This window comes from Gadus morhua, chromosome 17 (assembly GCF_902167405.1).
Source record: "Gadus morhua chromosome 17, gadMor3.0, whole genome shotgun sequence".
Taxonomy (NCBI): Eukaryota; Metazoa; Chordata; class Actinopteri; order Gadiformes; family Gadidae; genus Gadus; species Gadus morhua.
This window is the reverse complement of record NC_044064.1, coordinates 20650714-20775160: the sequence shown is the minus strand read 5'-3', so window position 1 is coordinate 20775160 and position 124447 is coordinate 20650714. Positions and strand designations below refer to the sequence as shown.

General features: G+C 44.5%; 6 protein-coding genes and 4 long non-coding RNA genes across 14 annotated transcripts; 5 read left to right on the top strand and 5 right to left on the bottom strand.

Moving 5' to 3' along the window:
- Nucleotides 1–3761: 3761 nt before the first annotated feature.
- LOC115529179 (uncharacterized) lies at nucleotides 3762–9088 on the bottom strand. Its single transcript, XM_030337728.1, has 2 exons — nucleotides 4050–9088; nucleotides 3762–3905 (listed from the first exon to the last, which is right to left on the bottom strand). Exons 1-2 carry the CDS (start codon nucleotides 4947–4949, stop codon nucleotides 3894–3896), a joined length of 912 nt encoding a protein of 303 aa, XP_030193588.1. The 5' UTR covers nucleotides 4950–9088; the 3' UTR covers nucleotides 3762–3893.
- An 11-nt stretch (nucleotides 9089–9099) lies between these two features.
- On the top strand, nucleotides 9100–10302 carry LOC115529291 (fibroblast growth factor receptor 1-like). The gene is made up of 3 exons (XM_030337900.1): nucleotides 9100–9405; nucleotides 9734–9804; nucleotides 10225–10302. Exons 1-3 carry the CDS (start codon nucleotides 9102–9104, stop codon nucleotides 10300–10302), a joined length of 453 nt encoding a protein of 150 aa, XP_030193760.1. The 5' UTR covers nucleotides 9100–9101.
- Nucleotides 10119–15839, bottom strand: LOC115529177 (uncharacterized). Of its 4 annotated transcripts, XM_030337723.1 has the most exons (3): nucleotides 13355–15839; nucleotides 12664–12846; nucleotides 11314–12040 (listed from the first exon to the last, which is right to left on the bottom strand). In XM_030337723.1, the coding sequence occupies exon 1, from the start codon at nucleotides 15534–15536 to the stop codon at nucleotides 13767–13769; it is 1770 nt and encodes a 589-aa protein (XP_030193583.1). In that variant the 5' UTR covers nucleotides 15537–15839; the 3' UTR covers nucleotides 11314–12040; nucleotides 12664–12846; nucleotides 13355–13766. The 4 variants fall into 4 exon arrangements, with proteins under 4 accessions (XP_030193586.1, XP_030193583.1, XP_030193582.1 ...); XM_030337726.1 differs by lacking the exons at nucleotides 11314–12040; nucleotides 12664–12846 and adding an exon at nucleotides 10119–10287; XM_030337722.1 differs by having other exon boundaries at nucleotides 11314–12846.
- Nucleotides 15840–20226: 4387 nt separating this feature from the next.
- LOC115529174 (NLR family CARD domain-containing protein 3) lies at nucleotides 20227–43201 on the top strand. 2 transcript variants are annotated; one of them, XR_003973475.1, is made up of 11 exons: nucleotides 20227–20391; nucleotides 21229–21333; nucleotides 21441–21542; nucleotides 21803–21922; nucleotides 23091–23160; nucleotides 23345–23570; nucleotides 26696–28541; nucleotides 31099–31272; nucleotides 34970–35096; nucleotides 37361–37534; nucleotides 37835–37969. XR_003973475.1 is itself a non-coding variant. In XM_030337716.1 (10 exons), the coding sequence occupies exons 1-10, from the start codon at nucleotides 21251–21253 to the stop codon at nucleotides 42934–42936; spliced, it is 3402 nt and encodes a 1133-aa protein (XP_030193576.1). In that variant the 5' UTR covers nucleotides 20978–21250; the 3' UTR covers nucleotides 42937–43201. The 2 variants fall into 2 exon arrangements, 1 of the variants encoding a protein (XP_030193576.1); XM_030337716.1 differs by lacking the exons at nucleotides 20227–20391; nucleotides 34970–35096; nucleotides 37361–37534; nucleotides 37835–37969 and adding exons at nucleotides 40545–40718; nucleotides 40895–40941; nucleotides 42377–43201 and having other exon boundaries at nucleotides 20978–21333.
- Nucleotides 43202–61082: 17881 nt separating this feature from the next.
- LOC115529197 (uncharacterized) lies at nucleotides 61083–78661 on the bottom strand. The gene is made up of 3 exons (XR_003973488.1): nucleotides 78651–78661; nucleotides 72720–72724; nucleotides 61083–61415 (listed from the first exon to the last, which is right to left on the bottom strand). It is a non-coding gene; the product is annotated as an uncharacterized LOC115529197 (long non-coding RNA).
- A 5883-nt stretch (nucleotides 78662–84544) lies between these two features.
- Nucleotides 84545–86255, top strand: LOC115529180 (putative nuclease HARBI1). Its single transcript, XM_030337729.1, has 3 exons — nucleotides 84545–85530; nucleotides 85620–85986; nucleotides 86121–86255. Exons 1-2 carry the CDS (start codon nucleotides 84861–84863, stop codon nucleotides 85979–85981), a joined length of 1032 nt encoding a protein of 343 aa, XP_030193589.1. The 5' UTR covers nucleotides 84545–84860; the 3' UTR covers nucleotides 85982–85986; nucleotides 86121–86255.
- On the bottom strand, nucleotides 85881–87038 carry LOC115529183 (myb-related transcription factor, partner of profilin-like). The gene is made up of 2 exons (XM_030337732.1): nucleotides 86410–87038; nucleotides 85881–86260 (listed from the first exon to the last, which is right to left on the bottom strand). The coding sequence occupies exons 1-2, from the start codon at nucleotides 86810–86812 to the stop codon at nucleotides 86004–86006; spliced, it is 660 nt and encodes a 219-aa protein (XP_030193592.1). The 5' UTR covers nucleotides 86813–87038; the 3' UTR covers nucleotides 85881–86003.
- A 3252-nt stretch (nucleotides 87039–90290) lies between these two features.
- LOC115529195 (uncharacterized) lies at nucleotides 90291–91246 on the top strand. Its single transcript, XR_003973486.1, has 2 exons — nucleotides 90291–90510; nucleotides 91090–91246. It is a non-coding gene; the product is annotated as an uncharacterized LOC115529195 (long non-coding RNA).
- A 26242-nt stretch (nucleotides 91247–117488) lies between these two features.
- LOC115529198 (uncharacterized) lies at nucleotides 117489–124108 on the bottom strand. Its single transcript, XR_003973489.1, has 4 exons — nucleotides 123897–124108; nucleotides 122656–122766; nucleotides 118860–119114; nucleotides 117489–117561 (listed from the first exon to the last, which is right to left on the bottom strand). It is a non-coding gene; the product is annotated as an uncharacterized LOC115529198 (long non-coding RNA).
- LOC115529203 (uncharacterized) lies at nucleotides 119862–121431 on the top strand. The gene is made up of 2 exons (XR_003973493.1): nucleotides 119862–120090; nucleotides 121027–121431. It is a non-coding gene; the product is annotated as an uncharacterized LOC115529203 (long non-coding RNA).
- Nucleotides 124109–124447: the final 339 nt, after the last annotated feature.

Here is a 124447-nt window from a genome sequence, read left to right as displayed (position 1 = left end):
CGGGTTGAATCTCAATGATGCATTTTTTTTGTTGATTAAAATCATCTAAGGGCGTATTCAAACCTGCCTTGTTTGGTTTCAAACCAAACCAAAAAAATCGCTGGTGCAGACCTTTTGGGCTGGTTTGAATACAATCAGCGAGCTCTGGTGCAGACCATCAGCCGGTCGGAGACCCAGCCGGAGAGGTGGTCTCGGTTCGCTTCCAAACAAACCCTGGTGCGGTTCGCTTGAGATGTGAAAGCGACCGCGCTCTGTCCGACACAGTTCTAAAAATAATCTGCCTTTTTGGACGCAACAGGCTCCCATTGCTGCTTGTTATTTATATTGTTTGATTAGCGTGGTAAATTCAAAGATCAACGGCACGTTATCAGACCGGCATCACGTCATCAGACCGGCATCACGTCATCAGACCAGTTAACAATGAGCCCTGGCTCAACATGTAGTGAAGAGGAGACGAAATGTCTTTTGGATATTTGGGCAGACGCCACCATATAAAGTATGCTGGAGAACACTTAGATACAAATTCCAATGCATTTAATACATTCAGTACAAGGATTGGGGAAGAAGGCGTTCGAGCGGTCCACGGATAGCATAACATCATAAAATCGACGTTGTGCCAAACGCCTCTGATGTTCTAAAAGTACTGCAAATGTTCGTAACTGTTTGAAACCTATCAGTATTAGCACAACGAGGGCAGCACGCTGAATCTCCATAATCTCCCTAGTTTGTTGACTTTGTTTTCTTTGTTTACTTTATTTTATGCATTTACCGGCATTATCCCAATCCCGACCGTCTTCTCCAATGATTGAACGATCTATGCACGCACGACTCCTGCGAAAAATTGTGAAAAGGAACCGCACCAAACCAAAAAATAAACAATGTGTTTTGGTCCGGACCAAAGACATCGAACTTTTCCTGAATACAGAAGAAAGATATGTTTAAGATATCTCTTAAACTCTCACTTCAGGTAGCCCAAGCACAATCTAAAATCTTGCCCTCAACCCCCCCCCATCCTCCCCCTCCCCCACACAAGCATGTGCTTTAGATCACTATATTTAGGTAGGTTGCTTCCTTAGCTGTTATATGAATACAATTTTCAGCTGTTTGTTGTTATTATTTTGAACTAACCAATAGTAGTTGCCATGCATTTTTTATACGTCAATGCACTTTGAGCCCTGAATAACAGTAAAATCTATTGAATGATTGATTTGCATGCATAATATACTACGGAATATATGATGCATCGTTCCAGGAACATTTAAGATGATCGTGATGAGTTCTTCAAACAAAATAAACTACAGTGACAGAGGCCGCACTTATCCCGCCTCTTACAAATTTAGACCCTACGTCATATACCGCCCCTTTAAAGCTCAATCCCCTTAACCCCCCGTTGATTCTACTGATGTCTTAGTGACATTGATGTCGGCATATTCATGTAATACATCAAGTGTAAATCAACCTCAGGGTTGAATCTCCTGACATACAAATGTGGCAAAAATGCGGAGGACATGTGTCCTTAAAATGATTATACTTGCTTCATAACGTAAAGAGAAAGATATTATGCTTGCATCACTTCGTAATTGGTGAACCAAAATGTTATGCATGTTTTTTGGACGATGTTGGACGTGTTTGGTTGGCTGTGGGTCCTGTGATGTTTAGAGGCGATGTCGTTCTGTTTTAGAGCTCATATCTTCTGTATTCCTCTGTCCTGTCCTAGACTCACCATCACCCTGGAGGGAGGGGAGAAAGCACTTACTGGATCAACTCGGTGAGGGTTTTATCCAAGTTATTAAATCAATCGCGTTGTTAACATTTATTTCAAAAACACCCACTGCTTTTGTGATTTATGTTTGGACATCCCCTCTTCATTATAACTTCACATTACATATTGTAAGGCTAACAGAGCATAGACGGTGTTAAACTACCACCAAATAAAATAAATAAAGGATGTCCCTATTCTGGCAGCACGGTGGTACTGCAGGTGTTATTAGTCTCCTTCTCCAGCAGGGGGAGCAGTAGTGTACAGAGGCGCTCGTCTTTGCTATGCACTCCATTAAGCTGGGTTTACAATACTAAGGCACTTCCACCAAGATAGACCGATTTCTATTTTGGTCTACTAAGGTCAGGTTTCTATTGTCGTCTATTAAGGTTATGCTTCTATGTGGTCTGTTAGGGTCAGGTCTCAGGGTTGCGTGTCCGTAACGAAGACCGTAAGATAAGCAGTTCTCTGTTTGTTCTGGATTTTCTTTTACATTCAACAGATGAATTGACACTTCAGGGCTGGATGCTTCACGACAAGAGTCTCTACCGTGTTTCTACTACTAAGAAGGGCTGGAGGGCCAGTAGAGAAGACTGTCAGAAGAGAAAGGCAGACCTGGTGGTCATCAACAGCAGAGAAGAACTGGTGTGTGTGTGTGTGTGTGTGGTGTGTGTGTGTGTGTGTGTGTGTGTGTGTGTGTGTGTGTGTGTGTGTGTGTGTGTGTGTGTGTGTGTGTGTGTGTGTGTGTGTGTGTGTGTTGTCATAACAACAGATGCTATTACCTTTGGAAACAGGCGTTTGTCAGCAGATTGATGGGTTCTTCCTGGATTGGACTGAGTGATCGAGAGAATGAGGGGACCCTCAAATGGGTGGATGGTACCCCCATGACCTCAAGGTAAGGCTGAAGACTCTATTCAGCAGCATCTCTTCTCTGAGAGTGACAGACTGACCTCCACTGTCTCCTCCTCGTGGTTCTCAGTTGGAGACACGGTAAACCACGCGATGACGGCGGAGCAAGAGACTGTGTCGTAGCAGGGGAGGACGGCTGGTCCGAAGAACCGTGTAACAGACTGCACCACTGGATCTGTGAGAAGGTCCTAGACCTGGATCATCTGGAGGCTGAGCGGAACAAAGAGGGTCCGTAGACTTTGTTTGTGTTCATGAGTGGAGACGGTTCCTCCTTTCTGTTCTCTGTGCCGTAGATACAGTAAATATACTCTTTAAGAGTTAAAATGTTGTTGGATGTGTTTAGGTCTACTAAGGTATAGTCGGGGCCAATTCTGAAAAGGGCTTCCGTTAAGACTTTTACGGACATGTTTTGTTACAAGCTGTCACCCTATTTTTTTAGTTAGAAGACACCCATAGGTAAGATATTAGGGTGTTGTCAAGCTGAACAATTATTTTTGTACCTTTTATAAGCATTTCAGGCCAATTTTTTGGTTTCCTTCTCAATACGACATGCCAACAATAAATGTTGAATATCTCCACAACCACAAGGACCATATGCATGAAATGTGGTATCAAATGAAAGCTAACACTCATGGGATGTCTGCTGACCTCTCAGAATGAACATTTATCGTACAGTTTGAGAGAAAATGGAACTAGAACATGAAAAAAACAATCTCTGCCTAAAGAGAACCAGGTTTCAAAGTGAATATCAGCTTGGAAACATAACATAGTATCCCAAAACCTCTATAAATCAGTACCCATATCCATGGGAATGAGTCATGCCAAGTTTAAAGCTTGTAGGGAGAGAGTGTGTGCAATGCTGCACAAGTTATAATAATTAAATGTCCATGCGGAAATGTAGAACTCAAGATGTTGGTCTATGGTGCTATTTGACTTCATTAATCTACCAGGTTGTAACACAAATTATATTTGATTGACACATCACTATAGTTACTGCTCTCTCCCTTCTTTAGGGTTAGGGGTTAGTAACTAGTTAGTCGTAATAACTAGGTATTAGTCACATGGCAAAGGTATTTTAACACACACAAGCTCATATTTATGTTTTAATATTGTTTATTTAAGTATTTTCAATTCTCAAACCCCAGCGTGTGTGTTTTTCCCCATCCAAGCAGTGACAGTCAGGTAGGCAGCCAACAGAAGGCATCCAGGGACCATGTCCATGTGCTCAGTCTGAGTCCTGGTCAGGGACACAAAAGAAGAGTTTACTGTTTTGATAATGAATACCTTCCCAATACAAAAATGGCTTACCCCAAGGGCATAATATAAATCTAATCTACAAAACAAGAAAAACAATTATGCCAAATAATAATGATTTGAGTACCTGAGTATTCTTGCACCAAGCTGCACAGGCACACCCACATGCCCCACTGCAAAATATTCCACTTCTTCGACATCGACACTGCCTGGTACTGCACTGACTTCCACTTTCCCTGCATCCGCATATCGTCAGCTCCAAGCACTGTACAGGTTCTTTGGTTAAAAGCTGGGGGACAAGCATTCCATCCTTCATGTGCCAACCACAACTGGTTGGTGAGGGCAACTGTGGATGGGTCACTAGTGACTGTTTCCAAACCTTCGTTTGATAGTGGGCCCTCATGAGGTGCAGAGACAAGGCATCCTGAGTTGGTGGTAAAGTATCCACATTGGCTTTCACTTTCCGAAACAGGGCACAGCGAGCTTCATGGATTAAAGTGCTGGTCGTTTTTGGATCATAAAGTTTGCAGACAAACTGTTCTGCTGAGGATAGAATAGCTGGACTTGGTACTTCATCCTCACCAAAGTTGTGGAGAAGATGAGGGCACTGCTGGAACACTTTCCACGCCGTTCTTTTCCCTATTCCAGTGAACTGACTGACATTTGACATTTTAATATCATGCACTTTAATGTAGCGTGGTTTCTTAGCAGTTCCTGCTTTCATCCAAATTTCTGGGATCAGCAGGTGTGCAAACACAAGAAGCAACAACAGTACATCTGTGTCTCTGCACTGAATGATGAGCCTCTCATACCCTTGGATTTTGGCATCGACAGCATGTAGCAATATGCGGGTATCTGCTTCTTCATGTGCAGCCCGTAGGTGGGAAACATCAATACCAGCTGCCGTTGCCACTTTTTCAGCATCATCAAATCCCCCACTTATTACGATTTCAAGACCATACTGAATGACATGCCTTTCAAGTTCAATTGAAATGAATTGTGTCAGGTTGGCCTTGTTTTCGTCCATTTCGATGAAACTATTCCAGTTAGCTGGTATCTTTACATCATTACTTACAATGGTGCGAATTTTTCGCAGAGTGGTGCTGCGTTTTGCTCTTGTTCCACCCTTTATAGAGTTCTGTACTGATCAAAGACTAGATCCACTCTACTAATGTTCCCATGTAGATTGCCAGTCACTTTCCGCATGAAAATTTCAGCATAATCCCCAAAGGTTGATGCATTTTGTGGTTTTCCTATTGCTGTTACTAAAGCCATCCCATCAATGATAGTGCATGTTCTCACAAGAGATGGACTTAGCCCTGTCTCTTTTGCACCAGCTTGTAGTATGGTGGCTAAGACAGCTTTGCTAGTAGGTCTGAGCACTGACTCTGTTGTGGCAAGTGAGAGGGGGATTGCACACAGTTCCTCTTGGAGAAGCTCATCAATGTTAACCTCTCTGCCACTGTCCATGGATATAATGATGCGACGGAAAATATCCCTGTCAGGCTTCACACACTTGGATTTGAGTTTTCCAAGTTTGCTGTCTGTTCTGTAAAGATTTGAGAATGTTTTGAGTTTTCTCCTAGTGAGGCTGTTATGGAAGTTTGTGTTCATTGTGCTCATTCTTTTTTTCACCAGCTCAGTTACCATTTGTTTCCCAGTCTCTGCAGCATGTGTTAGGTCATTCAGTATATCTTCTGAAGCAACATCACCGGTTGTCAAAGACACCAACTCATACATATTCTCCAGTTGGAAGACATGATATCTCTGGAATTGGTCTACAAGCTGAATGACAACATTATCCCTTCTGATTCTTGATGGAAGGCAGTCTTTGTGGTTGTCTTCATCATCTTCTCCATCATGTGTCAGTCCAAACAGGGATCTAGTGTCCTGTGCTAAAGATGCACGTTCATTGTAGGTGATGGACCAACGGTTTCTAGCTGTCTCATTTCGAGTGATGCCTACCAATCCTCCAGCAACCTTTCCGGTTTTGTTGATGTGCTCAAGGCAAAGATCAAATGGCACCTCGTTGAAGCTGTGTTTGGCCTCCTTTGCTACAAAATCACCATCTAGGAAGCCCTGGTAGACCCGTGGTGCTGTCTGTGCAAGATGTTCCATGTCTGCTATGAATACAGCACCCCATCTTGTGTAGTGGGTGTGATCATATGCAGCAAACCAGGGCATCATGCTCTTGAAGGCAGACATGTAAAGCTTCCAGTCACCACATCTCAGTGCCCGTGTGAATGCCAGGAGAATAGACACAAGGTCCATGTATTGTCGCCAGAAGGTAAATGTTGGTTTGTCTTCATTAGCCTTGTCAAACTCAGCAAGGAGATCCTGAACCTCTCCAACTTTCAGAACAAGATCTTCATAGCATGCTGCAGCTGCCTCAATTTCTCCACATCGTATGTGTTCGGAGAGTGCATCTGCCAACTCGAGGCAACTGTTGTCTATTGTGCTATCATTGCCATCCACCCATTGCAGAAAGGTTGGCTATTATATTCTCCAAAGTGCTTCAAAGGTAAGTTTGTGTGCACGGGCTACACGGTTCCATCCCTTTCCCTTCATGATGTTTTCAGCTGTGTTCTTTCCGAACACACCACTTTCCTCAGGAATGTCCCTCAATCCAGAATCAGCAAGATGCTGTCCAATGACCTTTTGAAAAGTTCATCTGCACATGAAAGCCACCCAAGAGAATAATAATATCCTCACACTCTTTTTGGTGGTACCACTGAAGCATCTTTGCTTTGCAGTAGAGATGCTCATCAAAGGTTATTATTGTGTACCTTTGGCCCAGTTTCGTAGTCATTTTGTGGCAGTTCTGTAACACTGTCCAAATTGTGTCATAGTCATGTGCTGGAGAATTTATGATAGGCATCATTCCAGCTACTGTTTTTGGGTGATCTGATTTTGACATAAGGTGGTTGAAGCCACTCCAAGATGGAACAACCTGATCATCTGTGTTCTGTAGTTTGAATATAATCCAGGCAAGATCTTGGTTCTTTGATTGTTTAGTCAGTTGTGCGTCTGAATAATACATCTCGGGTGTAACTGATGCATGAAATTTTGGAGGGGGCTTCTGAGATTCCATGTTAGCATCCTTGAGTTGAAACACTCCTGGTGGAACTGAGAATGACTTTGATCTCCCAGATTTCAGCATTATTTTTGGGATTTCTTCTTCAGGTTTACTTCGTCTGAAAGCAGCAGTCTGGGAAGCATGAAAGGTTCCTTTACCATCAAGGGTCTCCTAATTTATGTCTATGTTGTAATTTGCATATGTTATGTATCCAGGGAGATTAGCATTGAAAAAGTTCAGTGGAATGTATACTTCACCATTCTCAAAGTATCGCTTCATAGCTTCATTTGCCATGGTAGTATCTGCTCTCAACACTGACTCATAGCTTATGCTGTGCCCAGCAGCATGAAGTAACTGCACTAAGTCCTTTGAGCGTGTAGCTTGGTGTACAGCAACTCCAATTCCAATGTGTTTTGGTGTTGGTCTTCGTCCACCAGAAGCCAGGAAAATAATGTTTTGAGCAATACTGAGTAGCTTTGTGTGACGGGATTGTTCATTCTCATTTTCTGAGTCATCATCATTAACGCAAAGGAGCCGTAAGAGGATGTACAGACTGTCAGGCACAGTTTTTTCTGCATGATGCTGATCTATCCCTCCAATAACATCATGTCTTGGGGACTCCCTGATGTCTGCCTTGACCTTTACCGACACCCGATACAGCCAACTCAGTATCTCAGTGTCCTTGTCTGTTCCACAGCTAGCCATTGTCATCCCTTTAGCATCATCTTGTTTGTCATCCATTAATTTCTTCATGTTAAGAAGAGCAGTTCCAGCTGTCATTTCAGGAAATATCATGATGGAATCAGTTGGTTTTAATGATTTAACAAACATTGCTTTTCCCTGAAGCAACTTTTCAAGCTTTGTCTTGAAACGCTGAATGCAAATAAATGTTTCACTACACTAGTCTGATTGGTTTCTGAGTAGATCACTACAAGGTCATCTGACATAAACTGAGGGCTTTTCTATCTAACAAACTGGTTAACACTTTTAGCTAGCAAACTGTAAAATAGGCTGCTGTGCAGAAAATAAATTATCAACATAATATTTCCATTACACATCTGCACAAAACTTAATTTACCTATTAGTAAGTAAGCTAGTAATTATGAAAGTACATTAGCCTAGCTATCTGCCTGGGAAGTATAGCTAGTTGGAAAACGTTTAGCTTACCTTTTTCTGGCAACATTTGATGGTAGAGTCTTGAGGTAATTGTTTTTGTAGACAAATAGACCAAGTTAATCTGTTATGTGATTGTGTTATTCACTCCTTTTAATTTTTTTTTACGTTTTGTTCTGACTGTTGAAACCTGCTGTAATCATCTTCACTGGATCTGCTGACTCGTGCCAAATCACAGCTGTGCTGACACACTGTGCTTGTGGTGTGATACTCTATTATTTTTTAAAGATCATGCTTGCACATAAATGGATTATATTGCACATGTGCCCCAAATTACAGGAGGTAACATGGAAGAAAGAGGAAGCACTTTAGGGGAAAAATCTGCTTTTACCACTTTTAAGAATATAGTGTTAAAATGGGCAAAAAAACTTTTTCTAAGCTGACAACGTGGCTAGAACACATGTTTAGGGGTTAAATATTAATACTGGATAGGTTGTATGCTTGTAACAAAAAGTGTCCGACAAAGTTTTAATATCAGTTTTGGCCCCCTGACTAGTAAGGTTTCTATTGTGGTCTACTGAGGTCATGTTTCTATTGTGGTCTACTAAGGTCAGGTTTCTATTGTGGTCTACTGAGGTCAGGTTTATATTGTGGTCTACTGAGGTCAGGTTTCTATTGTGGTCTCCTCGGGTCAGGTCACAAGGGTCAACCCTTTCTGGGTTCACTTGCACTAGTTTTAATTGGAGCTGCTGAACAGTTTTGCGTTCTTCTCTACAAGCTCCGCCCCCGACTCGTTAATCTCTGCGCTGGAGTGACTTCAACTATTCAATCATGTATGAAATGGCAGACGTGAATACTGGGTGTGAATCCCCTGGATTGCCCTCTAGTGGACGGGTGTTAGGAGAGAGTGAAGGGAGTGTCTGACGCTGTATCTCTAGATCCGTGTTGTAGACGTTCACTCCTCTCCTCCTGTTTTCTTCAGGTTCAGTGATGCCCACGGAGGAGGAGGAGGAGGCCCCCAGCATCACAGAGTTCCACTCCTCTACCCACGTGTTGCCCGTGGGCAAAACGGCCCGCTACACTTGCCACGCCGGCGGCACGCCGGAGCCCACAGTAGAGTGGCTCCACAACGGCAGGCCCCTGGAGAGGGACGGCACAGATGACCTATCAGAGGTCTGGGTGGAGAGGGGGTTCCTCTTCGTCAGAGGTGTGAGGTATGGCGTGAACACGGCCTGCTGCATGGCGAGTAACAGCGCTGGCACGGCCAATCACACCGCTGAGCTGCTTGTCTTTGGTAAGTTCTGGATCCAAGGAGAGATGTTTGTTGTTGATGTATTCATAATATTGTTGTTGATGTTTTCATAATATTGTTGTTGATGCATTCATAATATTGTTGTTGATGTATTCATAGCATTGTTGTTGATATATTCATAATATTGTTGTTGATGTTCTCATAACGTTATTGTTGAGGTGTGTGTATCTATGTATGTGTACATATGTATGTATGTGTTCATATCTATGTACATGTTCATAGAACGCAGGAGAACAGTACTAGTGATGATGATGATGCTGATGACGATGAAGAACGGTTCAGCAGCTCATCATGTCTGGTTCTCCCTCAGATGCCTGTGAACTCACACTGGACCCCAACACGGCCTACAGATACCTCTCTCTGTCTGAGGACAACAGGAAAGTGAGGCTGGTTGAAGTGGACCAGTCGTATCCGGATCACCCAGAGAGATTTGACTACTGGGACCAGGTGTTGGGTAGAGAGGCTCTGACTGGCCGCTGTTACTGGGAGGTAGAGTGGGACGGATGGTTTGATATAGGAGTGACATATAGAGGTATCACAAGGAGAGGAGGGGGTAATGACAGCAGGCTTGGATGGAACAACAAGTCCTGGAGTCTTTATTGTAATGTTGATGGACGTTACTCTGCCTGGTACAACGGTATAGGAACAGCCATACATTTCCCCCCCGCTGGCTCCACCAGAGTAGGAGTGTATCTGGACCGGCCTGCTTGCTCTCTGTCCTTCTACAGAGTGTCCCCAGGTGGAGGAGGGTCCTCAGACACACTGACACACATCCACACCTTCTGGTCCTCCTTTACCCAGGAGGACCTCCTCCCGGGGGTTAGGATAGGGGGGCGGCGGACCCAAGTGGGGGCCTCAGTGTCTCTGTGTCGGTTGTAGAAAAAAAGAACGGCACGGGAGGGGAGGAGCGCACGCACAAACACACACACACACAAACACACACACACACACACACACACACACATACAGATACACACACACACACACACACATATACACACGCGCACATACACACACACACACACACACACACACACACACATATAGCAGACACAAACACACACACACACATATAGCAGACACAAACACACACACATACACAGACACACAGCACACAAACACACACACACACACACACACACACACTAGTTAGAGGATAAGAGGCTTTTGATGAAGGAGCTTTGGAGGCCTGAGAGGACTGATGACTGTGTCTCTGTGGTAGTTATAGTCTCTCGTTCCCTCTCTTTTTCTCTCTCTCTCTCTTTTTCTCTCTCTCCATCCCTCTCGCTCTTTTCATCTCTCTCTTTATTTATCTTTCCCGCTGTCTGTCTCTTTGCTTCTCTGTCTCTGTCCCTCCCTCCCTCTCTCTCTCTCTCTCTCTCTCTCTCTCTCTCTCTCTCTCTCTCTCTCTCTCTCTCTCTCTCTCTCTCTGTAAGATCTCCCATAGTTAGATAAGCACATTTATTATTTGAAATGTATATAACATACCTATTGATTTAAAATCTTTGTATAATTTCAGACGTCACCAGTTTTGGTCTTAAGGGCTCTGATATCATCATTTTGTCATAAACATGATTTACAACCTGATTTAAAGCAGATGTTAAATTGTATTCATAATAACCAATAGGTCTATGGGATAATGTTGCATGTTGTAAATTACTTTAGACTGAATCTTGATTTTTTGTGTTCTGTTGGGAACCAAGCGGCCTCAGAACATGTTAAGTTATTAAAGATATGTGCTCACCTGTTGATTTGTAAAGTCTGCCGCTTCTATTTTTTTAGTCCTCTTGTTTATTGTTTACATGTAAGGGACTATCTTTCTGTCTTATTTGTTAATGAAGCATTATTGTAATAAACGACTCAGTGGATCCAACTGAATGTCCTTGTGTGTTCAGCAGATGATTTCTCATTTTATTAGTGAATAATGCTTCCATAAGTGCCTTAAGAATAATAATATATTAATCAGAAAATATAAATGGAACAAATGTTATTCCGATATTACAGTTTTTCTCAGTCGCTTTGGTACATTTCTCAGATCAGAATTGAAGTTCTCAAAACGACCTGTTCAATCTTCACATCAGTGCGTCACTTGTTCACATCAAAAAAGCATTTTCGCATTTATTTGAACACGTTGCAAATGCTTTGGTACATCCGTGCAAATTATTATGTAAAATTCTCTGCTCTTTTCTACATTATCAATTGCTTATGTCATGTTGATCAAAATGTATTGTAATGGGTCTCTATTGAATAGTCTCACCCCCACAACATTTAGGCATTAGGTCATTGCATAGGTCTTTACATGCAAAATGGTTGAACAAGTTGTCATAATATGTCAACCATATTTCTATATATTTCCATTAGACCTTTTTCTACATCTGTCTTGAATTATAAATTGCTACCGGACTCTTGACTTTCTCTAATGAATGAAGCGTTAGATAAACCAATGATCAACCAGTTTACTGAAGTAGCTCAAAGGTGCAACTCATGAACCATCAAGTATATATATAGCTGGAGCAAAACACAATGTTACAATGTTTGACCATGGAAGGACAAGGAATTGGACAGGGTCAACAGCCAGAGAGAAGAGGAAGAGGATTGCGGCTGCGTGGCGGAGGAGCTGGGAAGCACAACAGAGGAAGAGTCAGAATGCAAGTTCCTGATGAGATAAGAGCCACACTTGTAGACTTGTAGATGTTCTCAATCATGGGCTTACAATGGCCGAGGCTGGTCGAAGGGTGCAGCCAAATGTTGGGAGAACAACTGTGTTCTCAATCATTCAGACTTTTTATCAACAGAACAGGTATGTAATCTAACAACAGGCACTGTATACTTTCTGTAATGCTTCATTAAATATTACAGTATTCCACTTGCATTTTACAATATACAGTAAGTATACTTTTACTGTACTGTATTTTTTTCCACATAGAATTGCAAGACAACCTCACAGGGGTGGCAGAGGGCCCCTTTTCGCACCTGAACAGGAGCAGCCTATTTGCACCATGGTTGTAGAAAACAATGCCATAAGACTAAGTGAAATAAAGAGTGCCATTATAGAGGACAACAACATCTTTGAAAACATCCAAACAGTCAGCATCTCAACCATTGACAGGGAAGAGAAGAGAAACCAAATGAATATGAAGCAGCTGTTCAATGTTCCATTGGAAAGAAATGGTGAAAGAGTGACTGTCAAGCTATCTAGTGTTTGTGCAGCTTCCCTGCTTGAAAGGGATTGGTACAGACCATAGGAGGTTTAACTGGGTTCCACTCATGCAATGACCACACCGTTTTCCTTCTTTAACTCCTCTTTACTTTTCTTTTTGTATTTTCACAGGTACAGGTAAGTTGTAGCAGGTAGGTATTGTGGGTACAGTTGTAAGTGGGTTGCAAGTGGTAAACTGCTAGGTATACTGCAAGGTAAAAAACCTTTAAAGAAACCAAAAATAACTACAGTAAATGCAGTGCAGAATGAAATAGTAAATGCAAACATGTTTTTCATATATGCATTTAAATACTTATAAATATAAAAATATAAATATAAATATTATTAATAGTTTTTAATGTCTAAGCATATTTCCATGAATTCTGTTTTAAATATATGAAACCATTTTTAACTGCTTTAAATATCAATTCATTTTTAAATGCACAAATTCATCTTAACTGGTTTTTCTTTATATATATATAATCACTCATTTGAAATGTAAATATAAATAGATCAATAAAGTCAAATAGAAATAACTTTAGCAGTATTCAGATCATTTCTATCAATCTACAGATCAAAATAAACCCCATTTGTTTTCAAACAATTTGCAGTCAAACAACCATGTGGCATCAAACACCAAACAATTGTCCATGCTTAAACGCACGTTTTAACATGCGCTACAAGCGGTTGCGCAACTTTACCATCCTTACACTAACAAAATCTTTCTCTTACCGGCCGTTTCTCCAGGCTTTTTATGGCTGTACCAGTGCTGCTTTTTCCACGTTTTCTAGCGCAGCTTTGCTGCTGCTGGACAGAACGTTGTCTGATTTGTTTGCAACTGGCGTTTCTTGAAAGAGTCTCTTCCCCTTTCTGTCCTTTCCGGTAAGGTGACGCAATGACGCGGTAACGTGACGCAATGACGCGGTAACGTGACGCAATGACGCGGTAACGCTCTGAGGAGGGATTCCCCCAGCTGTCCGTCGGCGCTGCATATTAACCCCTTCATATCCAGCGGGGATTTTCCAAGTTGACTTCCCTTCGTATCAAGCGGGGATTTTCCAAGTTGACTTCACACCTCCCACTCGACCTTCCAGTGGAGACACCTGGGAGGTCGCATGTTACAGGTGCAACTTGGGTCAGATGTTTAGTTCTGTTCTTCGGTGGGAAGCAAGACCACTAGTCGCCTTACGTCTCTGTGAAGAACTGCTGCTGGGATCTTTTCTTTGAATTTCTTAGATGTTCGGTGAATTACTTTTGCTCTGGTAGGCCTTGTGACAGGAACGGGGTAGCTTGGGAAGGTTCTGACATTGACGTCCCTCACAACTCCTTTGCTGTCCGAGTTGACGCTAACCACTCTTGCAATCCTGAACTGACCCCTAAGGGCGTTTTGGTCCGCCATCCAGACGATGTCCCCGACTGCGACATTTCTCTTGGCGGTATGCCATTTGTTTCTTACGAATAAGTTAGGACCAGCAAGTTGACTCCAGTTCCTCCAGAACTTATTAACTTGCGCTTGCATTTCTCTAAGCCTTTTGTAGGGATAGTCACTGAAGTCGAATGTTCTGACATCTCCACCCTGTGATGCTCGTCCGAGCAGGAGACAGTTAGGAGTGATGAACTGGACGCTGTCTTCTCGGCTCTGTGTCCTGGCGTCAATTGGTCTTTCATTTGCAAGATTGGCAGCCGTGTAGAGAGTTGTTTGGAATTCACTCCAACTTAGGCCGGACTCTCCTCCAAGACTCTGCAGTGCTCTCTTGACAATGCGCACAGCAGCTTCTGCGGCACCATTCCGGTGTGGAGAATCGGCTGGATGAATCTTCCACGACCATTCTGTGCCATCCTTGGCAGTTCTCTCCTCCAGGGTAGCTTTGTCAAGATTGGCAAGGAATCGGTACTGTTCTTCTAGGACTGGCTTAGCCCCAATGAAGTTGGTCCCAGGATCTGACCAGATTTTCTTTGGATGACCTCTTAGTGCTGTGAACCTCTGGTAGGCAAACAGAAAACTCTCTGTGGACTGAGAGTTCACCAGATCGGTGTGAATAGCTCTGGAGGCCATGCAACAAAACACAATTCCCCAAACCTTCAGTGACACTCTTTTCTTTACATCATCCCTGACTTGGTAGGGTCCGAAGAGGTCGACTGTTGTGTAGTGGAATGGGGCAGCTGGTTCTGTCCTCTCTGGAGGTAGATCACCCATTATTTGCTGGCATCTTTTTGCTTTAGTTTTCCTGCAGAACATGCAGTTTTCGACCGCTTTTTGAGCAATTCTCCGACCTTTCACGACCCATGCTCTTCTTCTCATCTTGAGCAAGGTCCCGGCCACTCCATCGTGGTTCTCCTCGTGGGCTTCTCGTGCTAACAGTGTCGACACCCAGGCTTCGTAAGGCAAGATGGGGACAGCAACTTTATCTTCATTGAAGATCTGCACACGACCCCCACAGACCAACAATCCAGTCCCTTGGTCTCTGTACACCACCAGCCTGTCTGTGGTTGTGCTTGGGAAGAATGCACTTTGCTGTGCCGCAAGGAAGATGTATTTTAGGGCATCTTCCCTCTCTGTCACTGAGATGACTTTTGAAAACGACACTGCCTCCCACTTTGGATTGTTTGCAGTTTGCTTGTTCCCTTTCATGAACATCCTTGCTGCCCTCCGGATCCAGGCGACTGTTTTGACAAGTCGGCTTAGGTTACTGAACCGCTTGACATCCACCAGTTCTTGGACAGTTGATCCTGCTGGTGGCCTCTTTGGTTGTGTTTGGGTCTGAGTTGGTTCCTGGTCTTGCTTTAGTTCAGAAGGCTTCTGCGTGTCAGTATCCTTTGGATCCGGCAGCAGTTGGGCCTTGGCTTGTGCTCGGGTCAGTGCAGCAACAAAGGCTTTCTTCTGTAATCTGTTGACACCGTCTCTGGCAGCCATCACCAACTCTTTGGCAGATTTAACTGGCCACTCATCCACTGGTAGCTTCAAGAATGTTGGTCCGTTCTGCTATTCTGAACTTTCATCCAGGTCTTGAGGACTGGCCCCTCTGGTTATGATATCAGCAATATTGAGAGGACCAGGAATCCACCACCAATCTCGGATTGCTGTTGTGTTCTGGATCTCGCCGATCCTGTTTGCAAAGAAGGTTTGGTAACCATAGCTCTCTATAGACACATGCTTGGGAGAGCATGTGTCTATTGTGTGCACATACAGATATGAGGACGACAAATGACCGGAAAATGCAATGTATCCAACAACGGGTAATCTAAACTAACTGTAAACTCCAGCTATTTACTCCAATGCAGATGTAGTGGAGAATGACAAAACATAGTAACTCTAGCCTACTCTCAAGTAAAATAAAAATAAAACTAATTGCAAACCATAACTAATCTAACCTAACCTACGCAAATGATAATGTTGCGGCTCTCAGCATGTGCCAGAGCGTTCACAGTTGCTATGGAAACCACCTAGCGTCGCAGCCCGTTGCAGCGCGTTGCAGCGGTGTGAACTGCCCAGTTTTATAACGTCTCGTTGCAAGGCGTTGCAAGGCGTTGCAAGGCGTTGCGAGTTGCAAGCCGTTGCAAGGTGAATCTTTGGTCTGAACTGGGCTTTAAGTGTCTTATGTATGAAATAGTGTGTAGTGTGCAGGAGCAAGTGTGTTGTCTCCAGTAATGATTTGATCAATCAGCAGTGGAGAGATGGTCTCTGGGTAGGTCTGCGCTCTCTCTCTCTCTCTCTCTCTCTCTCTCTCTCTCTCTCTCTCTCTCTCTCTCTCTCTCTCTCTCTCTCTCTCTCTCTCTCTCTCTCTCTCTCTCTCTCTCTCCCTCCCCCCCCCTCTCTCTCTCTCTCTCTCTCTCTCTCTCTCTCTCTCTCTCTCTCTCTCTCTCTCTCTCTCTCTCTCTCTCTCTCTCTCTCTCTCTCTCTCCGTCTCCGTCTCCATCCCTGTGTTTACGTGTGTGTGTGTGTGTGTGTGTGTGTGTGTGTGTGTGTGTGTGTGTGTGTGTGTGTGTGTGTGTGTGTGTGTGTGTGAATCATGAAGAGTTCTAGGAAAGCAGAACCACTGCGCTAGCTTGTGGGGGAGAACAGGAAGTCTCGTTCAGGAAGCAAAAGTTAAGGGTTTAAACCCAAACCACAGTCACTTGGAGGCACTTCTCTCTTTATGGAGACAAAGAACAACACTTTGTAAACCAGTCTGATAAAAAACATTATAAAGGGAGTCCAAAGAATATAAAAAAGAAAGTGATTACTTGAAAAAAACGAATGTTTTCTCAGAATGGCCTCTGACATCACTTCCTGGTTCTGAAGTATGTTTGGGTGGTGTCCCCTAGTGACTGTATGTTTGGGTGGTGTCTCCTAGTGACTGTATGTTTGGGTGGTGTTCCTAGTGACTGTATGTTTGGGTGGTGTCTCCTAGTGACTGTATGTTTGGGTGGTGTCTCCTAGTGACTGTATGTTTGGGTGGTGTCCCCTAGTGACTGTATGTTTGGGTGGTGTCTCCTAGTGACTGTATGTTTGGGTGGTGTCTCCTAGTGACTGTATGTTTGGGTGGTGTCCCCTAGTGACTGTATGTTTGGGTGGTGTCTCCTAGTGTCTGTATGTTTGGGTGGTGTCCCCTAGTGACTGTATGTTTGGGTGGTGTCTCCTAGTGACTGTATGTTTGGGTGGTGTCCCCTGGTGACTGAATGTTTGGGTGGTGTCCCCTAGTCACTGTTTGTTTGGGTGGTGTCTCCTAGTTTATATTTTTGGGTGGTGTCTGAATTATTATGTTTTCTGTTGTACTTAGTTGTATAATAATTGTGGTAAATAGTTGTAAATAGTTCCATGAAACATGAAAGTTACAATTAGTGTTAGGGTTTAAGAAATAAACATGTTATGTGTAATATGTTTAAATATAACAGAACTTTTTTTATAAATTGTTCATTTATAAATACGTATCTATCCACTAATCTTTCTAAAATAGAGAACAGCCTCCATTCTCTCCCTGCTCTCCTGGGCTCTCCTTTCCTCTGCCTCCCTCTGCAACCTCATGTCCTCTTTAAGGACGTCCAGTAGCTCATCGTCTGTCCCTCTTTCTCTGTCTGGACCTGGGCCCTCGCTGTCTGTCCTCCTCCTCCTCATCCTGCTCCTCCTCCTGCTCCTCCTCCTCCTCCTCCTTCTCCTCTTCCGCCTCCTCCTCCTCCTCCTCCTCCTCCTCCTCCACCTCCTCTTCCTCCTGCTCCTCCTCCGCCTCCTCCTCCTCCTCCTCCTCCTCTTCCTCTTCCTCCTCCTCCTCCTCCCCCTCATCCTCCTCCTCCTCTTCCTCCTGCTCTTCCTCCGCCTCCTCCTCTTCATCTTCCTCCCTCTTCCTCCTTTTCCTCCTCCTCCTCTTCCTCTTCCTCTTCCTTTTCCTCTTCATCTTCCTCCTCCTCTTCCTCCTCTTCCTCCTCCTCCTGATCCACCACTGCTGTACTTGGCCCTGGTGTGTCCTCAGGGATGGAGGCAATTAGGACAGGGGGGTTGTGGAATGCCTCCGTCCCAATACCTCATCCATGAGGACCAACCAGGGCCAAGTGGCAGCACTGGGTTTCCCAACCACCCCCTGGCCTGACCCTGGACACGTACAGGTTATAAAGTTATAACAGCTTATTGTTAGTGTGATGGTTTAGAGCAGGATAACAGCTGACTGATATAAAGTTAGAACAACTTATTGTTAGTGTGGTGGTTTAGAGCAGGATAACAGCTGACTGATATAAAGTTATAACAGCTTATTGTTAGTGTGGTGGTTTAGAGCAGGATAACAGCTGACTGATATAAAGTTATAACAGCTTATTGTTAGTGTGGTGGTTTAAAGCAGGATAACAGCTGACTGATATAAAGTTATAACAGCTTATTGTTAGTGTGGTGGTTTAGTGCAGGATAACAGCTGACTGATATAAAGTTATAACAGCTTATTGTTAGTGTGGTGGTTTAGAGCAGGATAACAGCTGACTGATATAAAGTTATAGCAGCTTATTGTTAGTGTGATGGTTTAGAGCAGGATCACAGCTGACTGATATAAAGTTAGAACAGCTTATTGTTAATGTGATGAGCTCCATGTAACAACATGCAATAAGCATATCGAATAACATCACTAATTCTATTAAATTCAAATCACTTTATTCGTCCCTGAGGAGCAATTTAAAGGGGAGGCACATAACAGTAGCTAAAAAAGAGACACAATCAACCAACACAAGCAGCCCACAAACACTACACAATCAAGCAACACACGCATCGTAACAACAATATTCAACACATGAGTGAAAAGTGCTTCATGAAGTGCTTCCATTCTAAAGTGCAGCATGTTGATGAGTCAGTGACCAGCATTAAGGAGCTGGACAGCCCTGGGGGTAAAGGCTGCCTTCCTCCTCTGTGTCCGACAGCCTGGAGTCTGTGTCCTGACGGGCGCTGTCACGTTAAAATTGTACCGGGGGCGAAAATTGTACCGGCCTACGTCATCAGTTGTTGACAACTTGACAACTGATTTGATTGGGTTGTCCGTTGCCGGGCAGGTTTCAAAAAACATTCGGCTCATGTTTCCAAAGACGAAATAACATAACACAGATAACGGATCGCTAGATAATACTTGTTTTTACTTTATATTTGTATTGTATTGAACTGTTTAATCGAATTTGGCTAGTAAACTGAGTGTTTAAAGCAGGTTTCAAAAACCATTCGCGCTCATGTTGCCGAACACCAAATAACATAATACAGATAACGGATCGCTAGATAACACTTGTTTTTACTTTATATTTGTATTGTATTGAATTGTTTAATCGAATTTAGCAAGTAAACTGAGTGTTTAAAGCAAGTTTCAAAAACCTGTCTTGTCACGCTCAATGAAGGAGTGCAATGAACGAGCATGAAAGGTTGCGAATGTTCAAGAACCTTCCTACGTCATTCGACGCGATTGCCCATTGCCAGGCAACAGACGATCGCGTCGTCTGTTGCCAGGCAGGTTTGGGATTTGTCAACAACAGATGACGTATGCCGGTACATTTTCGCCCCCGGTACAATTTTTAACGTGACAGCGCCACTCGAACTCAGGGAACCGGACATGTTGGTCTGTGGTGACATGCAGTAATATACTGATAGTCTACACAGGCTATTGTTACATGATTTGATTATAGTATTATCATATGGTATTATTATATTATAGTATCACTACATTCTTACATTCTTATATTATAATATTATCACATGGCATTATTATATTTTAGTATTATTACATGGTATTATTATATTATAGTATTATTACATGGTATTATTATATTATAGTATTATAGTATTATATTATCACTTGGTATTATTATATTTTAGAATTATTACAAGGTAGCATTATATTATTACATTATGATATAATAGTATCATCGAATGGTATCATTATATTATAGTATTATTACATGGTATTATTATATTATATATAGGCCTATTTATTACACATATTCTTTAAGGCAGACTTTCCAGGTGGCTCCGTGATCCTAGTGTGTGTGTGTGTGTGTGTGTGTGTGTGTGTGTGTGTGTGTGTGTGTGTGTGTGTGTGTGTGTGTGTGTGTGTGTGTGTGTGTGTGTGTGCGATATCTTCGTTTTCCCCTAAAACACGTGACACGCGCTGAGAGGGGCGGCTCCTGGAACTTCCCCCTCTGAAGGGTCGGTCGCATCGAGCAGCCCTTCTTCCTCCACTTCTATAAACACTTTAACTTTAGTTTCTTCTTGCATTTATACTTTTACAACTTTTTTTATCGTATGGACGCATTTTAATCCTGGAGTAGATAAGGTAAGAAAAGATAAGAGACAGCTTACTACCGTTTATATTGTCCTTAGGTAACTGGTATATAATAATGTTTACTACCGTTTATATCTGTTTAATAGAGAATACAAACTGCTTTACTGTCCTGTTGTAAATTGAACATTGAGGGTGATATTTTGGATATTTTTGACGGGTGGATGAATTTGCTTTGACGTAGCAGTCATCATACCTGACAGGTTAAAAACGTACTTTGACGTGAAAAAAACGTTTATTGGGATAAAAAAAACGTACTTGCAGCATGACCACGTGCTCTCTCATCAAAGCCAGATATAAAGGATGGCTGCTTCCTGAATTGATGGTCCAACAAATGTGTACAGTGGCCTAAACACAGGGGGTGGGTCAACACACCCACTGGTTCATCTTTCCCCACTTTCCCCTATATGGGCCTATATATATTATATATACAGTATATATATATATATATATATATATATATATATATATATATATATGGCAGACTTTACAGTTGGCTCAGTTGGCTCAGTTTGATCCTTGTCTGTTTGTGTGTGTGTGTGTGTGTGTGTGTGTGTGTGTGTGTGTGTGTGTGTGTGTGTGTGTGTGTGTGTGTGTGTGTGTGTGTGTGTGTGTGTGTGTGTGTGTGTGTGTGTGTGAGTGAGTCAAGTCGGTTCAGTTCTGTAACTTCCTCGTGTTAAAGTTGATTTCCTCATCTCAACGGCCTGTTGCAGCAAGCAGCCCTTCTTTCTGCTCCTTTAAAACCGTTCACCTTAACAACTTGTTTAACACTTTAACCTCCTTTTCTTCCCTTACATTTATACTTTTATAACTTTTTACCGTATGGGACAGAACTTTTTTTATCCAGTCTACTATGGATGAGGAGAGAGAGGAGGGGGGTCGTACCTCTAAAACCACTCTGTCTGGGGAACATGGCCGCCGGAGCAAAGCTAAGAGGTAAGAAGAGGATCTCTCTGTCTGTGACTGTTGTCCATCTCAGAGCTCAGCAGTGATACATCATGACTCCATCATTAGTCTGAGTAACAGCTGTGTGTGTGTTGAAGGCCAGAGCAGCAGGAGAGAGCAGGATCCCCTGGACCCAGCCGTGTCTCCATGAAGAGCATACGTAACCTGTTCAGAAAAAAGGAGCAAATTCATGAACAAGGGTAAGAATTTATCAGATATAATATAAATACAGTGTCTATCCTACATCCGTAAACCCTTGTTTCTCTTGAAGAGTCCAGCAGCAGAGGGCAGACTCCCCTGGACCCAGCTGTGTCTCCATGAAGAGTGACCACTCTATGGAAAAACCTGTTAACTTTAAAGAACGAAATCAGTCTATTGAGAAGAGGGGAGGATTCATCAGGGATTACAAAAATGACAGCATTTTTTAAACATCTATAAATCCTGGTTCTTGTTTTTTTAGAAGACTCCAGCAGCAGAGAGCAGACTCCCCTGGACCCAGCTGTGTCTCCACAAAGAGTGACTGTTCTATGGAACAACGTCATAACTTTAAAGAGGGAAATCACCAACCTTCTAAGGAAAGGTGAGGATTCAACCACTACATCAGGGCTGTTCAACTGTTGGCCCGCGGATCATCTTTATTCGGCCCCTGGACCATTAATCAGTGGGCCAACGTCTGCCTCTGGTGGCGCAAAGCGTTTCAACAGCTAAAAAGAGGTTGTTCACGTTGGGAAGGCGAAAGTTAGACATGAACCTCGACATTTAAATGAGGAGTGTGAAAGTGATCAGTTCAGTAACGCAGGACCAAAGCCTGTGTGTTGATCTGCAACATGGCTATGGTAGTAACAGAAGAACACACTCTGAAGGCCATTTTACACTGCCAAGATGTTCCGGTCACGGCTTGGCACGCCAAGCAATTTCACAATCTTGCCTGTGTGAAACCGAGGGGATTTAATAATATTGGTTCACTGGAGAAGGAGGGGCTACACACAGAGTCTTGGCCACTTTAGACTAATTTGGTTACTCCTGAATGTTTCTATTTTTTTTTTAACCCCGCATGCAAGAATGAGTTTGAGTCAATCTACAAACGCGATTTACTGTTCACATGTGCAAAAATACCAACATATTCTTTATTTTATAGGGTCCGGTGGGGTAAATTGGGGTGCTAGCTCAAGCAGGAAATTGACCTCGGGCAGTGTAAACACGCGGACCATGCCGGGAAAAAGGCATGCATTAGACGGGCATATTTGGCAGTGTAAAACCGTCTTGAGACGCACGACATCAGGCATCGGCCCAGCTCCAGTGGAACACACCGATGTGTCAGACGGTCAGCAGCAAAAAGAAAAAGCGTCAAAATCAGTTGGGTTTTCAGTTCATTGCGCCTGCCAAACAGATTACACTGAGTGGAGCGGTCGACCACTCCAAGAAGGCGGCCAAAAGGCTTGGCAGCGCCAGTAGTAGCGGTCGATGAAGCGTCTATCCTTTGCAATGTCTATGGGTACCACAGCCTCCCTCAACGTCGCAAGGCCTCTTGCTCCCGATAAGAAACACTTCACAGAGTGCCTGCTGTAGAGAGCGATGATGAGCTGGAGGAGAACAGTCCGTCCTAACAGTACCAATGTCAAATCACATGTGTGTGTGTGTGTGTGTGCGTGTGTGTGTGTGTGTGTGTGTGTGTGTGTGTGTGTGTGTGTGTGTGTGTGTGTGTGTGTGTGTGTGTGTGTGTGTGTGTGTGTGAGTGTTCTCTACAGACAACACCAGGAGTGGTTAATGGTTACCAGTGCTCAGTCTCTACAGCAGCATCAAACAGTGCTGATCAAGGTGTGTAAATGTCAACCAAGATGTTTGACTTCAGCTTTCCATGAACATCAGAAAGCATCTCTTGTGGAGCTAATAGTCTCCAGGCTTCCTTCTTCAGACCAGCAGACGTGAATCCAGGACAAATGCTTCTGATGCCCTCAGTGAGTTCAGAGTAAAGTTCTCATTGATGTTTGTTCTGTTCCAGAGGGCTGAGGAGAACGCACACGCTTTTCTAGACAAGGAGCTGAAGAAGCTCTGGAGGGATCTCTTCTCAGATTACCCACACTGCTCAGAGAGTCAGAGGGAGGGGGAGGAGGTGGATGGTGAGAAGGAGGAGCAGAGGAGGCGCGCCATAGAGGGAGTGGTGCACATCACAATGCACTGCCTGATGGAGATGAACAAGAAGGGACTGGCCGACAAACTGTTGAGCGGTAAGAGACTCTTATCTTGAAAACAGAGAAGAAATACACATTTTGAAGAGCAGTAGGAGATTTTCATTTATTCTGTTCAAACTAAATTACAAAATGTGATACTAGCACCGTGGGTGCTAGGGCTCTCAGCACCGTGGGAGCTAGGGCTCATAGCACCGTGGGTGCTAGGGCTCTCGGCACCGTGGGTGCTAGGGCTCTAGGCACAGTGGGTGCTAGGGATCTGAGCTGCACTGCTCCCAGGCTTTGGAGACTCCCTGACAAACCCCCTACTCGTTTCACCATTGTGCTGCTGTTCTTACCCCCTCCTACCTGGGTCTCCTCACTGTTCTTACCCCCTCCTACCTGGGTCTCCTCACTGTTCTTACCCCCTCCTACCTGGGTCTCCTCACTGTTCTTACCCCCTCCTACCTGGGGCTCCTCACTGTCCTTACCCTCTCCTACCTGGGTCTCCTCACTGTTCTTACCCCCTCTTACCTGGGTCCCCTCACTGTTCTTACCCCCTCCTACCTGGGTCTCCTCACTGCTGTTCTTACCCCCTCCTACCTGGGTCTCCTTACTGTTCTTACCCCCTCCTACCTGGGTCTCCTCACAGTTCTTACCCCCTCCTACCTGGGTCTCCTCACTGTTCTTACCCCCTCCTACCTGGGTCTCCTCACTGTTCTTACCCCCTCCTACCTGGGTCTCCTCACTGCTGTTCTTTACCCCTCCTACCTGGGTCTCCTCACTGTTCTTACCCCCTCCTACCTGGGTCTCCTCACTGCTGTTCTTTACCCCTTCTACCTGGGTCTCCTCACTGTTCTTACCCCTCCTACCTGGGTCTCCTCACTGTTCTTACCCCTCCTACCTGGGTCTCCTCACTGTTCTTACCCCCTCCTACATGGGTCCCCTCACTGTTCTTACCCCCTCCTACATGGGTCCCCTCACTGTTCTTACCCCCTCCTACCTGGGTCTCCTCACTGCTGTTCTTACCCCCTCCTACCTGGGTCTCCTCACTGTTCTTACCCCCTCCTACCTGGGTCCCCTCACTGTTCTTACCCCCTCCTACCTGGGTCTCCTCACTGTTCTTACCCCCTCCTACATGGGTCCCCTCAGTGTTCTTACCTCCTCCTACCTGGGTCTCCTCACTGTTCTTACCCCCTCCTACCTGGGTCCCCTCACTGTTCTCACCCCCTCCTACCTGGGTCTCCTCACTGTTCTTACCCCCTCCTACCTGGGTCTCCTCACTACTGTTCTTACACCCTCCTACCTGGGTCCCCTCACTGTTCTTACCCCCTCCTACCTGGGTCTCCTCACTGTTCTTACCCCCTCCTACCTGGGTCTCCTCACTGTTCTTACCCCCTCCTACCTGGGTCCCATCACTGTTCTTACCTCCCCCTACCTGGGTCTCCAACCTGATGTCTTGTTTTGATCATGCTTTTGGCGACGCAGCTATTGCTGTTTTTGACTCTAGATTGTTTTCTGAAATATAAGGCGAATGTGGGTGTCATGAATGGTGCCTTGAAATAAAATGTGTTGTTATTATTGTTATTAATAATATTAAACAAACTGCAGATCAACAGGAGAATAGCTTAGTGGATGAGATGCAACACTATCTTGTTATATCAGCATGTCACTTTAAACTGATTCACTATCATTATTACTATCATTAGCCCAATCATGCAGCCAGTGTTGGGGTAGTTACTCAAAAAAAAGTAATTTGTTACCTATGACTAGTTACTTCTGTAAATTGTAATGGGATTACTTTACTAGTTACTGCATTTGAAAAGTAACTTCACTACTTATTACTTTACTTTCCCGTTACTTAATTGACTGTAGATACATGGGCAAACATCATAGCCCTATCATCACTTAGTGTTTATTGTATAAATCTATACAAAATGGCATATGAAACCATATGAAAGGCAAGGCAAGGCAACTTTATTTATGCAGACTCAAAGTGCTTCACATATAAACATTGTCATACAATAAAAATAATTAAAAATTGATTAATAGAAAAGATGAAAGAACGATATCCCTGTCTGCACAAAGAAATGCCTCACTGTAAAATCCACAAACAACAGGATAAAGTAGGCTATGGTGAGGTCAATCAGTAGCAACACACCTTTTTTAAAACGCAGGCTTTGGGAAACATGAAAACAAAAATTAAGTGGTCAATGAAAAATATAAAAAGGTCACTTTATCCCATACAATTAAAACAGAAATGCACTTAAGCGGCGCTGACACATGCTGTTACTGTATGTGGTCCAACGGCTGAATGAACCTGATCTATTTCGCAAGCTATGACATCGTAAGTGTGTCTTCCTCTCACCCTCTTGCAGGCAAGAGCAGCCTTCTCAAGTTTTAATAATGCTGTCTATCCAGTGCACCGTCATTCCTAAGTAGCCTAACTTTTGTTGTTGGCGGACCAAATATCTGCGGTGGTGGACACATGATCCAGGGAGTACTCGAAAATTATTTTGAGCTTCGATTCCATGTCGGTACAACACTTGTTCTGGTAATGGGAAAATGTCTTCCTGTCGGATGTTGGCTTGCGAGTCGCGGGTATTTTTATCTAGTATTTTTCTAATTCTGGGCGATTCAATAGTCGACAGTGGAAGCATGTCTTCTACAATGAACCCGGTAACCAGCCGGTCTTTCTGTGTCACCTGCTTCTGCGCTCCAACACATGAACACTCCTTCGAACAAGCAGCTACGTCACTCAAACCGATCACTATGGCAACGTGCCGAGGCAAGCAGGCGCTGCAGACACACGGGCAGCACGCATGCACGCACCACAACAGATCAGAACTTTACATTCAGGCAAATACGGGTAGGGTAACGCAGGAAAGCGTGTTACTATAGTCTAGTAAAGTAGTGTAGTTACCGATATATTTTCTGTAATGCGTTACTTTACTTCGTTACCCAAAACAGTAATATTGTTACTGTAACACATTACTTTGTAATATCGTTATTGTAACGCGTTACTTTGTAAAATGTTACCCCCAACACTGCATATAGCTCTGGAAAAACGTTATAGTCCTGAACATTTTATGAAGCCACTAAATATCATTAAATTGATAATTAAACAGGAAACATTGACCCGGTTTCACTGACGTCATCATCCACTTTTTTTTTTTATCATTTAGGATATGCTGCTGTCGAGTGCCAACATAAAATCAAGTCACGTTTGAAGAAGAAGTTCTGGTGTGTGTTTGAGGGAATCGCCAAAGCAGGACATTCAACACCTCTGAATGAGTTTTACACAGAGATCTTCATCACAAAGAGAGGCAGTGGAGAGGTCAACCAGGAACATGAGGTCAGGCTGATTGAAGCAGCTTCCAGGAAACCAGCCGAGGAGGAAACACCAATCAGATGTGAGGACATCTTTAAACCATTACCTGGAGAAGATAAACCAATCAGGACAATAATGACAACGGGAGTAGCCGGCATTGGTAAAACCATCTTAACAAAAAAGTTCACTCTGGACTGGGCTGAAGGAAAAACCAACCACGACATAAACTTCACATTTCTCCTCACCTTCAGAGAGCTGAATTTACTGAAAGGGAAAGAGTTTAGCTTGGTGGAACTTCTTCATCACTTCTTTATTGAGACCAAAGAAGCAGGAATTTGCAGATACGACAGGTTCCAAATTGTCTTAATTTTGGATGGTCTGGATGAGTGTCAACTTCCTCTGGACTTCCAGAACAACCCCATCTGTAATGATGTCACAAAGTCCACCTCGGTGGACGTGCTGCTGACAAACCTCATCAGGGGCGACCTGCTACCCTCTTCTACCATCTGGATAACTACACGCCCTGCGGCAGCCAATCAGATCCCTGCTGAGTGTATTGACATGTTGACAGAGGTCAGAGGGTTCACCGACCCACAGAAGGAGGACTACTTCAGGAAGAGATTCAAAGATGAGATGCTGGCCAGCACAATCATCTCCCATGTCAAGAAATCACGAAGCCTCCACATCATGTGTCACATCCCAGTCTTCTGTTGGATCACTGCTAGAGTTCTGGAGGACTACTTCAAAACATCCCAGATAGAAGAAGAGACGCCCAAGACCGTGACTCAGATGTACAGCCACTTCCTGAGGGTTCTGTCCATAGAGGGGGACAGGAAGTATCGTTCGATAGCTGAAACAGATTCACGATGGAGTTCACAGAGCAGGCACATCATTGATTCTCTGGGAAAACTGGCTTTTAACCAGCTGGAGAGTGGCAACCTAATCTTCTACGAGGACGACCTGGCAGACTGTAAATATTATTTCCACGAAGCCTCAGTGTACTCAGGAGTGTTCACCGAGATCTTTAAAGAGGAGTGTGGGCTGTACTCAGGTGAGAAGTTGTACTGCTTTGTCCATTTGAGCATCCAGGAGTTTCTGGCTGCCCTTTATGTATTTCGGTCCTTCGTCCACAAGGGTGTCAATCTGCTCTCAGAAAAGCAACCAACCTTCGGTGAAGATAAACTCCTCCTCTTCTACCAGAGTGCTGTGGACCAGGCCTTGCAGAGTGAGAACGGACACCTAGACTTGTTCCTCCGCTTCCTCCTGGGCCTCTCTCTGGAGGCCAATCAGAATGTCCTACGAGGTCTGCTGGGACAGACAGGGAGTAGAAAAAGGTTCACTCAGTTTAAACAAGGTATGCTGAGACAGAAAAGACGTAGCTCACAGACCAACAAGGATACCGTGTCTTACATCAAGAAGAAGATAGATGGTGGAGATCTCTCTCCAGAGAGAAGCATCAATCTGTTCCACTGTCTGAATGAGCTGAACGACCGTTCTCTAGTGGAGGAGATCCAGCAGTTCCTGACATCCGGAAGTCTCTCCAGAAAATCTCTGTCTCCTGCTCAGTGGTCAGCTCTGGTCTTCATCTTACTGTCATCAGAAGAGGAGCTGGACGTGTTTGACCTGAAGAAATACTCTGCTTCAGAGGAGGGTCTTCTGAGGCTGCTGCCAGTGGTCAAAGCCTCCAAAACATCTCTAAGTTAACTAAAAACATATATCACATTACACGCAACACAATAAACAATATATATAGAGTATATATATATATATATATATATATATATAATACACAATAGTAGAATGTAAAAGTTATGATAACATAGGAAACATCTTTCGATGTTAACTTATAACATGTATCTCAATATACAAAACATTATATTGTGTAACCAGGTTAAAAAGTCAAACTCAAAAACTAAAAATAAGGAAAGCCAAGAATGAATAATAACTGCTTATTAATAATTAAATACAACTGCATTTGAATATGTTGTTATAAGTATAAACAAGTAATTAAAGATAAGGTTACAAGCATAAATATACGTTCATTATTAATAAAAGGTAACCCACTATTTTAAAACGTTATAACCTTGTTCAGTAGTCTGGTTACATGGACGCTTCGGGTTTAACCAATAGGATGGGTTGATACAGAGACTTCAGGGTCATGTGGGCGAGGGGTGAGAGGTCACGGGTGAGCGGGCAAAAGGAGAGAGTGGGAAGAGACAAAGAAGAAGAATACTTTATTCTCTGTAGAGATCACCCAGCTAAATGATATTTCAACATTTACTTATTAAGTGGAACCAGTAGCGGCGCCAAAGAATTATGATTGCGGGAGCTACGGGGGGCTAGATGTTTTATAGCAGGGCCTGATACACATTGAATCAACAAATAATACTACACACTACAATATGATACGAATCAACCAATCAAATCACAAAACAAGCAGCAACGGTCATCATCACTTATGCAAATGAAAAATAGGAATTCATAGTTCAGTTTTGTGACTTATAAGTCAGTCCGATCACTTTATATATATATATATATTTATACAACGGGGGACCTAAATCCAGCGATCTGATTGGTTCCCAACTGTTGTATAATGAGCATATACATAACTGCTATGACGCCCGATCATTTTGTGAAAGTTTGCATATCACTCCGCGCCTGGAAGTAGAAACAGTTACAAAGTAAAACATGTGTTGGATGATGGAGAGGGTGTAAATGTTGTTACTCCGGGAGTGAGCAAGGCGATGGAGAGACTAACGAAAGCTTAGGCACACGGCGAGTGAACTGCTCCATGGGATAAATTGCCGGCGAACCGCTCTATCGGAGCCTTCTCTCGGAGGGACGCTAAAGTGTGTTGCATAGCGACCGTCGATGCATAGCGGCAGCCAGGAGGGACTACTTTTTTGTATTCTTTAACAAAACGGCTACTTTGACTTTCTTGGTTTCTTTTTAAATGTAGTGTGTCTGACTTTCGTTTCGCCATAACATTAACCGTTGTATAAAAGCAATAGATCACTTCAGTCAGTGGCATGTGCTCATTATACCACCGCGAAGGAGGTTGGACAACGCCCCTTAACAGTGGTATAATGAGCACATACCACAGCCTGGCGTGATCTATTGCTTAAATATATATATATATATATATATATGTATGTATATTGTAGCGGGCCTGGGGGTGTGGGGTTTCCACGCCACCAAGTTGAACAGATAGAACGACCCAACACACAGAGAGCAGTTCAAAGGGATGAGGCGATCACACAGATCCTGCCTGCTCGCTAGCACTAGCCCTAACTCTGGCTTGTGGTAGCCTGCTCCTCTCTTTAACAGCAAGCACTCTAGCTTAATGGCCTTCAGGCCTGCCTCGTTATCTGGAGGAATTCCTTATATGGCCTGGGGGTGGAGCCAGCTGGTTGCCAGGCCTACCACTCCCCTCACTCCTCCCTGGCGTCTGCCACAATATATATATTCTTATAACTTGGGCTCCCATCTGGTCGTTCCCACGCTGCTCGCCACATCATTATAACTGGGGGTTTTGGGAGGGGGGGCTTGGAGGGGGCTCAGCCTTTTTAAGGGGGAGATTTAGCCCCCGCTAACCCCCCCACCCCTTGTGCCGCTGCTGGTTGTAACCCTAATATACAAAACATCTCTGTAGATGTACTATAGGCAAGGCAAGGCAAGGCAAGGCAACTTTATTTATCTAGCACTTTTCATACACAAGGCAGACTCAAAGTGCTTCACATATAAACATTGTCATACAATTAAATTAAATAATAGGTAAGTAAAAGAAAGTTACTTAAAATAGAAAAAGTTAAAGAAAAAGCTTTTTTAGAAAGTGCAATTTCTTTAAGATTTAGCTGAAAGCTATTGCAAACATAAGTCTTCAGTCTTGTTTTAAAGGTGCTCAGAGTTGGGGCAAGTCTTAAATCCTCTGGGAGTTTATTCCAGCTATTTGTTGCGTAGTAACTAAATCCTGCTCTCCCATGTTTTGTGTTTACTCTGGGGATAATTAACAGATTGGTCTCAGAGCTTCTTAGTGGTATAACAGTAAAATTAATATACAAAACGAGAGTAAAACACTACAAAATTCTTGTATTAAATATTATACATTTTACAGCCAATATTGAATAAACACATAAGGATCTAATATATTCACTAGTATCTCTGATTAAAGTTTTCAACATAAGTCCTGAATTATGTTAAAAGATCTATGTTACTTTAATCACAGTTCTTAACGTGTTCTGTTTATTCTGTATGCAGGCTGAATAGCTGTGGTCTGTCAGAGAGAAGCTGTGAAGCTCTGGCCTCAGTTCTCAGCTCCGACTCCTGTAGTCTGAGAGAGCTGGATCTGAGTACCAATGATCTGCAGGATTCAGGAGTAAAGCTGCTCTCTGCTGGACTGGGGAGTCCACACTGCACACTGGAAACTCTCAGGTCAGTTTTACTCAATGTTCAAACACAAGTTTCATATCAGAGGACATTGAAAAGAAAGTTAACAGGTCTAAATACATAAGTAAATGATGTAGTCTCAGTGCTCAAGACACATTTTATACTGGCTACTATCTTTTTAATTTGGTGGTACCCTAACAAATGTGCATCCCTTTATTAGGCGTGAAAATGTCCTTGGTCACCTACCATCCTTCTGTGCCCATTCATGTGAACAGATTCACTCACTTTAAAGGTGTCATTTCCCGAGAAACCATTTAATCTTGTTCCTTTTGAAATACGATAGGTCACTCAGAGTTGGATATGCATGCTGAACATGAAAATGTTCTTCTACCTCAATTGCCTGCGTTACCAAATGAAAGAAACTAGACGCATAAACGAGCAAATTAGAAAAGCCACACCAACATTCAGTTGGTGAATTAGTATTCATGGCCTCGCCATCCTTGGCTTGCGACGGGAGGACAGTATTGATTTGAGAGACGCCGAGATCGTTTAATGGCCTGTGGCATGTGCCACCGCGACCACTGACATACCATGGCATATGCCGTTCTGGAACGGTAACTGCCGTTCTGAAACGGTAACTGCCGTCGCGACCACTGACATACCATGGCATATGCCGTTCTGGAACTGTAAATGCCGTTCTGAAACGGTAACTACCGTTCTGAAACGGTAACTGCCTTCGCGACCACTGACATACCATGGCATATGCCGTTCTGGAACGGTAACTGCCGTTCTGAAACGGTAACTGCCGTTCTGAAACGGTAACTACCGTTCTGAAACGGCAATGCCATGGCATATGCCGTTCTGGAACGGTAACTGCCGTTCTGAAACGGTAACTACCGTTCTGAAACGGTAATGCCATGGCATATGCCTTTCTGGAACGGTAACTACCGTTCTGAACCGGTAACTGCCGTTCAGGTGGAACGGTAACTGCAGTTCCCAACAATGGTATGTGACACCAGCATAACTCCTCCGTATAATTTCAAGACAGGTATTGCCATAAATGTAAAGGTATATATATTTGGTATTTATTGACACAATATCACAACATAACGCCGTAAATAAAGGGATTTACACGTTTCTCTCGTCCGTGCTGTTGTAAGGATATTTCCGATCTGTTTGTTGTTGCTTTTGTAATGACAGTTGCTTTTGAAAACAGCCGGACTTGCTCCGGTGACGGTAGTTATAGCCTAGCCTTCTAGGTGGCCATAGAGCTATAGTCTATTGCTTTGTTCCAATATCCATACTATCCGCAGTCATTATACTTTATTTTAGTATGACTTATTTTTTATATAGTTTGAGTACGTAGTGCGTTGCCAGTTTCTACTGGCACCTACCGTTTTTCCGCTGGCATGCCACTCATGTAAAATGGTATTACCAGTTTCTACTGGCACCTACCGTTTTTCCGCTGGCATGCCACTCATGGAAAATGGTAATTACCAGTTTCTACTGGCACCTACCGTTTTTCCGCTGTTATGCCACTCATGTAAAATGGTATTACCAGTTTCTACTGGCACCTACCGTTTTTCCGCTGGCATGCCACTCATGGAAAATGGTAATTACCAGTTTCTACTGGCACCTACCGTTTTTCCGCTGGCATGCCACTCATGGAAAATGGTATTACCAGTTTCTACTGGCACCTACCGTTTTTTCCGCTGGCATGCCACTCATGGAAAATGGTAATTACCAGTTTCTACTGGCACCTACCGTTTTTCCGCTGGCATGCCACTCATGGAAAATGGTAATTACCAGTTTCTACTGGCACCTACCGTTTGCCAGTAGATATTCCTTTCCTGTGGTATTTGCCCGTTCATACACACATACCACTCATGATTCACAGCTACACAATCATTCTTATAAAAACGGTAGGTGCCAGTAGAAACTGGTCATACCATTTTCCATGAGTGGCATGCCAGCGGAAAAACGGTAGGTGCCAGTAGAAACTGGTAATACCATTTTCCATGAGTGGCATGCCAGCGGAAAAAACGGTAGGTGCCAGTAGAAACTGGTAATTACCATTTTCCATGAGTGGCATGCCAGCGGAAAAAACGGTAGGTGCCAGTAGAAACTGGTAATACCATTTTACATGAGTGGCATGCCAGCGGAAAAACGGTAAGTGCCAGTAGAAACTGGTAATTACCATTTTCCATGAGTGGCATGCCAGCGGAAAAACGGTAGGTGCCAGTAGAAACTGGTAATACCATTTTACATGAGTGGCATGCCAGCGGGAAAACGGTGGTTCCAGTAGGAAATGGAACTTCCGATTAACATAATTGGCTTGCCAGCGGAAAAACTTTTGGCCTGTATGCCATGATACCACTGGATCATGTCGATATAGAAAGGTTTATGACACTGGATCAGGGTTAAATGATAGGAACCTATAGGCCTACTTAAAATATTTGGTTAAACACCAATAAGAACAAATGCAAAACTTAATATTTGGCCTATTGAATAGTTATGAGCTGAAGCAGTCATACAGTAGGCTTTATTATAGGCTACGCTACTAGAACATCTTGATAAAACACGAGTGGAAAAATGGATCACTGTCTAGCCATAGCCTACAGTGCCACCCCTATAGGGACCTGGCTCTGGTGCACTAACCGGAAGCTACGATCGCAACCGCAATAAACATCTCGCTTTGAACGGTGAACTCTTTACACATAGTAGTTATAAAGCTATTAAAACTACAAAATGACTCCATTAATGCAGGATACGTGGAAAATGCATGGACCTATTAAAGAAAATGCGCCGACGTTGGCTCAGCCTGGCTCCGCCTCTTCAGCTACGTAGCTAAGATCGCTGCCGTGGAGCACGAAAGGTATACATCAATCCACACTCATCGGTTTGACCGTTTTGAGTATACCATTCGGGTCCTTTCACTACACTTCCTTTCGCCCTGATCTTAATTGCAACGCACTACGTACTCAAACTATATAAAAAATAAGTCATACTAAAATAAAGTATAATGACTGCGGATAGTATGGATATTGGAACAAAGCAATAGACTATAGCTCTATGGCCACCTAGAAGGCTAGGCTATAACTACCGTCACCGGAGCAAGTCCGGCTGTTTTCAAAAGCAACTGTCATTACAAAAGCAACAACAAACAGATCGGAAATATCCTTACAACAGCACGGACGAGAGAAACGTGTAAATCCCTTTATTTACGGCGTTATGTTGTGATATTGTGTCAATAAATACCAAATATATATACCTTTACATTTATGGCAATACCTGCCTTGAAATTATACGGAGGAGTTATGCTGGTGTCACATACCATTGTTGGGAACTGCAGTTACCGTTCCACCTGAACGGCAGTTACCGTTTCAGAACGGTAGTTACCGTTCCAGAAAGGCATATGCCATGGCATTACCGTTTCAGAACGGTAGTTACCGTTTCAGAACGGCAGTTACCGTTTCAGAACGGCAGTTACCGTTTCAGAACGGCAGTTACCGTTTCAGAACGGCAGTTACCGTTCCAGAACGGCAGTTACCGTTCCAGAACGGCATATGCCATGGTATGTCAGTGGTCGCGACGGCAGTTACCGTTTCAGAACGGCAGTTACCGTTTCAGAACGGCAGTTACCGTTCCAGAACGGCATATGCCATGGTATGTCAGTGGTCGCGGTGGCACATGCCACAGGCCAATAAACGATCTCGGCCCTACTGATTGATTTTGCGTCCAGGTGACACAGAGCCCATCTCGGCAGGTATGAGGTAACAGCAAGGTGCTTACACTGCGGAACAAGTTTGTGCCTGTGCTATTTGTGTCGATAACAAATCAACGTTTCATCTCTTGGCCAAGAAAGAAGAGTTGAGTATGAAATGGTTGGATTCTGTCCCTCTCCCCCCTCCGTCCCTCTCCCCCCCTCCCCATTCTGTCCCTCTCCCCCCTCCGTCCCTCTCCCCCCTCCGTCCCTCCCCCTTCCTCCCTCTGTCTCCCTCCCCCCTCTGTCCCTCTCCCCCCCCTCTGTCCCTCTCCCCCCTCTGTCCCTCTCCACCCCCTCTGTCCCTCTCCCCCCTCTGTTCCTCTCCCCTCTCCCCCCTCTGTCTCTCTCCCCCCACTCCCCCCTCTGTCCTTCTCCCCTCTCCTCCCCCTCTGTCCCTCTCCCCCCCCCCTCTGTCCCTCTCCCCCCCTGTCCCTCTCCACCCCCTCTGTCCCTCTCCCCCCTCTGTTCCTCTCCCCTCTCCCCCCCTCTGTCCCTCTCCCCCCTCTCCCCTCTCTGTCCCTCTCCCCCCTCTGTCTCTCTCCCCCCACTCCCCCCTCTGTCCTTCTCCCCTCTCCTCCCCCTCTGTCCCTCTCCCCTCTCCCCCCCCCCCCCCCCTCTGTCCCTCTCCCCCCTCTCCCCCCCCTCTGTCCCTCTCCCCCCTCTCCCCCCTCTGTCTTACCCTGAATATTCATTTAAAATGAAAATGCAAACACAAGATTCTTGTGGAACTTCAATGGGGAATAAAGACTCACTGGACAGATAACAACTTTGAACACTACACAAACAGTCACTGATGGTTTTAATTTAGCCGATTCATTTTTCGGAGGGAGGGAGGGGGGAGAGGGATGGAGGGGGGAGAGGGGGGGGGGAGAGGGACAAAAGGGGGAGAGGGACAGAAGGGGGAGAGGGACAGAAGGGGGAGAGGGACAGAAAGGGGAGAGGGACAAAAGGGGGAGAGGGACAGATGGGGGAGAGGGACAGAAGGGGGAGAGGGACAGAAGGGGGGGAGGGGCGGAGGGAGGGAGAGGGACGGAGGGGGAGAGGGACGGAGGTAGGGAGAGGGGCGGAGGGAGGGAGAGGGACGGAGGGAGTACACGCAAAGAAAATATACATCATAGTAGAATATAAAAGTCATGATAACATAGGAAACATCTTTCAAGGTAACCGTATAACATGTATCTCAATATACACAACGTTATATTGTGTAAACAAGATGAAAAATCAAACTCAAATGCTCCATTTATTATGAAATAATAAATAAATGAAGCCAAGAATGAATAGTAATTGCTTATCAATAATTAAATACAGCTATTTTTAAATAATTGTTATAAGTTACGGTTAAGGTTACATGCATAAATATACGTTCACTATTAATAAAAGGTAACCCACTTTTTTAAAACCATTGCACCTTCGTTCAGTACGTTTGGTAATATGGTCGCTGTTTGGGTTCAACCAATAGGATGGGTTGATGCAGAGACTTCAGGGTCAGCTGGCGGAAGGGTGAGAGGTCACGAGTGAGCGGGAAAAAGGAGAGAGGGGGAAGTGACAAAGAAGGAGAGTACTTTATTCTCTATAGAGATCGCCCAGATAAATGATATTTAAACATTTAATAATTAGTTGGAACCAGTAGCGGCGCCAAAGAATTATGATTGCGGGAGCTACGGGGGGCTACATTGTCGATAGCAGGGGCTGATATGTTATCATGCAACAAATAATACTACACACTACTATGTGATACAAATCAACCAATCAAATCACACAACAAGCAGCGACGTTCATCATCACTTACGCAAATTAAAAATATGATTTTATAGTTTAGTTTTGTAACATATATGTCAGTTTGATGGGTCTTGCAGTGTTTGGGCCACGAGAGTTGCAAACACTCTGAACTCGGGCTCCCGTATGGTCGTTCCCGTGCTGCTTACCACCTTATTATTATTTAAAAAGAAATTGTTTTTTTGGAGGGGGGGCATGGAGGGGGCTCAGCCTTTTTCAGGGGGAGCTTAAGCCCCCACTAGCCCCCCCCCCCCCCCACACCCTTTTTGCCGCTGCTGGTTGTAGCCCTAATATGCAGACAATTTCTGTAGATATACTACAACATGTATTACAATACAATGCATAATACTACAATCCAAAGTAAAATTAATACACCAAACTGTCTAAAACACTATAAAATTCTTACGTATAAAATATTATACAATTTACAGCCAATATTGAATAAACATAAGGATCTAATGTATTGATTAGTGTGTATTAATGAAATATTTCTGATTAAAGATTTCAACATAAGTTCTGCATTATGTTAAAAGTAAAAGATCTACGTTACATTAATCAGAGTTCTTAACGTGTTCTGTTAATTGTATTCAGACTTAATGGCTGTCATCTGTCAGCGAGAAGCTGTGAAGCTCTGGCCTCAGTTCTCAGCTCCAACTCCTGTAGTCTGAGAGAGCTGGACCTGAGTACCAATGATCTGCAGGATTTCGGAGTGAAGCTGCTCTCTGCTGGACTGGGGAGTCCACACTGTACACTGGAAACGCTCAGGTCAGTTTTACTCAATGGTCAAACAGTTCCACAAGTTCCACATCAGAGGAAGTTAAGTTTTAAGTCTACATAAGTAAAATATGTCCTCTCAGTCTCAAGACATTTTCTACTGGTGCCATTTACTTTTTCAATTTCGTTGCACCCTAACAAATGTGGTCGCACCCCTTTTATGAGACGTGAGAATGTCCTTGGTCACGTACCATCCATCTGTCTCCATTCATATGAACCGTTTCACTCTCTTTAAATCTGTTGCTAAGGTTTTGATTGCATTTGATTGCTTTTTCTGGGTTTTTTCGCCAGCGCCTCGACATCTTTCCTCACCATCCAACTCTTCATCCTCCTCCTCCTCAATCAAATACCTACTAATAATATCCAGCTGCTGATTGGATAATATACTCCAATAAAGATTTATCTTCTTCTTTGGGTCATCCAGAATAGTGCATTTCTTCACATGCTCTTGAATAACGCTAGTGCTGCGGTGACATTTCATTGAAATTGAGCACAAAGTACAAACCAGTGTTTTAGTTTTCTGATCAAAGCAGAGTGCCTTCATCGGAACTTAAGTGGGTCGTGTTTCCTGATAGAGCGATCACACCGGCGCAGCAATACAGCCGCGCTTTAACTCAGCACTGAACTAAACCTTGGCAGTGTGCGTGCATCACAGCGCCATTGCCACTCATCTTATCAAACACAAGACCTCCATCTCACTCTATTTGTGTTGTCATGAGAGTAAAAGGTGTACGTTTGAATAAGTTTGTTAATTGAGGTATAAGGTGTATGTTTTATTACATTCCTATCCTACTCGGAACCATGTAGTCAGAGAGTAAGGTGGACTTTAGAGTTGTTTAATAAAGTAAAATAATGGATCCTTCTTATTTTTACGGACATTTTCAGGAGTTATTTAAAAACTTTAGTTATCTGACCTCATAGTAAGTCATATTTTAAAGATCTACTGTATTGACATTTAGTTAAACTAATAAAACATGTTTTATGACAAATTTCAAATAAAAAAATAATCACAGTTCCTAACATGTAGTGTATTTTGTTTGTACGCAGGCTTAATGGCTGTCATCTGTCAGAGAGATGCTGTGAAGCCCTGGCCTCAAATCTCTGCTCCAAGTCCTCTAGTCTGAAAAAGCTGGACCTGAGTACCAATGATCTGCAGGATTCAGGAGTGAAGCTGATCTCTGCTGGACTGGGGAGTCCACACTGTACACTGGAAACTCTCAGGTCAGTTTCACTCAATGGTCAATCAGTTCCACCACAATTTCCACATCAGAGGACCAGTATTGATCTGCTGTGCCCCAGTATTGATCTGCTGTGCCCCAGTATTGATCTGCTGTGCCCCAGTAAAATCTCACGTCTGAGTTTCAACAAGGTCCATATTTGGCAGTGGATTAATTTAGATTGATATTAACGGTAAAACAATGGATTATTTTCTAATCCACAACGTCAAAGCAACACTGTTTAACCAAAAGTACAAGCTGAGGCGCGCACCTTGCGGTCAGGGTCCTTACACTGCGGCGTGCACATTACTGTCCATGCACGGCAGTGTGCATGTCTTAGCTGGTGCACCGCGGCGCACACGCAGCAATCCGTTGATCCTGGGTAATTTAATAGTCTCATAGATAATTGCTGCTTGTGAAAACGATTGTTGCCATGTATTCTTTTATTTTACATTTCCCACCCATGGATGTTCTGCAATTAAAATAAACATTTCCCTGATGTACACACAGCGTTGTTTAGGTTTTTTAGTCAGAGAAGCTACGTATGCAGTGTATACCGTTACCAACCCCCGTTTTGAGTCACTGGATCCACCCCCCCTCTGCGCTCCGGGACCTCCCACTTTACAAATTAACGTAAATACTGATGGGGGGTCTGTTTCTCTTTTTACCACCAGCGCCGTGACATCTCTTTCCTCACTAACCAACTCTTCATCCTCCTCCTCCTCCGGCTCCTCAATCAAATACCTACTTATAATAACCGGCTGCAGATTGGATAATATACCCCAATTAGGATTATTCTTCTTCTCTGGGTCATCCTGAATAGTGCATTTCTTTACATGCTCTTGAATAGTGCTGCAGTGACATTTAAATGAAACTTTGCACAAAGTACAAACCAGTGTTTTAAGTTTTCTGATTAAAGCAGAGTGCCTTCATGGGAATTTAAGTGGGTCGTGTTTCCAAATAGTGCGATCAAGCTGTTTCTGCAATACAGCCGCTATTTAACCCAGCACTGAAGTAAACCTTGGCAGTTTGCGTGCATCGCAGCGCCATTACCACTCATCTTATCAAACACAAGACCTCAATCTCACTCTATTTGTGTTGCCATGACAGTAAAAGTTGTATCTTGGATTCAGTTTGTTAATGATGGTATAAGGTGTTTGTTTTATTATATTCCTATTCTATTCATAATCATGTAGTCAGACAGTAAGGTGGACTTTAGAGTAAAGTTAAAAAAAAAATTCTTCTTAGAACTGAGTATTTTTATGGACATTTTCTGGAGTTTAGTGAATCTTTAGTTGTCTGAATTCTTAATTAGTCATATTTTAAAGTTCTACTGTATTGACATTTAGGTAAACTTATAAAACATTTCTAGTGACAAATTTCAAATGCAAAATGAATCACAGTTCCTAACGTATTATATTGATTGTGTGTCCAGCCTCAATGGCTGTCATCTGTCAGAGAGGTGCTGTGAAGCTCTGGCCTCAGTTCTCAGCTCCAAGTCCTCTAGTCTGAAAAAGCTGGAACTGAGTACCAATGATCTGCAGGATTCAGGAGTGAAGCTGCTCTCTGCTGGACTGGGGAGTCCACACTGTACACTGGAAACTCTCAGGTCAGTTTTACTAAATGGTCAAACAGTAACGCCACAAGTTCCAAATCAGAGCAGATTTATCTCCAGAAAAGTAATAATTCTCACTGTGTGTGTGTGTGTGTGTGTGTGTGTGTGTGTGTGTGTGTGTGTGTGTGTGTGTGTGTGTGTGTGTGTGTGTGTGTGTGTGTGTGTGTAGCTTGTCTGGCTGCCTGGTCACACAGGAAGGCTGTGCTTCTCTGGCCTCAGCTCTGAGCTCCAACCCCTCCCATCTGAGAGAGCTGGAACTGAGCTACAATCACCCTGGAGACTCTGGAGCTGCGCTGCTCTCTGCTGGACTGGAGGATCCACGCTGGAGACTGGACACTCTCAGGTATGGAGAGGACAGCTTACCACTCAGGGACAAAGTCTCCTACAAGGATTCAAGCCGCTGCTAGATGAAGTGGTTTGAAGAGGCAGCTGTCACTCATGTTGTGTAGAACGTTATGAGATGGCAGATGATGAAGGTGAATTTTTCAACCTGCTGCTCTCACTTTGTTTCCCCCCCAGTGTGGAGCACGGTGGAGTGTGGAGGCTGAAACTAGCTCTAAAGAAGTGTAAGTGTCTGTTCGATTCACACACACTATTGAGATGGAAAGTCCATCCACACAGCAGGAAGTGAGGTCACATCCTACTGGGAATGAAGATGATGGCTGACATCATGTATCTTACGTATATTAATACTGTCGACCATCACAGTTAGGGGGGGGGAGGGGGCTGAGGGGGAGGACTAGGGGGGAGGGGGAGGGGGGATGACCGGGCTGAGGGGGGGCTGAGGGGGAGGGGGAGGGGGGTTGAAGGGGCTGAGGGGTGAGGGGGAGGCGGCTGACCGGGCTGAGGGGGGGGTGAGGGGGAGGAGGAGGGGGGTGACGGGGGCTGAGGGGGAGGACTAGGGGTGAGGGGGAGGGGGAGGGAGGTGACCAGGCTGAGGGGGGAGGAGTGTGGGGCTGAGGGGCAGGACTAGGGGTGAGACAGGGCTGAGGGGGGAGGAGTGTGGGGGTGGGGTGGTGAAGGGGCTGAGGGGGAGGACTAGGGGTAAGGGGGGGGGGGGGGGGGGGGGGGGGGGGGGGGAGGGGGGGTGACCGGGTTAGGGGCCGGTGAGGGGGAGGTGAAGGGGTGAGAGAGGGGGCTGAGGGGGAGGACTAGGGGGGAGTGGGAGGGGGGATGACCGGGCTGAGGGGGGGCTGAGGGGGAGGGGGGTGACCGGGCTGAGGGGGGGGTGAGGGGGGGTGACGGGGCTGAGGGGGAGGACTAGGGGGGAGGGGGAGAGGGGGTGAGGGGGCTGAGGGTGAGGACTAGGTTGGATGGGGAGGGGGGATGAAGGGGCTGAGGGGGAGGGGGAGGGGGGGGGGGCTGAGGGGGAGGACAAGGGGTGAGGAGGAGGGGGGGGGGGGGGGGGGGGGACCGGCTGAGGGGGGGCTGAGGGTGAGGACTTGGGGTGAGGGGGGAGGGGGAGGGGGGCTGACGGGGCTGAGGGGGAGGACTAGGGGTGAGGGGGAGGGGGACTGACCGGGCTGAGTGGGGGGTTGAGGGGGATGGGGAGGGGGAGGGGGGTGAAGGGGCTGAGGGAGGAGGGGGAGGGGTGTGACCGGGCAGTGAGGGGAAGGGGAAGGGGGGGTGACGGGGCTGAGGGGGAGGGGCTGATGGGGAGGCGGGGGGGAATGAGAGGGAGGGGGATGAGGGGGGGGGGGGGGGGGGGGTGAAGAAGAAGAGAGAGCGATCACAAAAAGAAAGAGAATAAAAAGAAGAAGAGCAGCCTGGATCCAAGGAGAGATGTTTGTTGTTGATGTATTCATAATATTGTTGTTGATGTATTCATAACGTTATTGCTGAGGTGTGTGTATCTATGTATGTGTACATATGTATATGTATGTATGTGTTCATATCTATGTATATGTACACAGAGCGCAGGAGAACAGTACTAGTGATGATGATGATGATGATGAGGATGAAGAGCGGTTCAGCAGCTCATCATGTCTGGTTCTCCCTCAGATGCCTGTGACCTCACACTGGACCCCAACACGGTCCAAAGAGACCTCTCTCTGTCTGAGGACAACAGGAAGGTGACGGTGGTTGGAGTGGACCAGTCGTATCCGGATCACCCAGACAGATTTGACTCCCAGTACCAGGTGTTGGGTAGAGAGGCTCTGACTGGCCGCTGTTACTGGAAGGTAGAGTGGGAAGGACGGGTTAATATAGGAGTGACATACAGAGGAATCACAAGGAGAGGAGACGGTCGTGACAGCAGGCTTGGAGAGAACAACAAGTCCTGGGTTCTTTATTGTGATGATGGTCGTTACTATGCCCGGTACAACGGTAGAGAGACAGTCCTCCGTCTCCGCGCCGCTGGCTCCACCAGAGTAGGAGTGTATCTGGACCGGCCTGCTGGCTCTCTGTCCTTCTACAGAGTGTCCCCAGGTGGAGGAGGGTCCTCAGACACACTGACACACCTCCACACCTTCTGGTCCCCCTTCACCCAGGAGGACCTCCTCCCGGGGGTGAGGGTAGGGTGGGTCAGGGGGGGGTCCTCAGCATCTCTGTGTCGGTTGTAGACACACACGAAGGGTAGGGTCCTCAGGGCTCGGCGGGGCCTCAGTGTCTCTGTGGGGAGGGGGGGTGAGGCAGGGTGGGGGAGGGTGTGGACACAAACACACCCAGTGGGCTGAGGGTTCTGGTAGGGGGGTTCAGTATCTCTGTGTCAGTTATAGTCTCTCTGTCTCTCTCTCTCTCTCTCTCTCCCTCTCTCTCTCTCTGTCTCAGTCTCTCTCTCTCTCTCTCTCTCTCTCTCTCTCTCTCTCTCTGTCTCTCTCTCTCTCTCTCTCTCTCCCTCTCTCTCTCTCTGTCTCTCTCTCTCTCTCTCTCTCTCTCTCTCTCTCTCTCTCTCTCCCTCTCTCCCTCTCTCTCTCTGTCTCAGTCTCTCTCTCTCTCCCTCTCAGTCTCTCTCTCTCTCTCTCTCTCTCTGTCTCTCTCTCTCTCTCCCTCTCTCCCTCTCTCTCTCTCTCTCTCTCTCTCTCTGTCTCTCTCTCTCTCTCTCTCTCTCTCTCTCTCTCTCTCTCTCTCTCTCTCTCCCTCTCTCCCTCTCTCTCTCTCTGTCTCAGTCTCTCTCTCTCTCTCTCCCTCTCTCCCTCTCTCTCTCTCAGTCTCTCTCTCTCTCTCTCTCTCTCTCTCTCTCTCTCTCTCTCTCTCTCTCTCTCTCTCTCTCTCTCTCCCACTTGGTTCACCTGGAGACCACTGGCCTTCAGAACGCCACGCCCACTTACCAATTGGTCTCACTCACTGCTCTCCTGCTCTCCTCCTACTCAACGGGCAAAGCCCTTGAATCATTCATCATTTCTCTTGTTTGGTGGGGGTGTTTTACCCCCTAACCGACCCCCCCGGGCACTGCCCCGATCTTGTTGCCCCCCCTCAGGGTAGCTGGGTTAGAGAGCCCCCCACCGTCGTGAGGTCTGGTGCCCCAAACATCCCCCCGTTTCTAAGGCTAAGCCTTCCTCTGGGCCCTTTAGTGTTGTTCAGACCAACAGAACCACTTTACTGCTGGTGACAGTGAGAGCTGTCAGAGGAAGGTGGAGCTCCACTGCCCAGCAGAGGGCGCTGTCTGGACACTCCATTTCCTTTATTTTACAATTTAAATCTGTTTTGGTTTAATCATGAGTAACCTAATGAGTGTTTTATTTTTTAATTAGCCTACATCTGGTTTACTTGTGGATGATGAGTATACTTTTTTATTTTTGCTATTGCCTTTTATGCTTCATTTTGTTGATTTAGATAATTGTTAATTGTTTACCAGTAGATAAACTGAATTCTAATTTTAAAGGTTGATCTTTAAACTACGTTAAATATGATCAATTGGGAGGAATGTAGGATGTTGGTGTATATTACTGCCTCTCTGTGTTCACATCTCTTAGTGTAGGAACAGGCCAGTGCCTCTCCTACTGTACGAGGTGTTATTTCCAACATTCTGTCATTTGTGATGTCCCAACAAGGACGAACCAACCCTGTCGTCTGGGACATAGCCAGGGCCATATACCTTATCAAGGGAGACTGTTATTTTGTTATTCACTCTTTCTTTCCTATAATACTGGCCCCAACCCTTTGGTTTGGTGAGAAGAGGGATGGACACTCAAGGATGGACTCTCACACTGAGACTATCCCACCTAAGTCTGTACCTGTGCTGTATTACATCCTCCAATAAACCTTCTATTCAACCCTCTGATCCAACCTGGCAAGTTGCTTTGATTTCCACTTCAAGAATTACTACTACTACTACTACGGAGAAATACACAACGCAGAGTCTTTACGAACAGTTTAGAAATAAGCTGAAATCTAACACATCTGTTTCACCTCATTTATATTCTTATTTTAATTTTTTGTTGGCCTACAGAAAGCTTCTTTGCAGTCAGTTCAGCTGAACATTTTACTGTATGACAGTAACAAATAAGTTACCCTTTCTAAAAATGTTTTAGTGTTTTTCATTCATCAGTGCAATAAATAAAGAGTTTTGCCAAAATACTCCAACAATGTTGCAGTATCAACTATAGGTGTACAGTATGACTCTGTGGGATTGTGAGTTAAGCCCATTGGAGCTCATTGGATAGACAAATATGCATTGTTTCCTATTCTGCTACGATTGTGTCAATGCAATATTTATATTCTATATTGCCAGTATTGTATTACAATCAGTGGTGTAGTCTACGTGATACGCAGGTATACGCCGTATACCCACTAGGAACGCACCAGGATTTGCGCGTACCCACTTAAAAATGTGCACGGATACGTATCAATCGTCTTGTGACAGATCTTTCACTTCTGTGTTTATTTTTCGCAAATACCGGTTGGGTATAACTGCCATAAAATACTTTAAGCAGGGGAAGTTATCTCCTACATTCACCATTCATAAAATTCCCCCTGCGCGCTCTGCTCTGTTACGAAGCGCGAAGCTGCCCCTGCATCTCTGCATGTTAGTTGGCGGGCCGAGCCCCTCCTTCTCGCGTGTGTGTGCGTGTGTGTGCGTGCGCGCGTGTGTGTGTGTGTGTGTGTGTGTGTGTGTGTGTGTGTGTGTGTGTGTGTGTGTGTGTGTGTGTGTGTGTGTGTGTGTGTGTGTGTGTGTGTGTGTGTGTGTGTGTGTGTGTGTGTGTGTGTCCAGTCCTCCCATATTAATGTGTAAACCACATAATAAGTAGTCAACGGAAGACAGTGTTTTAATCCCACTGTATATCTCCTTGTTACTTTTAGATGAGAACCCCTGGCCAGCCTTTCAGACTGGGTGTCAGGCTAGGGAATTTAAAAACAGGCATCCTTGGTTAGAGTGGAGGGGAAAAGAGTTAGGTAAATGTCAGCCAACATACAGTTGGTATACACAATTGAAATTCATAATTATATCACTATGCAAATGAGAGTATAGCTAATTCATGGTCATTTTTAAGGTGCAGTAATTTCACACTTTTACACAATTCAATTAGGCCTACTGTATGGTATGTTAGATAACAACAGTAAGAGCTCAAATTAGAGCAATTGAAAGAGTGAAACATTAGTCTCCTGTCATCTCCTTCTCATGCAGTGGTTAGCCATGGTTGTAAACAGTTCATTAAATTATTTTGAGTAGATTTTGTCCTTGTTTAGCATGTGCTATTGCTACTATAGATATACAAAGGACAACTTTTAATTTTTGTGTTCTATTTTTTCATACTGTTATTAAAACTGATAAACCTACTCAGCTTTCCATGATTGTTGATAATCATTATACTCTTAAATCAGCGGGTTGTAGACCGCTGCGTTGTGGTGCGACACCCCATTATCGCCACACACGTACACGTACCGGTGGGACGGGTTTGTACGAGGCTGGGAGGGAATCATCACAGTATACCCACTACAATAAAATAGACTACACCACTGGTTACTCCTCTGTCGTGCATTGCCTTTGCGGTTGCTTTGTAATGATCATTTAATGTATGAATCTGTGAAATGGTGCAGCCATGAAATTCACAGTAGACACGATTAGTGTTAATTGTTCTTCATTACGGTTTTTCTCAGGCGCTTTGGTACATTTCTCAGATCAGAATTGAAATTTGCAAAACAGTAAGTGCATTTCTCAAAACAATTCGTACAAATAGCAAAACACCATGGATTTAATGCCAAAGCACTTCTCTTGCTCAAAATCCTTAGTTTGTTTCTCATCCTTAGTTTGTTTCTCAAAAGTAAATGTCTGTGTCAATGAACATGTCAGTGCCATCACAATGACAAGTCCTTGTGTCATTGTGTACGGATAAGACTTAGTCATGTTGTCAATATAACAGTGTACTCTGGAGGGATGTTCTGATGTAAACTATGGCTAAAGTTTTGAAGACAATTATTGTCAATTGTTAAGTTACACCTTAGTGTATGTGGGAGATTGATTGCAAGAGACTGGACAAGATTCACATTTACGCTTTGACTGTACTGTAATTTGTTGACAGACCATGTCATTGCTAGAAATGTGAACATAGGAAAATCTCCTTAGCGTAAACTGTGCATGCATTGCTGTAGGAATTACAGTGCAGTCTTCCTACACCTCCTGACGTTCCTGTCTGTTGGGCCACAAATTCTCAGGCAGCCTCACTCCTCTTCCTCTTCTTCTTTTCTCTGGCTGTTGACCCTGTCCAATTCCTTGTCCTTCCATTGTCAGACAATGTAACATTGTGTTGTGCTCAAGCTATATACTTGCCAGTTCATGGTTCAGGAAGATTCAGGACAGATTTAGAAAAAAAAGTCTAATGGAAATGTATAGAAATAAGGTTGACATATTATGACAACTTGTTCAACCATTTTGCATGTAAAGACTTATGCAATGAACTAATGCCTAAATGTTGTGGGGGTGAGTCTATTCAATAGAGACCCATTACAATGCATTTTGATCAACATGACATAAGCAATTGATAATGTAGGAAAGAGCAGACCAAAGCATTTGCAACTTGTTCGAAGAAATGAGAAAATGCTTTTTTTGATGTGCACAAGTGACACAATGATGTGGAGATTGAACGGGTAGTTTTGGGAATTTCAATTCTGATCTGAGAAATGTACCGAAGCGAGTGAGAAAAACTGTAAGCATACATACTGTGAGTGCATTACTGTTGTGTGTGGTTCCCTGTTCCACCCACACCACATCCTGTGTGAGGATGTGATACCTACCTGGGCCGTGTGAGCGCCTGCACGCGAGGAACACCTCGTCTTCACCAGACAGCTGAGGACGCCATCTTAGGACGCCACCAACAGAGAGCCTCAGAAGAAGAACTTCAACTACCTAACCACCTCTAAATAAAGAGAGAGACGACACACACACACACACACACACACACACATATACACACAGACACGCACACACACACACACACACACACACACACACACACACACACACACACATATATACACACAGACACGCACACACACACACACACACACACCGAACTGTTGGAAGGGGAAGTACTTGAGGAAGTAAGAGGGAGAGCGAGAGAGAGAGAGAGAGAGAGAGAGAGAGAGAGAGAGAGAGAGAGAGAGAGAGAGAGAGAGAGAGAGAGAGAGAGAGAGAGTTTAAAATTAAAATATCGGAACAAGTGAATGGTTAATCGTCCTGGGGATTAATTGTTCGAGTTTGAGATTGTACACAAAACCAGTTTCATATCAAAAGGAAAGACAGCGAAGCTAAGCACTGCTTCGGGACCACTATAGTTCTAGTTCCGGTTCTATATATAGTTCGGACCGAGACGCTCTGTCTGCTCTGTCCTGTGTGTGTGTGTGTGTGTGTGTGTGTGTGTGTGTGTGTGTGTGTGTGTGTGTGTGTGTGTGTGTGTGTGTGTGTGTGTGTGTGTGTGTGTGTGAGTGAGTGAGTGAGTGAGTGAGTGAGTAGAAAGTCTCTCTCTCTCTCTCAGACGCTCTTTTTTACAGCTCTGGTTACACCGATAAACACACACACACACACACACACACACACACACACACACACACACACACACACACACACACACATTAACATACACACACATTAACATACACATGTCCGTTCTTTGGCCTGCGGGAGACAGTTTTCCATATTTTTACTGAGTGCCCGAGACTCACTGTTTTTTTCTCTCTTTTAACTTTGGTTTTTAGTCTGTTGAATGTGTTTTTTTCTGAAAAAGTTTTTATCTTTGGGGCTGGATACAAAAAAAGTAATATTTTTAAGTGGCAGCTAGTAAATTATCTCTTAGGAGATGCGAAAATGGCCGTGTACATCAGCCGGAGAAATAAGGTGGAGGGCAGAGCAGGGCATGAGGCCCCTCCTGTGTTCCTCTGTAACGCCAGAGCCAGAGACTGGCTGGAGTATACGTTTTATAAGGCGTTTGGGGATGTAGATGCTTTTAAACAGCGCCCGTGTTACAATAATATTATTTGCTTTGTTGAAAATGATGAGTTGCACTTTGCACAGGATTTTGTTGGATAAACCAACAATTTTTAAAGACTGAACAAATAGCACTTTTCCTGATGTATTGTACTCTCGGTTGATTGTAAAAAAAAGTGTTTTTGAAAAATCTAAATCAAATCTCCCTCTTTCTCCGTGTTTACGAATTGCAAACTGTAATTCATCGGGCTGTGGCTGTGGTCACATGATGGAGGAGGAGACCGGAGGGGAGGAGGTCCTGGCCGACCCCCCCCCCCCCTCCCTCCTGGGGGCGCCCCTCTCCGTCCAGGAGTGCTTCGCCCTGCAGGGTACGGGGCTTTGAGTGTCTCTGCGTCCGCCCCCTACATGAGAGGGGTCAATGCTATTGCTTATTAGCCACCGGTTAAAGGGCTGATTATGGTTCCACATCGACGCAGCGAAGACCCCGCAGACGCTTCCAGGCAGTCGTGAACCTGCTTCGGTTCTGCGGCGGCATTTAGCGAGCGGACCAATCACAGCCCTCGCTGCTGCGTCGCCTCGACGGAGGGTTAACGTATCTGGGAGGCGCGCGTCAGGCCCTTGCTGTGAACGCAAGGAGGGTCCGCGAGGACGTCAGGGGTCCGTAGACCCTCTTGGGCTGCGTCGACGTGGGACCACGATCAGCCCCTAACAGATCCTTGGTTGGTCGAACCCCCCTCCCCCCCCCCAGACCACGGGGCTGGGGGGGCGGCGGTGGTGGACCCCCCCCCCGGTGGCCCTGCTGAAGCGGGCGGGGGCCGTCCCCCTGGGTGCCCCAACACCAGCGAGCTCTGCATGTGGTCCGAGTCCCACCGCCACCTAGACGGCATCCCCCGGGACCCCCACCACCTGGAGAGGGTCCCGGGGGGCAGCTCAGGTCTGTGCACACACACACACACTGCAACATGTTTGCACACATATTACAACATGTTTGCATGCACGCACAAGAATGCACACACACACACACACAGACACGAATGCATGCACACGAATGCACACACACAAACACACACAAACACACACACACACACACACACACACACACACATTACAACATGTTAGCGCACACACTCAAAAATGCTTGAACAGACACAAATACACACACAAACACACACACACTCACTCATTCACTCTAAAGCCTAGTCTTGACACACACTAAAGCCTACTCTGGACACACACACAAACACACACTCTAAAGCCTACTTGACACACACTGCTGAGTTCTTCAAGGAAAGTGATCGAATCCAAAGGAATAGCTTTAAAGAGACTTTATTTAGTATAAAGTATTTTCGGTATGGTAAACTGATACTCTGAAGCAAGGAGAGATTGAAGATGTATCTAAGCACGTGCAAGCGTCTCCTAGCTGATCAAAAACATTAACCCATGTATGTCTAATAGCTGCCAAGAAGATTCTGAAGACTTGCTCGATATGTAGGATGTTATGGTCTGAACAGCGTGGTCCGGAAGGAGTGGGAGGAGCCAGTGTGACTAACCCTCGGCTTCCTCACCTGGTCTGTGGTGCTGCCTTCTGTGGCTAAAGTATTTATTGCAGCCTTCAGTAAGGTCTTGCTCCCCTTGTGGCTATGTATGGTATTTACGGCTTATATGTATGGTCCTACTCCCTAGTGGTTAAGTGAGGGAAATACAGCTTGTGTTCTTAAAATACGTAACAATACACACACACACACACACACACACACACACACACACACACTAAAGCCTACTCTTGACACACACACACACACACACTCTAAAGCCTACTCTTGACTCTTGACTAAAGCGTACCCCCCTAAAGGGATCCTGCACATGCGTGACCCGGGGATGGAGGCAGCCTGGGCGCTACTCGACCACTGTTACATGCAGCAGAGATGAAGTCTCCAGTAAGAAGCAGCCCTCCCCTGCGGTGAGTGTCCCCCGTCAGGGGCAGAAGGCCGCCCGCTGGGGGCCGGGTGATCGGGGCGGCCTCGGACCTCGGAGGCAGTATTCGTATGGCCTGTTTCTTCAACGGCCGTGAAACGACTAAAGGTAAGGGAGCACACACACACACACACACACACACACACACACACACAAGCTGTGTGTGTGTGTGTGGAAGCTGATTTCATACCTCTCCCCCCCCTTATGGGATGTTAAAGTGGCCTTTAAACGGAGCCAGAAACTAAAAGGCACACTCTTTAAATGTCTTGCACACACACAGTCATAAACACATGCTCAAACGTACATGCATGCACGCACACACGAAGAAGCACACACATTTGTTGGATTATTTACACTGCAGTTTCTCTGACTGGACTTTGAAAGGATAACATCGTTATGACATAATCAATGCTGAATGTGTACAATGTTAATGTGTCTATGAGCTCAGCTAATACTCATAATGCAGACCACCACAACAAAAAGCCTCGTGGTGGTTTGTATATTGTGCAATGGTTCAATGGAAGTACAACGCAGTGCTAGCACTTCTCAACAGGAACACTGTGTGGGTGTGTGTGTGTGTGTGTGTGTGTGTGTGTGTGTGTGTGTGTGTGCCCAACCCCCCACACAGGCTGTCCCTCTCAGAAATGGTGGACCTGAAGAAGTTACGCTTCTTCATGGTCCCTCCGGACGGAGGCTCTGTCGTGACCTCGCCCGTCAGCTCCTCCACGTCCAGAGACAGGTGTGTGTGTGTGTGTGTGTGTGTGTGTGTGTGTGTGTGTGTGTGTGTTTGGAGGCGTCAGGCGGAACCTGCCTGGGAAGTATCACTTCAGAGGCCATAAAAGTATTGGGGAAAGGCTCCTAATGGGAGGGAGGTGGGGGAGGGAGGGAGGGGAGAATAAAGAATGTGCTGCTTTAATTGTAACTTCAACACTCTGTACAACAGTAAACGTAAAGGTTCACACGCAGCATCAGCGCTAGAATGACGAGCTTCCTACTGAGCCTCGTGGAGACACAGAGCCAGGCTAGCATGGTTAGGGATGAGCATTACACTAACCGGGAGGGAGGGAGGGAAGGAGGGAGGGAACACGCAGCATCAGCGCTAGACCTCGAGCTTCTAGCTCAAGGTCTAGCTTCGCCACTGCTGCACACCTGGTCTGGGTCTGATTGGACTTTGGAATTAGTGTGGAACGGTGGGTCTAGGGCGGGCTATGTTCTCACCTTTCTCCTTTGTAAAGCGCATTGTATTGCCTTTGGGCCGATATGAAGTTAACTGTGCTCATTCGTTTTGCCGCGGCACTCCAAACAATAAATTTCGTTCCCACATTCGTCCAATCCACTCCAATAGTGGTCCTGCATTGAGTTTGAATCCAACTCTAACGAATAAATGGTCCAGTTTTAAGTTTCATAGAATATTAATACATTCCCAGGGCATGTTAGATAAGTGCACGCCCGGCCACACGTAACACAACGTCAACTGATGGAATGGGCTATTTCATACATCCTCACAACCAGAAATTGGAATTAATCAAATAAATTACATGATACTGAAATGGCTACTTTTTGGTCGAACATGTTGAGCTGAAGTTGGCGCCACTGATTGATAGACTGTCGGAATGGTGGTAGTAAGAGGTTTCGGAATGGCAGCATGTCGGAATGGCGGCATGTCGGAATGGCAGCATGTAACCGATAATGGCATAACAGCGTTAAACGCCATGGCAGCTCGTCTACAGCACAGTTCAATACATAAATGTGTTATTCCATTCTCTATGAGGTCCCCATTGCAGGTCTCCCAACCTGAACCATACCTTGATCTGCAGGTGTTATGAAGAGCGCTGACTAAATGGCCTACCGTTGGAGGCGGACCTCTTCCCCTTGCGGGCCAGGGTGAGCTGGACCTGCTGCTGGACCCGGACGCTCCGGTCGACGGAGTGGAACCTGGCCGGGCTCAGGAGGCTGTGCTCGGCCGGCAGGGCCAGCCTGCTGTCGTCCAGGACCTGAGGGGGGAGAACGGACTTGAAGCAACCCTCGTCCCCCATCCCGGATCCCCCCGGTGTCGGTCCACGACGGCTGGTCGTCTCCCCCTGTTGTGAGGGCATCACTTCTCCGGTATCGGTTACGTATTGTCGTCCGCCTGTGTGTGTTTTATGGGACAGACCCGGTGCGCGGTGCCAGTGAAGTGCGCCAGGACGGTGTAAAGTTGCTATGCTTTGTTTCAGGGCGTCACCCGGCGTCATTTTACCCGAGGCTCTGTTAAAGCGAGACGCCCCGTTCCGCGGGTTCAGGTGAGAAGCTGAACGACAGTTGAGTCATTTGCGTGGCGAGGGAATGACGGCGGTGGATGACACTGAGTGGTGTTGTTTTTTTACTTGAAATTGTAGATTAAAGCACACATGAACACGTGCACACACACACACACGAACACGTGCACACACACACACACACACGCGTATTTCTGTGTGTGTGTGTGTGTGTGTGTGAGAGCCATGATGTATTAGATCCAGAATTGATAAGCCCCCTTCATGGCGGTCAACAGACGGCTTCCTTCCTCCTTCACAGGTCTGTCCTGTTATCCCCCCTCCACCGCCATGGAGGACTCCGAGTCCATCTACTCCCCCTGCTGGTCGATGGTCATACTGCAGCTCAATTAAGATCCCTGACAATATATTGCTTGAATTTTCCCGATGGTAACCTTTCTTTCTGTTTTCTTCTTTAAGGCGAACAATTTGTCTGTCTTTTGTTTAATTGTGTTTGGAACTTCGTCATCAAGGAATAATCCTTATATTCGTTTTTACGAGCTGTAGTGGACGACACGTGACCCTAGGGGGCAGTAAGGAAGCATACAAGTCATTCTTTGAACTTTCATGTGTCATTAAAACTACATTTAGATTAACATCAGACTAGCTCTTAGAAATCATACGTTTTACACATACACACAACCCTACATCTGTGTGAACTACATCCTGAGGAACTGACAAAAACGGGGGGCACGTATCGACGTCTGATGTCGCATAAGTGTTGGTGATGAAATGGCCTGTGATGGATGAGCGGTTTATCACAGCCGGTGTTAAAATAAGGGCCCCTCTTTTCATGAGACAGAGCTGAACATCATAGTCATGCAGCTATTAGTTCATAATAATAAAAAATATTCCATATAATGGTTAAGGATTTATTTGATTCGTCAAATAAGGTTTAAACGACCGGATATGCACATTTTTAGGTTTGCCACCAAACCAACTGACATTTTTTTTGCACAAGAGTGTTTTCATTTCGTTGATTGAAGTAACATCTGTAGTCTCTCTCCCTCTCTCTCCCACACATACAAAATAAACGGGGTCACATGTCGATTATCAAATCGTTTCTTCTTATTTTTCCTTCTCATAAATCTGATTCCAGTATTACAAACAGATTCCAACAAGTTTTGGGTAACATTTTGTTCCATGTGCCACTGTTGATAAATCCGCCATAATAATGCCATAAGTTCACGATGCTCACGTAGCTGCCACGGCTATCGCCATCCGGCTTAAACCCCGCCCTACTATAAGGGTACTGTTGGCGGTGGAAACACGAGCCGTAACTGAGCTGGGCTATACGGCGCCCTCACCACTGGGCTGAGGCGTGCTGGGTCCGGAGCGTACCCGCCGGTGGACCAGCGATGGAGCCGTAGTCGGGTTAATACAGGAGTGAATGGGCTGCTGGAGCACCCGCTCTGAACGTCAAACATCACCGGGGATGGCATTACATTGTAGAGAATGGAACCCCCTCTCCGTCTGCAGACAACGCCAAAGGGTCCTTTTCCCGTTGACGACCGGCACCAAAGTGCCCTTGCCAACAGTGGGTATTTGACGGAGTGAGACTGTGTTGCTTAAACAAAGCTCACAGTGGCTACATTTAAAGATTCCCCCCATGTGTGTGAGTACTGTGACTTTGTCTGGTCAGCTCTTCTCTCCTCTCCATCCTCTCCTCTCCTCGCTCTTCTCCTCCCCTCTCCTCTCCTCGCTCTTCTCCTCCCCTCCCTTCTTCTCCTCCTCCTCTCTCTTATCTCTGCTCTCCTCTCTAGCCCATCTAGGATTGTGTTCATTATTGTCGTACATGAAACACTACGTGTGTCCACATGTCAAAGGTCACCCCATTTAGATGTGTGAATCTAAAATAGATGTAGTACAGCTGAACCCCCACTGGGGGAGTTCCGCTGTAGTGAATCACTATGGTGACGGTGACGCTCCCGCTCGTGCGGAGTCCTCCTCCCCATAAGCCACGCCCACTAACTGCCTGGACGGCGTGAGGAGAGGGAGGGACCCCGACGCTGTTGGCACGAGAGCCGTGGACCGCGATTAAACGTTGATATGGGTTTCACCTTCTCCCTGGTGGTCTGAATAAGTCGCCAAGTGTGTCGTTAGTCGCCTTTCAGAAATAAAGGCGCAAGGAGAGTCATGATCAGGGGGGGAGCCAGGCTTTGGCCGAATCTCGATTCTTCCCCTTGCCCCTTTTGCTTTGTCTTTGTCTTTGTCTTAACCAAGACAAAGACAAAGCAAAAGGGGCAAGGGGAAGAATCGAGATTCGGCCCAAGTGAGCTCTCAAATCATCTTAAAAATAAGGGGTACATAGCACTCAATCTTATCCCTTAATCTTGATCAAATTGGGTATTGAGACACCACTAGCTCTCACATGAACGCGCAACTTCAAGGGTAAGGGGGAAGATAAGGGGTAATAAGTATTGAGATTGGGCCTAAGTGTACATCCGGGGCTTAGCCCTGGGGGGGGGGGGGGGCTCTGGGGCTCCTCCCCCAGAAACTTTAAAATTTCTAAGATTGCATTATATTTCATATTCTAGGTCACTCCATTTTAAGGTGACCTGCTGGACATTGGCAAATCCTAAATCCCTTCTAGTTCTTAGCCTACATTTTCAGTTGCAGGGCCCGCTCAAGACAATTATGTTTAATGGAAAGAAACAATAACCACTTAACTATTGAACTCTAGAGATTTTTATGTAAACTACAATTGAGACTTTTTTTGAGAGCAACTTTCAGTAGATTCAAAGTAGGATTGCGGAGAAGAATTGTTTGTTTGTTGGCCTTTTTGCATTTTATGCTGGTGTGCTTGGCCAAAAATAGGCCCATGATTTTGTATCGAAGTACTATCCATGCTGTTGAATGTCCTTTCCACTAGATGGTAGAAAAACTCAAGAATGGTGACAATTGTTAGCTAATGTACTTTAACAACTTCAAAGTAATTTTTCACCAAAAAAAAAAGATACAGGGCTTTTGAGGTGAGATTCTGGGCTTCAGTCCCGAAAACCAAACACTGTCTAACCCCTACCTGTTCCATTACCACATATATCAGGGGTTGACATTAAGGTTTCAAAAGCACTTGCCCATCGGGCAAGTACAGGTCAGGTTCAACTTGCCCGAATGTGATGTTCACTTGCCCAAATTATAATCAGAATCTTGAACAGGCCTCTTTTTGCCAGGCACGCGGCCTGGTTTTGGGGGGGCTCAGAAAAATCATCCTAGCTCAGACTGAAGCTGAATGTTAGCTTCCACACATGTTGTGTTTAAAAAATAACAAACTTCCCTTTGTTTACTTATTTATCGAGCGGTCACATCGTGTCATGAAGTGATTTCAGTCCACCGTTGCAACCTATTAAAGCTATCGCCAAGTTATATGTAGACCTGCATGATTTCATGCAAATGTAGCTGCTGAAGGACTGAAGGAGCTTCGGTGCCTTTTGAGGACCAGGCCGCTGGTGGTCCCCTTCAAGGACACTGCTGACGGGAGTGGGGTGATGAACCGGCCTGTTGAGGAACAGCAAGGGACTCGGGACGGGGGGGGTTCCTCTCAACCTGGTCCGCCCGCTGTGCCAGGAAGACAGAGTGTATTCCGTCAGCCTGGGGACCGCGAGAATTGACGCCAACTCCCTCACCCACTACAGAGGCTTCCCTGCCCAGGCCCTCCCTTCTGCTGCAGCAGCTGGGATCGAGCCGCCACCCCTGAGAAACTGGACCGGGGACAGGGAGCAAGCAGAGCGGATAGAGACTTTTCAGATTTTGTGAGTCCATCGAGGGGACCGTTCCGGTGCTGGGGGGTGCACTGTGGATGGTCTTCCTCGAGGACTGCTAGTTGAAGACGTTCTCGAACCCGCCGGGGGGCGCTGCAGGGACCGCAGCCACCGGGCAAGGTTGCCAAGTGGTTGGAGGTGGAAAAGGTGACAGAGGACCTTGCCACACGGGACTCCTTCCGCCACCCCAGTGCATTTGGTCGGGCAAGGGAAATTGCCAAGGCCAAAGGACATGACATTAAGGACCTGCTGACCCAAGTCCTGCCCCATTACACCCTCAGGGACATCAGAAAGAAGAAAGTGCTTTCGTGGGAGGACGACAGGTTTGTGGAGGTGCTGAGGCCCGGGCAAAAGCCCTGTGCCGAGATTTGGGCAGCAGGATTGACGGAGGCGGTCTGTAGGGAGATCGAGGCCAGGTCTCTCTCATTCCCGAAGAACATCGAGGTGTTGAGGGAAAATGGCTTCCCATGGATGCGGCAGCTCCTACAGCGGCTCTCCCCGCGTATGGCGGATAAAGAGAGGATCATTGTCCTCACGTTCCTGTCATGCGTGGGGATGTTGATGAGGGGGGAGTATGTCGTTTACGAACACCTCAAATCCCTCTTGGCTGAACTGCCGATCCCCCAGTCGAAGATGGTGAAGATGAGGATTCAGGTTGGGTTCCAGGTTACTCAGATCCGGAATGCTACCATTTTTCGGCTGGACCCAGACATCAGCACGAAGCACCAGGGCCTGGTCCACCGGCCACAGATTGCACCAAAGAGGAAGAGGGAGGAGGAGGATGAGGAGAAGGAAGAAGAGGTGCTGGAAGACGTCCAGGAGGTGGATCAGGAAGAGGAGCAGCCAGTCCAACCACGGACACTTTCGAGGGTCATACCAGCCAGCAGCCGTCGCGCGTGGAGCTCCGAATGGCTGACTGGAACGAGCCAGACTGCAAGAAGGCCTTCCACGATTACATCCGTCGCTGCACCGAGGCTTCTGTGCCGTTCCGTTCGTATTGGGCATTCAAAAGGGCAAAGCTGAAGCAAATGAGGAGGGTGGACGCTGAGGCTTGACCTACTACGGACCCACTTGAGGAGAGGGAGCTGCCTGGGGTGCTGCCATGGGGTGTCATTTACACACACCCCATGACACTTGTTCGGTTCATTTTACTTGAAGTTCGGTTCATTTTACTTGAAGTTCGGTTCATTTCACTTGAAGTTCGGTTCATTTTACTTGAAGTTCGGTGGCTGAGAGCCAGACTGACACTGACACACACGCACACAAACATATTTATACACTTACATCTGCATACACTGCACCCACGGAATTTATACACACATGACACTTGTTCAACCTTCACCTATGCCTTGACGTGGCGTGAGGGCTTGCGTGCCCCTGGGAGCACCCCCGCAAATATGCAGTGGGGCTTCCATGGGCCAGACCAAAAAGTCCAGGGGTTAACCCTAACCCATAGATAGAAATTAAATTTATATAGTGCTTAATATGGTACTCTAAGACGCTTTAATAGTCGACCCTTAAATTCCGAAGATGGAGTGTTGAACTTAAGCACGACGAGTAGGATGTTTTTATTGTTTATTATCGTCACTATATATTTATAAAGGACTAATGTTCTACATTTGTCTGTTTTTGAAAACCGTGATAAAACGTATAGACCTAGACAATAGAAAATATAGGCTATCATTTTATAAAATTACTTTGACACATTGGGACGTTGGGAGTAACGCATTACAAAAGTGGCTATCTATCTATCTACGTATCTATCGTGTTGGGAGTAACGCGTTACAAAAGTGGCTATCTATCTATCTACCTATCTATCGTGTTGGGAGTAACGCGTTACAAAAGTGGCTATGGCCATAACCACTATGTAGGTCTAGCTATGTCATTCATTTTCCTATGAATTCTCTGAATGAAATTGAGAAGACTGTCTATCTATCTATTATTCCTCATGTCGGCCCCCGTCGTTTCCTCCACAGGCCTGTCCCGAGCAGGCACCTTGCTCCCTTCTTCATCCACTCGACGGGCTTCCATCAAGTCTTCAGGGCTTGGTGGTTGCGCACTGGGTTTCAAATCAGGAGTGGCCTTGTTGGTGTCCATATTACGATGGTCGGCCGTGATCTTCGTTCTCTGGGTTAGGGTTAGGTACGGACACAAGGCTTTCTTTGTTTTACGGGCATTTATAGATCCAAGTGTGACCGGCTGAATCTGCGTTGTGTTTGCCTGCAGTCAAAGGGTTCATTTTTTTTTTTTCAGTCATGATCTTTTGGAATTGGCTGCAAAGATAGGGCACACAACACGGACTTGGGTGCCTCCTTGGGGGCTCTTCTTGGCCGCTTCCTTCTTGTACATCAGTAATAACAGGTTTTGCAGTCATAGATATTCAGAGCTCTGAGAGAAGATGGGAAACATAATCCAACAGGAAAAGGCTTGCTTAACAAAGCATGGAACATGAGATTTACCTGTCGAAAGAACAAAACTGCCTCGTCATATAGCTAGAATAACTACTGTATTAAGGAACAGCCTAACAGCTTGTTTGTCTTACTGTTGTTCCTGTTTTGTTCTTCCTTTCCAGTCAATAAATATTATTATTCACTTTAGAAAAACGTGTTTGCTTTGGATCCTTCCTACTACCGGGACCTGTGCTTCGGCACCTGCTGTACGGGCTGAGGTCACGCCAGCCCTAGTCAGTGTATGCTGTGTGCATTTATAGTTTGGTTAAATACATTTGTATGTGACATGGGGGCTCGTCCGGGATATGAACCCGGGACCTCTCTCACACTCCAACTTCAAACTGTGGTACTGCGCCTGCAGAAACTGAAACAGCGCTTGCGTCAACCTCCAGCTGAAAGGGACGCGAAAAGTTCTCCCAGAAAGAGCAAGAGGGCAGTCATTGCCCTGAAAAGACTAACCGTTTTTAGTCATTCACAGCGTGGTCTTACCTTCACAATGACAAATTAACAACACAAATGAAAAGATTGTCCATGGAATAGTCCCTTCCATTTCAGTGGAAAACTTTCCAATTCTTCTGTAAAATATTAGCAGTGATACATCCTTTTAGAAGTTCACGTGAATGTAAAAGCTCCAAGGTGGATAAGCAATCTTCATATATTGTATTTATTTTTTTAGCTCAAAGCCAAAAAACAGCCAAGAAAGCGTAGGTCCAATCCCGTAATATCCTCTGCAGCACTGGGACTTTAGCTACAAAACGATTTATATGGTTTGAGATTTTCTGGATGCGTCGAAACCCGTCAATATAGGGCAGGATCTGCTGAGTGGTCAGGTCCCATTGGGATTTAATAAAGTGGTCTTTTTTATCTTTAGCAAACACTGGAACATCATATTCTTGCACCATTGGTGGATCTTTGCGTTGCTCTATGAGCTTCAGGTGTATCGTGTGGGACCTAATCGCGATCTTGAAAGACCCAGATGCTCCGATGCCCTTGGTGTGGACCAGGGTTCCCTTTTCCAGCATCTTCTGATGGCGACCTTGATGCACCATCAGAAGCTTATAATAATCAAAAGAACAATTAAAGTGGCACAGATACACTGATTGTAGTAAGGCAGACACATTGACTTCAGAAAGATATTGGCCGTGCTTTCTTCCGCTGTTTGTCTTTCTCAAATCTCTTACTCACACTTTAGGCGATGAACAGCACATTTCCTCATCTCTGCCTGACACAACTTCTCTGGGTAACAGGGCTTGAGAACAATTGTAACCTATGTCTAGCGGCAGTGGCGATCCTAGGTCCAATTCCGCCCCGGGCAGCGATTGTTGACGGGGCGCCCCCCATGTGATTTGCCGCCCCCCACAAATATGCCGCCCCGGGCGTCTGCCCGGGTCGCCCGTGCCTAAAACCGCCACTGTCTAGCGGGAACACAGTACGCAGTCTGACTGGAAAGTCCTCCCGAGGAATGAATTAAAAGTAAAAACAAAACGAGGCTGAATCCTGTTGTCTACTCTGAGGAATGGAACGAATAACACTGATTCAAAAGAGCGGCTTTCTTGGCTTTCTTTGGGGTAGCACGGGGACTGCTGCTGTGCGTCTTCACCGACCTCCAGAAACTTTGGAGCAACTTTCTTAGCACTTGTTAACTCTCTGGCCTGAAAAAATAAAACAACTCTGAACTTCATTATTTTAACAAGCAGGTGCCATACCCTTTTTTTTTTAAACAGAAATATTCAAATAAAAAAAAGGAACAAAGATTGTTTTGGAGGTTGAAGTTTACGCTACTAGGGGAATCCTGGTTAGTTTCTTGGTGCCCTTGGTTAAAGACTAACTTTAATAAAATTCTGTCCGGTGTGATTACGGTTCTGCTTACCAAAAGTGGCCCACTGGGCACTCGCATTCCACGCCCTGCTCCAAGCCAGCGAGCAGGGCCTCTTACCCATTTAAAGTTTGAGAATAGGTTGAGATCGTTTCGGCCCCAAGGCCTCTAGTCATTCGCTTTACCAGATAAAACTGCGAGTAATGAGCGCCTTCGGAGGGAACCAGCTACTAGATGGTTCGATTAGTCTTTCGCCCCTATGCCCAGGTCGGACGACCGATTTGCACATCAGGACCGCTACGGGCCTCCACCAGAGTTTCCTCTGGCTTCGCCCTGCCCAGGCATAGTTCACCATCTTTCGGGTACTATCGCACACGCTCAAGCTCCACCTCCCTGTAAGAACTGTGCCAAATCCTTTTGGCACTGGTGGACAGTAACTTGGAGGTCTTGTTCATGCTGGCTTTGCTTTCCCGTTTCTTGCAAGGAGTGCAGGAGCCCATTGAGCTGTTCTCGGCGATGCACTAGTAGGCGCTGCCCCGGTCGTATTGCGATGGTCGGCCGTGATCTTTGTTCTCTGGGTGACCAGAACACACAAACAAGAACCCAAACCCGTTAACCCCACTTAACCTAATAACACAACAAGTTATACAAAGACAATAAAACCCCTTTTCCCCAAACATTATGAATGTTTGGGAAAAAAATCCTACTTTCTTCTGAGGCACACTTGGTGAGTGGGGCTTCTGTTTGTAATGTAAACTAGATTTATTTTAACACATTTATATATATATAAATGTTTCACCCTACTCTCGGCCCAAAAATGGCTCTACCACTACATTAAAAAAATATTGATATTGTCACAAACTGGCTCAGCATATGTGACAAGGAGGGGAGACAAGTCAGGTTGAAAGTGATAAATGAAAAGGTTTTATTATAACTTAAACAATCATATTTACCAATAGCATGAGGTGTGGAGAGTAGTGGCATCAGTGGTGAATGTAGTGCATGGATGAGTGAGATGTGTGTGCTGCTGTTGAGTGTAAAAGGAAGCCATCAAAAAGAACCAAGAACCAACAACCTGTAGCAGCGTGGAGCCTAGGAGAGAGAGAGACAATGAGACCAGGCTGGCTTATATCACCTTGGGTAGAGGCCTAGCCAGGTGTGAGCAACTTGCCCTAACGACCCTCCCTTTCAGCCAACTCCTGCAGGAAGTAATTAGCTGCCGAAAGGGAGGGGTTGTAACAATATATAGAAAGAGTACACAAAAATTCAAGTAAAGGACGGTGTACATCAGTAATAACAGGTTTTGCAGTCATATAGATATTCAGAGCTCTGAGAGAAGATGGGAAACATGATGCATAAGGGCACTTTTCCATCAACTTAATAAAAAGAGTTTGAGGTTACAAATTATAATTACATTTGACAAAGTACTCATTCTTAACAGACAATTCAATTAAACATTGAGTTAAGTCACCCTAGACCCCTGAATCAAATTTGTTACCATCGTCCCCCGTAACCAGGACACCAGGGTTCCCTTTTCCAGCATTTCTTTTCCTCCGCTTACTGATATGCTTAAGTTCAGCGGGTTGTCTCGTCTGATCTGAGGTCGTATTCGAGATTGGTTGTGGTGTGGCCTTCCTTCCCAGAGAGTTAACAAGTGTCTGCTGAAATATGTTTGAAATGATTTACACTTTGTTAGTGATTCAGCCTAAGTAATACAGCTACAGTAGTTAGATCAAGGTCAACTACAAATAACACTTATGATTTGTTCAAACCGAAGAAAACTGCATGACAGTACAGACTCTCCACCTTGAAAGATTTACTCAGCATAGGATATTGATTGTACAGGTAGTTTCCAGGCGACGTCACCTTTTAGCATCGGCTCAGCTCGCTTGGAACCTAGAGCATGGAGAATAAAGCTATTGATCACATGGATATCGATCAGTAAAGCTGAAAAAAAAAAAAATCCTACTTTCTTCTGAGGCACACTTGGTGAGTGGGGCTTCAGTTTGTAATGTAAACTAGATTTATTTAAACACATTCACTTCAACAACAAGCAAACAGTTGCCTTCAAACTAACCCAAAAATGTTGATGTTTCCCAAAGCAATGTGAAAGGTCTAAACTGTGGCCATTGAACTTCAGTCTTTGTAAAGACTGAAGTTAAAGAGAAATCTTATTTTTTTTATTAAAAATATAAACATTTTGGACCAGTTATTTCCAGCGTTTCTTTTCCTCCTCTTACCCATTTAAAGTTTGAGAATAGGTCGGCCTTGGGGCCGAAGTTTTCCTGGTAGTACTGTTCTGGCTCATACGGTCGCTCCTCAAACGCATTCCTTCTTGGGGCCCTTTGACCCTCCACTGCTCCGCCTCGGCTCTCACTGGACATGGGCTCCCGTGTTGGGGGCTTTTTCACCATAGGAGGAGCAGGTTGCTCGTCGACTCCCGCGCGTCTCTCCTTCTGAGATTCCTTCTGGCCAGGCTTCTTCTGCTTTGCTTTCTTAACGTCTTCCTTCTTTTTCTTTGATTTCTCAAGAGAAAAAGCCTGATTGTGGAGCTATTGACCCGACATCATGTGTGGGTGTAGTTTTCTATAGAAGTTTACATGTCCCTTAACTTAAAGAAAAGAAAAGAAAAAGGAAATGCTTTTGAACAAAGACCGCGGGGCTTTTCCCTCTTCGCTCGCCGCTCGCGTTGAGCTGTTCTCGGCGATGCACTGGTGGTCGCACCCGCGGTCGTATTGCGATGGTCGGCCGTGATCTTCGTTCTCTGGGTGACCAGATTACATTTGAAACACGTGCAAGGGTTTAAAATGAGCTTCAGGTGTATCGTGTTGGACTCGTCTATTGGTAAGGTGCATGCCCCGTGGTCGCGTTGAGCTGTTCTCCCCCTCCAGAATCTTGGACTGGTTGAAATCTGTGACCTTAATGAGACAGGGCTTTGCCTGAGAAGCCAATAGATTATTCTCGGGTTTCAGATCTCTGTGGATGATGCCATTCCTGTGGAGGTACTCCACTGCCATCAGCATCTGGTAGAAGTAGAGTTTAGCCACAGCCTCATCCAGGCCTTGTCCCGCCTTCACCCTGTTAAACAGCTCTCCCCCCTCCATCAGCTCCAGGACAATGCAATACGTGTCCTGTCTGGTAGAAGTCCTCTGTTTTGATCAGACATGGCTGGAGGAGAACCAACCGAGTGTCCAGGTTGGATTTAAAAGTCAGTGCTGATTTAGAATTCTTTTAGAATTTGTTCTGCATTAATCACTGATTATGTCCTGAGCGCATGGTATATGATATCCGTGAAAATGCAAATGCACATCAGGCGCGCAAACATAAAACGTGAAAATGAAATATAAATTAGAAAATTATGCAAACGATTATGAGAACATTGAAAAAAAAAAGAAGGGTCCCTTTTGTATTACAAAGGCATTCTTACAACATATGCTCACACACTGTTTAAAAAAAATAATTATCAATATACATGGCTTTGGGGGTGGGGGGGGGTAGGGGGACCGGGTCAGGCCACGGTGTCCCTCTTCAGGATCCTCCAGCGGTCCTTCAGCATGACGCCCATGCGGCCGTTGTAGTCGTGGTCCAGCAGCATGCGCTTCCAGTTGCCCTCGCCGTGCTTCCTTCCGCGCTATTTGAGCTTCCCGATGAGCAGTTCATCAGTGTCCATGTGGTCCATGGAGCTCAGCAGGGACCCGGTCGGCCCAAAAAAACAATCTGTGTTTTCTTGGGAGTATTTTGTAGTTGAAAGGTGGACAAAGTAGTGTTTTAGTCTCTAATCATCTGTCTTCCTGTGGTGGTTTAGCAGCGGATCCAGACGCTACATAGATTTGGAATTCAGGATGTCCAGACAGATCACCCCCTGGCTGTTGATGTTGCAGTGGTAGATCCTCGTGCGAAACGTCACCTTTATACTGTGCCTTTTATCAATGTGGAGCAGAGTATTTTCCCCTGAAGGCTCACTTTAATAATGTACAGACATTGTGTATTGAAGTGTTTACAGTTGTCCAATATTGTGACCAAATTACATCATGCATTATGAATGTACACAATCCCAAATGAAGTCAACTGTTCTATTTCGGCTGTTCAGGCTGTTTAATGTCTACTCAAAACAGGCTTCCCTTCTCAGTTGAGTACTTTTATATGCTATTATATAATTATATGGGTTTTATGTACTATGGGGTGCATCGTTTTAGAGAATGTGTTTCCTGATGAGTTCGGAAATTTGACTTATACTTATATTGTTTACACAACCGATTGCAGACAGATGCATACCAGAGCCACGCCTGGGGGTGAACTTTTTTGTGTCTTTGACACAAAAAAGTTAATATATATAATGCATGTATATACGTATATACATACACATATGTATATACTTATAAACATGTTTCGTTGTTTTTTTTTGAGCTACAGCACCTTTTCCCACGGGGCGACAGTGTCAATATCTCGCACGGCCGTGCCAAAAGAGAAAAATTAAAAAATAAAAACAATATATTGGTCAGGATATTCATCTTTTGATTTCCCTAAAATTGGCATTGGACATGATGATAATCTATTGCCGTACAGGGAAGGTTCGGGACTCAAAGAGAAATGGTTCTTCTTTTCAGTTTGTATTCAAGTTTTTTTTTCCTTTTTTTTTGTTTGTTTACACAACCTCGTCTATTTTTTAGCTCATGCCCCGTGGTCGTGAGTTTGAGTCCGAGACAGTGCGTCAAGTCGGACAACACAAATAAAAAGATTATCCATGGAATAGTCCCTTCCATTTCGGTGGAAAACTTTCCAATTCTTCTGTAAAATATTAGCAGTGATACATCCTTTTAGAAGTTCACGTGAATGTAAAAGCTCCAAGGTGGATAGGCAATCTTCATATATTGTACTTCTTTTTTTAGCTCAAAGCCAAAAAACAGCCAAGAAAGCGTAGGTCCAATCCCGTAATATCCTCTGCAGCACTGGGACTTTAGCTACAAAACGATTTATATGGTTTGAGATTTTCTGGATGTGTCGAAACCCGTCAATATAGGGCAGGATCTGCTGAGTGGTCAGGTCCCATTGCGTAGGGGGGGGGGGGGGGGGGGGGGGGGGGGGGGGGACCGGGTCAGGCCACGGTGTCCCTCTTCAGGATCCTCCAGCGGTCTTTCAGCATGACGCCCATGCGGCCGTTGTAGTCGTGGTCCAGCAGCATGCGCTTCCAGATGCCCTCGCCGTGCTTCCTTCCGCGCTATTTGAGCTTCCCGATGAGCATTTGCTATACAATCTTTCCAGTTGGGTGTTGTGTTTTCTTTGGCTTCGGTCAGCCGGCCTGCAAGTGCTTTTAGGCTGCAAGAGCTCATTCAACAAGCCGACAGCATAACACTGAATGCATCACTGCTAAACTCCAATTCAACGCATAGCAATTTAGAAAACATCCGACTATATTAAATTTAACAAGAAATAGGAAACCACGTAAACCACATCCTGAGCGTTGATGTTCCACACGACCCAAACAAACTATGGCGTAGATAGACTACTGTTTTTCCTTATTAAAGACTGCCGAGGGAAAGTTCTTCTTCTTAGAGAAAAAGCGTGATTGTGGAGCTTTTGACCCGACATCATGTGTGGGTGTAGTTTTCTATAGAAGTTTACATGTCCCTTAACTTAAAGAAAAGAAAAGAAAAAGGAAATGCTTTTGAACAAAGACCGCTGGGCTTTTCCCTCTTCGCTCGCGTTGAGCTGTTCTCGGCGATGCACTGGTGGTCGCACCCGCGGTCGTATTGCGATGGTCGGACGTGATCTTCGTTCTCTGGGTGACCAGATTACATTTGAAACACGTGCAAGGGTTTAAAATGAGCTTCAGGTGTATCGTGTTGGACTTGTCTATTGGTAAGGTGCATGCCCCGTGGTCGCGTTGAGCTGTTCTCCCCCTCCAGAATCTTGGACTGGTTGAAATCTGTGACCTTAATGAGACAGGTCTTTGCCTGAGAAGCCAATAGATTATTCTCGGGTTTCAGATCTCTGTGGATGATGCCATTCCTGTGGAGGTACTCCACTGCCATCAGCATCTGGTAGAAGTAGAGTTTAGCCACAGCCTCATCCAGGCCTTGTCCCGCCTTCACCCTGTTAAACAGCTCTCCCCCCTCCATCAGCTCCAGGACAATGTAATACGTGTCCTCTGTCTGGTAGAAGTCCTCTGTCCTCTGAAAGGTCAAATAAGTTAATAGAATTATTAACTTATTTGAGTCAATAGAATTGCTCAAAATATAATAAGTTAATAGAATTGCTCAAAATCGAACCGTTCATAAAGCCCTTTCAATAACCCAAAACAAATAAGGTTACAACGGGAATCCCGTGGAGAAATGAATAGCCATAAGTGTAATACTAATATTTATCCAATGATTGACAGATCCCCGTAGCCTTCCGAAGCCTTCTTGGCTTTAGGGGCAGCAGCCTTCGCCGCTGGCTTCACAGAAATCAGCCTTCGCCGCTGACTGCAATGGCTTCACAGAAATCTTCATAGTACTTTAAATGTTCTTGACACTTGCAAACCATAACACATTGAGTTATATTTTTTGAGTTGTCAAATAGATTCTTATAAATTTTGTTTTGTACAGTTGGTCAACATAATGAAAGACTTAAGGAATGAACTTCGCATCCTTGCTGTGGTACTGTTTGTCTTTCTCAAATCTCTTACTCACACTTTAGGCGATGAACAGCACATTTCCTCATCTCTGCCTGACACAACTTCTCTGGGTAACAGGGCTTGAGAACAATTGTAACCTATGTCTAGCGGGAACACAGTACGCAGTCTGACTGGAAAGTCCTCCCGAGGAATGAATTAAAAGTAAAAACAAAACAAGGCTGAATCCTGTTGTCTACTCTGAGGAATGGAACGAATAACACTGATTCAAAAGAGTGGCTTTCTTGGCGGTAGCACGGGGACTGCTGCTGTGCGTCTTCACCGACCTCCAGAAACTTTGGAGTAACTTTCTTAGCACTTGTTAACTCTCTGGCCTGAAAAAATAAAACAACTCTGACCTTCATTATTTTAACAAGCAGGTGCCATACCCTTTTTTTTTTAAACAGAAATATCCAAATAAAAAAAGGAACAAAGATTGTTTTGGAGGTTGAAGTTTACATGAGTAGAAGTGGCCAGAGAGTTAACAAGTGTCTGCTGAAATATGTTTCAAATGATTTACAATTTTTTAGTGATTCAGCCTAAGTTTTACGGCTACAGTAGTTATATCAAGGTCAAATAACACTTATGATTTGTTCAAACCGAAGAAAACTGCATGACAGTACAGACTCTCCACCTTGAAAGATTTACTCAGTATAGGATAGGATAGGATATATTTATTTGTCATTGGACAGAAGTACAACGAAATTCAGTGCACTCACGTACTGGTCTCATTTAAAAAGGTAACATAATAAATAATAAATAAATAAAGAAAATACGTTCAACATTTCGTTTACTCACTACATTCATGTCGTCACACACTATACCGTTAACTTAGTGCCATTGTATGCCTAAAAAATAGTAAAAGAAAATAGTATGCCTTAAAATAGTGGTACAAATATGTAAAGCGCTGAGCATTGCATTACATGTGGACGTCATGGATTAATACTGTCGGAACTAGTGGATTTATTTTCAAGTCAGTTAAGTATGGTGACTGCTTTGGGATAGAAACTGTTTATGAATCTTGTGGTGCGTGTTCTGATGGACCTGTAACGTTTCCCTGAGAGCAGCAGTTCAAACAGATAGTTGGCAGGGTGGTATGAGTCTTTCATAATGTTGTGTGTCTTCTGCAAGCATCGGGAGTTGAAGATGGTGTCCATGGTAGGTAGCTGTTGGTTGATGATGTTTTGGGCGGTTTTAATAATCCTCTGCAGTGACTTCCTGTCTGCAGCAGAACTGCTACCGTACCAGGGCAGGATTCCATAGGTGAGCACACTCTCGATGGAGCAGCGATAGAAGGACCTTAGGTGCTGTTGTGAGAGATTGACTTTCCTGAGTGTGCGGAGAAAGTATAGCCACTGCTGTGCTTTCTTAACTATTGCTGTTGTGTTTATTGCCCATGATAAATTCTCTGAGATGTGTATGCCCAAGAATTTGAAGCTGGACACCCTCTCCACCGTCTCCCCGTTGATGTGTAGTGGTGTGTGTGTGTGTCCTGCTTCTTCCTGTAATCAATGATCAGTTCTTTTGTTTTTTTGATGTTGAGGCTCAGGTTGTTCTCTGAGCACCACTCTGTCAGCCTTTGAACCTCCTCTCTGTAATTGGCCTCATCACCTTTGGTGATCAGACCCACCACAGTTGTGTCATCTGCAAATTTCACTATGGTGTTGGTAGTGTGAGATGGGGCACAGTCATGTGTGTACAAGGAGTAGAGTAAAGGGCTCAGTACACAACCCTGTGGGGCCCCTGTGCTGAGTGAGAGTGGGCGAAAGGTGCGGGCCCATTCTGCAATATAGGATATTGATTGTACAGGTCACCTTTTAGCATTGGCTCAGCTGGCTTGGAACCTAGAGCGAGGCAGTACTAAAAAAAGCAGCCACTTCAGGTACCAGATACCATGTTTTCACGGTGGAAACGCAAAAAATGCGAGCCGAGTCGAGTCGTGTTGAGCTGGTACCATGCAGTGGAAAAGCGGCATAACCGTTCAGTAGTTCAGTTCAGTTCTATATATTTATTATTCGTGTTAGGTTGGGGAGCATAAGACTCAAAGAAGCTTTGGGCATAGATTTTTCGTTCGTGCTCCTCGGTTAGTTTTAAGATAGGATAGAATTCTCGTTGTTCGTTTGGTGTTAAGATGGGAAAGATTTTCTCGTTAGTGCTCCTCATTTGGTGCCTCATAAGGCTAAAGATTAAGGTTAGGGCGAGGGATAGCCACTCGGGTTAAGGTTAGGGAATAAGGCTAAAGGTTAAGGAAAGGATTTAGATAAGTGGTAGGGATAGCCACTCGGGTTAAGGTTAGGGAATAAGGCTAAGGGTTAAGGTTAGGATTTAGATTTAGATAAGTGGTAGGGAAAAAGTCTAAAGAAAATAGTTCCATACACTGCATAACCCCAGGAAATTTTAAAACAATTACAAAATAACCTGCACCTCATACATAGCATAGCATCAGGTAATTTAATATTGTTTAGTTTTAAATAAAGCAAGAAAAACTTGCCCCAGATTTATCCTTCGCCTTCGTTGGTCATTTTGGTATGATAACTATGAAGTCGAAGGGAGGGAATAGTATCTAACGTGTGTGAGAGAAATATAGTAGAGCTACTTCGAGATGCAGGCTCTCTGCGGGTCTGGCTATGTGTTCTGCCCTCCAATCTCTCTGTCGACTTTTACAGGGTCAAGTGGGCGTGGCCAACGTGACGTAATGGTTCCTCCCTCCTCGCCTGTTTAATGGTGTTTGATCCCGCTTCCTAGTGGCTACGTGAGGGTTATGCAATTTGTGTGTTAGATCCTGCTTCCTAGTGGCTATGTGGGGGCAGTTTATGTGCTTAAAATCCGTAACAATATCATTCTAAATAAATACAAAATGGTTTTAGGGGTGGGTTTAGGGAATAAAGCTAAAGGTTAGGTTTAGGATTAAAAACAAACTTTTTAAATTTTAAATGTTGAAGGGTTTAGGTTTAGAGAGAGTGAGAAGAGTGGTGGGGGGAAAGGGTGGGGAGTCAGAGGTAAGGAGGTGTGGGATGTCTGTCCCTACATTCTCCCCTGCCTTTCTGGGCATATCTGATATCCTATTCACATCTCAAACCCAGTGGGCAGAGGGGTGATAGGACGTTGAAGGGTTTAAAGTTAGAGAGGGTGAGAAGAGTGGGGTAAGGGAGAGTGGGGAGTCGTATGGACTAAAATGTCCTGTAGGTTTTTATTACGGCGGTAGGACATTAGTATTTTAAAAGAAGCGAGTGGGGCGGTTTGAGGTATGGCAGAATTAAAATGTTGCTTTATAGCTTGCTTGAGGGGGCCTAGTTGTCGCGAAAATGTAGTAATTAATGGAATTAACTTTTGTTCTGTGTTCTTTTTTTCAGGGAGAACGGGCTGGCCTGGCTGGAAGAGGGCGGTCACTTCCCCTTTGATAGTCAGAAGAAAACGTTTGGAATAGCCGCGAGGTCTAAGGGCCTTAAAGGGTCCCGGTGGCCTCCTCTACGTGATGGGGTAGAGAGCAGATGCGGTGGAAACGGATTAGTTGGGACTTGATGATGGAGCTGAAAGTATGCCGGGGATGGTAGCTGGTGTTAAATAATAAGGAATGCCTGTCAGTGTCTTTAAAATAAACCTTGGTTGCTAATGTTTTGTGTCCATCCTTCGTGTCTGTGAAGAAAACTACTGTGTCTAGGAAGGGGACCTGCTGGAGATGGAGAGTGTGTTTGAGTTTGATACGGGGGTGGTGTGAGTTAAGGATATCTATAAAATGGTTAAATTCCGTTTCTGATTCGTCCCAGAGGCCAAAGATATCATCTAAGTAACGGAAATAGACTAGGGGGCGTGACGGGCATTTAAGGAATGCAGATTCCTCCCAGTCTGCCAGATAAACGTCCGCGTAGGCCGGTGAATATTTCCTTCCCATTGCGCAGCCGCATATTTGTAGAAAGAAGGATTTATCAAATAAAAAGTTGTTGCGGGTAAGGGTAATTTCTAAAAACTTTAAAATAAATGTGTCGGGACGAGATGAATCCGGTGACGAAGACAATGCTTTCTTCACAGCCTCGAGGCCCAGGGCAGTGTCGATGTTCGTGTACAAGGAGTCAACGTCGATTGAAAAGATAAACGTGTTATCAGGGACGGTGAGATTCTTCAACTTGTTGACAAAGGTGTATGTGTCCTTAAGGTAGCTCGGGTGAGTGTGAGATAGGGGGTTAATGTAAAAGTCTATGAACTCCGCCAGGTGGTATGATTCGGAGCCACAGTCGCTAACTATGGGGCGTCCTGGAGGAACCACGAATGGAACAGTCCAATTCTCTGGGGGTTTATGTATTTTGGGGAGAAGGTAAAATAATCTCGCCCGAGGGAGATCCGGGCCGTATAGGTAGTGTGCCTGTTTTGCGCTGATGAAATGCTTTTTCCTCATCTGGTCAATTAAAAGCCTAACCATTGTCTGAGTCTCAAGGTACATAGGATCCGTGAGAGGGCGATAGAAGACCGGGTCATTAAGTTGACGTGTCGCCTCCAGAATGTAATTAGTACGGTCCTGTATTACAATTTGCCCTCCCTTATCCGCCGGTTTGATAATAATCTCATGGTGAGATTTTAGTTTGTTGAGGGCCTGTTGTTGATGGACAGTAATATTGGCCTCCCCTCCAGGACGTCGAGGTCGGAGGTCACGGAAGGAGCGGAGGTCCTGATCGATGAGCTGGCGTATAGGCTTCGAGACGGACTTCATGGCTGGTTCCCAGATAGACGGCGTAGTAAAAGGTAAGTAAAAATAATCTGTTATATTTAAAATAATCGAGAATTTTTAACCGTCTGTGGTAAGTATGTAGATCTCGTCTCAATAGGTCACGGTCTGGGAGTGACGGTGTCGTGATGAAGGTGAGGCCTCGTTCGAGGATCTCCTGAAATAGTAACATAGTTACACCATTAAATGCGTTTATGTAAACATTTTTAGCGAGAAATGTGCATTTTACTTTCATAATGTTCGCTCGGTGAATGTGAAGGATGTTTGTTTTGATAGTTATGACGAAGAGGGAACGCTCCATTCACTTGCATGGACAGCGTCTCTGGTTGCTACGCAACCTCAACGTCTTGGCGGACTTTATCTCTGCTGATCAACACTACGAATGCTGGAAACACACCAGACACACCATGTGAAGTTATTTAACCCGATTATTGTTATTTATATCTGAGATTATTTAATCTAACCCGATCCAAGCTTTATCATGCACCCAAACACGGCGGCGTTTGGGTTTCCTTCCTCAGACTCCTAAATCAAGCACAGCCACAGGCGCGTAGCTGCGTACGTAGGACCATTTTTGACACAAAACGGTCAAGCAACATTTTAGCTGCGTTACGCACGTAAATCTTACGCGGGTTACGCGTTTGGTGTGTTCGTACCTTAAGCGTCGACAGTGTGTTGAGATAACCAGCACGTGAGTCAACGTCCTCGATATTCTCCCTCACAAAGTCATTAAAAGACTTGACACAACGGAGTTGGGTGGCGGATAGCCTGATAGATACCGTTATGAGGGGAATTGCAATGCGAGCCTGGGGGAATGTTTCTCTGGCCGTCCTAATTAAACGTCGGGTGTCCTTAATTATTGTGATAGCTGTCTGTTGTCTAAGGCAGTTGTTTATGCCAATAGACAATAAGATGAGCTTAGTGTCCGATCTGGGAGATGTGTGTTTCTGCAAGATGGCTGTTAGATGTCTTAATGTGGCTCCTGGAAAGCTATCTATCTGGATGTCGTCCATTTTTCTTTTTGGGATGCGGGCCAAGTTGGAATCGCCCGTGATAATCATGTGTTTTCTAATAGACAGGGACCACATAGTGGCTTTGCGGTTCGTAGGGGGGTGTATGCAGGGCTGGTGGTAGGAAGCACTGAGCATAGGGGAAGAGAAAAGGGAAGGAGAAGTCGGGGTTTGGCGACTCAGACCTTTCCCCACTGGGACAAGGGCAACAACAGCAGGAGTGGTCAGAGGAGGCGTGAGAGGGCAAGGGTGAATCTCCACGCAACCTGTGAGTGAGTCAGAGTTCTGAATTGAGCCATTCTTAGTGATGATTATCTTGAGTCGGTTCCGGGTCGTGGCACTTGCGAGGGAGAGACGGTTGGGTCTAGGGGCTGAGGAAGCGGTAATGGTGACTGGGGGCTCCGGGTCCGGCGTGGGAGATCCACGGCTCGTCTCCAGGACGCCAGGAGGGTCAATGACTGCCGAGGTGGTCCGCACCGGTGGGACGACCGGAGGAGGACGTGGCCTGGTCACTGGTAAGCGCTGTGGGCCTTGTGGTAGCGGGACGCAGCTAGGTCGCGGTGGTTGAGGGGCAGATGTAGGAAAATGTCGGGTTAAGTTAGGGCATAGAGTTGGAAGGGTAAGAAGTGAAGGAATAGTTAGTGGCCTGGACGGTAGCATTACAGTTTTTCTCAGTCGCTTTGGTACATTTCTCAGATCAGAATTGAAATTTGCAAAGCAGTAAGTGCATTTCTCAAAACAATGTGTTCAAATAGCAAAACACCATGGATTAACTGCAAAAGCCAGCCTCTTGCTCAAAATCCTTAGTTCATCACTCAAAAGTAAATATCTGTTTCAATGAACATGTCAGTGCCATCAGAATGACAAGTCCTTGTGTCATTGTCTACGGATAAGACAGTCAAATTGCTTAGTCATGTTGTCAATATAACAGTGTACTCTGGAGGGATGTTCTGATGTAAACTATGTCTAAAGTTTTGAAGACAATTATTGTAAATTGTAAGTTACACCTTAGTGTATGTGGGAGATTGATTGCAAGAGATTGGACAAGATTCACATTTACGCTTTGACTGTGCTGTAATTTGTTGACAGACCATGTCATTGCTAGAAATGTGAACATAGGAAAATCTCCTTAGGGTAAACTGTACATGCACTGCTGTAGGAATTACAGTGCAGTCATCCTACAACTCCTGACGTTCCTGTCTGTTGGGCCACAAATTCTCAGACAATGTAACATTGTGTTGTGCTCCAGCTATATACTTGCCAGTTCATGGTTCAGGAGATGCACCTTTGAGCTATTCCAGTACTGGTTGATCGTTGGTTGATCTAACACTTCACAGATTTCCCTTCTTTAGGGAAAGTCAAGATTCACCTGGTAGCAATTGACCAATTCAGGACAGATATAGAAAAAAGAACAAAAAAAAGAGTCTAATGCCAGTGTATAGAAATGTATAGAAATAGGCTTGACATATGACAACTTGTTCAACCATTTTGCATGTAAAGACTTGATGAACTAATACCTAAATGTTGTGGGGGTGAGACTATTCCATAGAGACCATTGCAATACATTTTGATCAACAGGATATAAGCAATTGATAATGTAGGAAAGAGCAGAGAATTGTACATAATCATGTGCATGGATGTACCAAAGCATTCGCAACGTGTTCAAATAAATGAGAAACTGTTTTTTTCATGTGCACAAGTGACACACTGATGTGAAGATTGAACAGGTAGTTTTGAGAATTTCAATTCTGATCTGAGAAATGAACCAAAGCGACTGTGTTTCGATGCTTGAAAGGTGCCATAGTGGACTCTGGTCGTCTGGGAAGCGGTGGAAAGGCCCCAAGGTCTGAGAGGAGCAGCGGAGTGGCAGGCGGTGGCCGATCCGGGGCCGACAGCAGCAGCCGTAGTGCGGAGATGGAAGACGGAGTAAGGGGTCTGCCATAGCGCTGGTGGGCCCACCGGAGGGCTCTGTCGAGGGCCTCTTTATTAAATGGCCCCAGGTTAGTACGGATCTTTGCTATAGTATGTGTATAATGTTGTATTAAGGTCTTTACATTTATAATCATGTCCTCCATTGTGTTCTCTTTAATTTTGTTTAAGACCAGATCGTCAGGTGCCGCCGGTTTAATGAATGCTGTAAGTTGAGCTACTTTCCTAGCCATCCCTAATGGTGGGATGCCTGTTCTAATGGATTCTTCTAGAATTTCTGTATGATGAATTGATTGTAATATTTGAAAATAATGTTTGATTAATTTCGGGTCTAGATCGGTTGAAGGACTCGTCCCGACCGGAGTCAATTTTACGTGTTTCTGTGGGTCTGTAAGGTGAGTGGGCCTACCCAATAGGCTAAACCTATTTCTAAAATCATTAGCCATTTCGTTAGAAGATAAAATGGAATGAAAATAAAAAAGGCCTAGGACTATTTACAAAAAGAGGAGGGGGTTTGGGAGTTGGAGTTTTTAAAAAAGAACCAACATAGAGAAAAGAAGGAAAAGATAAAAGAGAGATGTAAAATCAACTAAATTAGAACAAGGTTAAAACCGTAGCTTGCAAAAGATGGCGATTAAAACAATAGATGCAGTTATAACCATAAGATAAACAAAGAATGTAAAATAATAATAATGTCATAACCGGTCAGCTGGTGCAATGTCTTTTAGCTAGGAGGCATGGTTAACTTAGCAAGAATAAAATCGATTTCCCCAATCGGTTCCGTCGAGTAGTCTTTAGCTGGGAGGTAGGCTGTGCTTGGGTTAGGTGACAGGATGTCGTTGATCCGCCCGATGGGGTTGTAGAATATCCCAAAAACTGATTACAGTCCAAAGTTAAAAAAAAAAGCTGAACACGTAGATGTCTCTGTACTCTCCAGCCAAAAATGCATTTGAAGGAGATTTGATTAAAACCAAAAGGGAATGAGGTAATTTCCACAGGTGTTAAAAAAGTATAAAGTTTAATCGCTCCAAAATGCAGGTTGACCAAGTAAAAACAGACTTTGTTTAAAAGTAAGTTAAAACAAACGAAGTAAAATAATTAAAATAAAGTACATCCAAATTAAAAACTCCAAAGTTGCTAAAACAACAGTTCACCAGAATAACTGACTTTACATCCACAGAAATAGAGAGTGTTCCTAACGTTTCACCCAGTTAGGCTTCGTCAGAGGAAGGGTTAGGGTAAGGGCTACTTACCACTTTTGAAAAACGTTTTTTTTGAGCTAGTCGAGCATACAGACGGGCGTGGGAATTCGGCGACCACCCTCGGATAGGACTAGGCCCAGCGGACTTGCTCAAGAAATGTGGAAATGTGTGTTTTTTTTTTCCGATTTTAAAACTTTAAAGTGGAGCGGTTTTTTTTTACAGAGGGGCGTGGAAATTCTGAATAGTGCCAGTGGTAGCCCTTGGGCCCCTCTCCATACCCTAGAAATGTGGCGCCCTTAGTGGCAACTTTTTTTAACATGGGAAAACAGCTAAAATCGATCTCACGGGAGCAGGGGGAGGGGCGTGGGAACAAGGTTCCTATGGGTGGTAGGTATTGATGGGGCCGGCGTCTGTGCAAAAATGTGGCCGCCTGGTGGCTTGTTTTGGTATAGAAAATCTCATTTTAAGTTTTCCACTTTAGGGCATTTTGAGTCGTTTGGTGGTGGTCTATGGTAAATTTCTTTCCACCGCTAGTTGGCGCTATCGCGCCCAACGATTATGGGTGAGTAGCTGGGCTCGGTCCGACCCTGAATCTGCAGGAATTATGTTTCTAGCCCCTTCCTAGGCCGAGAAAATTACTTAAAACCAATCCAAATAAATAGGGTTAGGGTTAGGAAATGTCATCAATTATTTTTTTTCCACCACTAGTTGGCGCAATCACGCCCAGCGATTATGGGTGAGTAGCTGGGCTCGGTCCGATCCTGAATCTGCACGAATTATGTTTCTAGCCCCTTCCTAGGCCGAGAAAATAACTTAAAACCGATCCAAATGAATAGGGTTAGGAAATGTCAGCAATTAATTATTTCTCAACCACTAGTTGGCGCAATTGCGTCCAACGATTATGGGTGAGTACAGTGGCGGATTGGCCGTCGGGAGCACCGGGACGTTTCCCGGTGGCCTGATGGTCCTCCTGGCCTGACTTGAACAGTCACCGGACTGAGTGACTGACGCCCGGGCCAATCAAATCGATCCATCTAGTTACGTAATAACGCCGCTCGGCGACCTGTCGGCGTAACACCAACCAATTAGCTCCGCTGTCTTCATTCCAGTAGTCGAGAGAAATGGAGAGTCAGAAAAAGAGGAAAGGTGGAGCAGAGAGAGAGAGGGACAGAAAACGTAAAGCCCTCGCCACAGACGGAGCAAAATGTTGCAAAATAAGTGACATGTTCACCAGAAGGGAAGGTCAGTCAAAAACGATACAGCTTTCATTGCGTTTATCGTTCACGAAGGGTTAAGTCCATCAACTCGTTCACCGCTATTGACATCTAAGACGTCAATAGCAGCATCATGCTAGTTGTAAATAAAAGTTTGATGCCGAACTCACCCCGTGAGTGATGGGACGATTAGTCGACATAGTCGACATAGTCGACATAGTCGACTTCAAAAATTCGTCGACAGGAATAATTTGCGTCGACTAGTCGCCCCCCCCTTAGCGTACCACAGCAGCACTACGGCAATGCACGAGCATTTAAAAAGAAAACACCCGGGAGCTTTGGTTCAGGATGGCCGCAATCCACCGCTCTGTTCTGTTGATTTTCCCCCTTCCCCGACCTGGAATGTTCGTTTATCAAGCAGTCGCAGTAGTATACCAAAGATAAAAGTTTGTATGTTTATTAATATTAATATTCGAATATATTCGAATATTTATTAATAATATTTGGACCATTAAATGTCTTCATTCCTTTATATGGTATAAAACTCGGCCAAAAGCCGAGCTCCGATAGTTTGTTTACCAGCGTTGCTATGGTGACCGGTCTTGCATGTTCCAACGGTTTATTAGGTATCTAAGCTGTCTAATCACTTCATTCACTGCCTCTTCCGTGGTCATTACAATATTATGAAATATGAATAGACTTTGTCGGGTTCGGATTTTATACTCTGGTGAAAAGAGAACTTTTGTCATGTTAAAAATAAAAAAAAAGTTGTTTGATTAGTCGACTAATCGAAAAAATAATCGCTAGATTAGTCGTTAGAAAAATAATCGTTTGGGACAGCTATAGTGCTTTTTGAGGATGAGCTATCCGTTTTTATTACACAAAGAAGACATGCGATAATAGGAATTAAATGGCGAAGCGAAAGACGCGCTAATGCCAATTACTAAGGAACGGAAAAGGGTAGAAACAAACTTTTTTTCTAGAAGAAAGAAGAGATCCTACTATTTCTTATGGTGGTTTCAGAGTTTACAACACAGCCCCCTCCACACACAAACACATACACACACTGACACAGGCACACGGCCCGACAATCAATCCAGAATACCTAGACATGAATGAAAAATATGTTGCATAATGTTTGAGCCACTACAGGATAGTTTATACATGCTGAAATAATAAAGCATTATTAAATACAGCTAGCTTTTTTGTTTACTCTTAATCTATTAGGCTGCAGCTTTGTGGCAGTTTTCTTTATTGTAATTCTGCACCATAAATGATAGTTTGACTATCATAATAATATATACAGGCTCTATATGGTATGACTATAAACTTTATAGGCTGTGTTCACAGACACCTGTCTTTCTGGTTTGTGTGTGCAATACACATTGTTTGAATGTAAACAGCAGTGCAATAAACTTAAAACATGGCCTGCTCTTGGGTTTTTCCTTGCAAAGGTGGAGAAGGAACCAGCAGCAGCACTGGTACCCCAAGTGCTCCTGCAGAACTGGAGAGTGTTGGTACACAGTCAGAAACAGAGCAGGACCTCCCAGGTACCACTTAAGAGCACACAGAGTATGCTTTTAGATTAATAGGTGATTTATTAATGAAACTATCAGTAAGAGTGTAATCAGGAAGAATACAATTGATGACTGCATAATATGTAATACAAGTTTATAATCAGGCTATACTTGTCAATCTCATTCTGCAGAGCAACCAGACGTTGAAGTTGAGGAAGAGGGAGAGAGAGAGACAGGTTCAGAGTCTAGCACAGGAGAAAATGAAAGGGAGAAAACAGAACATTCATTTGATTATTTTGCCCGCCCTCAGCCCAAGGACTATGACTTATTTTTTAAGAACCACCCAAAACAAACCACTCAAAGAATCATCCCTAATGTATTCAATTCCAAAGATGGCACCAACAGAAAATGGCTGACATACAATGAAGGAACTCACTCCTTGTTCTGTTCAGTATGTCTAGCATTTGCAAAACCCTCTGCCAGTGAAAGTACATTTGCCAAAGGAGGGATGCATGATTGGAAACATGCCCATCAGAGGGTACAGGAGCATGAGAGAAGCAAGACTCACAGAGAGAGTGCAGAAGCCTTTTTTCTCAGAGCCAGCAGGGCAGACATTTGTAGCCTTTTGAGTGACAAACAAATGTCTATTCAAAGAGAGCAGATCAGAAAGAGGAGGCAGGTCATGGAACGTGTCATAAATGTAGTAAAAGTTATCGGTAAATGCGGGCTTAGCTACAGAGGACACAGCCAAGAAGCTGCGTATACATTGGAAAACATCGCCAGCAACCATGGCAACTTTCTTGAACTAATTTTGTTGCTGAGCAAATATGATGTCTGCCTACAAGAGCACGTTAAGGATTGTATTGAGAAGAGTAAAAAACAGATGGGAAGTAAAGGAAGAGGGTCATTGGTAACAATGATGTCCAAAACGACAGTAAATAAAGTTATTGAAGTCATCAGGTCATTGATTCAGCAGACAATTGCTGTTGAAGTGAAAAGGGCAGGGATGTTCTCTGTACAACTGGACACAACACAGGATTTGACATCCAAAGACCAATGTGCAGTAGTTCTGCGATATGTCACTACTGTTGTCCATGAGAGACTCATTGCTGTCATTGACTGTGAGTCATCAACTGGACAGTACTTTGTGGACCTTGTAAAAGAGACACTTGCAAAGATGGACATAGACATCAAACATTGCGTTGGCAATGCAACAGATGGAGCAGCTAATATGCAGGGAAAATACAGAGGCTTCTCTGCATTGATTACAGAAGTATCTCCCAACCAAGTCCACATTTGGTGTTACTCACACATCCTAAATCTTGTGCTGAGTGACACCACTCGGGTTGTTGTTGCAAGCGAATCCCTTTTCTGTCTCCTGAACGACATTGCAGTGTTAATTCGAGACTCCTATAAGCGCATGCACCTATGGGAGGAAACCACTGAGGACAAGAGACGCAGGCGGCTAGGTGTCATTGGTGAAACACGCTGGTGGGCTAAAGATGAAGCATTGAAGAAAGTCTTCGGAGGCTTTGCAAAGCCCAACCAGGCACTCTACACAGATATCATCATCACTATGGAGAAAATTGAAAAGGACATGACCATAAAACCTTCTACCCGAAGCAAGGCCCAAGGGTACAAAGATGCTCTGCTAAGGTATGAGACGATTCTCACAGCTGAGATTTATCTCAGGATCTTTGAGAACACATCCCCTCTCTCGAAATATTTGCAAACAAGTGGGATAGATTTTGTGACAGCACAACACCTTGTGACTGGAACAGAGGATAATCTGAGAAAGTATGCAAGAGACTTTCAGAGTGTGAAGAAGGCAGCAGACAACTTTGTTGAGTGGGCCAATGGCATTCTGGAAGAACAGCAGAACTGTGATGCTGAAGCTCAAACTGCTCTGCCAGAGAAGAGAACAAAAAAAAAGAAGAGAAGGCCAGGTGAATTGGCAGAAGATGACCTCATTGCTAATGCTGACAAAAATTATGAAATCAAAATCCACAATGTGATACTGGACACTGTTGTGGATAGTATCCACCATCGTTATGCAGCAAATGCAGTGCTCTGTGCAGATGTCTCCTGCATGGATCCTAAACGCTTTCCTGAAATCAGAGAAAAGGGCCTTCCAAACACAGCCATGAAGGAGCTCAGCAAATGCTTGTTGAAATTTGATGACCGTGCCACTGTTGAAGCATTGCAGGCTGAACTGACTAGCCTTGCACAACACTGGGAAAGACTCAAACAATCACTACAAGAGGAGTACAACACCAGGGCTGCCACCACCAGTGATGACTCTGGAGAGGATCTTGATGAAAGTGTGGAGTTTGTGAGCACAAGTTGTTCAACCTGTAAAAACTGCCTGGTATGCTGCTATTTACTCCTGTCACAGTACAATCTGCTCACAGATGCATATCATATCATTGGTTTGGGCTACAAGTTCATCCTCACACTATCAGTCTCACAGGTGGCCTGTGAGAGGACCTTCTCTACTCTGAAACTTGTGAAGAATCGCCTGAGAACCTCCCTCAATCAAGAGAACTTAGAAGCATTCATGCTGATGGCAACAGAGAAGGAGATTCTAATGGCACTTGACAAAGATGACATTATTGACAAGATGGCAGAGAGCAGTGAGCTACTGCGCCGCCTACTGGTTTACTAGGGATAATCGCTGACTGGTTACTCTTAGTGATCTACTTTATTGACACTAATGAGTGAATATTGTATTCTAAGTTCTTCTTTGTTGTTCTTACATTGTTGCTTGTTAAATTTAAAGAAATTAATATATTCCAGTTTTGATAAATGTTTTATATGTTTGATGCTTGAAAGTAAAGTTAATTATTGAACATCCAAGCTAGTATTTGTCTCTCTTTTTACAAATATAGGCCCATTGTTTTGTGTGTCTTGCCTTGTACATTTGTGTATCCTATGGCTGCTGCCCCCAATAGTTTTTGAGTATTCATCCATTGCTATAACATTTGAAAACAGGGTTTTCAATGAAAATCATATATTCAAATAGATAACTCATCGGTCACTCCTAAATCTCTTTTAACTATCAAATAGTGTTAGAATACACAACTAGAGGTATGGTGGTCTGCATGAGAAGGGTGGCCTGGAATGGCATCAAATTCCCGGCCTGAATTATTGTCCCAGTCCACCACTGGGTGAGTAGCTGGGCTCGGTCCGATCCTGAATCTGCAGGAATTATGTTTCTAGCCCCTTCCTAGGCCGAGAAAATAACTTAAAACCGATCCAAATCAATTGACGTATGTTTAGGTTATTAAAAGTACACTGTAAACGATTTAATGTTAAATTAACAGTAACTTACTGGCAACAATTATCCAGTAGTTGATGTATTTCCTATCACAGTAAAACTACTGTCAAAACTTATAACAGTAGGACAACAGTACTGTCGTTTGTTTTACAGTAGTTGTATTGTACTGTAACATTAAGTACAGTATTTTACTGTTATTTATGTTTTTAGTTTGAGTACTACTGTTAAATATATAACAGTACAATACTGTATCTCATTTTACAGGTTTTTTATACTGTTAAATTATTCTTACTTTTACTGTTATTTATATGCCAGTATTCTTACTTTTACTGTTATTTATATGACAGTTCTACTGTATAACAAACTCTATTTATCAGAATAAAATACATTTTCTATAGCTATAGACATTTGAGGGATTGATTTACAAAAAAAAGCTTTTTTTTGTAAATATTTTTTATAATACAAAAACATAAACAACAATCAACAGCAATAAACAACAATATCAAACAATTTATCGTATATATATATATTAGAGCTGTCAGTTAAACGCGTTATTAACGGCGTTAACGCAAACCAAATTTAACGGCGTTAAATTTTTTATCGCGCGATTAACGCAATTATTTTATAAAAAAAAATATATATATTTTTTTTTTCCTTTGGCTCAAAACAAAGAAGTAGTAGCCTGACTGCTATGTTCAAATTACATTCGTTCAAAGTAGTCGTTTAATTGCACTATAGGCTCTTTTTTTGTATCGTCCTGTTTTGATCAGTGTACAGTATATGCCAATGTTGTTATCAATAAAAAATCATTTGCACAAGGCAAGCCGATGCACTTCACCATGTTGATAAGAGAATTAAAATGAGAAGAATTATGGGACTAAAAAATCAAGGGATATTTAGCATAGAAAAATAATTTGCGATTAATTAGAGTTAACTATGACATTAATGCGATTAATCACGATTAAATATTTTAATCGCTTGACAGCTCTAATATATACATATAGTATCTTTAAAAAAAAAAATAGAAAACAAACAACAACAATATTACAACAATATTAAAATTATATATATACAACATCAGTGTGTTATCACTTTTTTAATGAAGTGTTATGAATGTGAGTGGTTCAGGAACTAAATACTCAATAAATGGGGAGATACTGAAGAACAGAAGACAGGGAGCGGAAAGCCAACAGGGATAAAACACAGGGCCTTTTTTAGACGAAAAACTCTTGGGCAAAAGTAGTTTTGGAGTATACAAATGACTGCAGGGTGGAAAATGCCAACGTACCAAACCTGGACCCACTCTCATTGTCCATGCATATAAATAAAACACAATATTATATATTATATTATCTATCAACATTATTTATTATTATTATTTCAGGGTATCTGCAGGTTTCAGCAAGTCAAATTTAAGACTTTTTAAGACCTTTTTAATACCACCTTGAATGAAATTTAAGACCTTAAACCCGCGATGGTGGGGGGGATCCCGCTGTATTACAACCCAAGCATAGCATGTGTGTCACTCAATGAGACTCATTCAAGTTTACTTTCTGTCTGTTTATTGAACATAAAGTGATACTCCAGGGGCCTCATGTACAAAGCTTGCTTACGCACAAAAAAGCTGCGTAAGCAACTTCTCACGCAAACGTTCGGATGTACGAAGACTGACTTGACGTGAGAAAGTGCGGTTCTCCACGCAAACTAAATGCCTGGCTTACGCACATTTCTGCTGCATTGTCAGTTGGCGGCACATAGAGGCAAATCAGCGCAACAACATGAGGCCTACGCGATCACGAGTCAAGAAGTAATATTGCAATATGAGGCGAGTTCAAAGTGGATTTGAACATCGGGATGCGTGATCTTAAATGCACTTCAATAATGCGTTATTGTTGTCGAGACGCATAATGTGACACTGTTGTTAGGCTAAACTTAAACAGACCCATAAAACTAAATTGTCAATATTGGAATGAAAAGGAAATTCAAAGGAACCCCCAGCAATATTATTTTCAGTGATGGCTTGTTTATTAAACGTTACATATTTTCCGGACCACGCATGACATATGATCTCTCTTCACACATTTGTTGTGAAATTCTTGACTGCAATATTATTATATGATGCTGAGTGGATTAAGCGCAAGATTGTTACTTAAAATCAATCCATCAATAAACCAGTCGGCCAATTTCGAATTATGTGTATATTATTGACACCTTGGGTGTATGGGAACAACCTATCGTCAACATGCATCAAATTAAATGAGAATATAAAAGCAGGTGCAAAATGTGGCAATAATCGATAGGTTGACAATGGCAGTGTTGGCCTTATTAGAAGATATTGCGAATGGTCACATTCGAAATGAACGAGTGTTCCGTGATTATTACGATTTTTTGGCTCATGATGATGACTGGCTTATCAGCCGATTCAGATTTCCAAGAGCTATCCTCTTGGAACTATGTACTGAGTTGAGCCCGGGTTTGGAGAGGCAGACGGCGAGGAGTCACGCATTGACAGTTCCAATACAAGTCCTGACTACGCTTGGTTTTCTAGCAACAGGATCATTCCAGAGGGAATTGGCTGACCGGTCAGGAATGAGTCAGGGAGCTCTGAGCCGCGCCATTCCGCCTGTTTTAAACGGGATCATCCGCATCTCAGCCAGGTATATACGGTTTCCATATGATGCAGTAAACCAAGCAAACATCAAAGCGCAATTTGCAGCGATAGCCGGTTTTCCCAATGTAATCGGAGCGATCGACTGCACACACATTGCAATAAAGGCGCCATCTGAAGGGGAATATGAGTACGTTAATAGGAAACACTTCCATTCCTTAAACGTGCAAATAATCTGTGATGCCCAAATGCGCCTTACGAATATCGTGGCAAGGTGGCCTGGGTCAACCCATGATTCATTCGTCCTGAGAAACAGCTCGGTTGGGAATAGGTTGGAGGCTGGAAGAGTGTGTGATGGGTGGCTAATTGGTAAGCAATTTAAAACACTTTAAAGTGAATTTACTGAAATCTAGACATGTTGGGTAGCCTATGCTGTAATTGTACCTATTACTCCTAAGGAGACAGCGGTTACGCCTTACGGCCATGGCTGTTAACCCCCCTCGCCAACCCACAGACTGTCCGAGAGCAGAGATATAATGATATCCATGCACGCACTCGGACAGTCGTGGAAAGAGCGATAGGGCAGCTGAAGAGCCGGTGGCGCTGCCTTGACCGGAGCGGGGGAATGCTGCTCTATCACCCTGAAAAGGTGTGCCGCATTGTGCAGGCATGTGGGGTTCTGCACAATGTTGCGCACAGGCACGGCGTGTCATTACGCGAGGTAATGGACCTCCCAGAAGACCCAGACCCCGGACCAAACAATGCGCAGCCCAATGTAGAGGCCATTCGAATCCTGCAGCAGTTAATAGGCAGAATATAAAAAAGGTAAACGGAGACAACATTCATTTTTTAACTAGTTCTTTGAATGTGAGACTAATTGCTTGTAAGGCCTCCGTTATTTCTTTGAGGTTCGAATTCATCTCCTGAATTCCCTTAACGATCTCCTCCTGCGAGTCCAGCACAGCGCGAGTTAAAACCCGGCCTTTCCCACTGGCAGCAGAAGGGGGGCAATGGGCAGTGGAGACGGAGACGCCGGACACGCCTGGCTGGGGGTCTTCCTCTGGCACCATCAGCTGTGCGCCACTTGGTCCTTGGCTGTCTGTGATTAAAGAATGTATATAAATTACAATCACATTGAGGAGAACGCGTTTTATTGCTGGCTAAACATTAATCATGTATACGGAAATGCAGGCTAGGGCCTATACTAGCAGGTATAAAAGTTCTTCAAATATATGAAAACAATTGTACCTTCCGTGGGATCCTGGGCCAAGTCGGAATCCCCTTCGGCTGGCGGGACCACGCCAAAAAGGAGCCGATCCCCCAGCACTGCGGCCACCCTCTGCTCGAATAGGGCGAGCTCCCCGACTCCGGCTCCGCTGCCCGTCTGACCCACGCTTCTCCGGTGGGCAGAGACCTTTTTTTTGACATCAACTTTTATGTCCGACCACTTTTTTTTTATATCCGCCACAGTTCGGCTTTCCGCCCCAACCTCATTAACAGATTTTGCTACCGATTCCCACGCCAGTTTTTTTGTTTTAGTGCTGATTCCGGAGGAAAGAGAGCCAAACAAGATTTTATTTCTGGCCTCTACCTCCGAAATCAGCACTTCCACCTCGCATTCGCTAAAGTTCTTCTTTCTTGCTTTATCCATTATCTCCTATCTCCTAACAAGCGCACTACTGCAGGCCTGTTTATACTAATTAGCATATTAAATGAGGGAGGAGACTGGGCGGAGAGTCGGGCTCGTGCACGTGCGCACAATTTCACGTTAATTGGGATGTACAAAGAGAATCTGCGTGAAATCGTGCTTACGCAAGGATTGATACATCCGGATTTATTTGTGCGCAGCAGCTTTCCAAATTTTGGCGTCCGCAAAGTTTTACTAAGAAATCCACGCAAGTCTTTGTACATGAGGCCCCAGGGCTCCAGACTAACTTTTTCCTTGGGTGCACTGGTGCGCCTACATTTGTAATTTGGGTATTTATGGTGCACCCAAGTTGTGAGTTGTTGAGAGGGGGGGGGGGGGGGGACAGCGTCTGGGCCCCCGGGCAGTCGATATTTACCCCACTGATAATATTTTCACCATTAAATAAATGCCTTCAGTAAGACCTGGGGGGTATACCACAAACCTCGTTGAACATACCCAGGCTTTCTTGGGAAAACCTGGCTCGACAGAGCCGCAACTCGCAATCACAGTTAAATGGTACCACGATGCTCACTTTAGATTAAATTAGTTGAACCAGGTTTTCCGCTTTAGGTTCAATTCGCGTTCACATAGAAGGGGCGTTTCTCGCGTCATTTGACTCACCCTTTGCAAAATAAATCGCGCAAGAGCGGTGTATTTCATCCAGGGCGAGCAATGTATTATTATGAACTCCTACGAGGAATTCAAAGTTCAAATCACAGCCAAGGGGAACACGGTTGCCCATAATATGGCTAGGGTGGCGTGCTGGCAAAAATAGCCGACCGTGTTAATTCGTCCGTGAAAAGATTCTGCATATTGTCTAAAAAATATTATGTATCATCATCCCTTTTACCCCCATATATTTGGGGCCCCATGAATTGCGAGCCCAAGTACCGGGAATGCACTTGATCTCCGACCCAATATCGGACGTGCACGTCAAGTTGCTTGCTTTTAGTGGCGTGGTTCAAACGTCTCAAACGTCAAAACAAAATCAGCCTTGTTGACGCTGCAGATTAGCTCATTTCGGATGAAAGGCGCTAGTCCGAAGCGAGTTATATACGCCGTTTTGTCCCTTCCAGCAGTAAAGGTGCTCGCGATTTGAGAGTCAGGGAACATCAAACCGAAGAGAACTCCTATCCCCTCATTCGAGTTGTATGACTGGTGCTTGACCACTGTGTTTAGAATCCACAACACCTCCGCTTTCAGTGTTGGTGTCGCACCAAATGCTACCCTCAGGTCAGTGCTAGCAGCGCGGACCGTCTGCGGCGGTGGCGCCGGGGCAGAGATGCAAAACGTAGAAATGGCTGGGGTCTGTGTGTGGCTCCTGGCAGAGGTTTTATTTTTTTGGCTCTGCATATGGCTGACTACAGCCTTAATCCCCATGGTGCCGAGCTTGAATGTAGGCTACTTTTGCACGGAATACATGTGGCCTGTTCTGGGGTGGCAACGGACGCTAGCCATCCTCGGAAACGGACGTCTTCCAGCCAACTGACGTTGAACTTTTTTGCAACCCATTGTTACAGACTAGCTAGCAAGCGCGCAGACATCCGTTTATATATGCAGCTAGCAAGAAAAATAAAAAATTAAATAGCCCTGCCCCGACAAATTTAAGACCTCCCGAGTTATAAATTTAAGACCAGCATATGACATTTTTGACGAATTTAAGACTTTTTAAGGCCTTAAATTTAGAAAAATGAATTTAAGACTTTTTAAGACTTTTAAGACCTCCGCGGACACCCTGTATTTATCAATCGAAGCAGCAGCTCCTGGTACAGCAACGCAGGCTGAAACCCTGTCAAGTTCTGAAAGTGGTCTGTAAAGGGAAAAAAAAATAAGTTGACTCAGCAAAAAATAATTAAAAATGCAAAACTCACATTATTAAAACAGTGTGAAGGCACAGGGACACTGCTCTTCACTTATCACACTGGACAAGCAATTTTAAAAGGCTAAGTGAATGAAAATATAAGTCTTGACATGATATGTATTGGCCCCTTTCAATTGCATTCTGATGGAGTACAGAGCCAAAAAAAATGTCACTGGACTCAAGACTGCCCTATGTGCAGTAGCACTGTGAAATATAGGTGGTATGTTCATTTGGTTACTGTTAATTAATTAGTCTACTTGACTATGTGCACTGTCTTATTTGCCCATAATAGTCATTCAATTAAAATCTTACCTTAGAAATTCTGCCAATCAAATTCGGTGAAGTCCCTTATGAATGCAGCCACGTGGGGATTGAGGGACACCTGCTTCCTCTGCACCATCTTATTTGTCTTCTTGCTCGTCTGGAACTTCGCCGTGCACTTGGAAAATTCAGTATTGATCCTGAAGAGAAACCTAAAAAAAATAATAATAATTAAACCCATCGCTCGTGCACAATCTGTTTTGAGTGGTTTAAATCTGATTGAAATAATATGATAGCAATGTGTGACATGCACGCAAAGATATATGTAACCTAAAATAAAATAAGACTTCTCCTTTTGATCAGCAATCAAATTAACCTAATAGGCTCGTTACGTTAGATCTAAATGCTGGGAATTGTATGTTACATGTTACACATCATAATAAAGTTCATCATAGCCATCTCTACAGTAATAATAAGGGATCTTTTATTAGACCTTTAACTGTCTTTAGGCTGTTACGTATTTTAAGAACCCAAGCTGTATTTCCCTCACTTAACCACTAGGAAGTAGGACCAAACATATAAGCCGTAAATACTATACATAGCCACAAGGGGAGCAAGACCTTACTGAACGCTGCAATAAATACTTCAGCCACAGAAGGCAGCACCACAGACAAATGAGGAAGCCCAGGGTAATACGTCACACCGGCTCCTCTCCCCTACTTCCGGGCCACGCGGACCAGACTGTGGCTGTGTCCCAATTCCTAGGACGCATCCTTCGAAGGCTGCATTCGAAGGATGCGTCGACGCCGATTGCGTCACAGCGACGCGCCAAGTGCTGTCCCAATTCCAAGGGTCCTTCAAATGCGGCCTACGAATGCAGCCTTCTTTTCCCGGATTTGAAGGATGCATCGGCTGTATCCTTCGCGGCCCAACGTATCCCAAGATCCTTCACGGCCCAACGTATCCCTCCCAAGATTCATTGCGCACTCAATCAATGGAGATGGCGGAGAATGGCGATTTAAGTTTTGCATTTAAATGTAAGTATTTGGTTTCTAGTCACTCGAGTATTTAACGATACAAATGTTTAAAAAAACAAGGGCCCTTAAAACTTTTTTCATTGAAGTAATAGGCAATATAAGTTAGGTAACGTTACAGTTAGTGACGCTGTAACGTTAACTAAGAACACCCGTCAAGCCCTGTAGTTTCAAATAAGAGGTTAAAATGGTTATATTTACCGAAATTGTGGCGATTATATAGATAATTTGCTATTCTGTAAGGTTAGATAAATGGACCAACGCGAACACAGGTTGTGGACCCTGGTTTTCAGACCGTAACGTTACAGACGTTGGGATTGATTACACAGTTAACTTGGTTATTTTGCTATTTAAGCTGCTTTGGTTTGGTAGTGTAAAGCAAAACTAATTCTAACATTTGGTTTTGGTTTAGGGGGCCAGCAGCATACTGCTCGATTTATTCTATTGAGGGGGGAGAATGATGAGCTGTTCACTGGGGTGAAATACTCAGCAAGTGTGGCTTGGGGGTAAAGAAACAATCGTTTATTTATATCGTAAGTTAGTTTATAAAAATTATTATAGGCCATTTATATATCTTCATTTGACCATCTTGTAAAGGTTAGTTAAATTAGCCCTCATTAAACAGCAGGACCGATACAACATCCCCAGAAATCGTTTACTACGATGTCCTATTTTGGGTTATTAAAGAAAGAAAGACAAAAAAAAGTCACAGCTCGCATCAGTACTAGACCGCACTAGAAAAACACACAAAGAAAAAGGGTGTTTTGACTTCTACTGGTTGTCTTATTATTATGGGCTTCATATAGGATGAGGGCTAATTTAAATGTAACCTTTACAAGATGGTCAAATATATATATTATAAATGGCCTATTGTTAACATGGGCTATTAACATGATTGATAAATGTGTCTCTTGTTTTCTCTGATTAATAATGTCTCTGTGTTTACTGTTTAGGACAATTCTGGAGAAAATAGGCCTGCAGGGGAAGGTGTCTCCCCCGCAGGCAAAGAAAGAAAAACTTTTGCTGAAATTTGTTTTGATACTGCTCTTGTTGTTAACTGCCATGATTGATTTCCTCTGCCTTAGGATTGCAAGTATCCAGGGTCAGGAGAGGGGGTAGGTGGGAAACCCACTGCTGCCACTTGGCCCTGGTTTGTCCCCTTGGATAAGGTATTGTGACATATGCATTCCACCAACCCCCCTGTCCTAATTGCCTCCATCCCTGAGAACACACCAGGGCCAAGTACAGCAGTGGTGGATCAGGAGGTTGAGGACAAGATCAGGAGGAGGAAAGACAGCGAGGGCCAAGGTCCAGAAAGAGGGACAGAGAGGAAGACATGTTCCAGAGTCGCTCACTATCTTCCGAAAAGGACTCAAGATTCACCTGTTCAGAGTCCACCTCGACTGCATAGCCACCCTCCCCCTTCTGGCAACCATTGTACCCTGTGTTGTATTGTATTAAGGTACGGCCACACCAAAAGCGTTACCCGCGTATCACGCGTATAAAATCGGCAATTTTTCCATAGGGAACCATTGGTTTACGCGCGTATGAGACGCGTACGAGCGTTACATGCGTATAAGCAACATTTTACTCGCGTTAGGTGCGTATGAGGCGCGTATATATACGCGCGTATATATACGCGCGTATATATACGCGCGTATATATACGCGCGTACATATACGCGCGTACGAGGAGTTCAAAAAATTGAACTTTTTACGCGAGTAACGCTCATACGTGCTTTTATGGAAACATTTTTAGCGAGAAATGTGCATTTTACTTTCATAATGTTCGCTCGGTGAATGTGAAGGATGTTTGGTTTGATAGTTATGACGAAGAGGGAACGCTCCGTTCACTTGCATGGACAGAGTCTCTGGTTACTAAGCAACCTCAACGTCTTGGCGGACTATATATCTGCTGATCAACACTACGAATGCTGGAAACACACCAGACACACCATGTGAAGTTATTTAACCCGATTATTGTTATTTATATCCGAGATTATTTAATCTAACGCGATCCAAGCTCTATCATCCACCCAAACACGGCGGCGTTTGGGTTTCCTTCCTCGGACTCCTAAATCCACAGGCTGGGGGGGGGGGGGGGGGGGTCTCATCTACGCGCGTTACGCGCGTATCTGACCATTTTTGACACAAAATGGTCAAGCAACATTTTAGCTGCGTTACGCGCGTACATGGTACGCGAGGTACGCGCTTGGTGTGTTCGCGGCTTTATAGTACTTAACTGTGTAGCAACTGCAGTAGCTGCTATCATGGCTGTAACACGGGGAATGGGTTAGCCTAGCGATTGTGGTACTTGCACTTGGTTCTATGAACATCCTTTCTGTACCGACAGCGATATATTGATGCACTTCTTATGACAAATGTACTTATTGTAAGTCGCTTTGGATAAAAGCGTCTGCTAAATGCCCTAAATGTAAATGTAAAATGTCAATGTTCCAGTTAATAAAAGAGGACATGAGGCTACAAAGGGAGGCAGAGGAGAGAGCCCAGGAAAGCAGGAAAAGAATGGATAGGTTTTTCTAAATTTTGGAGCGTTTGGTGGACAAATAACTTATGTTCTGTTATATTTAACACATTGTTTATTATTATTTACATATTTATTGAAACTTACTTATTTAACTAACTATTTAACTAACTTTTTTGAATAACTATTTATTAAAACCCTTACTAACTTTTTTGTATTGACTAATGTATTCGTATATAACTTATAAAACATATACAACAATAAAACTATTTACAACAAACATTCATGTGACTATTTACAACAATTATTATAAAACTACTATATACAAAAACATAATGATCAATAATAATTTTTGTTGGTTTCTTTTTTTCGGGCTGTCCGGTTTAACTTCTGTTTACTAACAGGTCAGTTCAGCTGTCAGGGTTGCTAGGTGACAGGAGCAGCGCGTGGTCATGCAAGTGAAAGGGCGGTAACGGTTTGTTACGTAAACCAGAAATGCTCCGTAGGCTAGACCGTCCCATTTCTTCGGCCTTCGGAGTGTCCTTCGCGGTCTACGAAGGCCGCATCCTTCGAAGGACGCGGTCTATGAATTGGGACACAGCCTCTAACCTCCTTTATTTGGATTTGTAAATTAATTTGTATTACTTAAGTTTTTCTAGTAAAATAACAAGAAAGATAAAGATGTGTGGGGAATGGGGAGCCATGGACTTATAAGCCACTGTTAAATATGATCTGCGATTATAAAGGACCTGGCTGTATCACTGACATGTGCCTGGCATGAACCGAACATGCACTCAGTGCATGCTGATTCACGCGCTTATTGGTTGGGAGCGGAGCGTATCTGCAAACTGCCGAGGGGAGAGACAACGCAGAGAAAAAAAAGGCAATGGAGCGATTTTGTTTACAGGCTGAGTTTGGAGTTTTCCCTAAACAAGAAGTGTGCGTCGTTGAAGATGTGTAAGTGATGATCACCTGAGTTTGTTTTGTGTGTTTGTATATATATATATATATATATATATATATGTATATGTGTGTGTTTAGAGCAGCTGTTGAATTCGGTGAAGTTCCGTGCCTCGCGCACTTACTGGGGCCTGCCCGTAATTCCGACGCCTCATTGTTCTGACGTCTCTATGTTCCGAAATATTTCCCATTAGATCGACATGCCACTATTCCGACGGTTCAATGTTCCGAAAACGAAACCCATTGGTCCGAAGGTCCGTTAGTCCGACGTTTCAAAAAGGAGGCGCATTAGGCAGACGGTTCAATATGCCGAATAGGAAAAAGAGTTTTATACCTCGCTCGCTCCCTCTCTCTCTCACTCTCACTTTGTGTGTGTGTGTGTGTGTGTGTGTGTGTGTGTGTGTGTGTGTGTGTGTGTGTGTGTGTGTGTGTGTGTGTGTGTGTGTGTGTGTTGAGAATTAGACCTCCGCTCTCTGTCCATGGTGCTGCAACACCGTGTCGAAATGAAGTGAAGCGTTGTCTTTTTGCCCTCCAAAATTCATCGTGAACGTGATATGTAGGCCTAGGTTGTATTTTGGAGACAGAGAGTGAGAGTGAGATTGAGAGAGAGAGGGAGAGGGAGCGAGCGAGGTATAAAACTATTTTTCCTACTCGGCATATTGAACCGTCGGCCTAATGCGCCTCCTTTTCGAAAAGTCGGACTAACGGACCTTCGGACCAATGGGTTTCGTTTTCGGAACATTGAACCGTCGGAATAGTGACATGTCGATCTAATGGGAAATATTTCGGAACATTGAGACGTCGGAACAATGAGGCGTCGGAATTACGGCATGGCACCCACTTACTAGCGTTCGACTTGGAGCCGTCTTGCACAGACCTGAACAACTATGACGCGCGTCTTTTGCAGAGCACACAACAAAAATGCTGTGCGCTCTGCAAGCCGAGCATCTTGGAGTGGTCAACCGGGAGCAGCAACAGCAGCAGAAACAGGATGCCGGGCTGTTGTTCAGCGTATTCCTGCTCAAATCGGCGGACCATCCACAATAGGAATCGGGGGATTACTTTTCACAAGCAAGGTTTAACATTGCCGTACTATTGGTATAATTGGTATTGAATAATAAAACACGCCAAACCATGTGGCCTTTATCATAGCTACACGTATGACAAAAAACCGCATGAAAATATGTGGTATTCAGTGAGGTATGATTAATTAAATGCGCTGACAGTTCATTGCTCCAGCCAAATGGATTACACTGAGTGGAGCGGATGACCACTCCAAGATGGCGGCCCCACGTCTCGTCAGCGCCAGTAGGCGGTAGCATTCGATGCTCCGTCTATCATATAAGATGTCTACCCATAGGGTGTGTTCGAAACCGCCTATTTGCTTACTACTCTTACTAACTATGACGTCAAATTGAGTAAGCAGAACGTAGTAAGCGAGTTTTAGGTAAGCGAGTAGTATCCGAATGTCTTCTACTTCCGGAAAGATTTTGTGTAAGCATCGCTAGCTTACCAGACGTACTCAACTGCCCCAGAATGCACTGCGTCTATTCAAAAGAACAGTGGAAGCAATGGCGCTAAACGGGGAGCCGCAGCAGCAGAGCCCACAGCCAAAACCGATGTAATTGTTTAATAATTGTTTTTAACACATCACCGCAAATCCTTATGTTGAAGATGTACTGTGACGTTAAATGTGACGTTTATAATATTTATTAACGGCGCCCGGCCGGTAGGTTATTGACACGTCATTTGATTCACGTCACCTGAGGTGGTTAAGTAAAGACGGTCTTCTGAACATCGATTACTCAAATGGATTACTCAATCATTATTTAAGGATTCGAGAAGTAAGCCAAATATTTAGTAGGTAGTAAGCAGTAAGCAAGTAGGTGGTTTCGAACACACCCATATGTCTGTATAGGCCTAGATGTTATGAGCCAATGCTACGACACTTTTAAACATGCTACGACACTTTTAAACACATATTTGCCTCCTTAGATGCTGCCATGCACTGCATAAGGGCACGGCACGGTTCTGAGTGGGAAAGGACCTAACGTTACTTCATCTAAAAAACAAAATGTGCAAATAAGTTCCCTGATGAAGGCAAAGTAGGAAAGCATAGCGCCATTTATGCTAGCGAGCCAACCTGACGCGGTCGGATCGGATGTAGGCTTCAATGAACAAGTGATACATATAAATTATGTAGTATATCATTTCTGTTGTCGTGTTGTTGTACTTATAGCAATGTTTAATGACTTGGTTGTTTTCGGTTCTAAAGCTGTCCGATGCCAAACTTCGTCTTGACTTCGTCATGTTTTTGACAGCTACGGCAGCTCGCAGGCTGTTGCCTGAGCCTGTTCTGTTGTCTACTACTACTAGTATCTCCCCCTGCTGGTAGGTTTTGCCCCCTGGGTACCATACATTCTTTAGTGCTGCCACATAGTGAAATTCATTGCACTGCGTCGGGACTCACACTGCGCAACACAATGGCTATTAGATCATAATAATTTCACATGATCGATCATTGATTAATCATGCCCATCCCTAGTGTGCTTTAAAAGAAATGTATGGTGATCATGAATGTGGAAATTACATGATTATTTGTTTTCCTTGTTTTTACCTCTGAATGAAATCCAGGGTAGAAGCTGCCTCGGGCTGGTAGTCAATATTGAAGGCATAATGAGACCCAAAGAGGACCGCCAGGGCAGAGGTGAAGTCCATCTGGAGGTTGGTTGGTGTTATAAACACCTTGCCCTCCAAGGCCAGCATCCATTGCTTCGCTGAGAGAATGGAATCTCCTAGCAGAGATATGTATGTGTTAAACTTAATTGTTCACAAAAGTAATTACATATCAGAAGTTAATAAATAACTTAAAGAAGAAAATATTGTATATAGAAAATTTACATCATAAATATTGGTATAAAATAAAAAAAAAGGTAAAAAAAACAAGGAGGAGAAACAATTGCCAAAAAAGTGTATATTAGAAAACACATTTTATTCATCTGTTTTTTCTTTAAAGGATTTTCTGGACTCTGGGAACCCTTAATGATTGTTCAAGTGTAGCAATCTTACCCAGCAGGATTATTCTTGGCGTCCTGGGAAGGGAAAGCTGGGTCTCTGCGTCTGCCTGAGTGGTGGTGAGCTATATGAAAAAGTAACACAAAAGAACAAAAAACAGTACTTGGATTCAATATTATAGTATCTAAGTGAACTGTACGTTATCATGGAAATAACATAAAACAATTACTTACATCAGCTAGAATGAACAGGGCGTCCTCTTTTTCATGAAAGAAGGCCATCATGGTCAATACGACAGCAAGGCAGGGGTCAAGTTCTGGCTCTTTTGCCAAGTTGGCGAGGACTGTCCTTACTTCTTTTCCCCAACAAAGCAGCTGTGACTGGAAAAATGTCATTACCCTCTTCCCCTTGCTTTCCATGGACTCCCTGAGTCTTGCATCGAGCTCGATCCCTGTCAGCTGGTTGTAGTGATCAAGGAGGAATCTCTTCTGGAAGAGGAATGGCCATTCTTTAATCAGTTCCTGCATAGCTGGCAGCATGTTTATATTGCGCCGTTGGGTCTCGAAAGTAGTCTCCATCAGTTCTGCTACTCTTGCCCTGTACGCTCCTCTTTGGCCCTCGTGGCTGAAAATGAGCTTGAGCTCCTCTTTTTTATGAAGAAGAGACTCCTTCGTTTCTCCCTCTGGGAGAACGATTGGCTGCCAGTTAATGCAGCCATATGAGTCTGTTTTGGCACATTTTCTGGCTGGCTCACTGTTGTCAGCAGTGGCAGCAGGAGTCACAGCAGGCCTTCTCTCTTTTCTCAATCGAGCTAGAGTGTTGTTTCTGTTGAGATTGTCGACTCTGGACTTCAGCTGCTGACAGAGCGTGTAGTGGCCGCTCCCCATCTTTTCTCCCTCTTCTGTCCTGTCTTGAAGGCTATTAGGATATTTTTCTATGATGCCTTTTGCAATAAATGCACACTGGCTGAGGGTGGGGTTTAGGCAATGCTGTCTCATTTCATCCACCATCATTCTAACCATATGTCTCCTGTCCGAGATATCGGGCTTCTCCTTCTCATTCAGCTTTCTCCGGAGGCTGGCTCTACACTTCTCTAGGGGTACTCCAAATGATGTGGTCCAGTTGCTGTTTCCAGCTGGAATCATGGGGGACTGCACTGTTGTTTCCAGTTCTGAGACTGGTGTCAGGGTCAGTATTTGTGAGAGGTCTTGATGGCTCATAGTCGTCATTTGTTGGCTGCCTCTATGTACAGATATAGTTTAATGTTTCTCTGCATACCAACATTTAAGATATACAATTTCTATATAAAATATTTACATTTAAAATCTAATTTTGTTTCAATTAATTGATTAATTTAGTTGGTAGCCATCTAGTAAGTGGGATAATGTATAGCAAACGGGTCACAATTCGAGGCGAACAAGATATCTCTGCATATAGATCCTGTCAGTATTATTGTGTTGTTTTTCTCATATTTTTTTTTTTAATAATGAATACATCAGGACATTCCCTTGTCCTCCTTAGTGGGGACAAGGGGTCTGCCAGCGACGTGGCCAGACAGCAGACCCACTGGATTTCTCAAGAGTGACCCTTTTGCTATAAATGATGCCTTACCTCTGTTGCTGAATTTGTGAAGAAGTTTCCTGCAATCAACAATTGACAGCAGGTCTTTTATGTCATCTTCTCTGATATACATCATGTCGTCTGCCTCCCTCAGACCCATTGCAGAGAGACTTTCTACAAGTCTCCCGTGAGTCTCGTCATCAATATGGGGGAGGGTGCCACGTATGATGTCCTCCATCACTCGTGACCTAAACAGACAGAATGGTGGAGAACAGCAAGATCGAGATCAAACCTCCTATATACAGGCACCGGGTCATAGTCAGCAAGACTGTCAGCACCTACACAAACATACTGAGTCTCACAGCTATGCTGTAGACAGTGCACCCCAAGGTCCAAAACTGGAACTGACTGATATTTTTCCGAAACAAAATACACTTTTTCCTGTTTGACTATTATTAGAGCAATCTTACCCAGCACATAGCCACTGTCATTGAGATTAAGAACAACAGTCATGCCCTTTTTGTATGTGGTGCCTTTGTATGTGGCACTTGCTGTTTCCATTGTGGTGTCTTTTGTTAACCCCCTGCACGTCACTGCTTGCTGAATCGCTGCATTGTAGATTTGACTATCAAATGCATTTGCCTGATCAATTTGGAGAACGGGAGCAAAGATGTTCCCACTGTGCAGGTAGGCCTGTAGTAACTGGTGCCTTTCTGCCAGAGTGCTACCGAGACTCTTAAAGTTGCGGAGCTTTCGTGCACACTGCTTAAAATATGTGTGCTTACTTTCAAAGTGCAATGTCCAGAGGCGAATGAGAGGACCAAATTTTAAGATAAGGTCTGGATAGTGGAGAAGGTAGTGGTGTTTTGGTTTTGCAGATTTGTCTGGAAAAAGAGACACTCTAGAGTCCAGATATTCCCTGATTAGAATGTTAAGATAGGCCACCTGGTTGGCATGGATTTTGGGTGCACAAATAAGCTCCACTATCTCCCTAAGTTTAAGGAACAACAACCTACTTGGTCTTCCAGGGGATTCTTTATTCGATCACCAATAAGAATTGGGAGAAGCCGCAATAGGCACCAGTTCTGAGCAGCACTCCCACCCAACTTTTGCCCTTTTGGCCTTACATCACATGGCCGGTTACTGGCATCACTTCCTTGTAATTTCAGATTAGATATACATCTGTTCAACTGAGTATACGAAAAGTGTTTTCCCACAGACCTCAGGTTCTCAATGTACAACGCGAGATCATTGGAAACAATCCCCTCAAAAAGATCGTGCCCTAGGCATGGTGGAAGGCCTGGTTGGCACACATGAAAATGTTTAAGTTTGTTGAAAACTGAGTCAAACTTCACACCCTCAATCATGAATTCCTGACCCCTGGACAACTCCTCAACACAGTTTTCATAGGTTTCTTTTGTCCTTACTGGGCCAAGCTTTGTGGGCTCTCTTTCAAAACTTTCTTTATCTATACTGCAGTATCGACAAAAGTTTTTGCTGCTGCTGAAATTTTCTGTGAATCCCCCAATAGAATGTGATCCCAGGTTATCACCTACGATTGCTATCACTGCCCCCTGCAAGGTCACACCACTGTTTAAAGTAATGCCAGACTCCTCAATCTCCTTAAGCTCATCTCGGGTAGAAAATACTTTTTCTTGGCCAAAATGGCGAATATCAACTTCCCTGCAAAGAAGCACCAACTGCACAGGGTCTATAGCGGATCTATTATGTGGCAGTATTTCACCCAGTGTCATGTAAACAGCAAGGAGCTTGTGCTTCTTCTTGCCTGATCCAAGTGGGTTTGCAACCTCAAAAGCATCCTGATATAGTATGATTGACACAGAGGATGGTGCTTGCTGTAACAGGGTGTTTTCTCTACAGTTCTTACCATCGTGCACATCCTCTAACACATGTGCGGCTCCCGCAGAGTGCATCTTTGTAGCATTGTACTGTTCCCAATCTTTAGGGTTGCTCAGAAGTGCTTTTAAAGTGTCTTTAACTGGCACATACTGGCAGAAACGTTCTTTACCATTAGGATCAATTCCAAGATAAACCTGAGTTGGCTCAACGTAACTGAAATTACTCTTGAAAAATGTCTTTCTAATTTGATCTGAGCGAAAAACACCCTCATTGTGCATCTTCAGTAGATTTTCTTTTGATAGGCCATCCAGTATTTCATTGATTCTATCTCTGGGTATCCCAAGTTTTTCTAGTTCTTGACTTATTATAGTCAGTATGTGTGCCATTCCATTTGAATTGATTGCTTGGAACTCTTCAATTAGAGCTGAGATTGTTGTGGCTGGCAAAAGCATCTTAGCTTGCATTCTAAGTTTGTCAGGAATCCATCTCCATCTTCTTTGTTTGAGAAACTCTCCCCAATTTCAGCAAATTCTGCATGGTCTGTGCCATAATCATTCCCATTTCCATCATCAGGATTGTCGGTATTATCACCAGACACTCCGCCGGCAGAAGCTGCTTGCTCAGCTGAATGCTTTCTGGTCATATGTGAGAGGAAAGTAGACCTCACCCTGAAATTCTTTTTGCAACTTTCAAAAGGGCATTACATTTTCTTGCCATCTCTAATGTGCCATTTCAAATGTTCACATAAGCTGGAAAAGTTTGTTGAGGTGAAGGCACATCCCTCAATATGGCAGGTCAGATCAATACATCTTGGAGACCTGCTGACAGCTGGTTTGGGCTTTGAGTGGTTGCGATACATGTGAATCTGAAGGGCAGTGGCAGTCCTAAAACTACAAGGACACCCAACAAGCCCACAAGAAAATCTAAAGTTAGCAAGATTCCTGTGTTCCTTGACATGCCTAATAAACACAGAGATAGTCTCTGCAGAGTAACAACATTGTTTGCAAGAGAAACCCATTTCTAAAGATCCCCAATGTATTTATTATTTATTCACATCTTTAGTGCTCACCTTAAATCTACATTGTTTCCTCACTTCCTTTTTTTATATCTTGTTTAAATGTTTCTAATTAATCCATGTTTTTACTTTTATTTACTCTGTGCCTAACAAGTAGTCCTGTATAAAATGTATTTAATTTCTGAATTGAATGTGTTGATTGGTGATTTGTAGAGAGGGGTTGGGGGGTATTATACTGTTTCCTTTTATGTTACTTTTGTGTGTGTGTGTGTGTGTGTGTGTGTGTGTGTGTGTGTGTGTGTGTGTGTGTGTGTGTGTGTGTGTGTGTGTGTGTGTGTGTGTGTGTTTAGTGGGGCATATTACAACGATGGGCCAAGGTTGGAATCCTGAAGATGGTCTTGGTCCAACACATTGGAACAGCTCTCAGCTTATGGACAAAAACAAAAAAACAGGCCAGCCAGTTAAAATTAAATTAAAAAAAACAGTTAACAATAATCTTACATGCAGAGGCAAATGTACACATTCAGAACGAATACATCTTACTTTGAATGATTCAGTTATGCTTCAAATCTCTATCACATAGTAAAACATCAAAATGTGACAGTGTAAAGTACAACAAAGTGTGAAGGATGGTCCTGGCCAATGACATGCTTTTCTAGAAGTTGTTGTATTACAATTCATTATTTGGGTAGGCTACTCCAACTTCGTTGCTGGTCGATATGTAAACATTTACTTTTATATAAATTATTGATTGCATTTTTCGTAAATAGTTAGTTGGAAGGAATCTGTTTCATAAGCAATAACATTGAACTGAATTTTTTAGGCCTACATTCGTTTACTATGTTAGGGTTAGTTATGTTAGGGTTAAGTTTGATAATCTTTTTTGTTTCCTCATCAGATCCCAGTCCATCATGCTCCTCTACTTGTCTGCCGTGCCACCATCATGCCTCATGCATCAATTCTCAGCGCCTACCCAGCTGCATCTTATTCCATTTCGAAAAAGCGAGCATCTCACCAAGCAAAGTTTTGCTAATGCTAATAAAGTTATTTAAATACTTCATTCTAAGGATATCTGAAAATATTTACAGATGGTTCTAAAGATCCCAAAGGACAATGTGGTATTGGCATATATATTCCAGAATTTGAAAAAGTAAAGTGGGAAAAACGCCGAAAATATGCCAAACCGACACAAAAAAAAACTTTAATTAAATAGCTACGGACATTACATGATCACCCTGTTGAGGGAATACGTGTTAAAGATGTGTAAATGACGATGATCACGTCGGAGATACAGACTGTCAGCGGCAACGCATCATAATGTAGCGACCCTGGGACAGTAAATAGTTTGTGTGTTATGTGTTGCATTATATTTCGTTGTCCGTTATGCCAGTTGTTCTATGTGCATGTATTGTAATGGTCTTCTTGTCAATCAGCGTTGGGGCGAATCATTAGGTCAGCTGAGGGAGGGCCTTGGAAGAACAGGAGGGTGGGGGCCTGCACGCGAGTGAGACCGTGTTGGGGGTTGCCGAGGTAACCGGGGTTTGTTTTGGGTTGGTTTTCTGCCAACGGTTACGACGTTACGGGTTTCAGTGACCTGGTGACCTTCAACTACTAATGACTCGACATCATTATGTCACCGGCGAGGTCATTACAATATATAGGGGAGAGAGGCACACACTAAAATGAGATGTAACCCCCGATTAACAGATGTAGCGCCGATAAATGTTTTATAAGTAATTGGTCTGGACCTCATAGCTGCATAGCAGAGACTACCTCGATCGAAACCAGATGAAGTTAGTTAGTTTTATTTTGGAAACGCGACAGACATTAATCAGCGTCGTCTTCTTACTTTTAGTTTCACCCGCAATACGCAGCGGGAGGACCGTTAGCTCAATAACCTTTTGAGCCTGCTATTAAAAAGTCTTACCCACTCCACAGTACACCCGAGGTAAATCAATTATAACGCCAGACTATAGATTTAAATGTCTGTGTTGATAGAATAATGTTAGAAATAAAACTAACCAAAATTCCGTTTCATTATTATTATCCCCATGGCAATAGCTGTCAAACATCAGATACTCGACTAAAGTATGCTACAACTTGTCACCTTATGCCTTATGACCTCACAAATTTTAAAGAACAATTTTTAAAAACTTACCACAAAATAAAGAAAGGTCCATCATCAGAGTTGTTTGGACCATGGTTCAATGATGTGATGTGATTAAAATGGAGACTTGAAGTTCTTTTTACCGGTTTTTATTATTACTGTATTAAAATTGACAGTAGTGTAATATTTCCCAGAATGCATTTGCAAATCAAACAGTAATTTACTGTCGAACGCAAACACAGTAAGATACATTTCTTATAACAGTAATAGTACTGTGAAAACAACGAAATCGACAGTACTTTATTGCATAACGCAAATACAGTAAGAAACCGATGACATTACAGTAATATTAATGTGAAAACAACAGAAATCGTTTACAGTGTAGGTTATCGCACGGTGGAACGATACGAAACGAATCGTGGAAGAAGGTGAGGTCCGAGTCGACTAAATGGAGAACCTCTGGCGGGAGGTTGTGCGCGGGGGGGACCCAAGAGGACCTAGACGTGAAGGGGGGCCGGGCGGAGGGCGGGTGATTTTCAAAATGAACCGCGAGTTTCACCCTACGGTGATATTCCTGCAGGTCGGAGCGGACCTGGTCGTATGCACCCTGAGAGCCAACGCCCTTGGAGGGGATAAAGGTAAGGCCCTTATCAAGAACAGAGAATTGCGCAGCGGTTAAGACGAAGGACGTGCTGAGGTAGCACCCAATGGTCCAGGAAGAGGCTAGCCGTGGGGTGGGTCCAGTGGATACCGTCTCTTTCCGTAGAGAACTAATTTCTCGGTAGAGCGGGGACGGAGTGGCAGTGGGCGACGATGTATGCGTTCAGGCGACGCAAATTGTCCTGCTCGGCGTGCGGGAGGAACCTGGAGAAATTAACCTCCGGTACGAGGACCCGAGCATGGGGGAAGGCCACATGGGCCATTCTGAGCGCAGCTCTTAGGTTGCGGATGGCCCCCTGGTCGCCCTTATGGGTCCTATCGTAGAGGCCAAAGAAGAGGAGGCAGAGGGAGGGGGGAAGGGGGAGGGGAGGAAAGGGAGAGGAGTAGGGCGGTGGGGGGGAGAGAAGGGGATGGAAAGGGAGGAGAAGAGGGAGACGGATCGGGAGCGGACATCTCGGTCAGTACCACGAAGGGTCCCAGGGTCGTCAGCCGGCGACGGGGCTCCTGAGGTAGGTAGGGCGGGAGTAAAGGGAAGTGGCAGAACACCGGAGAGCAGAGGGTGGTCATCGGTGGGATCAGAGACCTCAAGTTGGTGCCGGATCCTAGTCCTCAGGTCTTCGAGGGTGTCTTGTTGCAGGCGGTGCCCAAAGTGGCGTACAGCCCAAGAGGAGGCGATGTCGAAGTTACGACGCCAAGAGGGGTCCGCGAGCTGTGAGAGGACCCTCAACTTGTTGGTGACCGTGGCCTTATAGTGGTCAATGAGATTGGTTGTGGTGTTATACTCCCAGTTCCTCGCATTACCATCAATCAGGGCCATGGTGGTGGCGTTAGGGACGGCGGGGCGGATGGTGGTGGTAAGGGTGCCGGCGAGTCGGGAGATGAAGGCAGGGGGTTCTGGGTCGCTGTACCTGGCGAGGTGGTGTGCTGCCTTAATGGCGGCTAGGATAACCCTGTTCTTAAGGGCGAAATCCGGGTCAGAGGAGCGTGGTGCGTCGGGGACTTGAGGTCTACCGTGAACCGGCGCCAGGCCGGAAGGTCCCGGGCGTGCGGCGGTGGCGGTCTCTAAGGCCACGGGACGGGGGGAGGGGGGTGAAGCACGGGACCTGGGGTCATTAGGACGGGGTACTTGGTGATGGCGGGGCCGTGGGGCATCACGGTGACCAGCAACGGGTCGGTGGGTCGGACGGGCGTTAGCTCCGCGACGGGCGTTAGCTCCGCGACGGGCGTTAGCTCCGCGGCTACTGCGTGCCACGCGGTGCGGGGAAGGCGCGGGGTAGTAGACCCGGGGCTGGGGCAAGGGAGCGCGTCGATATGGCTTAGGGGGGGACCACATATATCCACATGTATCATATACATATACAGTATGTATAACATACATACAGTATATATGGGGCAATTTGGGAGAATAGAGATAATAAATATATACAATATGTCTAAAACATATACAGTATATATGGGGCAATGGGAGAATAGAGATAATAAATATATACAATGTGTAAAACATACATACAGTATGTATGGGGAAATTTGGGAGAACAGAGATAATAAATATATACAATATGTCAAACACATGTAGTATATATGGGGCAATTTGGGAGAATAGAGATTATAAATACATACAATATGTATGGCACACACACAGTGTATATGGGGCAATTTGGGATGCGCAGGGGCATCAGCAGATGGCGCCAGAAAACCAGATGCAGGGAGCACTTGGGAGAAGAGAGGGAATATAATAGTCTGTCTGGTTAGGGTTAGGGCCAGACAATGGAGTGGTTATGTTTAGGGCCAGAAGGGGGTGTGGTTAGGGTTAGGGCCAGACAATGGAGTGGTTATGTTTAGGGCCAGAAGGGGGTGTGGTTAGGGTTAGGGCCAGGCAATGGAGTGGTTATGTTTAGGGCCAGAAGGGGGTGTGGTTAGGGTGAGGGCCAGGCAATGGAGTGGTTATGTTTAGGGCCAGAAGGGGGTGTGGTTAGGGTGAGGGCCAGGCCATGGAGTGGTTATGTTTAGGGCCAGAAGGGGGTGTGGTTAGGGTTAGGGCCAGACAATGGAGTGGTTATGTTTAGGGCCAGAAGGGGGTGTGGTTAGGGTGAGGGCCAGACAATGGAGTGGTTATGTTTAGGGCCAGAAGGGGGTGTGGTTAGGGTTAGGGCCAGGCAATGGAGTGGTTATGTTTAGGGCCAGAAGGGGGTGTGGTTAGGGTTAGGGCCAGGCAATGGAGTGGTTATGTTTAGGGCCACAATGGGATGTGGTTAGGGTGAGGGCCAGGATTAGGATGGGGACGGTGGGCTGGGCGGGGCAGTAACAAGGGGCCCTCACCCTAACCACACCCCCTTCTGGCCCTAAACATAACCACTATATATGTATACATACCCATACATGTATACACATATATGCGCACATGCACACCCATCCTAATAATAATGATAATAATAGCTGTAACACTAATGATAGTAACAATGCAAAAAAACATACGGTTTGAGGAGGGACACACGGGACCACATGAGAATATTCTAAACATTGTAAAGAACTTGCCAAATAACCCTGAATACAAGAACCAAAGATTGTAGACAGGGGGCGGTGGGGGCAACAACAGACGCAACCGTAAAATCTAGAGCAGGCCCTAAAGGGCAACATAGCCTAACGATAGCAGAACATGGCAGCAAGAGTGCAAGGTCTAGAATAATGGGGATGAAGGAGATGGTGTTGTTGGTTGGGGCGGTCCAGCCGGACCTGCGCGCCCAGATCTGGGTAGTGGATGGAATCGGGGATGAAGGAGGTGGTGTTGTTGGTGAGGGCGGTCCTGCCGGACATGTGCGCCCAGATCCAGGTGTGGATAAGGCGAGGGGAACCAGAGATGAGGGAGATGGTGTTGTTGGTAAGGACGGTCCAGCCGGACGTTCCAAATGGCCCTGACCAAAGGATGTAGACAGGGAGGGTAAACAGGAGGCGATGGGAGTAACAACAACAACAGTAGGAACTAGTCTTAATAGGCCCTATAGGGCAACAGAACATCACGATAACGGAACATGACAACCAGAGTGCAGGGTCCAAGATGAGGTGATGGAGTTGGGGATGAAGGAGATGGTGGTGTTGGTGAGGGCAGTCCAACCGGACATACACGACCAGGTCCAGGTGGTGGATCCTAGATGAGGGGGGGAGGGGGAGAAGAGAGACACAAAAACACACGAAGAGCAACAGCAGCCACAAACCCAAAGAAGAGCCCAAAAGGGCAACAGGGCGTCACGGTAACAGGACACGGCAACAGGAGTGCAGAGTACATGACCACTTTGACGAAGACGGGGATGAAGAAGGTGGTGTTGCTTGTTCCTCTTGGGTTAGGGTTAGGGTTAGGGGTTAGGGTTAGGTTTGGGTTAGGGCGCTCCCTCATGCGCCATGCAGCAGTACATGGGACTATCATGTAGTCTCCCATGCACTACTAACATGTAACAGGAGCAGGGCACGGGCACATGCAATTAAAATACGTTAAAAACTTTTGCTTCCATAAAATAAACAAAATGAAATAAAATCAATAAAAGGAATAAAATAAGGGAGAAAGGTTATGTTTAGGAGAGGGGGAGGGAAGAGGTTATGGTAAGGAACTGATGGAGTGGCTATGTTTTAGGACCGGGACGGATGGAGGGGCGAGACGGATCATCATTTAGGCCAAACGGGGCTGTGGAGGAAAGCCTAAAGATCCACCTTCTCTCAGCAGCTCTCCACTGGACCAGGGACCAACCGACATTGGTCTCTAGACCGGACAATGAAAAGTTGTTGATATGATGTGAGATGAAGTGAGTATAGAGCCGTTTATCATTTTTTCCTTTCTGAATATGGTAAATGTGTTGGTATAACCTCTGTTTAATAGTAGCAACCGTTTCGCCCACATAGATGGTCCTGCATAGTTTGCACTGGATGGCGTAGACGACATTGCAGGAGAGTAGTGTGAAGGTTTGCGAGATGGGGACACCGGCTCGACAGTTGTAGATGTACTTCAGGTTGGTAAAATAGGGGTCAAAGGTTGTGCGTATTGCTTCGTTGAGTGCCGTATGGACTAGCATGTCCTGCAGGTTTTTATTACGGCGGTATGACATTAAAATTTTAAAAGAAGCGAGTGGGGCGGTTTGAGGTAAGGCGGAATTAAAATGTTGTTTTATAGCTTGCTTGAGGGGGCCTAGTTGTCTCGAGAATGTTGAAATGAATGGAATAAACCTATGTTCCGTGTTCTTTTTTCCAGGGAGAACGGGCCGGCCTGGCTGGAAGAGGGCGGTCACTTCCCCTTTAATAGTCAGAAGAAAACGTTTGGAATAGCCGCGGGGTCTAAGGGCCTTAAAGGGTCCTGGTGGCCTCCTCTACGTGGTGGAGTAGAGAGCAGATGCGGTGGAAACGGATTAGTTGTGCATTGATGATGGAGCTGAAAGTATGCTGTTGGGAAAAATAACCTGCTGAGTACATCACATGTACATTACAAATATAGCGAACTCCTACCCTAGCCTGATGAGCACATCACAGGGCAGACACATTACAATATAGTCAACTCTTGCTCTAACCCAACGAACACAAACATGATAATATATAGTCAGGTCAAGGCCGGAGCCGAAGGCCCCATTTCCCAGGCTGGCAGATGATGGACACTCAGACAATGCACCAGTCATCCTCAAGAACGGGAGAGCCACATTAATTTATCACACAGGAGACACTTTGAAGCTCTCCCCCGTTAGAAGGAACCAAGAGAAACACCTGCCCATACCAAGGGCCTGAGAGCCACATTAAATTATCACACACACGAGACATTTCGGGGGGGCACTCCCCGTTTAAATTTATCACACAGGAGACATTTCGGGGGGGCACTCCCCGTTTTAATTTATCACACAGGAGACATTTCGAAGCTCTCCCCCGTTAGGAAGAACACAAGGGATACACACCAGAGCCTGGGAGCAAAGGCCAAGCAAAAACACACAGAACCACACACACCTCAAACGCACACACCTCATCGAGAGGAGGATACAGCATAAAACTGTATCACACAGGGACTCTTCATCTTCTTCTGAAGCAGACCTTCCACGGAGGTGAAGCTCTGGACGAACCATCAGCGCTGATTAGGGACTTAGACATATTCGATTTCTCACGCTTATGACTCTGTATAACCGTTGCCACTTTACTTAATAAATCCAAGGTCCTCGTGCCGACAGACTTTATTACCTCTCCGTCTCATTTAATCTGGTCCAGTAACTAGACAGACCGTTTTTCCCTTCAAACTATAACTAATTACTTTTTTAAAGTAACGTTCCCAACACTGGCCATGACTACCCTCCCAACATACTGTTGATAAAGGTGGACCATAAGCTAATATTTCTAGCTTGGGCGCCATGCATGCTGGCCACAGATCTCTCTAATTTAGCCAGATCTATGACTGTGTTCACCCAATGTTGGTAGGACAGGTCATGAGGAGCTTTCCATCTCTGTGCTACAAGCTTTTTAGCAGCAGTAAGGCCTACCAAAAACCAGCGTTGGTGCATCAGAGAAAGATCTAGACCCGTAAAATCACTCAGCAATAAGATAGTTGGGGAGCAGTGGATGGAACGCCCAACTACTATAGACATCCTATTGGATACCATACTCCAAAAGTCGCTCACCCCAGGGCACTCCCAGACCATGTGAACAAAGGTACCTATAGTACCTAGAGAGCATAGCTGGCAGTTAGGAGATGGATTTAATTTCATCAAGAATAATTTATGAGGAGTGCAGTAGAGTCTGTGTATGAAATTGTAGTGAATCATCTGATGGTTGGGATTACGCGAAGATAGGTCAAGCTTTGACCAGACTATGGACAGATTGATTGAAGAAGGTGCAATTGAGAGATCATGGCTCCAGCGACTATCCACTTGCAAAGGTTTTTCTGCATTTTTGGACATAAATGTGTATAGAGCAGTGAGGCACCATGTTTTCACCCCAGGGGACTCTGTATGCCCGTAAGGCGCTGCGGAGTTGTAGGTAGAAGAAAAAGGAGGTGCCGGGTAAATTGTAATCCGATTTCAAGTCCTGAAAAGATCTGAGCGCATTATCTGACATAATGTCAGAAAGGGTATTAATCCCTTTATCCCTCCACTGAGGGAAGGACATCGGGTGACCACCCAAGCAAAGGGCGAAATTATTAAATAAAGGAAGGTGAGGATGGAATTTAAAGTGAGTGCTAGAGTGTGATTCCACAGTTCTCCATACGGCAACAAGATGCGAGATTAAAGAGCCAAATTTGGATTTACACATTTTGAGAGGGATGTTTGAGTAAATAACATCCTGAAGCCTATGTGGTATTACTAGATGTTCCTCTAATGAATGCCAGGCTACCTGAGCCTCTGGATCTAACCAGGTATGAAGAGAACGAAGGGTTGAGGACCAAAAATAAAACTGGAAATTTGGAAGTCCAAGGCCACCTGAGAGTTTGTGCCTCTGCAAAATAGACATTTTAATCCGTGGGCGTTTCCCTTTCCAGACATACCTGGAAACAAATGTATGTAGTTTATCCCAGTGACCAACTGGGGGAGCTAAGGGAAGCATTGAACTACAGAAGTTGACTCGGGGTAGGATGTTCATCTTTACGATAGAAGCTCTTGCTCGAAATGAATTAGGAATGGACGACCAACGCTCCAAATCGGATTCCACCTGCCTGAGAGTCGAGTTATAATTAACCGAGACTGTAGTTTGTAATGAAGGAAAAATCGATAGACCTAGGTATTTAAAATGGTCAACTACTGGAATAATGTTTGGTAAGGAAGCATGCATCATAGTGTCGTTTAGAGGAAGGAGAGCTGACTTAGACCAGTTTATTTTGTAGCCAGAGATACTCCCGAATTTATCAAATATAGACAAAATATGTGGTGTAGATTTAATTGCATCACCAAGATAAAGCAAAATATCATCACAATAAAGAGAGATGAAATGATCTGTTCCATGGACAATAACAGGAGTATGGGTTGACTGACGCACCGTCTGGGCCAGAGGTTCCAAAGATAAAATGAATAAAAGTGGAGAAAGAACGCAGCCTTGTCTAGAGCTGCGGCCCACTGGAAACAACGAAGAACAGATATTGCCAGTCATTACCATGGCTGAAGGGGAGGCGTAGAGCGTTTTAATCATGTTGATGAAATGGATACCAAATCCCATATGCTGAAGGACGGCCCATAAATAGTGCCATTCAAGGCGATCAAAAGCTTTTTCTGCGTCCAGAGATAATACAGCACAGGGCGTTTGGACCTCAGCTGAAGCTTCGACAATGTGCAAAAGTCTGCGAACATTATCAGAGGATAAGCGAGATTTTACGAAGCCAGTTTGGTCAGGGTGAATGAGCTTATTCATAAGGGGTTCAAGCCTTAGTGCAAGCACTTTAGCAAAAAGTTTAACGTCAGCATTCAAGAGCGATATAGGACGATAACGCAATCACCTTACTCCTTTTTTATGGAGTAAGGTGATTGTAGCGGTGTTAACATCTCTTGAAAAGGAACCACTTGAAATGGCATGATTGATCATGTTCAGCAATAGAGGGCCAAGTTGAGACCAACACTGTAAATATAGTTCTGGAGGAATTCCGTCAAAACCCGCCGATTTGCCTTTATTAAGACTGCGTAAAGCCCTCTCCAATTCGAGTAGGGTAAATGGTTTGTCCAGAGACGTAGCCTCATGGGGCAGCAATTTAGTAAGATTTAAATTCTTGAAAAATAAATCAAATTTAGAAGAGTCATGAGGAACTTCAGAACTATACAAGTTGGAATAAAAGGAGCGGAATGTCTCATTAATTAATTTGGGGTCCGTTACTAGAGCGCCAGCTGGTGTTTTAATGGCGGGTATGTGCGCAAAGTTTTCACTGGCACGAAGGCTTAAGGCAAGTGACCGGCTGGGGCGGGCCCCCTCAAAGTAATGGTGCTGGCGCGTACGATGGATAAGAAATTCAGCGTGCTGTCGGGATAGGGAATTCAGCTCCTCTTTTATTTTATTACGTTGGGTGATTGAGTCAGGAGTTACGTTGTTGTGCATAGTACCTTCTAGTTGCCCGAGATCACCCTCCAGCTCAAGAATCCTGCGTTGACGCGTTTTGTTTAAATTAGAGGAAAACGATATGCAGTTACTTCTAATATAGCCTTTTACAGAATCCCATAGGACACGAGTGTCCTCTACTGAATGCAAGTTAAAAGATATGAATTCTGCTAGGCCAGATTCAAGTTGTGTGGTAGAAATTAGTGAGTATATTCTATGGTAAACCATGATTATTAATAGGTTTTATATTTTTAATTGTGGAAACCACAAGATGCTTGCAGAGTCTGTTCAGAGCAGATGGTAAACAGAAATGTCCTGGGAACTGCGGGGTCAAGTCATGTTGACCTCAGTCTGTCAGCCCTGGGTCATCTTGGCTAACGAGGTCAATCCATGCTGACCTCAGACCAGGGCGCGGTTGATAACATGCTGAGACGAAGATTGACTGGGCGGAAACCCCATTGGAACAAAGGGAACCTCCAATGTAACAAAGAAATTCTTGTATGTGTGTATGTGCATAAAGAGGAGCTGGAGTCTATGTTCGACAGTGACTCTGCAAACCCACTCAGGCTGTTGTCGTTGTTGTTTTTCTTCACGATAAAGTCTTTTTCAATTCTTGCTCCGGACCCCTCGATTTCTTTTACTCTCTCTCTCTTGAATTAGTCTAAGTGTTTTAAATCTCGATTAATCTACGACAGTTGCACCAAAAAGCTCTCATTGCGCAGCAAAGAGGTATTGACGCGCCAGCGTGGGGCGCGGTCACGAGATACGGAAAGGTTAGCCCTACAGATGACAGCCTTGTGATCTGAGAAGGCCAGGGGGATCATGTCCGTGCTTAGCTTTTTGAGGAGATCCTTCGATACAAAAATGAAGTCTATTCTGGAAAATGAATGATGTCTTGCCGAAAAAAACGAGAAGTCTTGTTTATTGTGATTGGTAACGCGCCATATATCTATTACTGAAGTTCCTGAGCCCATTTCCTCAATGCAACCGACGCTGATCTCTGATCACTGCCCTGTACTACAGCCGTCCTGTCCACAGAGTGGACCCAAACCGCATTAAAGTCTGCCCCAATAAATAATCGGTAATCAGACAGGTCATGCATGATATTGGACAAACGTATATAGAAATCAGGATCAAAGCTGTTAGGTGCGTAAATAGATAAAAATGAAATTTTCTTGTTTTCTATGATGGTTTTCATAAAAGTGATTCTACCCTCTGAGTCGCCCCCAACACCTAAATTGGTGACCTGAAAGTTATGGCGGACCACAATTACTACGCCTTTTGTTTTATTGAGGGCTGAAGCATTTGTCTTTACAACGTAATGTTTATTTTGTAGCTTATGGACATCTTTCTGAAGCAAGTGGGATTCGCTGACCAAGGCTATGTCCACTCTCTCTCTTCTTAGTACATCCAGAAAACTTGTGCGTTTATGGGGCAAATTAAGGCCACATGCGTTAAAAGAAATCACGGTTAATTTAGTCATTCAGGTGGTGGTACATAAGATAAGATCTGAGCTGTAAATAACAGAAAAAAGAGCAGGCAGAGCAAGACCTGTATCCCCCCCCCCCCCCCACACACACACACACACACACACACACACACACACACACACACACACACACACACACACACACGGAACAAAGCAGCAAGTGAATCCCCCCCCCCCACCACCCCCCCCCCCCCACACACACTCCCACAAGACAAGACAAAACTACCAATACATGGATATTGCCAGATGCAACCATGTAAGCCTATCATAACCCACCCACCTAACGCTAGAAGGCGGGTCCCTATAGGAAAACTCCAAGGGGGAGAAAGAATGAATGAAGATAAATAAATAAACAAATAATGACATTGGACTTTCAGCAGTCAATAGTCAATATACAGAGAACCGTATAACCGTATACAGGCCTATAGCCTCCAACAAAACAAAAGCCAGGACAAAAACAATCAAGCAAACCAACCAACCAAAAAAGGAGGCAAAACGACAACAACAAAAAACGACGTCTGGCATGCAACTCACTTCCACAAGGCTGTGCAATCGACTTTTTTTTTTATTTATTTTTTTAGCAATATTTTAAGTACAGACTTGTACAGCAATAAACAATTAGAATATTTTGAAGTCCCAAATGGCCAGTCCACGAAGTGAATAAGGGAAAAAATAGAAATAGGCTGGACAGAAAAACCAAAAGATAATGGGGGAGCAGTACTACTCGTAACTTAGGCCTACTCTTATTTCCCCAAAGCGCATGTAATAGCGCTGGCTCTAGCCTATTTCAGGTCGGGGAATTTAACTTTCAGAGCGGTCGTGGCCGCCTCTAAGCTCCCGAACTTCAACTGTTCATTGCCAATCCAGACAAGGAGGGTGCCTGGGTCCCGGACTCTGGTCTTTACATTTTTGCCATGGAGCTGCTCGCGCAGCGGCCAGTATTGGTCCCGAAGTTTCCTCCGACGCACCGACATATCCTCAGTAATCCGTAGCTTCACGCCGGGAAGGGCCTTGAGCTCAAACAGGGTGGATTTCACTGCCTCCATAATGGAGATCTTCTTTTGTAGATGGTGAAGCTTGAATATCACCGTGCGGGGTCTGGATTGCTCGACCAATGGACCAAGCCTATGGGCAAATTCGATGTCATGCTCTTTCAGTGGAATGGATAGGAGAGCGGAGAGGGTCTTAGCCAGGTAGGCCTCCATGTTGTAGCCTGCCTCGCTCTTCTCTGGCAGGTGCAGCAAACGGAGATTCCTTCGCCTGGATTGATTTTCAAGGTTGTCAATTGCGTTCAACGCTTCTTCAAGTTTATGATCCAGGGCTTTAATGACCAACTCTTGAGCTGCCACCTTGTTGGTTTGCAAAAGCAAGTTGGCCTCGGTTGACTCCAGCCGCGCACCGATAGAATTCACTGAAGTGTTTAGTTTGTCGATTTTCTTGGAAAGAGCGTCTAGTTTATCCATTTTACTGGTAAGATTGGCGTTCGATGCCACCAGCGTGTCCAGCGTTGCCTGAATTTTCTCCATCACTGGTGTGGCTCGGGTCTTAGGAGACATACACAGGAGTTTGGAATTGTTTGTTTGTTTGCTTGTTTGTTTGGGTTAACTCACGCAGTTTGTTTGTTTGTTTGGGTTAACTCACGCAAGCCTGCCTAGAAGTCCCAAACGGCAGATAGCGTAATAAATCAACATCGACATATAAAGAGAACGTATTTGTAGTTAGCAACGAGTTGATTAGGGGTATAAAATCATTCTTTCTCCCCAAGAGAGTCGGACCCACACGTCTCACTCACTGCCGTCCGCCATCTTCTGTACAGACGTACAGGGTGTATGTGCTTTTAATAATACCTAGAAGAGAGTGCATCTTCAAATCTTTGATGATCTACCTGGGTGAACCTGTTCATCACCTCATTAAAGAATGCCAGGTAAGGGAATCTCTCACACTAACACAGACAATACCTTATTACCAACTTTTGTTTTAAGATGCAACATAGCACTGTATGTTGTTCAGCATTGACATGCATTGTCTTCAGGAAATGCTCTTTCTAATTGTCCTCATTTGTTGATTTTTTTTGTGTGTGCAGGATATGCAGGAAAATGAAGCAGCCATGGCAATCGTCAGTGGAAACGAGGACATTAAAATCGTCATTGACGGAACAGAGGTCCTCAGAGAGGTGCCCACAATAGCACCGGCTGTTGCTATGTTCTTCGGACTCACCTACGCTCTCAACATAAAATATCCAAAAAATCTGCAGTACACCCTTGAGTTTGTGCAAAAATTCCTGATGGAGCTTGGTGGGAAAAAGATGTCCCCAAAAATTCATGGGCTGAATACCCAGCTTTACAGCCAAGAGTAGGCACAGTTGAGTTCCACTCCAACCAAGACTTTGTACCTTTTTTACAAAGTCAAGGGTTGTTGTTTGAAACTTACACTAGCATAACTGCATTTCTGCTGCATTATTGTAAAAGGAATATGCCTAAGTTTTCACAGGCATTAGAGGGCATTGTGCTGAAAATTTACCCTTTTATCTGAGGTTGTTGTTTGAAACTTACACTAGCATAACTGCATTTCTGCTGCATTATTGTAAAAAGAATCTGCCTAAGTTTTCACAGGCATTAGAGGGCATTGTGCTGAAAATGTACCCTTTTATCTGAGGTTGTTGTTTGAAACTTACACTAGCATAACTGCATTTCTGCTGCAGTATTGACAAAATAATCTCCATACCCTAGAAAGTTGCCACTAGGGGCGCCAAATTTCTAGGGTATGGAGAGGGGCCCAAGGGCTACCACTGGCACTATTCAGAATGTCCACGCCCCTCTGTAAAAAAAAAATGCTTCACTTTAAAGTTTTAAAAACGAAATTGCAGTACCCAAAAAAACATTTCTTGAGCAAGTCCGCTGGGCCTAGACCTATCCGAGGGTGGTCGCCGAATTCCCACGCCCGTCTGTATGCCCGAACTAGCTAAAAAAAAACGTTTTTCAAAAGTGGTAAGTAGCCCTTACCCTAACCCTAGCCCTAACCCTTCATCTGACGAAGCCTAACCGGGTGAAACGTTAGGAACGCTCTCTATTTCTGTGGATGTAAAGTCAGTTATTCTGGTGAACTGTTGTTTTAGCAACTTTGGAGTTTTTAATTTGGATGTACTTTATTTTAATTATTTTACTTTGTTTGTTTTAACTCAAACAAAGTCTGTTTTTACTTGGTCAACCTGCATTTTGGAGCGATTCAACTTTATTCTTTTTTAACACCTGTGGAAATTACCTCATTCCCTTTGGTTTTAATCGAATCTCCTTCAAATGCTTTTTTGGCTGGTGAGTACAGAGACATCTACGTGTTCAGCTTTTTTTAACTTTGGACTGTAATCAGTTTTTGGGATATTCTACAACCCCATCGGGCGGATCAACGACATCCTGTCACCTAACCCAAGCACAGCCTACCTCCCAGCTAAAGACTACTCGACGGAACCGATTGGGGAAATCGATTTTATTCTTGCTAAGCTAACCATGCCTCCTAGCTAAAAGACATTGCACCAGCTGACCGGTTATGACATTATTATTATTTTACATGCTTTGTTTATCTTATGGTTACAACTGCATCTATTGTTTTAATCGCCATCTTTTGCAAGCTACGGTTTTAACCTTATTCTAATTTGGTGGATTTTACATCTCTCTTTTATCTTTTCCTTCTTTCCTCTATGTTGGTTCTTTTTTAAAAACTCCAACTCCCAAACCCCCTCCTCTTTTTGTAAATAGTCCTAGGCCTTTTTTATTTTCATTCCATTTTATCTTCTAACGAAATGGCTAATGATTTTCGAAATAGGTTTAGCCTATTGGGTAGGCCCACTCACCTTACAGACCCACAGAAACACATAAAATTGACTCCGGTCGGGACGAGTCCTTCAACCGATCTAGACCCGAAATTAATAAAACATTATTTTCAAATATTACAATCAATTCATCATACAGAATTTCTAGAAGAATCTATTAGAACAGGCATCCCACCATTAGGGATGGCTAGGAAAGTGGCTCAACTTACAACATTCATTAAACCGGCGGCACCTGACGATCTGGTCTTAAACCAAATCAAAGAGAACACAATGGAGTACATGATCATAAATGTAAAGACCTTAATACAACATTATACACATACTATAGCAAAGATCCATACTAACCTGGGGCCATTTAACAATGAGGCCCTCGACAGAGCCCTTCGGTGGGCCCACCAGCGCTATGCCAGACCCCTTACTCCGTCTTCCATCTCCGCACTGCGGCTGCTGCTGTCGGCCCCGGATCCGCCACCGCCTGCCACTCCACTGCTCCTCTCGGACCTTGGGGCCTTTCCACCGCTTCCCAGACGACCACAGTCCACTATGGCACCTTTCAAGCATCGAAACACCTTACAGTTTTTCTCAGTCGCTTTGGTTCATTTCTCAGATCAGAATTGAAATTCTCAAAACTACCTGTTCAATCTTCACATCAGTGTGTCACTTGTGCACATGAAAAAAACAGTTTCTCATTTATTTGAACACGTTGCGAATGCTTTGGTACATCCATGCACATGATTATGTACAATTCTCTGCTCTTTCCTACATTATCAATTGCTTATATCATGTTGATCAAAATGTATTGTAATGGTCTCTATGGAATAGTCTCACCCCCACAACTTTTAGGTATTAGTTCATTGCATAAGTCTTTACATTCAAAATGGTTGAACAAGTTGTCATATGTCAAGCCTATTTCTATACATTTCTATACACTGGCATTAGACTCTTTTTTTTGTTTTTTCTATATCTGTCCTGAATTGGTCAATTGCTACCAGGTGAATCTTGACTTTCCCTAAAGAAGGGAAATCTGTGAAGTGTTAGATCAACCAACGATCAACCAGTACTGGAATAGCTCAAAGGTGCCTCTCCTGAGCCATGAACTGGCAAGTATATAGCTGGAGCAACACAATGTTACATTGTCTGAGAATTTGTGGCCCAACAGACAGGAACGTCAGGAGTTGTAGGATGACTGCACTGTAATTCCTACAGCAATGCATGTACAGTTTACCCTAAGGAGATTTTCCTATGTTCACATTTCGAGCAATGACATGGTCTGTCAACAAATTACAGCACAAATAGTCAAAGCTTAAATGTGAATCTTGTCCAATCTCTTGCAATCAATCTCCCACATACACTAAGGTGTAACTTACAATTTACAGTAATTGTCTTCAAAACTTTAGACATAGTTTACATCAGAACATCCCTCCAGAGGACACTGTTATATTGACAACATGACTAAGCAATTTGACTGTCTTATCCGTAGACAATGACACAAGGACTTGTCATTCTGATGGCACTGACATGTTCATTGAAACAGATATTTACTTTTTAGAGATGAACTAAGGATTTTGAGCAAGAGGCTGGCTTTTGCAGTTAATCCATGGTGTTTTGCTATTTGAACACATTGTTTTGAGAAATGCACTTACTGCTTTGCAAATTTCAATTCTGATCTGAGAAATGTACCAAAGCGTCTGAGAAAAACTGTAATGCTACCGTCCAGGCCACTAACTATTCCTTCCCTTCTTACCCTTCCAACTCTATGCCCTAACTTAACCCAACGTTTTCCTACATCTGCCCCTCAACCACCGCGACCTAGCCGCGTCCCGCTACCACAAGGCCCACAACGCTTACCAGTGACCAGGCCACGTCCTCCTCCGGTCGTCCCACCGGTGCGGACCACCTCGGCAGTCATTGACCCTCCTGGCGTCCTGGAGACGAGCCTTGGATCTCCCACGCCGGACCCGGAGCCCCCAGTCACCATTCCCGCTTCCTCAGCCCCTAGACCCAACCGTCTCTCCCTCGCAAGTGCCGCGACCCGGAAGCGACTCTGTCCGTCGTCCTCCTCGCCGGCGCTGACCACTCCACCACCTGGTCAGGCGGTGTTACCTTCCATGACAAGGAACAAGATAATCATCACTAAGAATGGCTCAATTCAGAACTCTGACTCACTCACAGGTTGCGTGGAGATTCACCCTTGCCCTCTCACGCCTCCTCTGACCACTCCTGCTGTTGTTGCCCTTGTCCCAGTGGGGAAAGGTCTGAGTCGCCAAACCCCGACTTCTCCTTCCCTTTTCTCTTCCCCTATGCTCAGTGCTTCCTACCACCAGCCCTGCATACACCCCCTACGAACCGCAAAGCCACTATGTGGTCCCTTTCTATTAGAAAACACATGATTATCACGGGCGATTCCAACTTGGCCCGCATCCCAAAAAGAAAAATGGACGACATCCAGATAGATAGCTTTCCAGGAGCCACATTAAGACATCTAACAGCCATCTTGCAGAAACACACATCTGCCAGATCGGACACTAAGCTCATCTTATTGTCTATTGGCATAGACAACTGCCTTAGACAACAGACAGCTATCACAATAATTAAGGACACCCGACGTTTAATTAGGACGGCCAGAGAAACATTCCCCCAGGCTCGCATTGCAATTCCCCTCATAACGGTATCTATCAGGCTATCCGCCACCCAACTCCGTTGTGTCAAGTCTTTTAATGACTTTGTGAGGGAGAATATCGAGGACGTTGACTCACGTGCTGGTTATCTCAACACACTGTCGACGCTTAAGGTAAGGTGACCAGACGTCCCCGATTTCCGGGCACAGTCCCCGTTTTCGGTGATCTGTCCCCGGTCAAAGCTGTCCCCGGAAATGTCCCCGATTTTGACACTGAATGGGGGAAAAATGCGCGCAGACTCAAACACCAGTTATTACGGTAGTCATTTAACGCATCACCAGAGAAGACGTCGTATGACGTACAGACGTTATCAGGACGTATGACCAGACGCAGCAGCGTCAACAACAACAATCTAGAGGCGGCAAAAAATGAAAAAGAGAAGATCAGCGGTCTCATAAATGGTATGTTGTGTATGAAGTTATTTATTTTGCGTGAATTGGCAGTAGACTTGGCTGTGTGTGTGTGTGTGTGTGTGTGTGTGTGTGTAGTGATGTAACGTTAAAATAAGTATGATTGTTTATCTGAACTGAAGACCTAACGTAACTTAATAAAAGTCAGTGAACGTTAACATCATGACAATGTTTTCATATCTGTCATTAGTGAAGCTGTAATGTTAACGTTAGCATGAGATTACCAGGTGATGGCATTGTATGTGGCTCTGTTTTGGAAGAGGGGGAGGTGGAAGACTGCTTTGGTAGCATATGATTTTCCTGTAGGCATAGGGACCTGAGACTGTTAAAATAATAATAATGATGATATTATTAATTAATAATAAATTAATTAATAATAAGTCAATGGTTGATAGTTGTGTGTGTTAGGCTGCTGTTTTTTGTGTCGGGCTGTGTGGGTAACCAATGACTGTAGTAGTTATAAATGCAGACAATTTGATTAGCTGATGCCCTGAGTCACTGTTTTATATGTCACTGTTTTTAGTAAAGGTATAATAAATAAATAAATAAGTAAACAACACTGAAGGAGAGAAGAGGAAAAGAGCAGAGAATAGTGTGGAAAGGCGGAAATAAAGAAGTAAACAACAGAGGGAAGCTAAGGAGAGAAGAAAGAAGGGTGAAGAAAAGAAAAGCATTGAAGGAGAAGAGAACAGACGAGAGTATTACATCTTTTTATATGTTTTGACTTGGTAATTATTATTAATTACATCTTGATGATATTTACTAGCTACTGGTCTGGCAGCTGTCTTTGCACATGACACTTAACTTTGGAAGAGAGATTTTTTTCTCATGACGTATTATTCTATATTTGTGTTTTTGACACTTATGTGCACTACTGATACATGATATTTGTGGGTGCTGATATTTTGATTTATTAACCTTTTGCAGGGGCGCCACAAGGGATGTTGGGCCCCATGAAAAGATATCACACTGGGTCCCACCATCACACACAGGCAACGCCAACCATGTGCAGTTTCTGTAACCACACCTCTACCTGTGAAGGCTTCAATTATCTTATAGTCCGATACTAACTTTACAATATCTACTGACACTGAGCTGTGATAATATAACACTGTGAAGACATGCAGGAAACATTCTGCATACTGAGAAAGTGTTTGTTTAATTATAAATTTCATTTTCTATTAAAATCCATTAATGATGTTTCTTTTAACCTAACTAATGTTCTAATATTTTTTAAGGGCCCCTGTCAGTCACTGGCCCACAGAATTGTCCTAACTTTTCGCCCCCTAATGGCGCCTCTGACCTTTTGTGTAATAAAAGCTGGTTAAAATACATGAAAAAGTACTTGTCCCCATTTTTTATTTCATAATGATAATATGTAAGGATTTTTCCCCGCCGCATTGAAAATGTCCCCGATTTTCATTTCAGAAATCTGGTCACCTTAGCTTAAGGTACGAACACACCAAACGCGTAACCCGCGTAAGATTCACGTGCGTAACGCAGCTAAAATGTTGCTTGACCGTTTTGTGTCAAAAATGGTCCTACGTACGCAGCTACGCGCCTGTGGCTGCGCTTGATTTAGGAGTCCGAGGAAGGAAACCCAAACGCCGCCGTGTTTGGGTGCATGATAGAGCTTGGATCGGGTTAGATTAAATAATCTCAGATATAAATAACAATAATCGGGTTAAAAAACTTCACATGGTGTGTCTGGTGTGTTTCCAGCATTCGTAGTGTTGATCAGCAGAGATATAGTCCGCCAAGACGTTGAGGTTGCATAGCAACCAGAGACGCTGTCCATGCAAGTGAATGGAGCGTTCCCTCTTCGTCATAACTATCAAACCAAACATCCTTCACATTCACCGAGCGAACATTATGAAAGTGTTGCATATTCTCGAAGAAAGTTGTCCAATCCCGGGTTGCTTTAACTCACTTCATTTATTATAAAGTCGTCGGCATGTTTCGGCATGGTAAGTGAAGCTATACGGAGGGAATTCTAGGAATCGTGTAGAACACGTGTGAGAGGAAAATACCGTGATCTACTTCAAGCCCCCGGGCTTAGGCCCGGGGGCTCTCTGCTCGTCTACCTATTGATCTCTGGCCATCTCCACCCCTTGTCCTCAGGTAGAGACCGTCAAGTGGGCGTGGCCTAGTGGGCGTGGCCGGGGTGCCGTACTGGCTTCGGCTTCTTCGTATATATAAAAGCGCTGCTATCTGTGGCTGGAGCAGCCTCCAATAAGGTCTTGCTCCCCTTGTGGCTATGTATAGTATTTACGGCTTATGTTTGGTCCTGCTTCATTGGGTCTATGTGTGGGTAGCTTAGATTCTTAAAATACGTAACAAAAGTAAAATGCACATTTCTCGCTAAAAAGGTTTACATAAACGCATTTAATGGCGTAACTATGTTACTATTTCAGGAGATCCTCGAACGAGGCCTCACCTTCATCACGACACCGTCACTCCCAGACCGTGACCTATTGAGACGAGATCTACATACTTACCACAGACGGTTAAAAATTCTCGATTATTTTAAATATAACACAGATTATTTTTACTTACCTTTTACTACGCCGTCTATCTGGGAACCAGCCTTGAAGTCCGTCTCGAAGCCTATACGCCAGCTCATCGATCAGGACCTCCGCTCCTTCCGTGACCTCCGACCTCGACGTCCTGTAGGGGAGGCCAATATTACTGTCCATCAACAACAGGCCCTCAACAAACTAAAATCTCACCATGAGATTATTATTAAACCGGCGGATAAGGGAGGGCAAATTGTAATACAGGACCGTACTAATTACATTCTGGAGGCGACGCGTCAACTTAATGACCCGGTCTACTATCGCCCTCTCACGGATCCTCTGTACCTTGAGATTCAGACAATGGTTAGGCTTTTAATTGACCAGATGAGGGAAAAGCATCTCATCAACGCAAAACAGGCACACTACCTATACGGCACGGATCTCCCTCGGGCGAGATTATTTTACCTTCTCCCCAAAATACATAAACCCCCAGAGAATTGGACTGTTCCATTCGTGGTTCCTCCAGGACGCCCCATAGTTAGCGACTGTGGCTCCGAATCATACCACCTGGCGGAGTTCATACTTTTACATTAACCCCCTATCTCACACTCACCCGAGCTACCTTAAGGACACATACACCTTTGTCAACAAGTTGAAGAATCTCACCGTCCCTGATAACACGTTTATCTTTTCAATCGACGTTGACTCCTTGTACACGAACGTCGACACTGTCCTGGGCCTCGAGGCTGTGAAGAAAGCATTGTCTTCGTCACCGGATTCATCTCGTCCCAACACATTTATTTTAAAGTTTTTAGAAATTACCCTTACCCACAACAACTTATTATTTGATAAATCCTTCTTTCTACAAATATGCGGCTGCGCAATGGGAAGGAAATATTCACCGGCCTACACAGACATCTATCTGGCAGACTGGGAGGAATCTGCATTCCTTAAATGCCCGTCACGCCCCCTAGTCTATTTCCGTTACTTAGATGATATCTTTGGCCTCTGGGACGAATCAGAAACAGAATTTAACCATTTTCTCACACCACCCCCGTATCAAACTCAAACACACTCTCCATCTCCAGCAGGTCCCCTTCCTAGACACAGTAGTTTTCTTCACAGACACGAAGGATGGACACAAAACATTAGCAACCAAGGTTTATTTTAAAGACACTGACAGGCATTCCTTATTATTTAACACCAGCTACCATCCCAGGCATACTTTCAGCTCCATCATCAAGTCCCAACTAATCTGTTTCCACCGCATCTGCTCTCTACCTCATCACGTAGAGGAGGCCACCAGGACCCTTTTCAAGGCCCTTAGACCTCGCGGCTATTCCAAACGTTTTCTTCTGACTATTAAAGGGGAAGTGACCGCCCTCTTCCAGCCAGGCCGGCCCGTTCTCCCTGAAAAAAAGAACACAGAACAAAAGTTAATTCCATTAATTACTACATTTTCGCGACAACTAGGCCCCCTCAAGCAAGCTAAAAAGCAACATTTTAATTCTGCCATACCTCAAACCGCCCCACTCGCTTCTTTTAAAATACTAATGTCCTACCGCCGTAATAAAAACCTACAGGACATTTTAGTCCATACGACTCCCCACTCTCCCTTACCCCACTCTTCTCACCCTCTCTAACTCTAAACCCTTCAACGTCCTATCACCCCTCTGCCCTCTGGGTTTGAGATGTGAATAGGATATCAGAGATGCCCATAAAGGCAGGGGAGAATGTAGGGACAGACATCCCACACCTCCTTACCTCTGACTCCCCACCCTTTTACCCCCACCACTCTTCTCACTCTCTCTAAACCTAAACCCTTCAACATT

Excerpts from the sequence above, each read along its gene's own strand:
- LOC115529179 (XM_030337728.1), bottom strand. The coding sequence starts at position 4,949 with ATGGACGAAAACAAGGCCAACCTGACACAATTCATTTCAATTGAACTT.
- LOC115529291 (XM_030337900.1), top strand. The coding sequence starts at position 9,102 with ATGCCCACGGAGGAGGAGGAGGAGGCCCCCAGCATCACAGAGTTCCAC. Across the intron at positions 9,406-9,733 it reads CGCTGAGCTGCTTGTCTTTG|ATGCCTGTGAACTCACACTG; the intron begins GTAAGTTCTGGA and ends GTTCTCCCTCAG. Across the intron at positions 9,805-10,224 it reads TGTCTGAGGACAACAGGAAA|GAGGACCTCCTCCCGGGGGT; the intron begins GTGAGGCTGGTT and ends TCCTTTACCCAG.
- LOC115529177 (XM_030337726.1), bottom strand. The coding sequence starts at position 15,536 with ATGGCTGCCAGAGACGGTGTCAACAGATTACAGAAGAAAGCCTTTGTT.
- LOC115529174 (XM_030337716.1), top strand. The coding sequence starts at position 21,251 with ATGGATGAGGAGAGAGAGGAGGGGGGTCGTACCTCTAAAACCACTCTG. Across the intron at positions 21,334-21,440 it reads CGCCGGAGCAAAGCTAAGAG|GCCAGAGCAGCAGGAGAGAG; the intron begins GTAAGAAGAGGA and ends TGTGTGTTGAAG. Across the intron at positions 28,542-31,098 it reads GCCTCCAAAACATCTCTAAG|GCTGAATAGCTGTGGTCTGT; the intron begins TTAACTAAAAAC and ends TTCTGTATGCAG.
- LOC115529180 (XM_030337729.1), top strand. The coding sequence starts at position 84,861 with ATGGCAGTGTTGGCCTTATTAGAAGATATTGCGAATGGTCACATTCGA. Across the intron at positions 85,531-85,619 it reads GTGTGATGGGTGGCTAATTG|GAGACAGCGGTTACGCCTTA; the intron begins GTAAGCAATTTA and ends ATTACTCCTAAG.
- LOC115529183 (XM_030337732.1), bottom strand. The coding sequence starts at position 86,812 with ATGGATAAAGCAAGAAAGAAGAACTTTAGCGAATGCGAGGTGGAAGTG. Across the intron at positions 86,261-86,409 it reads GGCCCAGGATCCCACGGAAG|ACAGCCAAGGACCAAGTGGC; the intron begins GTACAATTGTTT and ends CTTTAATCACAG.